This window comes from Pleurodeles waltl, chromosome 1_2 (assembly GCF_031143425.1).
Source record: "Pleurodeles waltl isolate 20211129_DDA chromosome 1_2, aPleWal1.hap1.20221129, whole genome shotgun sequence".
NCBI classification, from domain to species: domain Eukaryota; kingdom Metazoa; phylum Chordata; class Amphibia; order Caudata; family Salamandridae; genus Pleurodeles; species Pleurodeles waltl.
This window is the reverse complement of record NC_090437.1, coordinates 1,027,824,426-1,027,968,604: the sequence shown is the minus strand read 5'-3', so window position 1 is coordinate 1,027,968,604 and position 144,179 is coordinate 1,027,824,426. Positions and strand designations below refer to the sequence as shown.

At 45.1% G+C, this 144,179-nt stretch overlaps 1 protein-coding gene across 2 annotated transcripts; it reads left to right on the top strand.

Moving 5' to 3' along the window:
* Positions 1 to 36,095: 36,095 nt before the first annotated feature.
* Positions 36,096 to 104,655, top strand: KLF3 (KLF transcription factor 3). 2 transcript variants are annotated; one of them, XM_069202106.1, is made up of 6 exons: positions 36,096 to 36,214; positions 77,764 to 77,856; positions 88,587 to 89,082; positions 89,418 to 89,562; positions 96,193 to 96,353; positions 99,459 to 104,655. In XM_069202106.1, exons 2-6 carry the CDS (start codon positions 77,800 to 77,802, stop codon positions 99,638 to 99,640), a joined length of 1,041 nt encoding a protein of 346 aa, XP_069058207.1. In that variant the 5' UTR covers positions 36,096 to 36,214; positions 77,764 to 77,799; the 3' UTR covers positions 99,641 to 104,655. The 2 variants fall into 2 exon arrangements, with proteins under 2 accessions (XP_069058207.1, XP_069058208.1); XM_069202107.1 differs by lacking the exon at positions 36,096 to 36,214 and adding an exon at positions 43,340 to 43,702.
* The last annotated feature ends 39,524 nt before the right edge of the window (positions 104,656 to 144,179 follow it).

Here is a 144,179-nt window from a genome sequence, read left to right as displayed (position 1 = left end):
TGGCCATCTGTTTGAGGATGGTGACTGGTAGATAATGTAGATGTAACTTGTAGAGTTTTGCCCCATGTTTTCCAGAAGTTAGAGGCAAATTGTGTCCCTCGATCGGAAATAATTCTTTTTGGTAATCCATGATAACGGACCACTAGATTTGAAAGTATTCTTGCCAATTCACTGGAGGTAGGCAATTTCCTGCAAGCAATGAAAAGTGCATATTTTGTGAGACTATCTACCACTACAAAGATTACTGAGTGATGTTGAACAACTGGCAGTCCTGTAATAAAGTCTATTGATATGTGTTCCCAAGGTCAGAGTGGAGTTGGGAGAGGATGTAACAATCCTTTTGGTTTTGAATGACTTGTCTTGGTACGGGCAAAAACTTCACAGTTAGTTACCATTTGCTTGACGTCTTTTGTCAAAGTAGGTCACCAAAAATATCGTTGGATTAGTTCAAGTGTCTTAGGAATACCTGGATGACCTGCCGTAGGTATAACGTGCAACCAATGAAACACTAATTTGCGCAACTTGGAAGTAGGAACAAATAAACATGCATCATGAAAAGGTAGGCCTTGTTTGAATGATCTTTTGGGGTTTTCTTGAGCCCATTTCTGCCATTTTTCGATGGTGAAATGATTACTAATATTTTCAAAAAATCTTCAGTTTTAAGGATGCAAAGGATTTTGTCTGGAGCAATGATAGCTTGTAGGGGCTGGATTGGGGGTAACATGGTAGAGTCTTGTCTGGACAAGGCATCCGCTTTGCGATTATCTTTGCCAGGGCAAAAGGTTACCACAAAATCAAACTCAGCAAAAAACAACATCCATCGTAATTGTCGATGAGTCAAAAGTCTAGCTGAACTCATGAACTGGAGATTACGATGATCTATGTATACTGTAATAGTGTATCTGGCGCCTAGCAAATAGTATCTCCACTCTTTAAAGGCATCAAGGATTGCTAGAAGTTCTTTCTCAGCAATGACTTTTATTCATAATTTTGTTCTGCTTTGTTAAGTTTTCAGGACATGTAAGCTACAGGGTGTAGCTGACCGGTGTCTTCGTTGTGTTGGGATAACACTGCACCAAGTGCTACATCTGAAGCATCTCCTTCTACTTTGAATGGACGTTCAGTATCTGGGTAAGTCAAGACTGGGGCCGTGGAGAAGGCTTCCTTTAAGATTGAAAAAGCCTTGTCAGCTTCTGGAGACCATACAAATAGTTCTTTCTTTCGTAGTAACTTAATGATTGGTGCCACTGTCTGTGAAAAGTGGTCTATGAACCTACGATATAAATTTGCAAAACTAAGGAAGCACTGAACATCTCGAACTGTTTATTGGATTGGCCAATTGGATACTGCTTGCACTTTTCTTTCTGCCATGACCATGCCTTGAGGGGTAAGGATGACCCCAAAAAATTTAACGGTGGTAACATGAAATTCACATTTGCTCAATTTGCAATATACATGATGTTTCCGAAGGGCTGTGAGGATCTTTTGAACATGTTGTACATGTTCGTCTTCGTTATCAGAATATATTAGAATATCATCAATATAAACTATTGCAAATAGATCTAAATATTCTCTAAGAACATCATTCAGAATGAATTGGAATGCTGCTGGAGCATTACAAAGTCCGAAGGGCATGCCTGTGTAATCAAATGGACCATATCTAATTTTAAAGGCGGGTTTCCACTCGTCGCCTTCTCTCATCCTGACTAGGTGGTAAGCTCCTCTTAGGTCTAACTTGGTGTAAATTTTGGCTTTTTTTTACTTGGTCCAACAGGACAGGGATCAAGGGTAATGGGTATTTATTCTTTATTGTGATCTTGTTTAGCCCTCCATAATCTATACAAGCCCTAACATCCCCATTAGCCTTGGGAACAAAAAAAAAGAGGAGATGCTCCAGGAGACTTGGAAGGACGGATAAATCCATTAGCTAGAAATTGGTCTAAATAGCTTCTTAGATATTGATTTTCGTGTTCAGACAGGGAATAGACACGACAACTAGGGAGTATAGCACCAGGAGTCAAATCAATTTGACAGGCATAAGGTCTATGCGGTGGCAAGGTTCCTGCTTCGTTTTCATCAAAAACATCAAGGAAAGATGAATACTGCAAAGGCAGCGTTACATCTTTTTCAGCAGCTGTGGCTATGTAGGATTTGTGGGAATCAGTGACACTTGATGTTTGGAGACATTTTTCTTTACACTGAAATGAAGAAACCGTGATTTTCCTTTCTTGCCAGTTTATTAAAGAGTTATGGTAACTTAACCATGGCATTCCTAGAATAATTCCATACTGGGGAGCATGGATCACATCAAAGATTATCTTTTCTACATGTTTGGTGTCTTGATTCCCCTCTTTACAGATCACAGACAAAGGGAAGGTCTGCAGAGTCACCGGACCTCCAGATAGGAGTTTTCCATCTACAGCTTGTATGATTTCTGGTGTTTTCTTCTTCTTACATGGGATCCCACATGTTTGAATCAATTGTGCATCGATAAAATTACCAGTAGCCCTGGATTCTACTAAGGCTTTCTTTTGATAAGTCTTTTGTTTTACCAACACTTCTAGATCTAATTTAAAAAGTCTTGACTCGAGTAAAACCTTTTTTGTATTTTGTGAAGGGCCCACGGTTACATCCAAGAGCAACCCTTCCTTACATCTTGGGTGTTCTAATTTTCCTGATTGATCTGTGCATTTGCTACAACCTTTTTGATAGGGGTTTGTTTACTTTTTGGTTTTGCTGGACGTTCTTTAGCGAAATGGCCTTTTCGACCACAATACACACATTGTCCGTTCTTTCGACGTAGATCTTTCTCTTCTTTTGTTAAGGGCCGCCTGATGGTTCCTATTTCCATTGGTCCATGATTGTGGTCTCCATGAACTTGTGAGTCTCTATGCTCATGAACACGCCAGGAACTTTTCTCAGTCTTTTTACGTGTTCCACGTCTTTCTGCAAGACGATGGTCTAACCTTAAAACAAGATTTATCAGATCTTGCCAATCCTTGGGTTGAGGATCAATCTGAGCAAGAATGTCTTTTAACTCATCTTTGAGTCCTTGATAGGACTGGGCTGATCTCTTTTCCTCAGGCCATGCCATTTCTGCTATCAGCCGATTAAAGTTAGCCAAGTAAGAGACAAGATCCTTATTTCCTTGTCGCAATTCTAACAGTTCTCGGTCTGCGGACAGAGTAACTGTTCTTCGATCGAAAACACTTTCAAATTCTCTGACAAAGTCTCTCCAGTTTTAAAGCAAAGGATTATCTTGACGCACAAGAGGGATTGCCCAGGTGGCCGTGTCTCCAGTCAGATAAGAAATTAAGAAGTCCACCCTGGATTGAGAATCAGGGAAGGTGCTTGGTCTACAGGTGAAATGCAATTCTACTTGAGTCAAAAAGGATTGTACTTTCTGAGGATCACCTGAAAACCTTTCTGGGAGAGCCAAAGGAATAGGTGTGGGAACTGTGAGTGATATGTTAGTTGGAGGATTCCCTCCTGAACCTTGAGGAAGAGGATTAAACCTACCCGCACCCAAAGGACTTTGCTCCTTCTTTCCCACACTGTCTTGTAACTGATCCACCCTTTCTGCTAGATTGGTTGCTATGTTTTTAGATTCGACTACATCCACTTGAAGATGCGTAATTACCTTAAGTAACTCTTCCATTGTGGCCATATTGAAAACCTGGCACAAACCAGGAGGATAAAAAATTTGTGGGCTCACTATTCTGTCAGCAAGACCGGATCCTCTGGGTTTGCGCCTGTTCCCAATATGTCCACCTCTTGGCAGCTCCAAACTCTACTAGCCGTTATAGCACAGAGTTAAAGAATGGCCAAGTGGGGGATGGAGTTTAGGTTGGGAACAGCGAGAAAGGAGACTTGTGGAAGCAAGAGTTAAGAACACAATAGCAAGGTCATTCTCATTCATCTTCATGGACTTTGCTTTAACTCTTAGGGCCAGATGTAGGAAAGGTTTAGCGACTCGCAAACGGTGAAAAACGCAGTTTGCGAGTCGCTAAACCCCATCTGGTATGTAGAAATGCATTTTGCGATTCGGAACCGACTCGCAAAATGCATTTCCGAGTCGCAAATAGGAAGGGGTGTTCCCTTCCTATTTGCGAGTCGCAGTGGTATGCAATTCCATTTGCGACCGCGAAAGCGGTCGCAAATGGACTCGCAGTTACCATCCACTTGAAGTGGATGGTAACCCACTCGCAAACGGGAAGGGGTCCCCAGGGGACCCCTTCCCCTTTGTGACTGGACCTAATAATAATTTTTCAGAGCAGGCAGTGGTCCAATGGACCACTACCTGCCCTGAAAAATACAGAAACAAAAGGTTTCGGTTTATTTTTCCAAGTGCAGCTCGTTTTCCTTTAAGGAAAACGGGTTGCACTTTGAAAAAAAAAATGCTTTATTTAAAAGCAGTCACGGACATGGAGGTCTGCTGTTCCCAGCAGGCCTCCATCCCCGTGAGTGCCCTGAGTCGCTATGGGGTCGCAAATTGCGACCCACCTCATTAATATTAATGAGGTGGGTCTTTGCGACCCCATAGCGACTCGCAGAAGGTGTCTGAGACACCTTTCTGCATCCCAAATTGCGACTTGCAATTTGCGAGTCCCTGCGACTCGTAAATTGCAAGTCGCAATTTGGGAGTTTCCTACATCTGGCCCTTAATTCTCTAATAACGTAAGAGATAAAGGACTTTTCAATAACATGACCTTTTTATAATCATATACTCTGAACATTGAACTTTCTCAAGTTAATCCTTAGAATAGCAATTTCAACACAACAAGAGTCAATGAGTGCATTTGTTCCCAAAGAATTAACTGCTACTGGATTTATGAATTATACTGTAGAATAGGCAAACAGACTAAACTTGTTTTGTCAAGAAAGGTCACACTTTGTTTGATCCAAGTTACAAGATTCAATTGCCCAGAAATTATTGCGCACTTTAATGCCGGACTGTGCATCAAAACTCAAGTACCTGGAATGATCGCGCGTTCTGCCAATCTGAAATGCAAGGGTTAATTGCCAAGAATGAATCTCACACACTGCTGTCGATTCAACCATCAAGATTCAAATGCCTTGAAATGATTGCGCACTCTGCCGATCTGAACTGCAAGTGTTAATTTGCCAAGAATGAATCATGCACACTGTTGCCGATTTAACCATCAAGATTCTAGTGCCTTGAAATGATTGCGCACTCTGCCGATCCGAACTGCAAGGGTTAATTGCCAAGAATGAATCGCGCTCACTGTTGCTGATTCAACCATCAAGATTTAAATGCCTCAAAATGATTGCGCACCATGGCGATCCAAACTGCAAAGATTAAGTGCCAAGAATAAATCGCACATGCAGTAAATCACAAAGCCAAAAACTAAAATGTTTCTAGAAAAACTGAGTCAAGGTCTCCACCTTACCACCCTGCTTGAAGATCAGCAAGATTATGAGGAGAGGGTCAGGAAATGTCCAAGTAGGCCTCCGGAACAGGAGCTCTGGAAAATGCTGCTGCTCTGCACCGGGACCTCTGAATAGTGAGCACGTGGAGCTGGGATGGGTTCCTTATATACACCCAAGCCCCGCCCATCTGCCACACCCAGCCCCGCCCAGCCAGGCTGCAGGAAAGGCTTGGAAATAAACAATACATTGCAAACAGTATGGATGACATTTCAAGATAAATACCTGTAATGCAAAAAGTTCATATGCAATATCAGCACACAATGTATGAATCACTACATTGCATAAGATCTGTCATCCTGCATTATGTTGCCCGTAGAGCGCGCACTGTCCTGGTGTTGACAGAAACAATTTTTGTGAAGGGGGAGTCAGTTAAAATCTTATTTAATTCAGGAGCAAAAATTACATTGTTACCAAAGTGATTTTATGATCAACAATCGAAAGGGAAAGTCAAGTTATTGAAGCCGGATGTGAAATCTAAAGGGTATGGTGGTGAACCAATTAAATTACTACGTTACTTTTGGGGAAGCATAGAGTTTAAAGAATGTATCAGACCAGGGAAAGTTTACATTTCTGTGACGGGAGACTCTCTAAGTAGGTGGTTCCATCAATGTGATTTACATGTCTATCTAGATCCGAATGAAGATCCACCAGTTAGACTCAAAGATAGTCCCAAGATTGAATATGCGGCTAAAGATGTGAGTAGATGGGTAAATACATTTCCAGAAGTATTTAGTAGAAAATTGGGCTTTCTTAAGAGTTATGTGCATGAGATCAAACTCAAGCCTGATGCCCTACCAAAGATAGAAAAATTGAGGAGTGTTCCTTTAATGGTAAAGGATAAGATGAAAGAAGAGATTCATAAACTAATTATGAACTGAATTATTCAGGAAGTAGAAGCATCAGAAATGGTAGAGCCGGTGGTGATGGCAAGGAAAGCTAATGGAGAGGCTAGGCTATGTGTTGACCTCAGGGAGTTAAATAAGTCAGTCATTGTGGACCATTATCCTCATCCAAATACTAATAAGATGTTGTGCTCTCTTAATGGAGCAAAGCATTTCTCAACACTTGATTTAACCTCAGCATACCATCTGATAAATTTATGCCGTTCATTCCAAGAACTCACCACCTTCATAACACTGTTTGGCATGTTTAAATTTCTCAGAATGCCTTTTGGCTTGATTTCAGCAGCCTTGATGTTTCAGAGGGCAATAGAGAGGATGTTGAGAGGAATAAAAGGAGTGAAAGTATACCAGGATGATCTTTTGGTCTTTGGGGCTAATTTGAATGAACATGATGAGAGGTTAGAGGAGATCTTGAACAGGCTATGAATGAATGGGTTGACACTAAAATCTGAAAAATGCAAAATCAATGTCCCTACAATTGAGTATTTGGGTCACGAGATTTCAGGAAAAGGAATTCGACCGAAAGCGGGATTAGTAGATACTATCAAGAATCTGCCTATTCCACAGAACAAGGAGGAGTTGGTAAAATTCCTGGGAATGGCAGAATTGTACAATACGTTTGTCCCAAGGTTCGCAGAAAGAACTAGATGCATGAGGATGTAGTAAAAAAAAGGAAAGGATTTTACTTGGAATCATCAATGTGAGAGAGAATTTCAAGACATCAAAAATATTACAGATAAAGCTGCTGATTTGAGAAGTTTTGATGCGAATTATGAAACTGTGTTGATGACTGATGCCAGTTGTAAGGGACTGGGTTCTGTTAAAATTCAAAAGGGAAAAATAGAACACTACTCTTCATATCGAGAAGCTTGAAAGGGGCTAAATGTAACTTGTAAATATTCAGTTGTGCAACTGGAAGCCCTAGGAGTGTTTTGGGCTGTGAGGAAGTTGAGGAACTTTTCGTGGGGACACAAGATTGAAATAATAACCGACCACAAACCTCTTAAAGAAGTATTTACGAAGAAAGGAATTGATATGGTGTCACACAGAATTCGAAAGTGGGTAGTAGCTTTACAAGAGTTTGAATATGTAGTTTCCTATATACCAGGAGTATTGAATATTCAGGCAGATTGTCTCTCGAGATTGTGCGGAGAGGAAGGGGGAAATTGAAGAGGAGGTAGTGGAAGGAGATTGCTTTGCAGATGTAGACATTGATGATGAAGTAAAAGTGTGCTTAGTAATGAATGGAATAATACAAGAGTCGGAGTGGAAGGATGAAATGTCAAAGGATGATAAATTACGGGAGGTAATGGACAAAGTATGGAATGGATGGGGTGCAAGGCAAGAGCATGATCATGACGTGTTAGCTTATTGGCAAGTTAGGAATGAGTTGTCTGTCATGGATGGAGCGCTGGCGAGAGGCAGCAAATTAGTTCCACCTCATAGTTTGAGGAAGAAGCTAATAGATCAAGCTCATGCAACCCATATGGGTATATACATATACCTATATATGTCTCTATATATAGATCTATGTATATTTTTTAAATGTTGTATGGTTTCCCTGGGAGGGGGTCTATATATATATATATATATATATATATATATATATAGAGAGAGAGAGAGAGAGAGAGAGAGAGAGATCTACAAATCTCTATATATTTTTTAATAGTTGAATTGTTTCCTTGGGGGGCGACCATGGCCCCCAGGGAAGCCATACAGCTATTAAAAAAACATTGCCCCTCACAGGGGGTCAGCCCTGCTCACGGGCGACCTCCTGTCAGTTTCATTGTATTTATTTTTTTTAATATTTTTTAAATTAATTTTGAACTCCTAGGGGTGCGCAATCGCATCCCCCCAGGGGTAAACTAACTTTTTTTTTTTAAATATATATGCCCCCGGGGGGGGCTGTTTTCAGAGTGCGGCTGCGATCCACAGCCAGGAAACCATTTCCGGAAGGCCTTGTTCGAAGGATCTCCCTGTCACCAGGTACGTCAATGAGGACACGAAGTCAGCGCGTTGCTGGTTCAGGTGAGTTTTATTTATTTTTGTTTTTGTTTGGTGTGCAAGTTACGTATGCTGTATTGTCCAATCTTCTTCTGGTATCAGCTGGGCTTCAGCTCTCCTTTTCTTCCTTCTTCCAGGGCTCCCAGGAGGCGCAGGTGAGGAAACACAAGATAAAGCACCGGTAAATTGCTTTTCCGATTTATCTTGTTCCTCCTGTTTTCTGTCTTACTTCTTTTCCTATTTCCTGTCCCTGTTTTCTGGAGGGATTCTTTTTGTTTCTTTTCCCCTCTGTCTCCTGTTTCTTTTATCCGTTTCTTGTTGCCTGCTCCTGGGTTAATCTTCTGACCCTCTCTCTCTCTTCCAATCTTCCTGTTTTCCTGGTTTGTTTTTCTCTGTAGCCTCTTTGGATATACTTATTCTCTGTCTTTGTCGGTTCCCTTTTCCTTTCTCTCTCTCTGTCAGACTTCCCTTTAATGTTTTCTGTTTCTCGTATGTTCTTCCTTTCTATTTTTGCCTCCTTTTCTATTCTCTTGATTACTCTTTCTACGGTTGTGTATTCCTCATTTATTCCCCCTACTTTCCCTCTTGTTTCTCCCTTTATGGCCTTCCACCCCTCCTCCCAACCACCCTTGCCTTTCCCTTAGCTGTAAGTATGACGCACCTGGTCTGGCCACGCTTGTCCTGAAGCGGGGCTGGAAACTTCGCAGCGCGCCTCCCGCGTCGCTGGCGGAGCTGTGGATCCCTCTGGGTCACTTTCCAACAGCTTCCTGAGGCCGCTTGATTCCTGGATGGTCTCCGGGCGGTGTACAAGTCTTCGTCTTCTCCTCCCGTCACTCCTGCTCCTTCCGCTCTCCTCCCTTTACCAGCCGGGGTTCTCCTTTCTTGTAGTTCCTCGGGCGCACAAAACGTCTGCCGCTGCCTTGTTGGCCCCAGAAGTTGAAGGGGATTCGACGCCACACCTTCTCTTTCTCGGTAGGAGGCGGAAGTGTCAGACCATGCCGCCTCCTCGGATGGGCCTGTCGGCAACGGCCCGTCACACTCCCCTTTCAAACAAGACCTTCCCGTACGGTGGGGAGGGCCTTTCGGGTCCGTTTTCCCCACCGGAGCACAAAGTGGCCTTACCTGCTGCTTCCTGATCCGGTGGGGAAAACAAAGTGTGACGTCACCGCGCCTCGCTGATGTCACAGAGGGGCGCGTGGGAGGTGGGGGGAGACACGGACACTCTTCTGTGTCTCCCAAGAGGGTATTAAATTTAAATGAAATCCTATGGTGCATTTCTAATCCTTCCCTGGTCGTGATCTGCACCAGGGAGGCTGTGCGGGCCTCGGCCAGTGGCCGACGCCCGAACCAATGGGGTTAAACAAGGTTTTAGCATTTTTTTGTTACGAGTGCCAAAATATAACATGCCTCGCCAGCAAAGACAGGCACATCCTGTAGACAAAGTTTGTGTGAAGAGAAAAACAATGATGAAGCAGATGACAATTAGGCTAAATCACACAATGTGTTAAAAAGTTACTGTTCCTGATGTTCTACTAGTTGCTGGGTATCTTTTGCCTAGTAATAAAACTTAGCTTCACAAGCCCTTATATTGGCTAGTCCTTATCTGGAAGCTTAGCTGTGTGCAGCCTTCATTCTCAAGGGTTTCCTGATGGCTTAATAAGACGAAAAGCACTGCCAATTTTAGAAAGGCACACACCATTCATTCATAAAGTTGACCCGTACCCTTTCATCAGGTTTTATTGGATGCAGCTGAACCTTAGTCCCTGTGTATACTTTTGCAAATAAACTAATGACACCCAGTCACAACCCAGTTGCATGCACACCAACAGACCCGATTCAGGTGGGAGACTACTGTTTTTTAAGCCCCAAACGTCTGTTTTGATGCAAATCAATAGGGAAAATAAATTCCCTTGATTTTGTCAAAATCTCCTTTTTTGCAGCTTCAAAATATTGGCATGTATACTTGACATACGGTATATATTCTGAGCCAAGAAAGACCAAGGAGTGGCTTGCGCCAGCTTGGTTTTGAATGACAGACAACAGCTGAGCCACACGGTCTAGGTTTATAAAGAATGAAAAAACAGCATTCTGATAAATGAAGTGAGTCTTTAACACATAGAAGTTAGGACGTCTAATGTGTCTTTTTTTGCCCTGCTGAAACAGAAAACATGTATCAGAAAATGTGCTTGCAGTGTTCAACCAAGCTGTACTTCACAGAGACCATAGTTTATTTATCCACATACTTTTGTAAAATTAGAATCATACCTCATGGGTGCTTTAGAGCTGTGGGTGGCTACAAGTTTAGCAGAGATTTTAATTTTTGCAATTTTTAGATCTAGAGTTAGCCAAAACCTTTTGATATTACTTAAATATGTGTAAAATAGTAAGATATGGAGGGTTTCACCCACTTCTCTTCACCCATTGGTCTGCTGTTGTGTCATTCACATTTCACCTCCGCCTGCTACCGCACAAAGCATGGGGCAGTAGCTCAGCTTACTTAAGCCACTAGTTAACTTTACTTTGAGTGGCAGCATTTCATTCACTCAAAAGGAGCACACCCACAAACAAGCTAGTTCCCTAAAGTACCAGTGTATTTCTTTTTACTTTATAATTATTTTATTGTTGCATTTGTGTTTAAGTCTGATGTGATAGCAGGAAGCTTCTGATGCACATTCCACCTTTGTCAGACCCCATCTCCTGCTAATGCTGTTGTACATTCCTTTCAGAGTATTTTGCTCTTCTGGCTGCTATCATTTCACAGCTTGTGTCCATTTAAAAACTGTTCTTATCACTTTTTTATTTCTTTCCCACCTTGCCCCTTTCCTTGTTCCTTTTTTGTATTTTCTCTTTCCTCCTTTCATTTTTCCTTTCTGGCTTACCTTCTCATTCTTTTTTTCTCTTTCCTTATCTTGCCTTTCATTCTTGCCTTCTTTTATTCCATCATTTCTTTTTCTTTCCATATTTTTCCTCTTTCCTTCTCTCTTTCTTTCACTCTCTTCCCTTCAGACCCTTCTTTTTCTTCCCTTCTCTTTTACCTTTCATTCTAATTCTCTCTCTTTTTCCTTTTCTTGCCTGTTTTCTTTTTTGCCTTGCTTCTTTCTTTCCCAAAGGCAAAAGGCTTGCACCCAATGCCAGATTGATTCACTTTTTAGGTCTGTGTTAGCCAAGACAGTTTGATTTTACTAACATTTTGTGTACAACATAGTTACTTATAGGGGTTTAAGCCACACTTAGGGGGTGATTCTGACCTCGGCGGTAAAATGCCCTTACCGCCGGTCAGAAGACCGCCATAACACCGCCGCGGCCGCGGTCAACCGCCACGGTCATTCTGACCAATAACGGCCAAACCTCCAAAAATCCGTCCTCCACTGCAGCCCGCCACATCGGCGGGCAGCGATAAACTGGAGATGACCAAACCTCCACCGTCACGCCAACAGAAATACGCCCATGCCATTACGACCCACGAATCCACACGGCGGTCATTCAAACGCGGTATTCCATTGGCGGTACACACCGCCGCGGTCAGAATACACACACATCACCAAAACACAGCCACATTGGACAATTTGAAAAACACACACCCGATACACATACACACACCACTCCCACACAATCAACCAACTATAAAACACACACCCACATCACCCACAAACCCCTGCGACCCCAAATACTGAGAGAAGGAGAGAGAGACACAGCAGACAATCCAAAGCAAGACACACTGAGGCACACTACACCATCACACACACCACATAGTAGCACAAAGCACCACTCACCAACACACTCCTCATCACATACACCACCCCACACCTCACCCACACCACCCCATGGCACCCCAAAGGCATCCACGCTTTTCGGACCAAGAACTCCGGGTCATGGTGGAGGAAATCCTAAGAGTGGAACCCCAGCTCTTCGGCTCGCAGGTGCAGCACACCAGTATAGCCAGGAAGGCGGAGCTATGGCAGCGGATCGTGGACAGGGTCAACGCGGTGGGACAGCATCCCAGGAATAGGGAGGACATCCGCAAAAGATGGAACGACCTACGGGGGAAGGTCCGGTCGATGGTCTCGAGGCACAACATCGCGGTCCAGAAGACTGGCGGCGGACCCCCACCCACCCCTCCCGAATTTACATCGTGGGAACAAGAGGTCTTGACCATCCTGCATCCTCAGGGCCTCGCAGGAGTAGCCGGAGGAATGGACTCTGGTAAGTCCCATCTCAACTACTATATCCCCCACACCCCACCAGCATGCCAACCCACACCCCCACCCTCACCCCCAACCCCCCAGCACACATCCTTCCTGACAATGTCTCACCAGCACAACCCACCCATCCCAACACCAACTCCTGCATGCCAACACAAACCATGGGCACCCATCACCTAAGCATGACCACTGCACTAACCCCTCCCCCCCACTAAATACCCTCACAACACCTCCCTCCAGGGAATGCCTGCACTGGGGGACAAGGGCACCCACAACACCCATGCTATTGCACACACAGAAACAATAACCAAACTCTCTTACCCCATGCAGGACCCGAACGACAACACACCAGCCAGGAGGGTCCAGAAGTGTCCATCCCACCACCGGAACAGGCCCACACTGAGGATAGCAGCTCTGTCGACAGTGAACCTGATGACCAGCCCGGACCATCGGGGACCTCTGGGCAGTCGGTTCCCCTCACCCAGACACAGGCCACACCAGACCCGACCCCCTCTGCCGACACCAGCACAGCTCCCACCCAGCGGGCCCATGCCTCTGTCTCTAGGACAGCTCAATCAGCGGTGTGTCTGCCACTACAGGGCACCCAGGCTAACCCGACACCCCAACAACAACAGGGACCTGGAGGCAGTGGGAGCGGGCACACCGGCCAGGGGACAGAGGCCGGGGGAAACCGGGCAGCTCGGAGGGCTGCTGTGCGACAGGGAGGGGAGGAGAGGCCCAGGGAACCCACTCTCCAAGAGGCCCTCACCACCCTCATGGGGGCCTACCACCACTCCCAAGAAACGATGGCGACGGTACTGGCCAGGTTCACTGAGATCCAGGCACAGCAGGAGGAACGCTACATGGGCTTCAGGGAGGAGCTGAGAATCATCGGGACCGCAATGGGGACCATCGTCCTGGCCCTCCACAGGATAGAGGACGCGTTGCGGGACCATGGTGCACCACACAGGGCCCCTGTCACTAGGCCGGACCAGGAACAGCCTACCACCTCCGCCGGCGCTAGTGGACAGGAGGTCCCAACACCTCGACAGCCCCCCAGAACCCCACCTCCTGCTGAAGAACAACCACCCCATAAGAGGAGCCTGAGACCAAAGAAAAAGACAGAGTAGGATGTCAAGACCCCCGCCAGCAGGACATACCCCCTCAAGTCTTCCCACAGTCCCACATTGCCACCCTGTCCAACCATGAACTGCCTATGCTCCATCCTTCCACAGGCAAAAGAACAATGCACCTGTGAGACTGAGAACTGGACTCTGCCATGGATATTCCTCCACCCCCACCCATCACCCTTAGAATCACATGTACCGGTATCTAGCACTGTAAATAAATCACATTTTGCACACAAACCTGTTTTGAGTCATGCTGTATTATTAACAAAGGGATAACATATTACTGTTCAATTTCTGTTCTGTCAATTAGTCATGACAACATACCAATGTCAATACGCTGTATTTCATGGGCGAACCAAGCAGAAGTCAGGTACTGAGTCAGACAGCACTGAGAAGGGAAGGGAAAGGCATAAATTAATAAAAAACATCTGTGGGGAACTACAGAAAGTATAGATGCAGGAGGCTAGAAGCAATTGTGAAATGGCGTGGGTGATTCTTACCTGGGTGTTACTGGAAATACTGTTGTATCACTCTGTCCCTATTGTCTGTGTCGTCCTCAGAGTCTTCCTCCTCTTCACTCTCCACAGGCTCCACGGCTTCTACAACACCACCATCTGGACCATCCTCCTGCAGGAAAGGCACCTGGCGTCGCAAAGCCAGGTTGTGAAGCATACAGCACGCCACGATGATATGGCACACCTTCTTTGGTGAGTACATTAGGGATCCACCAGTCATATGCAGGCACCTAAACCTGGCCTTCAGGAGGCCAAAGGTTCGCTCAATCACCCTCCTTGTACGCCCATGGGCCTCATTGTAGCGTTCCTGTGCCCTTGTCCGGGGATTCCTTACTGGGGTCAGTAGCCACGGCAGGTTGGGGTAACCAGAGTCACCTATTAGCCACACACGTTGTCTCTGTAGCTGCTCCATCACATAGGGGATGCTGCTATTTCGCATCACATACGCGTCATGCACTGACCCTGGGAACTTGGCATTTACATGGGAGATGTACTGGTCAGCCAAACAGACCACCTGGACATTCATCGAATGATAATTCTTTCTGTTTCGGTACACCTGCTCATCGTCTTTTGGGGGTACCAAAGCCACATGGGTCCCATCAATGGCACCAATGATGTTGGGGATATGTCCAAGGGCATAGAAATCACCCTTCACTGTGGGCAAGTCACCCTCCTCGGGGAAAATGATGTAGCTCCGCATGAGTTTCATCAGGGCAGACAACACTCTGCTCAAAATCTTAGAAAACATAGGCTGAGACATTCCAGATGACATGGCCACTGTGGTCTGGAATGACCCACTGGCCAAAAAATGGAGGACTGACAAAACCTGCACCAGAGGGGGAATCCCTGTGGGTTGGCGGATGGGGGACATCAGGGCTGGCTCCAGCTGGGCACACAGTTCATGGATAGTGGCACGGTCAAGTCGGTATCGAAGGATTATATGGCGTTCTTCCATTGTCGACAGGTCCACCAGCGGTCGGTACACGCGAGGATTCCTCCTTCTCATCCCAAGTCCCAGCGGACGGTGCCTAGGAAGGACAACATGGAGCACAGAGTCAGCCAAACCACAGGTACGTACAGACAGCTTGCACAGTTAAAGAATGGCAATGGGTTGAAAGGCGTGTATGTGTGGCAATGCAAGGCCTAGGCCTGTGTGTCGCAGTCAAAATTAAGCCATGTGGGCCCTTGAAATGGCGGCTGCCTGACCTGTGAAGTGGGACAATGGGATGTGAGGTCACTGCGCTGGCGGGGCACACCGTGGCGGTAGGCAGTCGAAGACCGCGGCGCAAAGCCGCATTGGTTAACATTGAAGCCTATGGGTTTCAGGAGCCAATAACGAAGTGCGCCGGCGGTCGCGGTACGCACCGCCGCGGTACGCACCGCCGCGGACGTGACCGCCATTTTCTATCTGCTTAATCACTCGAGACCTGATCATCCACAGGAGAGGACCTATACTGCAAGTGCTGCTGTGACCTCGGTCTGGAAGATACAATGGCTGCTGTGACTGGGGAAAGGGCCCCTGCCTTCACGTCTGAAGAATTGGACAAGCTCGTGGATGGGGTCCTCCCCCAGTATGCGCTACTCTACGGTCCTCCAGACCAACAAGTGAGTACCCCGGGTGCTAATGGAATGGGCTATGCCTGTGTGGATTGGGGTGGATGTAAGTTGGTGGGGTGGGGTGGGGGGCGAATGAGGAGTGCAACGCCCGACAGATGAGAGCATGTGCCATATGGCAAAGTGGGGGGGGGGGGGCAATTACATCTAACATGCAGGCCATTGATGATTTCCTCCTTTCCACCCTGTACATGTCTAATAGGTCAGCGCCCATCAGAAGATCGATATTTGGCGTGCCATCGCCAAGGAAGTCCGGACCTTGGGGGTCCACAACAGACGGGGCACCCACTGCCGCAAGAGGTGGGAGGACATCCGCCGCGGAACAAGGAAGACCGCAGAAACACTGCTGGGGATGGCCTCCCAACCTAGGAGGGGTGCCAGTCGCACCATGACCCCCCTGATGTCCCGGATCCTGGCGGTGGCCTACCCTGAATTGGATGGGCGCTTTAAGACATCACAGCAGACACAAGGGGGTGAGTATCAGCACATTCTCCTATCTTTCTGCGCAGTGGAGGCGTCTGGGTGGGGGAGGAGGGCTGTGGGTGACATTAGGCCAGGGCGCTTTCTGTAGTGTAGTCCTCTCCCTTAGGAATGGCCCTGTGCCCCCGGCCCCCACCTCTGTAGGGTGACAAGTACAGCCATTGAAGGTCCAGCATCTCCCATGTGCGCGTTTGACGTCTCTTGGCCTGTTGTCTTAGTCAGTAGTACTGAGTAGTGTACCCCGAATGCGCGGCTTAGTGCATTAGGCACCTGTGTCTGTCCTCTCCGCCAACGGTGTTGACATTGCATGCACTCAACCTGGTCTTCTTTTTCCCCCCCCCACCCTTTCTCTTCATCTTCTTGTGCATGTGTGCATTAGCATCATCAGGCGGAGGAGATATGGCATCGGAGCACGAGGGAGCTGCAGGACACAAGGCCCCGGTGGGCCCAGGAACAGACACCGAGGGCACCAGTGATCCGGAGGGCGAGGGGAGCACCACGACGGGGACCGCTGGTGAGAGCAGCGAAAGCGACACGTCCTCGGATGGGAGCTCCCTAGGGGTGGCGGCAACATCCGTGCCCCCCGCCTCTACAGGTACAGCCGCCACCCAGCGCACCAGCCCCGCCCTCCCAGCAGCCCCTCAGTCTTCGCTCCGTGCCGCTTCGCCCAGGAAGGCGCGCGTCTCCTTCGCCCCAGGCACCTCAGCCCCTGCCCCTGTTGCCCCTGCTGCCCTCAGTGCGGAGCTCATTGACCTGGTAAGGACGCTCATTGTTGGGCAGACGACCCTTCTGAATGCCATCCAGGGTGTGCAAAGGGAGGTGCAACAGAGCAATGCGTACCTGGAGGGCATTCATTCGGGTCAGGCTGCCCATCAACGAGCGTTCACTGCTCTGGCCTCAGCACTGACGGCAGCCATTGTCCCTGTTTCCAGCCTCCCTCTTCTGACTGCCTCCAGCCTGTCTCTGTCTCCTGTTCCTCAGCCTATCCCATCCACACCATCAGACCAGCCTGCACATACCTCAACACCCAAGAGCAGCTCATCCAAACACAAGCACCACAGATCCCGCAAACACTCACCCGAGCAAACCCAGATGCAGACATGCCAACAGCCACTGCCACCCCTGTGTCCCCCTCCTCCTCGTCTCCCTCCTCCCTCCCTGTGACGTCTACACTCACACCTGCATGCACCCCAACATCAGCCAGTGCTTCCATCACCACCTCACCCTCCAGTACAGTCCACACTCGTGCAGTCACCACCCCCACTGCCATGTACACGTCCCCTGTGTCCTCTCCCACTGTGTCTGTCACCCCCTCTTCCAAGACACACAAACGCAGGCAGCCACCCACCCAACAGCCATCCACCTCACGACAGCCTACAGCACCAGCACCTTCACCCAATGACAGCACACCTGACTCTCCTACAACCACCTCCTCTACCTCCACTTCCATCTCCACTACTCCTACCCTTTACCTTGGCCCTAAAAAACTTTTCCTGGCTAACCTTAACCTCTTTCCCCCCGATGACCTCCCCCATCCATCTTCAAAGAGTCCCAAGAGCACCGCAGCCACCACCAGCCCAGCTTCGGGTGTCACTGTTGTGCCTGGGTTCTGGAGCCCACCCTTTGCCAGCAGTGACACATCGAGCTGCAGCAAGGACACGTCCAGCCCCCCCCCCGGCAAGAGGACCCGCAAAACCAAGGACCGCCGTGCGAGGACCGACAGGGCTGCCCCCAAGGAGCAATGTGCGGCCACTTCACCACCCACACCATCTGGGGGAGGCAAGGGCCCGAGAGCCCCATCAAAGGAGCGGAAGGGCAGCAGGAGCGCGGAGAAGGTGGACCCCACATGCCACATCCCAGCTGGGAAGGAGGACACTAAGGAGGCCAGGAGTCCGTCCCCGAAGGGTCCAGATACGTCACGGTCCGAGGGCGACTGAACAGGGAGTCCAGGCCAGGTCTGGCTCCCTTGACCTGCTGGATGGGCACCGCTGAACAGGGCCCGCGGTGCAGACGAGCACCGCTGAACAGGGCCCCGCCGTGGAGATAGGCACCGCTGAACAGGGCCCGCGGTGCAGAAGAGCACCGCTGAACAGGGCCCCGCCGTGGAGATAGGCACCGCTGAACAGGGCCCGCGGTGCAGAAGAGCACCGCTGAACAGGGCCCTGCCGTGGAGATAGGCACCGCTGAACAGGGCCCGCGGTGCAGAAGAGCACCGCTGAACAGGGCCCCGCCGTGGAGATAGGCACCGCTGAACAGGGCCCGCGGTGCAGAAGAGCACCGCTGAACAGGGCCCCGCCGTGGAGATAGGCACCGCTGAACAGGGCCCGCGGGGCAGAAGAGCACCGCTGAACAGGGCCCCGCCGTGGAGATAGGCACCGCTGAACAGGGCCCGCGGTGCAGAAGAGCACCGCTGAACAGGGCCCCGCCGTGGAGATAGGCACCGCTGAACAGGGCCCCGCCGTCTCAAGCACCGCTCCGCTGGGCCCCGCCGTCTCAAGCACCGCTCCGCTGGGCCCTTCCTCTCAAGCACCGCTCCGCTGGGCCCTTCCTCTCAAGTACCGCTCCGCTGGGCCCTTCCTCTCAAGCACCACTCCGCTGGGCCCCGCCGTCTCAAGCACCGCTCCGCTGGGCCCCGCCATCTCAAGCACCGCTCCGCTGGGCCCCGCCGTCTCAAGCACCGCTCCGCTGGGCCCTTCCTCTCAAGCACCGCTCCGCTGGGCCCCGCCGTCTCAAGCACCGCTCCGCTGGGCCCCGCCGTCTCAAGCACCGCTCCGCTGGGCCCTTCCTCTCAAGCACCGCTCCGCTGGGCCCCGCCGTCTCAAGCACCGCTCCGCTGGGCCCCGCCGTCTCAAGCACCGCTCCGCTGGGCCCTTCCTCTCAAGCACCGCTCCGCTGGGCCCCGCCGTCTCAAGCACCGCTCCGCTGGGCCCCGCCATCTCAAGCACCGCTCCGCTGGGCCCCGCCGTCTCAAGCACCGCTCCGCTGGGCCCGCCGTCTCAAGCACCGCTCCGCTGGGCCCTTCCTCTCAAGCACCGCTCCGCTGGGCCCCGCCGTCTCAAGCACCGCTCCGCTGGGCCCTTCCTCTCAAGCACCGCTCCGCTGGACCCTTCCTCTCAAGCACCGCTCCGCTGGGCCCCGCCGTCTCAAGCACCGCTGAACAGGGCACCGCCGTCTCAAGCACCGTTGATGGTTCATTGTGCCCACCATGCCTCCTCCTTGACCAGTGGAGACTGTCATCCACATGATGGACTGTGGCTTTGCACTCCCCAGGATGGTCCAGTGGGCAATCCACCCACTGCAGAGACATTGAGAGACTGTGGCTTTGCACTCCCCAGGTTGGTCCAGTGGGCAGCCCACCCACTGTAGAGACATTGAGAGACTGTGGCTTTGCACTCCCCAGGTTGGTCCAGTGGGCAGCCCACCCACTGTAGAGACATTGAGAGACTGTGGCTTTGCACTCCCCAGGATTGAACAGTGGGCAGACCACCCACTGTAGAGACATTGAGAGACTGTGGCTTTGCACTCCCCAGGTTGGTCCAGTGGGCAGCCCACCCACTGTAGAGACATTGAGAGACTGTGGCTTTGCACTCCCCAGGATTGAACAGTGGGCAGCCCACCCACTGTAGAGACATTGAGAGACTGTGGCTTTGCACTCCCCAGGTTGGTCCAGTGGGCAGCCCACCCACTGTAGAGACATTGAGAGACTGTGGCTTTGCACTCCCCAGGATTGAACAGTGGGCATGGTGGCTCCTCGTGGATCTGGCGTCGTGGACTCATGTGGCTGTGGTGCCCCCCCCTTCCCTTCCCCCTGAGGTGCCTGTAGTTTTTACATCTGATGCCCCTGCAGTGTTCTCTCCAAAGGACTCAGGTCTCCTGTGTGGGCTTTGCCCTTGTTTCTCAAGACTTTGGCCCACGGACATGCTGAATTCGTAGGATGTGCAGGACTTGGTACTTCAGTTATACACTGATGTGTATGTCATTTGTTTTGTTGTGGATATCTTTCATGGTTGTACGCTAATTTTCTGGAGCTTTTTGGTACATAAATATTTATTCCAAATATGATTATGTCCTAGCATTTTTCAGGGGTGTTTGGGTGGTGTCACTGTGACTTGGTGCTCTGCATTGGTGAGTACATGATTGGGGGAGGGGGGGCGCATATGTGTGTGCCCGTAACCTTTCGTCCTCCCCCTCCCGTGTGTCGTAGGTGCAGTACTCACCGTTGTCGTCTGCGCCGGACTTCGTACTCGTGGTAGATGAGAAGGTAGACGAGAGCAGGTATGATGTTCAATTCGGGTTCCATGCTGTCCTCCGTCCTCGTGGAGTGCGTAGAGGTGAGCGTTTTCCCGTTCGTAGTCTGTTTCCGCCGTGTTTTTATCGGCGGTGCTCCCGCCCCGGAAAAGGTGGCGGATTGGTGAGTTATGATAGTGTGGGCGGTACATTGTCTGCCGCCTGCCTGTTGGCGGTGACCGCCGCGCTGTTTGTCTGTACCGCCGCGGCGGTCGGAGTGTTAAGTTGGCGGGCTGTGTTGGCGGTTCCCGCCAGGGTCAGAATTCCATTTTTTGGACCGCCAGCCTGTTGGCGGGTTGGCCGCCACTTTAACACCGACCGCCAGGGTTAGAATCACCCCCTTAATCCATTAGTCTGCAGTTAGTGTCATGCACATTTATCTTCCACCCACTTCATCATGCATTAAGGAGCAATGTATCAGCCCGCTTAAGCCATTGGCTGATTTCACTACGAGTTACAGCACGCCGCCCTTTCACAAGCAATACATATATATATATAATATATACACACAGACATTAAGATTAAGATTATGTGCCCAGAATCACACGATTTTGAGCCAGTGCTGAGACTCGAAACTGGTTCCCCTAGTTCCAATGTCAGCAACTCTGGTCGCAATGCTACATCATCTCCAACATTACATCCATTTACATGGTGCACAAAAGTACAGTTGTCAAGCAGAGTACAAGTTATCGATTGTGTGTGTGTGTGTGTGTAAGCAGCAATCTAGGTGTAAGATGCAGGGATTTAAATATTTGTATGGGCACATGGCTAGGCCCCTCAAAATGGTGGACATGTAGTTACATACCCCTTTTTTATCCTGCTGCATCCTTTGTAACTGCTACACCCCAAGTCCCAGTGATGCGGGAAGAATGAGAGCAGAGGCCATACTGCATGAGGTGGGGACCTGGAGCAAGAATTAGGCTCTGTAAATGCAGTTGGGACATCAAAGCCTGCACAGCTCGCTGCTAGAGGTCATCAAAGAAAGAGCTGTTGGAGAAAGGCCCCTAGAGGCAGCTGTGAGATTTGGTGTGGCCAATTGGCCTTAAAGGGGTGCCACCCTGGAAGCGAAATGCTGACCTCCTCCTTGTGCCTGTACCTGTACCTTTACTTTGAGCATTGCAGAAAGCCATTGGCGAGAGTGGAGCACAGGGCCCACATGGAATGTGGTCAATTGCTCTTTGGAACAAGGGGTGGATGAGCTACTAGATAAGTAGTAAATTAGAGAAATCTGCATACACACTCAGGGGGTCATTCCGACCCTGGCGGTCAAAGACCGCCAGGGCCGCGAATGACTGAAGCACCGCCAACAGGCTGGCGGTGCTTCCCAGCCCATTCTGACCGCGGCGGTAAAGCCGCGGTCAGAAAACCGGGTCCGGCGGTTTTCCGCCGGATTTCCCCCGGCTGGGCGAATCCGCCAGGGCAGCGCTGCAAGCAGCGCTGCCCAGGGGATTCTGACCCCCTTCCCGCCAGCCTGTTTCTGGCGGTTTACACCGCCAGGAAGAGGCTGGCGGGAAGGGGTGTCCTGGGGCCCCCTAACAGGGCCCCAGCCTGCTTTTCACTGTCTGCCTAGCAGACAGTGAAAAGTGCGACGGGTGCAACTGCACCCGTCGCACACCTGCAACACCGCCGGCTCCATTCGGAGCCGGCTTCAGTGTTGCAGGCCCCCTTCCCGCTGGGCCGGCGGATGCTAACATTGTTAGCGCCAGCTGGCCCAGCGGGAAGGTCGGAATGGCCCCAGCGGTCTTTTGACTGCGGAGCGGCCAAATGGCGGTTCCCGCCAGGGGCGGGGTCAGAATGACCCCCTCAGTGCTCCCCTCCCCCACTTCTTTAACGTTCATCTGAAAAGCTAGCTGGTTCTTAGAAAAAGCCAGATCATTAATAGAGCAGCAGACACCATCTGGCAAACAAAACATATCTCTTATTTCTTGGAGATGGACTGAAGAGACACGAGCGGTCTAGCCTGGTACAAGCTTGGGAGGGGGCTACTGGAACCTGTGCATTGGAGGGGCCCACATGCATGTTGGGGTCCTTCCCTCACACCTTTTCCTCAGCCTGGAGTAAACTACTGGGGCCTAGTTTGGCCAAACTGTTCCTGAGAATGCAAATGCCATTTTGGGGACAAAAACTATCTGTGCCATGGACAAGTGGGACAGTATGTTTGTTGGAGGTCCCCTCGGACCTCCCTCCTTCTGCTGGCTGGACAGCACCCCATAAAGCTGATGTAGTGCGAAGATAGAGCTTTGTACCGATGGAGGAAGAAAGCTGTGGCCCACATGATGACCTGTCATGACTGACTTGTTGGATATGCCACAGAGTTGGTTGAGTGGTGGGCCAGGCTGGTGCCCTGAATCTAGGGAACACCCAGGGAGGAGAGGAGATGAGACCAGACCAGATTCCAGGGCTGTGACTGTGGTGTGCCTGGGGGCGCGAGATTTAGATAAGTGATGTTCTGTGGGAAGTGCCTGATTTTCCTCCTGAAGGTGGAACTGTATTACCATATCCATCTAGACTGTGTGTGAGTGAGGGCCCTCCTTTCTGCTTTGTTCCTGACACCTAACTTGAGGATAGGACTCCATAACCCCTGCTGACGCCATTATCCGACTGCTTGTGCTGCTCCAGGTTTGCTAGAAAATCCAAGGGTTGGAGGTTAGAGAAATAAGTAAAGGTTTAAGGGGAGCAGCTTGGGGTAAATTACATGGATTCTGGGCAGCACCCTCCCGATTATGAACTCCATTGCACTTCCTGACCTACTATGGCTAAAGACAAAAACCCAACAACTGCAAAGCAAGGTTGTATGGACAGATATGCTTGTGCCAGGGGTGTTAGCCAAGTACAATAGACAAATGAAACTGGCGCAGCGCTCTCATGGTCTGGAAGGTCCTTAGCCGTCACATCAGCGACAGCTGCAATCTTGCAAGCTCTCAACTTCTCCAGGGAGGCACATGAAGTCAAACTTGGAGCCATAGGCTTTGATGTCATGCTGCTGTGGCAGGGTCAGAGGCAGGTGGGAATGGGATCAGGAAGGCAGAGGGCAGATTGCGAAAACTAGAAGACACAGTTAAAAACTTTACAAAAACAGTTTCTAAACTATTTGTGATGTCCCAGGGAATGGAAGCGAGGGTGTAAAATACAGGTAGAAACAATCTATGGTTTGTGGGATTTCTGGAGAACTTTTAAGGCATGCCTCATTGAGGGCACGGGCCATACTGCATGAGATGGGGACCTGGAGCAAGAATTAGGCTCCATAAAGGCAGCTGGAGCATCAAAGCCTTCAAGTCTCGCTGCTAGAGGCCATAAAAGAAAGAGCTGTTGGCGAGAGGCCCCTAGAGGTAGCTGTGACATTTGGCCTTAAAGGGGTGCCACACTGGAAGCGACATGCTGACCTCCTCTTTGTGCCTGTACCTGTACCTTTACTTTGGGCATTGCAGAAAGCCATTGGCGTAGAGTGGAGCACAGAGCCCACATGAAATGTGGTCAATTGCTCCTTGGAATAAGGAACGGATGAGCTACTAGACAAGTAGTAAATTGGAGAAGTCTGCATATACACTCAGTGACCCCCTCCCTCGCTTCTTTAATGTGCATTTGAAATGCCAGCTGGTTCTTAGAAAAGCTGGAGAAATTCTTAGAGGAATAGCTACAGATGGAGATGCCCAAGTGGAGACTCTCCACATGCTTTATAATTGAATGGGCACTCAAGGCACTCCTGCAACGACCTCTGCCATTCATGCCTCCCTCACCCATGAGTGCTTGTTTCCTCAATTATGAAGCTACAGACGAGATCCTCTTTTTTGCTCTTTAACATGAATAATCAAGACGGATCATGGTCCTTAGAGGTTATACCAAACCAGTGCAGCAACAACAAAAATCCTTTCTATTGAAAAAAAGGAACTTGATACGTGCTCCTCTACCCACCTAAACTAAAAGTTTCCTACTGGTTCAGAACATTGTGTCTTGAAAGGCTGGAAGCAGTCTGGTGATGGGTGGAGGAGAAACACAGCCACATAAACAGCCAGCTTTTGATGACATCCCTCCTCCAACCACCACAGTTTTGAGGAAGCCTTGCACCGATTCCTAGAACACAAACTGATCATCTTCAGCGATACACAGAGTTCCAATCACTTCACCAAGATCTAAGCTTGTGTTACATGGAGGCAGCCATGATAGTGGCTTTGGTGGATCAGAAAGAAAGTTGTGCTTTCACCTGCTAACGTGCCTATTGTCTAATGCAGAGACTGGGTGGGGGTGTAGGGTGTGCGCAGCTCCTTGTTAGCTGTCTCTTTTAGGGGAAGTATTTACTTTCTACTGTACTTTGTGGAGGGTAGTGAGTACACGCAACAAGACATTTTCCCACCTAGTTGGCGAGTCTCTGTATTATTCTGCAAAATATATTTCATGTTCAGGGAGTGTAAGAAGAGAGGCAAGGGTCTTGTCTTTTGGAAAGACTTGTGACTTATTGCTTTTGCAGCTTCTGTCTCACTACATCACTTTCCACAATGGACTGTATGCTATTACATACTTTTTCCTTCTCACTTATGGCTGAGCACAACATAGCGCCCTGTGGGAGACAGCTGTGTATCGTAACTTGGGAGGTGATCAGATTACTGGATAGAATCAAGAGGGGTGAGGTCCTTAGGGAAACAGAACGCCTCAATTCAGACATTGTCTTCATACAAGAGACCCATCCCACAGATAACAAATGTTCATTTTTGGTTCAACTGGGCTTCTTGCAGGTGATTCACACAGGGTTTGGGAGGCATGGCCAGCCTCTTTCATAGCCAACTCCCCCTAAATGTTTCACAAATATGGGACGATAATCTTGGATGATGAGGTAGTCACCAGATTGTTATACAGAAGATTGCTGTCTTTGATTATAGTATATACCCTCCTAGTCAGAGTGTGACCGTTCTCGAGGTTATTGGCCAGCTGCTGGAGCAACTACCCCAGAGACCTGGGGTCCTAAGGAGACACCTGAATGGGGTAACTAATTAGAAAATTGACAGATAGGAAGGGGCTGGCATCCCCCAGCGAAGCCTCTCAATACTGCTATAGTTCCTTGTCACTTTAGGGATGACGGATGTTTAGTGAGCTTTCCACCCACAAGAAGGAGGATTTATATTTTATTCAAGGACTCAATAATCGTTCTCACATCTTGATTGCTTCCTATTGCCAAACTCAGAGATGAAAGGGGTTGCTGAAGTGTAGACACTGACATACATTATCTCGGATCAATCACAGGTGGCACTCCAGTTCTGAGAGGGTCTGAGGTGGCCAGGGTGGCAGTTCTGTGCATGGTGGTTACAGGAGGAACAATGTAGAAAGCGTTTAAGGGATGATGCTGAAGCATACTTCGAAGACAACTGGAGTTCTGTGGATTCTCCTGGGGCACTCTGGGAGGCCTTCAAAGCAAAGCTACGAGGAGACATTATGTTTTAAAACTTAAAGAATGTGCAGAAAGCAACAAGAGGCAGCTGATCTGAATGTTCAACTCCTCGCCTTTGAGTCCCAAAACAAACTCTCCCTCCTCGACAACTCCCTGCATACTAAGACGGTGCTTTAGCAGACATTGATGGATGAGGAGATGGCTGTGTGGATTAAGGCTCAGTGTTGAATCTATCAATGGAGGTTCAGGGGCTGGGATAAAGTAAGCAAGACACTACATCACCTGTGCCAAAATGTGTTGCAGGCGGATAACATCGACAGTGGTTCAGTGACCAAAATATACCAAGTTTACATCTTATTATTCTGGCATATGCTCTTGGGTGGCTGTAATGACCATTGACACTCTGTCAAGGTTTAATTGCTGATCTCCAAATTAGGTGCCTGACAGGTACATAGAAAGCCCTCCTCAAGGGGGAAATAATTGGTGAGGAGCTGACAGAAGCCTTGAGCCAATTACAGTCAAACAAAACGCCGAGATCTAAAAGGTTCCACACTGAATTCTTCAAACTCCACAAATCAAACTCATAGACCCATTGTAAAAGTGTAAAGAAACCATACATCTATTTGTGTCGGGTATTTCAAAAACATTGGGTAGCTGGTCGTGATCAACACATGTACAGGACATTAAGGTCTAACCTGTTATCCCAAGAGAGAATACTTGTAAGTATTGAGTTCATTTATCAGTCCATATATCAGGTCCCTTAGCCCTAAAAAGGTGTGAGGCATTGATTGAGTCTATAAATAGTCAGAATTAGATCGGAACTTATTGCCACTGATCGTATTTCAGTTATATAGTTGTCTAGGTTCCCCGAGTGTAAAGGTTAGCACTTGGCAAGTAAGTGAGCAGTGGACATTTTATCAAATCCACTTGTCAAGGAGAGGAGCTTACAGCGTCTTCCGGGTCACTTACCAGTCTGAAAACTGGTAAGTGACTTGGATATTTTTTAAATATCCGACACAAATATAAGTATGATTTCTTTACACTTTTACAATGGTTCCACTTGTAACTCACGCTCACGTATAAGGTTTGTAACTCTTCATGTTCATGATTAGATATACAAATGTTACTTTGAAGGATATGTTTTCTTGCATTATGTTGAATCTATGAGAACTAGTAGATATGTTATTTAAGAATATTTTTCTACACAGACTGAATATATTGACCGATCAATATGTATTCCACAATAATGGATTTTCTCTGTTAGGTATGAGTTGTCTCTTTCTCCAACCACATTTTGATGCCGTAATAACCATAATACATTAGCCCGTGGTGTTGTTCCCTAAACAAGTGTTGTTACTAACCAAACTATGCCAGCACCTGTCCTTTTAACCGACTCCACACCTAAATAAGCACGACTGACATATAACATTTGAAGATTACCACTAATCGACTGCAGATTTCCATGTGCCTGACTCACCTACAATACTAGTTGGGAGTGCGATCAATACCAACTTACTTGAGTTTCTCCTACACCCTCCTTCACAAGGGGTGTCAATCTTGACATTCCCTTTTCTGCTCACTACGCACCCAATACACTGGGTACATCGTGGTACTTTTGCTTTTCTTCATCACACTTAAGATATTGCATGTTTGCTCTCAAAAAGCCTCATCCAACACTGACCTGGTTATTATATATACTTTACAGCCTTGAAAAAGCCCCAGGCAGTCCTGCCACAGGGGGCGAAATACGTGTCAGCTTTTTCTCACGTCTACGCTCTCCTGTCCAAAAGAGCACTAATAAACTACTTTGAACCTACCATCTTGACTCTACGTGGCAATTCTATACTTTATATTACCATACACTACAAGTTTGGAATCTTACATGTGGATGCATTGTGGGTTTTGCAATTTTCTTTAATCTCACGATTTTAATTGGGGCAAATCGGTCCATATCCCATTTGATAACCCACATTTGGTTCAGAACGGACATTCTGAAGGATGAGAGAGTTGGACCATAGGAACTCTGTTTCTTGATTCACCACAAATATAGGTTCAGTAAAGGTCTCAGTAAATTAGAACCTTGCTCAACCCTTGGTAGCTGTAACCGAGCAGCCAGGCCTAACTTAGGAGACAAGAGTATAAAGCATTCAAAAACGCCAAAACAGTAAATAAGTGAGACACAATACATAACCCATCATTTTTCTCAACATAAACAGAGCCAAGTGGTTGGTGCACACAGTGGAAGCTCACCCACAAGTCTTCAGCCAGGCTCAAGATCTACATGAGACTAGAGATGGGGTCAAATATCAATGGATTTACGTAACACAAGACATTAGGTTGGCATGGGACAAGAATATTCAAGCACTACTTTACAAACTAATCAAGGACATAAAGTTCTAGGCAACACTCCCACTGTCTAAAATGAAATGGTGGCATTCAAGGTGAGTCAAACAGTGGGTTACTATATATGGATCTCCAGGCTGGGGGGTGTGATGTCAGGCATTGTACAGAAAACATCTGCTGACCTAGAACAAGAATATGATCTCCAACAGAGTCAATTACTCTGCTGCCTTCAGTTCTGTCATGCAATTACTCCTTACGTGTTTGACCTGGTGGAGCTCCCTGACTTCAGTCCACCAAAGGTGAAATTATTAACTTATGAGTGAGAGATCATAAGATACACAGATTAAGGACTCCCTAGCATTTAATATCCGGACTCCTTTGAACTGGACTGGAGGGAGGCCCCAACATCCCCATGAGGGTCTGCCATTGCATCACAGTATTGATTAATCCAACTAAAGTACCAACATTGGCCAAAGGGGCTCTATGTAAATTTTGCATATTAGTCTTCTTAGTTTATTTTAATGCCTCTACTGAATTGCTTGACTTCTTCATAAGTAGTTCTGCAAGTTAGGTAACAGACAACGGGGATGGCTATCTTCCGCAACAGGTTGTGGAAACTTGGTATGATAACCTCACCACTGTGCCAGAGGTTAACTTCACATACTGGGGACTTCATGCACACAATACAGGGTTGTAGAGTGGTTGCCCCTCTCTGGGAGGAGAGCTTACTTATTTAGGCACTGTTTTGGATTGGAACACTAATACTCCAAGATGACCATTCTCCATATAAATGTGGACGTTGATTCAAAGAGATATAAGATGGCCTCACTGTGGCTACTCATTACGAAAAGAGACTTTGCTGGGCTGTGGAGGGAGGCAAACTCGTCTACACTAGAGGGATGCAGAAAATTATGTGTTTAACGCATGAGGCTTGAGCGAACTATGTATTTAGGAAGAGGGTGCACACACAAACATTACAAACAATGGGAGGAGAGGAACCAATATTGGGGTACTACTTTGGATACATGTGGGCCTAGATCCTGAATAGCTGAAGATGATGTCTTTGGGTTGTGAGACACGAAGTAAGAAATTCAGAAATGCAGTTGTAGTTGCTATCTTCAGAACTTTCTATTGATCGTGGTCATGGGTGCAGTCATGATGTACTGCCCAGGAGAAAAAAATGCTTCTCAGTTTTCTTCGGTTTTATTTGCATTAAATAGGCAAAATGATTTAGAAATAATAAACAATATGTGCATCGCTGGCAAAGAGAGTACTAAAGTGTCAGCCACTTGTCTATTAAACGTTAAGCATCAATTTTAGTTTGATTTATTTCTAAATCACACACTAAACCACAACAGGTTAATGTACATTCTCAACACAGTAAACCCAAAAATGTTGATTCTCAACTATGCAGAGCTAGAAAAACACACTCTACCTACCTATCGAGTTTCTAGCTAAAAACATATGGAGTCTCTCAGAGGATCTTTCAGTAAAGTTTCTATATTTCTAATATCTATAGAAAAGCCCCCATAGTACTTTGTCTTTAGGTGGAAGAGGAAGGTCAGGCTTACCACAGTAATAACAGCCTTGTGCTTTGTTTACCCAGGCCAAACCTACCTGAAGCACTAAAGAACAAAAAGAGCTCTGAAAACAGGTTAATTTATTTGTTCAGAGATTAGCAGCTCTGCTTCCTGCTGTTGAAGCTCAATGTTTCTCTGGTACATTATCTTCAAATATAAAAAAGAGCCTTTATCACTGAAAAACAAACGAAGTAGAATTCCGTACACACATTTTTACAATGCTGAAAAACTAGTTATTTCAAAGAATGTCTACAGTTTTCTTCAGAAGCACACAAGTATAAATGTGTCACAGTAAATGTAAAATAAAAGTGATAGACTAACATTTCTTTCAGTAATGCAACATGTTAATTACTTATGCGTACTATCCCTCGTGGGGTATAAGCCATCAACTAGGACTCTCCAGCCATCTCTCTCCTGGGCTTTTCTTTCAATATGACTCCATGTGTAACCCATCTCCTTGCTGTCAGCCTCGAGGTCTCTGCACCAGGTGTTTCTTTGCCCTCCTCTTTTCCTTTCAGGGTTCCAGATTAGGTTCTCCCTGATGGTGCTTGATGCAGGTTTGCGGAAAGTGTGATCTATCCAGCCTCAGCATATTTTCATGATTTCTTCATGAGCAGGTAGTTGGAATGTCTGCTGCCACAGGTTGTTTTTGCTGATGGTGTTTGGCCAGCAGTGTTGGAGGATTTTCCACAGACAGGTGCTGATGAAGGTCTGGACTTTGTCTGTGGTGGACAATGCTGTCCTTCAAGTTTCTGCTCCATACAGAAAGACTGATTTTACATTGAAATGAAAAAGTATGATCTTGGTTTGCAGCGTTAGGTTCGTGAAGCTCCAGATCTTCTTCAGCTGAATGAAGGCAGCCCTTGTTTTGCCAATTGTTGCCTCGACGTCCACGCTGCCCTCCTTGTTAGTGACACTGCCCAGGTAGGTGAAGGCCTCAATCTCTTCCAGTGCATCATCTGAGTGACTGCAGTTGTGCTGGCTGTGTTAGACTTCAGAATCTTGTTTTTACCCCTGTGGATGGTGAGGCTAAGTTGTGCTGATGTGGCAGCCAAATTGTCAGCATTCTCTTGCATCGGAAGATGGGTATGGGAGAGTAGGGCCAGGTCGCCTGCAAAATCCAGGTCATCAAGCTGCATCCAAGGTGTCCGATGGATACCATTTATTCTCCTTGAAATGGACTTATTCAAAATCCAGTCCATTGTCAGCAGGAAGAGAAAATCAGGAAACAACCTTGGCAGACTCAAGCCCTCACTTGAAAGGCTTCAGAGTTATCCTCCATGGGCTATCTTGCAGGGCATTCCCTTGCAAGAGTTCCTGGTGATTCTTACACGTTTATCTGGCATACTGTAGTGGCAGAGGAAGAGTTTCCAAAGGGTCTCTCTGTCCATGCTGTTAAATGCCTGCTCATAGTCAATGAAACGGACATAGAGAGGACAGCTCTATTCCACTGACTGCTCAATGAAGACGCTGGTCTGTGCAGGATCTATCTTTGCGGAAGCCAGCTTGCTGGTCTCCCAACTGAGCATTGACTTGTTCCTTCATTCTGTTCAGGATGACTCTGTGGAACACTGTGTCCGAGGATGATGGAAACGTTATCCCTCTGTAGTTTGTACAGTTACTCAGGTCACCTTTTTTGGGGATCTTGATGAGGTACCCCTCCTTCCAGTCTGATGGCACCTTCTCCTCTTTCCAGATCCTTCCACTGTTTCAACTTCTGCTTCCAGTGCCTCTGCAGGAATGTTGTCAAGTCCTGCTGTCTCCCCATTTCTCAGATGTTTAATGGCTTGCCATATTTCTTCCTTGGTTGGTCTGCTGAAGTCGACTGGCAAGTCCTTACCAACTGGCTGTATGTCTAGTGACGACTGCAGCATGGGCTGTTTAGCAGTTCTTCAAAGTGCCCCGTCCATCTTTGCTGTTGTCCTTCATTACCTGTGATTTTATTCCCAGCTTTTTCTTTAACAGGTCTTTCTGGCTTGCTGTATCAGCCTGAGAGTTTTCTTGTTATGTCGTAGAGCTCTTTCAAGTTTCCATAGCTTGCTGCTTCCTGGGGTTCTGTGGCAAGACCATCAATGAATCTTCGCTTGTCTGCTCTTAAGCTTCTCTTTGATTTCTTGTTAATTTTTGTGTATTGACATGAGATTTCACTTTTTTTGCTCTTATTCAGCGGGTTAGACTGCAACTTTCTTTTCCTTTCGCACATGGATTTCGTGAAGAGTCTTGGTGGAGAGACTTTCTTTATGCTGGTGTTTCTTGGGACCCAGTATCTCCCAGCAGGTTGATGTCACAGTTTTCTTGCTCTTCTCCCACTGATTTTCTATTGGGACTCTGTCATCCTCTAGTTTTTGCATGACTTAAACCTTGTTATTGAGGATGACTGAGTATTCACTCCGTTTCTGTGCATCTTTAAGGAGGGTGGTGTTATATTGCTGACGTTGGATTGTCGGTTCCATCCATACTTTCTTCAGTTTTAGCTTGGCCACGACAAAGTGATGGTGTGACTCCATGTTCGCTCCTCTCATCGCTTTCACATCCTGCAGGGACCTCCGGTACTTAGATATTTTAATAAATAAAGGCTTTGGACAAAGATAAATGTGTGCTCAGTACAGCACAGAGAAGTACAAATTAATAAAACAGAAAGGTGTATTTGCAGCAGGTGAACATTTTACAAAGAACCTTTCTCTGTGTGCTTCTGTTTTTTTAACTATATGGCTTAGGAGAGTGAAGTTGCCATTGTTGTTCCACAACTTCATGATTTAAAAAAAAAAAAAGTTCCAATGAAGGCTTCAAACTGCTAATTTCTTCTGAGTGTAGTTAGCTAACTTTTCAAACTACATACATTTTCTTCTAAAGGTGCTGTTTAAAATGCTGCCCTACCCTATTTTAAAGCCTGACAATAAACAAGCCTACAAATATATGGCCCTGGATAGAAAAGTGAATAAAGAGATGTCACACCCAAAACAATGACATCTGAATATATATTTTTACACTGCTGAATCTAAAGACTTACCAATTTTAACCTCTAATTTTGTCTGTTTTCCCCCCACACAATTTGCCATTTTGTTCTACAGATTTGAACTGCTTCTGCAGAGGGGAGAGGGAGTAAGAGTGGGAGAGGAAGATGGAGATTGGTGTTGGTGCCCTTTGCAGAAAGAAAAGCCATAGCTGCCTCCCAACCTCTTTGAAAACATGAAATGTTAAAATCTGTGTTGAACTGAACACTACCATCCTTTAGCCCAAAAATGAAAGTGGATTATTTTTAGGAAGATTCCCTATTGCTAATGCCTGCAAACAACTCTGTTCATCAATCATGGAGATAGTTTTACTCATCAAATATGCCAGCTTAGGGCCGAAAACTGTGTATTAATGTAGGATATAATGAAACGCTTGACAGGAAACATTTAAGATGTTAAAGGGGTGTGACACAGGTAATTCCAGACAGTAGTGGGGATGCCAATGGAATGCACTCATGCTGAGATTAGGCACAATATAATGTATAAATTATAATTGCCATAAGGGCATTTGGTATTTGGAATCAATTTTTCACCACAGGTCTTTTCAGTCCAGGTTAGCCTTGCACTGAGAATTTCATTTTAATGTCAGTTTGCATAAATCAAAATCAGCTAATAACCCTGAGATGTTCTATTGCTCAACAAAATGCCTCATTTTTGAGTTATTAAAACACTCTGGCTTACTCATGGACAAGCTACACGGAAGACATAAGACATGTATTCAAAAAGAAGATATATTAAGACACATCTTTAGACCAATTATGCACCTCCTAACACAGCAAAGATGCTATGAGTCGATCTTACAAATTGGTCCAATCGATGATAGAGAAGTTGACATTTTGGTCTTTTTAATAGTCACAAAAACCATCCTGAGAACTAATGTATTAGCATGGAATAAATCTTGTGTCACTGCTGAAAGGAACAAATCAGCAACAACCTAGAATAAAACATACAAAATTAATATAATATAGTGACCCACCCAATATTAAGAACTCAAACCCATCAAACTTGATCCTCACTGAAATACATTTGACTCTGGTCATTTATTTTATCTACTACACACAGTAATCCACTTGACCAGCATCCTAATCAAAAGAATATTTACATAAATAACCATAATTCTATATGATACATAAAGGAACTAAAAAGGTCAACAAACAATTTGCATTAGCAAATTCATGTTTCCTTCATAGATACAAATAAATAAAAAAAGATTAGGTTACTTAACAATTTAATTTAACATTATCCTAACCTAAACAATCAAGTATGAATCCACTGAAGTCACTTATAATCAAATTGCCATAGACAATTAATTACTCAAGCAAATCATCTACTTGTAATATTTTGACACATTACATCAATATTAATTTTAAAAAGCCATGCAGAGAAATAAAGCAAACTGGATTTGCAAGCCTCTCTTTTCTTCTTTCTCAAAAGGGTATATCTCTGACATTGAGGTCATTTTCCCTACATTTCAGTGGGCAAGACCAGTGTGGTTTATCCATTAAAATAACTCTACTAATGGGTGGAGGACTAATTTGTAACAAGACGGGAATCGGGGACTCTTATGGAACATGTAACATAACACATGAAATGCCATTATGAAGGAAGTCACTGAGAATCTGAGAGCATACAAACGATATATTAGACTTTAGGGAAAGTAGAATTTCTATTGAGACACTTGAAGGAGTTTTAACCTAAATGACAAAGGATAAGATATTCCTACATTAATTTACTTCTGAAAATCTAAGGTCCGCACCACATATGTCTGAGTATGAGTTTTGAGCGGCGCCATGATCTTTTTTTTCATGTTTATTATTGAGCTGAAGCAGCAATATCATTTTAGCAGCAAATTATATACCTACCAGCAATACACCAATACCAGTTTTAATTAATAATAGATTACATATTCAAGAAAATGTATTTGTAATTGATAACCCCCATGGCCCTCTTGTTTACGATGACCTTCAAGAGCTACTGTGCATGTAGGGTATGTAAAGCTGTTGCTTACGCATGGCATGTAAAAGCAAACTCCCACCCCACCCACAATGCCGTCTTAACAAACACATATGCGGAGCCCAAGCAGACTCATTCCAATTGACGAAGACTACAAAATCATTGTATGCTAGATTTCAAAAGGTGAATGAGCAATAAAGATACCTTTAGATTTTGTGTTTTATATTGTCAAATTTGAAAAAGTGTGAGGATTTGGTAAATAAAGTGAAGTCTGTACAATCGTGGCTGGTTACAGGGAGTGTGGAAGGAAGGGCTGTAAGGTGTAATTTTGTAAGGGAAAACAATTTAATTATCTGTAAATGAATTGCAGGAAATATTTCACAGTATATCAACAGTCAGGAAAGCACACAATATGCACATTTTTGTAATTATGAAATGTGATTGAAAGAAACGTTTAACAGGGTCAAAAAAATACACTTAGTGATGTGCAAATGAAACATTTGCTGAAATCCAATTTCCAAATAAACTGTATGCCTGTGCAAATATAGTAGCCATTTCAATAGTGTACTGTCTGTAGTCAGCCGCACACTAACACACCATTCTTTAGTAATGGATTTATGACAGTATGGTCCAAAATCCATCATCAGCTACAGCCCTACCGCTCCACTGCAACGCTTGCTACACTTGTTCTTTATGTGACGCTTTCATTTTTCACAATTCCTATGACTTGAATGATGCGCTGTTGTTGACAGCACCCCAATTGTGTAAACTGTTTTAGCAGCACTGCTACCGGCCGGCCCTTGTTCCACCTTCCCGACTAGCACGCGTAGTGGGCAGGCAGGTACCCTGGAAACTGGGCCCGTTGGGCAGAAGGCGCCTGGCTCCTCCGAAGCCTTTTCACCCCCAGCAGCGCTGCGATTGACAGAGAAGCTCGCCTCTGCCCGTTGTGTGGAGTTGCCAGTGTCAGACTCAGGACTTTCCCACGATTAGTCTCTCCGATACTCTGCCTCGCCGCAGACAGGACAGCAGCGGGTAAACAGCTCTCTAACGCAACCCAAGCCGAAAAAAAAAAAAGTCGGACCACACGCGGCTGAGGTATCACTTCCGGGGTCAGAGGGCCTCTTCTGGGCGGAGGAACGGGCCATCCTTTTGGGACGGAGCCGTTCTTTCTAACCAATCACTGTGTTAATGGGGTGGCTCCGCCAGCCAGGCCCGCCCAGGGCCGTCCCTTGCTTGTCTATCGGTATAAACTAGCTTACCGAGTGCCTCTCTCGGTCTTCACTTTTTTAAGTCGTTTAAAGTCGAAACCAAGGCAGAGGCAGTTTGGATTTTTAAAGATCCTACGTCGGGAGGCGGGAGGTAAGGCCCACACCTCCCGCCTAAAGGGGGAGGTTCAGCATATGTGCTATGATAGTGGCTTTTATTTAGGGGCTGCTGGCAGCGGGGTATTGAGTTTGTACGTGTGAAAAGTACCCCCTCCCACGGAGGGCACGCACTCCATACACAGTTTGTAAATCTTAGCCATGCCCTTACCTGCGCCAGATACACAGCTCTGTTCTTAAGGGCAGTTTCAGAGGGCATGTGATTCATAGTGCAAGTGAACCTGTTCTGATGCTTTTCGTTGAAGTTTACATGCTTGCATTGGATGTTGAACGGCATCCCGATGCCTTGTAAAGAGTGTAGTCTTGTGCACATGGAACTGCTTCTCTGGTAGATGTTGGATTCTTTTTGAGTGTTTTCCCACTCCTTTGCAAAATACCCGTTAAATGATTTAAGTGGATTAAAGGTTAACTTCGTGAAGTGCTTCTCATATTTCAGATAGTTTATCATGTCACCGAAACTAACCTCTCGCAGTGACACCGGAGTGTGATGCCCACATAAATATAGGTATATCCTTGATGTATACTTGTCTACATTCGTCCATTTCAGGCCTCCCCTACCCTCCATCCGTTTACATTTGTGTTTTGGCTCTTGACTAATAGCATTGTGTTTTTTGCTTTTGTTTTACATACTGAAAATATGCACTGTAAGAAGCTTTGGCAGTATAACTAGACGCAAATGTTCGCAATACATTAATGCTGAAAAAGGTCAAGTAACAGGGTTTGGCATTTATGCACACGTTTCTGTATTTATTTTCCGGCTGTCTGTCCATCCTGTTGTTAATAGTTTGCAATTCATGATCCTACGTACATTTCATGTTATAACAATCCAAATACTCACAGAAGCAGGTTATTTTGTGAAAAATAATTTGTATAGTGTCCCAAAAGTCTCCTACACAAATGAACTCTTTGATATTTGTATTAGTGGCAATTGTAAATAGTTTTGATGCTACTCTCTATATGGCCAGGCTGAGAGTGCCCATAACCCAGATTAATCAAACGTACTGTATCATCCTTTTAGCGTCAAAGGAAGAGTTGACGCTGCAAACATTCATTCGAACGTGTGCCTTGGGGGTCGTCAGTCATTTTACTTACATTGGTTTCCGTTGTCTATTGATGCTAGAGTTCATGTGTGAGTTTTTATTTCAAATTTCATTTACGCTAATAAAGTACTGGGTAAATTACATAGCCCAGATTTGTGAAGTGGTATAACACTAGCTGCGACTGCTAATCTGAACCAGCTCTAAGAGGGCTGCCCTGTACGGCCAGCCTATGGGCAAGCTTTTAACCTTGAATGAAGAGTTTCACTGTCACACAGCGCTACGTGTTGCATGTTTTATTGTACTGATGTATACTTCTACTCTGTTGCTTCTCATCGGTATAGAGTCTCTTAGGCCTTAGGGAAAATATTGACTTTGCCGTTGTAAAAAAAAATAGTCCAAGCGATATAGAAAATATAGTCCTGTTTTCCGTATGTAAGGAAACAATGGGGTGAATGTTTTCGAATAATGTATTGAAGCCTTTTGTTACTGTAACAAGAAGTGCGTTGTGCCATGTTTTCATATTGTTAGTCAAAAAAGGTGTCCAAGCCTAGAGTGTTGCGATTCTTAGGTTAAAACAAGTTTCTTACATATATTAAAACAGTCAGAGCTTTGGTTGCTAGCTTTCAGCATCACAGAGGTAGGCAGCCCAAAACTATGCACTGTTCCATATTATCCTCGGTTATTAGCGTATTCACCTGTATAAAGTCCTAATTGCAATCAGTCTCGCAGATTTGGAGGCCCTTTTTAATCATATAAAATTGATTCTGCGCAGTAAAGGGCGGGCAATGAAATTTGACCTAGTGCTTGCCACGTTGTAGTTTGAAAAAGATAAAGCAATGTCTTTCGGCTTCCGAACAGGGGCTCTGGAGAGTGGAACACTTTATTGGGCCACAATAAACAGTATATGCTCAGATAATTTCACCGGCCTTTAACACTTGTATTCTCTGAGAAGGCAGATGATGCGATAAACTGGAAGCTGAGGTAAAATGCGGTGACTCATGGTTTTAAAACAGAAAATTGAGGACACTCTATTTCCAGAAATGTGCCTGTCAGTGCACCGGTACACAGGGCAGGTCTGGCATATGAAGGCGGTGGTTTAATTCACACCCAGAAAGCACACGGCCCCTCCCTGAGGCTGCTGTTGTTGTGGGAGGAGGCCAGCTGCCCCGGGTCAGGGGAGGGCTGTGCACATGTTGCTCTGCTCTCCCCGACTGCAGCGCCGCTTCCTGCTCTTTGTCCCAAGCTGGGCCTGCGTCACGCATTCCTGGCGGCTGCACGCGCGCCTTCCTGTTTGGGACTGTTCTCTGCCAGGCCCTCGCCCTAGCCGTGCCCTTTGTCCCTGCCCAGCAACTCCCAATCCCCACCCGGAGAGCTATCTGCCGCCCCCGGCGCCTCCCAGCGCTCGTGATAGTTTAAGATAGGAGGTGCCTTACGAAATCAGTTAACCTTTTCCCCCTCCCCCGACTGCACTGGAAAAATAAAGCCTGCGTCTTTTCCACTTTAGAGAAGTGCGCACAGCATGTACAGTGCTGAGTCTTGTATAAGTTTACAAAAAACAATAGCGGTGCCAACCTTTACTTCTGTTCTTTCACATGGTAGGTCTGAGAGCGGAAACTTATCTGGTGTATTGGAATAATGAGAAACAGGATTGGACCTGTAGTGGTTGTTCTAGGGACATTTTGAGGATGAAAGCTAGAAAGCAACGGGGCTTGGAAGGAAGGGCAAAAGAGACGTAAGGGAAGGGAATGTGACGGCAGATGACAACATTTTCCCAAAGAGGTAGAGGCGGCACCTTCATAGCCAGGCTTAAGTTGTCAGACCTTCAAAATAGCCCACTAACTACCCCGTAAGTATAAAAAAAGCAGTGTGTGGAAACGTCACAAAACGTTTAATATGTACGGGAAGCGTTTGCCCCTTCTACCACCCTGGTTTCTTTCTTCTTGTGTCGTGGGGATTTCTCTTAATATTTTGACAGTCCTTCAGTCATTACTCTGCCATTTTGTATGCTCCTATCCCGCAAATAGTTAACTCTCTCTTATGTGTGCCTTCTGGTATCCGACGCCGCTTAGTGTTGGCCCTCACATCCGCGCCACTATGTGTCAAGCCAGCACCTCACAACACTCTATACGTCACGCATAGGCCCTTTTGTGTATGTTCGATGACCTGCCTTTCTTGAGCTAGCATTGTATTTATTACCCACCTCATGCCCATTTTCTGTTTTTCATCTTGGTGTCTTGTCTTTTTCGTACCTCTTACATGCCTAGCGAACTTCTGTCTCTTTCAAATAGTCGAACTTTTGCCCCTCATGCATACTCGGGCCTCTCCCCATCATCATATGCCAGATCTGGGTCTTCACATATCTGGGCCTCTGTGCTCTCCCATGTAATGCCTTCCGCCTCTTTAACGTGCATGTGAGTCTTTCACTGTCCAGGTGGGGCTTTTGTCAGTACCACTTTTGGTCTAGCTGTAACAGCGTCTGTCCATCTCATGTTTCTTTTGGCCAGTGCCCCATTGGCATGCCTTGTGCTCTTCCTTCGGCCGTGCCTTCGCCTCCATATTGCTAGACGATGTTGCCAGTGTATACTGTCGTGTGGTGTCCACTGCCCATTTGGCTTTGCCCTCTCACGTGCAGTGACCTTGGCTTATCTAACGCACATACTCATCTGTCTCACTCACCGGTTAAGTGTGGCTTTTGATTCTCTGTCATGCTTTGGTTACTTTTGTACAGTCCGCTAAAACTATAGCCTTCTCAGGCTTTTTCCTAGTAACATGCCATGGAATATGCGTTCCTGGTCGGTCTGAGGTATTCTGACCCGCAGACAGAGCTTCAAGTGGGATGAAATAATGGGGTGTTTCTATAAGGGTAGTGATCAATCTAATTGAGGGCCTGGTCCATACACATTAACTCGATTTCTGTGGTTCCCATAGTGTGCTACCTGGCTGCTATTGTGGAGCCTCTCTGAGCTTTCTTTTATTGCATGTACATATACAGGGAGTGCAGAATTATTAGGCAAGTTGTATTTTTGAGGATTAATTTTATTATTGAACAACAACCATGTTCTCAATGAACCCAAAAAACTCATTAATATCAAAGCTGAATATTTTTGGAAGTAGTTTTTAGTTTGTTTTTAGTTTTAGCTATGTTAGGGGGATATCTGTGTGTGCAGGTGACTATTACTGTGCATAATTATTAGGCAACTTAACAAAAAAAAATATATACCCATTTCAATTATTTATTATTACCAGTGAAACCAATATAACATCTCAACATTCACAAATATACATTTCTGACATTCAAAAACAAAACAAAAACAAATCAGTGACCAATATAGCCACCTTTCTTTGCAAGGACACTCAAAAGCCTGCCATCCATGGATTCTGTCAGTGTTTTGATCTGTTCACCATCAACATTGCGTGCAGCAGCAACCACAGCCTCCCAGACACTGTTCAGAGAGGTGTACTGTTTTCCCTCCTTGTAAATCTCACATTTGATGATGGACCACAGGTTCTCAATGGGGTTCAGATCAGGTGAACAAGGAGGCCATGTCATTAGATTTCCTTCTTTTATACCCTTTCTTGCCAGCCACGCTGTGGAGTACTTGGACGCGTGTGATGGAGCATTGTCCTGCATGAAAATCATGTTTTTCTTGAAGGATGCAGACTTCTTCCTGTACCACTGCTTGAAGAAGGTGTCTTCCAGGAACTGGCAGTAGGACTGGGAGTTGAGCTTGACTCCATCCTCAACCCGAAAAGGCCCCACAAGCTCATCTTTGATGATACCAGCCCAAACCAGTACTCCACCTCCACCTTGCTGGCGTCTGAGTCGGACTGGAGCTCTCTGCCCTTTACCAATCCAGCCACGGGCCCATCCATCTGGCCCATCAAGACTCACTCTCATTTCATCAGTCCATAAAACCTTAGAAAAATCAGTCTTGAGATATTTCTTGGCCCAGTCTTGACGTTTCAGCTTGTGTGTCTTGTTCAGTGGTGGTCGTCTTTCAGCCTTTCTTACCTTGGCCATGTCTCTGAGTATTGCACACCTTGTGCTTTTGGGCACTCCAGTGATGTTGCAGCTCTGAAATATGGCCAAACTGGTGGCAAGTGGCATCGTGGCAGCTGCACGCTTGACTTTTCTCAGTTCATGGGCAGTTATTTTGCGCCTTGGTTTTTCCACACGCTTCTTGCGACCCTGTTGACTATTTTGAATGAAACGCTTGATTGTTCGATGATCACGCTTCAGAAGCTTTGCAATTTTAAGAGTGCTGCATCCCTCTGCAAGATATCTCACTATTTTTTACTTTTCTGAGCCTGTCAAGTCCTTCTTTTGACCCATTTTGCCAAAGGAAAGGAAGTTGCCTAATAATTATGCACACCTGATATAGGGTGTTGATGTCATTAGACCACACCCCTTCTCATTACAGAGATGCACATCACCTAATATGCTTAATTGGTAGTAGGCTTTCGAGCCTATACAGCTTGGAGTAAGACAACATGCATAAAGAGGATGATGTGGTCAAAATACTCATTTGCCTAATAATTCTGCACTCCCTGTATAACACAATACGTGACATGTACCTAAAACTAGCCAGGGCTATTGGCTTTGTCAATGGTAGTTAGCTGTTTAAGATAAATTAGTAATAGCAATATTTTTGTTGTAAATAATTACAGGTGAAAATATTTCAATTCTGAGACTGAATTAAAGGGTGTGGAAGGAGTAGTGGTCTTCAGAGTGACTATCACTTCCGTTATGATCACTCTGTATTAGACATGTATGCCCCTTTTCTCTCCACATTTCCTCCCTCTGCATATCTTACTCTTCATCTATTTCTCTTCAGCACCATCTTTTTCACTCTCTGCTATAGGGACTTCCTCGCATCTCATTCACAACACATGACACACTCACTCACCAGAAAACATGGCAGTTTCTTTAAATGTCACCATATCAAGTGTATACCTCCATCTCACATTTGAGCAGAAGCACAATTGAAACAGAAATATGTGACCAATCTCTGTGTGCTATGCAGAGAGGCCAAGGATTGGTTGACCATGTATTCTGAACACCTTTCTGACCTACGATAGACTGTCAGAAACTCGCAGGGTCTTCAGCCTGAACACCAGACCTCTCACTCATGGGCCATTATAAACACCTGGAGACGACTCCTTTAAAAGTATGCACTATAGAAGAGTAATGTGCTACTCTGCAAAACATAAGAAAACAACACCCTGGAAATAGTTAACACGCTCACAGAATGCAAGATTAAGTGAAATATGGGAAATAAAAACAGGAACTAAATCGCTAACACGGATTCATTTAACTTTTTTTGCATTCACTAATGAGAAATCAGTCAGTGTTTACCAGTAAAGTTGAGGGCAAAGATATAGGGCCCGCAGTTTCAATGTCCATTTTTAGGTACCACCTGGTCCGAGACCCGGAGGAACCTGGCTCGCTTAAAGCCCTGCCCTCTGGCATGCTTGGGTCTCAGCCACGCTCACGTTTGGGCCCCCTTTCTCTCTTGCTGGTGAGATCTGTGGATTACACGCCCAATGATCTTCACTTGGGAAGTGACCTTAGTTGAAAAAAATCACGAGTTTCAGCCCAATAAAAAACAATGGTCGCGAATTGAACCAACTCTTTAAGTATAGAAACGACTAGAGACACTGTTTCCATTTTTTTTATCGAAGTTTAAAATACGTTGCAGCGATAGGAAACTTTGGAAACGTCGTCAGGGGTAGTCAAACGCTTAATAAATGCAATCTCGGGTTTTCAACATCACTAGGGCTCCGATGACATGCCAAGCCTTCCTGGTAGCTGGGTGTCTGACAAATACCAAGAACCGAGATCCGCCACAAGCCTGAGGCCACTGCTGCTGGAAGAAAAGGGTGAAAGGTGAGGCGCCCCGCCGCCCCCTCCCCCCACCTCGCCCCTCTCTCCGGCCTCTGCTGGGTCTGAGACGCCGGAGCTCTGTTGCTGGATTGTCCAGACAGAAGGCTCTTTACTCCCGAGTGCCTGGGAATAGCTTTGGAGGGGCTCGGAAGGAGCGGCGTGTGGGGGAGGGGGAGGGTATACCTCCATGGTGTTCGGAGGAAATGGCTCATCCCCTCCTGCCCGGGAGCACTGGGACCCAGATGCTATCGGCCTCTCACAATGCCTCCCTCCCCCCGCCGGTTTCCTGTGCAGCCAGGGGTGTGTGCAGAGGTGATAAGTGGCCTGGCAGATGTGTAGGTGGAGGCTGCACCCGGCGCTGGCAGCGGCTGCCAAGTCCAAATCTGCTGACCGGCTGGAAAGTAGCAGGGGCTGCCATAGAAACAGTATCAGGCGGCTCGCATGTGTGCAGTGTGCCTCTTGGCGTTACGCACACCGTGTCCTTCCCCTGGCGCGCCGGAGGAAGAGGCTTTCCTGGAAGAAACCGGCGCACACCTCGGTGGTAAGCATTCTTTTAAGCCCGTCCCACGTGGGCACGTTCCATTTAGAAGCTGGCAGCTGCCAATCTATTGTACCCCTGGACCGAAACGGCCGGCCATGGCATGGCATGGACAGCAAATGTTTATGGTGCGATCGCTATTACGCATTGATAAAATGAGGGTGTGAGGATTGTTTATGTTTTGAAACTTCTGAAGTGGTGACCATTCAGACACCATGAATTCTTTTTCGGTGGGAGGGAAGGGGTTGAAGGGGCGCCTCTCTAGTGTTCAGCCCAAAAGGAAGAACGAAAACACGAGATTACTACGGATGACACATCCCTTGAAGAGGCAGGTTTTATAAGTTTTTATGAGTGGGCATCTGATCCTTGGCAGGGTATTTCCAGATCATTGAATACTTGGAAAATTATTATTTTCTGGTCTTCTCTCCGTTTTCCATCACCTGATTTCCAGTCGGGCCATGTCAAGGCTTCTTGTACTGCTTTGATCCCAGTAACTGGACATTTTGTCTGACAGATATGGTGGCGTGTCAGTAATTAGTGTTCTGAAAATTGGACGCAAGTTTTGACAGATCAGACTAGAGTCGATCCTTCAACACCTGCTGTTTTCTTCCCAAATGTATTATTTGCACTCCGTGAACATGCAGCTTTATTTTTTGACTAAGGGCCATATGTAGAACACTTTTTCCCTTTGACACAGAATGGGTAAAAACCTTTGCTACATCTGGCCCTAAATACTTTAACAGTGATGCAAGTGCACTCTCTATTGCACACAGTGAGACCTCCACCCCAACTCGAGATCACGGTCTGCATGTAATGCCATGTCATATCCCCTGTTGTTTGCTGTATGTTATGGCATGTGCTATTGCCATTTTTATATATATTAGTCACAGGTGGAGCCAGATCATCGCCGAAGATGTTTTATTGGAGTAAGCGATGTACATTATGATATGGGGTCTGGTAGAGATCAGATTACAGACATCCGTATGCCATGGACTTGGGAACATGTAACAGGAACTGTATTACTCTGTGCAGTTGAATTTTTACATTACACGCAATTACTGTTTCAGGCACTCGATGAAGTGGTTGCCCAAAATCTCACATTTATTTTGTTAATTTCTTGAACGTGGATTAGAACCGAACTACCAAAGACTCAAATTAGAACCCGTTGGTTGTGTTTCAAGATCAGGATATTAGCCAGCAGAACACCCCATTGCCTTAAGTGCTGTCATTTCCTGGTACGTCACGAATTTCACGAATTTCAAACAAGGGATTTAAACTGAAGCAACCCTCATGTTTACATTTTTCATGACACATTCTTTATTATCTAATCATAAAACAAACTACACTCTTTAAAACACACAGAGTATTAGCAACATGCAACACGATACTGGAACTATGTTATCACATTTTTACTCAAAACTGGGTTTTAATAGACGCGCTTTGAGGGAAACAGGTGCAAAAGTAAAACAAGCATTGGCCAAAACAAGCACGAGTCAGTGTCTAGTTAAGTAACAATTGGGAGAGTGCTTCTGACGTTTGTGTGTGGCGCAATAATGTACTGTCCATTCCCCTTGACTAAGTGCATTTTGGACCCGGCCTATAATCTCTACGCACATCCTTTGGGATTCATTCCCAGCATTTTAAGTAACACCGTCTGTATTTTACAAAATGGATGGCTGAGGAATTACTCCGTCTGATTCATTCTCCCAGCCAAAAGAAACGTGTGTTTCTGCTCCTATTCCCGCAGAGTTGGGTTTGGAAGGCGATTGCTGTCATACCATTCGGAGTACTTCACTTGTTTTCCCAGTGCCAGATCTGCTCCCCTTGCTTGTCTGCGTTGTAATCCTGCACAGCATTGAAGGAGTCTGAGACACAGCCAGGCGGCAGTGGGCCCTGTAAAGGGGGGGTATTGTCTGCAGATGCTGACCGCTGCAGGTTGCTCTCTTTTGGTCTCATCGGCTTCCTCATAGCCTGAAGAACGATGCAGTCTTGGGAGCCTGGCTAGTCACCCTGTATACCCCCTCCCAGGGAAGAAACTCAGTGTACATCAGTTGACCTTCCCTGATCCTGTACACAGTAGTGTAACTAGTATAACTTCTCCAGGTGGTGCAGATACCAGTTTGCCCATGTCGTCAGTAGCATCTTTATCCATTTTTTAGGTCAAGCTTGCTACTGCCTGTTGCAAGACATATTGTGGCCTTATCAAGAACATAGTTGGGGTTGGAGCATGCCTGCCCATTTCTTACCATATGTTGACTTTGTCACTCTCAATTTCCTGCTTCATATTTGATGTTTTTGTCTTGTCAATTTTGTGTTTGTCCCTCTTATTGAACCTTGCCTCTTTACCATGCCTGGTTCTCATGCTCACTTTTTTTCTTTATGTGTTAGCACTCAGTGAGAGTACATGTTTACCATCTCTCTCCCTTGTATGATTCCCTTTCCCAAAACTGCACTCACCTGTTGATTCTTCTTCCCTCCCCTACATATTGCTAATCCTGCCTGCACACTTCTCTCTCACCCTTTGCTTCTCCTCACTGCCCCCACAAAACTCCATCACCTCCCCCATATTGCTTGCATGCCTGTCTGCATCTGCCGCTCTGGCTCTACCTTGTTCTCTGGCCTGTTGTTCCATCTCTCCACTTTACCCTCTGTGTTGCTTGCCCCGACCTGGATCCTTTTTCTGTTGCCCATAGCTTCTCCTCCCCCACGCCCTCCATGTTCCTATCTATACCTGTTGAAGGCTACCCCTCCCCCACACTCTGGCCTACATGTTGCTCAGCCTCACCATCGTGCAATAAAAAAAACTTTCTGGCCTCATTTTGTAGGCACACACTTAAAAATGATGCACGCATGTTAAATTGATGTGCACTGAGATTCTTTACCAAGAGAAGGCATACGGGGTGATTCCACCCAGGATTCCCTGTCATGGCTTCATGAAGGATCTATTACTTCATTTTGGCACGATCGCGGACGAGAACACTAAGATGGTGATGGATGAAATGTAATGGCTTTATTGTTTGAGTGGGGTATGTGTCAATATCAATAATCAATATAAGCTCCCCCAGGTAATCCTCCAACTAATCAATCAAAAATGAATCCACTCACGCATTATGGACTCATCAAACTACATCATGAAACGTGCAAAAGCTCTACTATTGCCACATGTAGAAAATATATAGATATAAATGTATTCTTCTTTTATAAACAAATCTAAAATAATATTTATCCAAAATATATATATATATATATATATATATATATACTATTATACTTCACAAGACAGAATAAACATAAATCTATAGGAGAATTAAAGAAAACAGACAAATTAATCAGTGTTTAAAAAATTCTTGTGTACCACATTACATCACTGTCTAGTTATTGGTCAATATATCATGTAAAATTGATCAGTACAATCACAGGTAAGATTATAGTTGGGTTTATTCCATCAAGCACTGGTGGGGTGCAATAATAGAATTATGTTGGAAGCTGAAAGCTGCTCCAGCGGGCACGCTGGCCACTCAGTACTGGTTGGAAATAGGGTCTCAGCATAATGACATGTCTTAGTGGCCAACTGTGCTTACAACTGAACTATTAAGCATAGGATCAAACACTGATTGTATGGCGTTCAAAAGAGTCACCAATAAGGCACTAAACCTGTACTCCTGGTCAATAGACAAAGCAGAGTTGTCCGGACAATGCCACGGATGAACAGTTGTCCAATCCTACACTACCTGGAGTACCCAACCATACTTAATGACTCACATCACAGACGCTGTTCATCTCCTATTTCATATTGGAGCCTTTCCATCTAAAGACCTGGTCCCTGTCTGGAAGTTAACTTGGCCAGACCTTCATTGCCACCTATGCGGCTTGTTCAAAGAAAGCATTTTAAATTTTTTGTGCATCTGCCCAGTGGTTGCTCATATGAGACAGAAACTGATATGTCCCTCTCTGAGAGCCTTACAAATCAGATCCTGTCGCCCGGCTGTGATGGCGCTTCTAAGCGGGCATAATATGCAGCTTGCCTGTAGAGCCACAAATTTCCTATTCCATGTCAGAGGGCTGCTTACCTAATAAACGCTGCACTCCAGTGATATATACCTTTTGACTTCAAAGGGAACTTTTCAATCTCCCCATTTGCAAATAAGTCATTTAAGGCGTATGGAGCATGGAACAGAAGTTGTTCCACACTGCACCTTAATGAATAAATGCTGTGCAATTTAACCCTTAGCTTTACTGGCAACCTTCTGATCTCGCCACCTGCTGACAGGTCATCTAAGGACTATGGTCAATGGAACATGAGTAGTACTATTTCGCACTTTGGTGATTGCTTAACGCTGTATTATTGCAAATTGTGATTTTATGTTTGAGGTTTTAAACTTTCGTTCTCCTACTTCACTTTAATAAGTGCTGTAGCTATAGTTATTTCTGTAAGGTTATTCATTATACTCGGGTTTTGGGGTTATGTATGAACACCTAGATTCGCCTCCTATTCCGCAATGCTCTTGAAAGACTTTTCCTGCAGGCACATTCTAAAGGTCACCAAATTGTAATATGGGTCTGTCTAAGCAGAAGTGTGATTCTGAAATCCCAGGACAGTTACGAACCTCGGCCCTATTTGGCTTTCATAGTAATCAGGTAATAGCAGCTGTCACTCGAAATGACTTTGGCCCTTTTTAGTTTCATTCGAATGTAGACACAATGTTCACTTTATTGATTGGAAGAATCTTGTGGTGTACGCATACGTTACATGGTATGTCCCCGGCCCGCCAATCCAATTATATCTATGCATAATGTTCACTTCTACGATCGTAGGCATTGTTTTCATATATTTATTTTATCTCACTGATATGTACTTTTTCATTTGCGGTGTGTTTATGCAATGATTTTTATTAATCTGAAATAAAGCATGACTTACTTACTGATCAGGTCAAGGAGGTTGTTTAATAAAAATTCATTGATGCATTTCAGTGTGAAGAGTTTGTATTATGAACCTTCTTCAGGGCATTCAATCTTTTTTCTCCCTTCAACTTGTACAACATACAAGCCGACAAATACATCATAGCGGTCTAATCTATCTCATGAAGGGGTGAATTTAACAGAGGGAAATGGTGCTCCTGTTAACATAGGAGCTTCTCAAATTTTAAACTTCGGTACTTCCGGCATTTGAAAAACAGGTCCACCAACGCCTCACTGATTGTAATAAGATGGCTCAGCAAAACTTACTAGTAAGGATGGCATGTAGCAATCCTTCATTAGTTCAGGCTTTCCAAGTGAACTAACTCCTATCAATCGGTAAATAAGATCGTCTGCAAGCGTAATTCTTATCCATCTTTATTATTAAAACCTCTGCCCCAGCAGTTTAATGATTTGGTGGACCCTCCACCTCTTTGATTAGTATGGCCATCAAAAAGAAATGCCAATAACGCCATGCTCCTTGGTAGCACTTTCATAGGTTATGTGTGTGATGTAGAAGGTGAGTTAATTTGTCATTATAACTGGTCCTCACAGATTAGGAACAAATGTTTTAGTAGATGAATCAATGCAATTTTAGAATATTTATCAAAACTAAAGTGCAAAGTATTTAAACAGTCAAGAATATTCATCTTTAAGCAGAAAAACAGGGGCTCTGTTAAAGTTGCTTCTTCCATTCATCTTTGTGAAAAACACATTTAGTAATGTAGAAATTGCCTACAACAAACTACAGAAGCCTTATCACACCACTTCCTATCTAAAGAGATGAAGTGCATGTGGATTGTGTGAAACTTTCTTCCACCCACCCGCACTTGACATTTCCTAGTGAAGAAACTAGTTCAATTTAAGATGTTCATAATCCTGTGGGCATGTGAATGTACTTCTCTAAGGCTTTCTGACTTAACACTTCTTGAAGACCCTCAACAGTCGAATAGAAATGCAATAACTGAGGAAAATATCTCCATCCCCGGCCATCACCCAATTGATTATTTGGAAGGCTAGATCCTAGTTTAAGACTTTAAGGCAATAAAGTATATCCAAATGATAAGCCATCGTTTGCAAAATTTCTTGGAACCCCAACTGGTCATCACTCGGTCAAGCAGCAGAAAACTTGAAGCATCTCAAAGTTTAATCGCAGCTCAAGGATATTAATTGGTGATGAACTTATCACCCAACTCATATTTCCTGTCTACCCCATTATGTATTGGTATTCACTGCTAAAAGATGTATCTTTTAGGGCAGCAGGAGCAGTGCTATGCCTGGATTTTTTAGACTCCCGAGTCAGAGGGTTTCATAAGTGTATCCTTGGCTTATCCCTCACCATAGCTGCTGTTGAACTACTTGAGTTTGGGAACATCTCTAGCCTGGTGCACTCTGCAGCACTAGAAAACTACACATTCACAAGGATCCCAATAAGCTTTCTCTAATACTTATTTATTAAATAGCTGTAAAGATACCCCCTAACAAGTGTAACCTGGCCTGTTGGGAAATTAGCAGCAATACATGTCCTGAAAAAGGATCATGCTCTGGAAAGTCCCACATGGCATCTGTTTGCCACGGTCTGCTGCCTAGCACAGTCCACGATGAACCCAAAATCCCTGTGCATTAGCGCCACAGAGCCTGAGAGCCACTGGCCTAAATGCAAGCTTAAAGCTGAGGCAGCAGAATTGATCCTCGCATATAAAGCAACCTTGGAGCATGAGTTTTTCTACATAGAAATGTCTCTTAAATGTACTCAGTTATTTTGTGTAGTGGTAGCTTTTCTCAGTTAAGAACCTCCTCTAGATACAGTCTTGTCCAATTGTAAATGAATTGGATACCTGTAAAAATAGTATCTGCCAGTTACTCCCCTTGATACTAGATTGTTGCCCTTGCTTTTCTTGTTATTTTATCCAAACAAAAAAAAAAAGTTTCTAGCCCAAACAGATCCACAGTTACTAAAAATGCCACACTGTGCACTACTGTTCAGCGGAAAGACCTTCACAAAGTTTTAATGTTCACCTTTCAGTTGCATATTGCTCTATTTAGGTGTTCAACTAGGTGTTCAACTAGTTCTAATATGGTGAAACCTTTGTCCATACAATGGTAACGTGTAAAAATGAAAAGTTAATGACCTGATACTATCACAAAATATACCGCATTATGCCTCATAATTTGAAGTTTCCTGGTGCATGATTTAGTAAACTCTGCCGCTTAAGTTGGTCACCCATTGCCGCATAATTCCAGTGGACCAGCTATTGACCAATTAAGCATCGTGAATTTAAAGGCAGGTCGGAGGCTTGGATATTGATGTTAACGTGTCCAGGCCTGTGAAGGGTAAAAAGAGGCCATTGAGTTTCAAACTACGACTGAGGGGTACTTTTCTGGCTGTAGGACAGGGAGTAAAGCAGGTTCTGACAGGGTGTTTTTTTCTAACGTATTCTCCTTTTCTTGAAGTAGTAAATATGTTGTTAAATACGAAGTTAATTAAACACATCCTAGTCAGCTAAACCTGGAAATCGTTGTCCACTCAGTAGAAATCCCGTAAAGCAGCCTCCGGCCAGGTGTAAGCACGGCCCATCATGTGGTCGCCCACGCTTTAGCACAGCTGCCGGGTCGCAGGGCGGCACGCTTTGGCACCAGAGCACCTTGGCACCTGCCCTTATTTGCATACAAGACTTCATCACTCCACTTACAGTTCCGCGGCGCGGGGAGTGGCCCGAAGCTTATCGAAAGCCGTGTCCTGTTTGGACATGTTCGAACACCTTGGCCGACGTCCACGCATGGAGCGCCTGGGTGGGGCAGGAAGAAAGTTAAACGACGTGTCTAGGGGTGGCGAGGGGGCCGAAGCGGGCGCCTCCTGCACCGCTGGGCACGATTTCAGGTTTCGATCCACCTCTTTGCACGAGCCCTTCAGACACTTTCATGCAGCATTAAAGCAACTTACTTCCTCTTGTGCGTTTCGTTTAAATGCACCTACCTCGTCTCCAGGTGGTAACTGCCCAGAACGGGCTACCATTTTTTTGAGATTTGCGAATGCTTTCGGTTTGTTTGTAGGGTGTTCATTAACTTAAACTAGAGTCCTTTCAGAGCAGCATGTCGAGCAATAGCAAAAATTAAATGTTGATTAATGAGCGTGTTTTCAGTGTTCGTTAGCGCAGCGCATTGCTGTTAATGTGGCCGTTTTCGCTGTTCCCCGTCTGTGATTTGGCACAGGGACACTGCATTGACCTGCGGGCATAGTCCGCCCACTTCTTCAGCCATACACTCGTGCGAGCGCTCCACCGTACCTGTCATACATTAACCACCTTAACTCCCCCCACCCCGCCTGTGCCCCCAAGTGTATTCCATGCACACTGGTGTGCAGTCGAATCCAAGGGCCAGATGTATCAAAGGGTTTTACCCATTCCGAGTCTATGGGAAAATGCTTTAGTACCAATGCCCCAAATGCAGTGCTCCCCATCCCTTCGCCCAATGTAAGCAGGCAATTTGTGTACCGCGATGTTATTCTGTGGTTTCACTGTGTTTAACATTTGCATTTACATCACCTCATAATGTTATCCACCTTTTTAATTTGCCTTTGTACCATATTTCTTAGCAAACAGCAAATCACGTTTGTGGCAAATAAACTACCTGATCATGTTTGTAGGGTCAGAATTTGAGTCCACAGTTGCCGTTTTAACGCCCTATCAGTCTCCTTCTGTGCCCTCCCACTTATATTTCACCTCCAGCCGCCTCACACCAACACCCGCTCCCCACCCCAAAAACTTGGTCCCACTCTGACAGAGCGAATGTGTGGGGGATTCAGGTGAGCTGGGGGAGTTGCAAGATGTTTGAGGTTCAGAGGCAAGTCACTACTTTGATGTAGCCAGCCAGGGATTGGCCTATGAAAAGCTGCCCCATCCCCTCCTAGTTAGTCTTCCCATCCCATTCCATACACAGGAGTAATTTGTCTGCTCCACGGAACATACCACCTACCTGAGGTAAAAATTCTTGCCCCGATATGGTGTCGATTACTCAGCACGCATAAAGAGCGAGGTACGCACCAAGACAGACTGAGAATACCAAAGAAACTCATAAGACAGAAAAAAAGTCACCATAACCAAAAACCTGGGAGGGAGAGACGGGCTCAGAAATGGAACAAGAAGACCTGGACTCGGAGTAATGAAGATTACCAATTAGTAATCTGGCATTACTTCCTTGTCCGTCTTCCCATCCGTTCCTTACACATGAGCCCATACCTAAGCTCATGGTGATTGATGCACAGAGAAACCAAGGATGATGCAAAAAACTTGATTTGTATTCTTTTTATTCCTTTCAAATGCAAAAAAACAGCATAAATCACAGACTATGTACAGCTAATAAAACATGAGCCCCAAAGTTTGAGGATGCAGCCAACCCCAACTGAATCCAGTAATGGGAAACAAAAGTGTTGGAAGAGGTCCATGTTGCAGTCTTACAAATATCACAAAGGGAAGCCCCCTTAAACATTGCCCAGGATGAGGAAACACTTCGAGTGGATCGCCCCTGGAGAGAAGATGGAAGGGAAAGGTGAGCAGCACACTTCACCAACCAAGTAGCACACTTCACCAGCCATGTCAAATTGGTCAACAAAGGCTTGAGACCCTTCCCAGAGAGACCATAGGTGACAACTTGCCAAAAAAAAACTGAAACGGTCCCGGTAGATGCGAAGGGGCATTCAACTATCCATAGAATGAAGAACCTCCTCCTCCGGAGAAGAAGGGTTTTGAAGGGAAACCAGAAGGCCAATATCTCCCAGTCGGTGGAAATCCGACAAGACCTTGTGCAGAAAAAATGGACTAATAAGCAAGATCACCTTGTCAGGACAGAAATGCTAAAAGGGGGGAGAAGCAAGCAAATCCCCAACCTCACCAACCCTACCACCAAAACAAAACCTTAGCAGAAAGAAACTTGAGGTCTACTGCAGAAAGAGGTTCAAATGGAGGACCTTTGAACACCTGAAGCACCAAGAGGACGCTGAAGCAAAAAACTACTCAAAAGGCAAACCACTGAGGGAGAGACAAAAGACATATCAGAACCTCTGAAGGCAAGAATGTAAGTCCACTTGGCATGAAGAGTAGAGACCGCCTGACCCCATTCAAAACCATTCCCTCAGAAAATCTAACGCCTGACAGGATCACAGGAAACAGAAGCAAATGTGTGGGCGATTCAGGTGAGCTGGGGAGGTGCAAGATGTTTGAGTTCAGAGGCAAGTCACTACTTAGAGCAACGGTACTCAAAGTACGGCCCGCGGGCCGCCAGCGGCCCCACGGACCTAGCTTGGCGGCCCGCGAGACACACACCAAACGCCACATCATAATGGCAGCAGTATGTAAACATAGAAGAGGGCCGCGGGAGCATGCTCCCGCAGCCCTCCTCTATGTTTACATACGGCGGCCATTGTTTATGGCGTTGCCCTGACGATCCTGGAAGCCAAAGCCCCATAAAAGTCAGCGCTTGCAGCTAACTTTTATGGGGCTTTGGTCGTCTGCTTCCTGTCACCGGCTCCACGCCTGCCTGCCTGCTGTTCCACATTTGTGGCATCTTTACAGTGCTTTGAGTCAGGTAAGGCTCTTTGGTTATTTATTTATTTGTTTTTAATGTAGTGTGTGTTACTGGGGTAGGCATGAGAGCAGATTGCGCTGTGTGTGTGCGCTGTGTGTGTGTGTGTTACTGGGGTAGGGGTGAGAGCAGATGGCGCTGTGTGTGTGCGCGCTGTGTGTGTTACTGGGGTAGGGGTGAGAGCAGATGGCGCTGTGTGTGTGTGCGCTGTGTGTGTTACTGGGGTAGGGGTGAGAGCAGATGGCGCTGTGTGTGTGCGCTGTGTGTGTGTGTTACTGGGGTGGGGTGAGAGCAGATGGCGCTGTGTGCAGATGGCGCAGTGTGTGTTACTGGGGTAGGGGTGAGAGCAGATGGCGCTGTGTGTGTTACTGGGGTAGGGGTGAGAGCAGATGGCGCTGTGTGTGTTACTGGGGTAGGGGTGGGAGCAGATGGCGCTGTGTGCAGATGGCGCAGTGTGTGTTACTGGGGTAGGGGTGAGAGCAGATGGCGCTGTGTGTGTTACTGGGGTAGGTGTGGGAGCAGATGGCGCTGTGTGCAGATGGCGCAGTGTGTGTTACTGGGATAGGGGTGAGAGCAGATGGCGCTGTGTGTGTTACTGGGGTAGGGGTGAGAGCAGATGGCGCTGTGTGTGTGCGCGCTGTGTGTGTTACTGGGGTAGGGGTGAGAGCAGATGGCGCTGTATGTGTGCGCGCTGTGTGTGTTACTGGGGTAGGGGTGAGAGCAGATGGCGCTGTATGTGTGCGCGCTGTGTGTGTTACTGGGGTAGGGGCATTGTTTTGAAAAAGGGGGTGGGGTGGTTGTTCCCCCTCTAAGCCCCGCCCCCTCTAAGCCCCGCCCCCCGCTGTCACTTCAGTGCGGCCCTCGGCCGCAAACCATACTGCAATTTTGGCCCCCGAGAAAAAGTTTGTGAGTACCCATGACTTAGAGGTAGCTAGCCAGAGACTGACTTGTGAAAAGCTGCCCAACTGTACACCAACAGCAGCAATGGAGGCAAATGTATTGCCCACCAGGGCACAGTCCGACCAAGGGCCTGCTCTCGGTCTACTGGTGCAATGAGTTGTGAGCAGGATGTTGGAGAAGTCTGTGCGCATTAACTGGCTGCTTTCTGTTAGTATCTTAATTTTCACGATTGTCTTGGAAGCACCACACTGCCAGCAGCTGAATGTTTCCATACATTACACTAGCTCGCTGAGCAGATCTGCTTCCGCATGGCAACAACATGCTGCCTAATCCAGTGCCCAGTACGTCTGTGACAAGCACAACTCATTTTAAAAGGTATTTTAAGCTAAAGTATTACCAGATCTAGTCTTTGCATGATGAAGTCCTTATTTTTTTGACCGCTGACAAAGTTTTCATTGGCAATATTTCTCTTTTCCTTGACACAGTTTGTGTAAGCAGCACTCTCACTGCTGCAACAGAGCAACCACTCATGAAAATAGTTGTTTTGGGTTAAATCATGCAAATACAGGTTTGATATCGAGAGGAAATCCAGGCAATATAATAGGTCAAATAGTGGAAGCCTTCACTTCCGGGATTCACGTGCAAAATCTGCTTATCTACTTGAAGAGTTCGAATGAACTTGCCCTTTCAGCCGCCACTGCAAAATTACTCAAGCTCATTAGTGTTGTCTTGACACACTTTTGTTGTAGTTCAAGGTACTACATTTTTACTGTGACAAGTTCCTCAATCTTTGCCCAGAAGCGCCTCCCCATTCATAACAGTCTGAAAAACAGGCGGAAGTAGAATTTGTCTGCTGGCACAGGGAAATCACCAAGAGAGTTAATGGGTTGTTTTTGGGGCACAATAAAAGCTAGTAGCAAAACTTGTAACTCTGAAGCAAGACTGTTGAATTTTAGTCACAATTTTCGCCACTTTAGAAAACTGTGATCATGCGTAAATTCACTCTTTTCATCAGTGTCTCACTTTCCTCCCGTGCCTAAATAAGGAACACTTGCAATGTGATTGTTAAAACATTGTTTAATGATGTCGATCTGTGCCTTCTAAATATGCACCAAAGCAATGTATACATTACCCTGCAGTGTATATGGTAGAATGTCGCTCCCCTCACATACCAACACTCACAGATACAACAGAAAACAATACCAACACTCACAGATACAAGAGAAAACAATACCAACACTCACAGATACAACAGAAAACAATACCAACACTCACAGATACAAGAGAAAACAATACCAACACTCACAGATACAACAGAAAACAATACCAACACTCACAGATACAAGAGAGAACATTAGAAAGCCCATTCACACCTACACGCACAACACAACTCCACCGCCACATAATTGGCAACAGTGTGCTGGCTAACAGTGCAACCCAACACAACCTATCATTTGATAGACAACTATAATTGGGAAAGTCATGCAGCTCACTATCGTTAAAACAACACACACCTCTATGATAGACCAATAGGAACTACATTGAGCTTTACACAGCCTATTCTCAGTGTTCCATTTACCTAACAAAAAGATGTGTGGCTACCATGACCCTAGTCGAACTGTGGTACTCCTCGAGGAGTGAGAGCGCAACTAAGCCCCACAAAGGGCAGAAATGCGTGGTACATATCTTGATAACAAGAAAAACAAAACAGATATTTATGAACAGGCTAGACATGCAGTTTTGTTTTTGCAAGCGCTCTATGAATCATGGTGAATGGACCACTTTGGAGAAAACCACAATCAAAGAGGTCAGGGGTTGGACCTTTGAAAGGCTGAGTCACTTGGATGAATATTAATTAATCGGTTTATTTTGCAGCGGTTTGATGAAGTTGCAATGTGTGTAAGTGTCAAAATGGATCAGTCACTTCCATTTGCTCCCTTTCTGTGATTGGACGTTGAACGATTGCGTTGATACAAGATAGTGTTTTGCAACTGTTGACCTTGATGTAGATCCGCCTTTCATTTGCACTGGTCTAGATTTGTGTCCTCAGAGACCCCGAATAAATCACGTTTTATCCCTATTCAGAATTTTAGTGTAGCTTGTCTATAAGTCTGTGTGAGCTTAGAGTCATGGGCAAGTGGACCCCATATCCACCAGCACTCGAGCTGGAATGAAGTAAGTGACGTTCCTCTCCATTTGCGTATCTAGGTTTGATGGATGCTACTGCTCTCACTTTAAATAACAATCTCTGCTAATGCAGTTCTTCCAATAGCACTTTATGCCTTAGAGAGGGCTCACTGTCGTAGGACAGGTGACATTCCTTTCAAGTTGTATTTTTAGTGTAATTACAATGGGCCATTTACACAGCACAGCGGCTAACACAACTGTTTTTTGGCCAATGTAGTCAAATGCTTCGTTAAAGGGACTATGCCTTGAATTTGTCACATGTTGTGTTTGTCATAGTAATGTTCTTTGCTTGACATTCTTGAAATCCCTTATTACTTTGTAATCCGATGTCAGTTTGGTGGTCTGCCTGTTTTTATGGGCGAGTGCAAAGCACTCCATCCATTCTGTAATCTCTCTTTGGGCTTCAAAACCACGCCCATGTCACGTCAGTCACTTACATTGGTTTGTGGGCTTGCCTTTTAAAATACACTTGCTTTCATTTGTGAAAGGCATGCATACGTCATGCCTTTTCCGGTGTTTACCCCACCTACACAGCACGAGTAAACGACTAAAAACATACGAGGCTCCATGTTTTCAGCCTGGAGTCCAGACTACTTTATCTGTTTATTTTCCAATCAATCAATCAGTCTATTTATAAAGCGCACTACATACCCGGGAGGGTTTCAAGTTGCTTGGGGGGGGGTGGTGCTGCTACTGCTCGAAGAGCCAGGTCTTGAGGTGTCTTCTGAAGGTGAACAGGTCCTGGATCTGTCTTAGGTCAGATGGGAGGGTGTTCCAGGTCTTGGCGGCGAGGTAGGAAAAAGATCTGCCGCCGGAGGATTTGCGCTGGATGCGGGGGATGGAGGCGAGGGCGAGGTTGGCCGAGCGGAGTTGTCAGGTGGGGGTGTAGAAGCTGAGTCTGTTGTTAAGGTAGGCTGGTCCGGTGTTGTGGAGTGCTTTGTGTGCGTGGGTGAGGAGTTTGAAAGTGATCCTCTTGTCGACGGGGAACCAGTGCAGGTCTCTTAGGTGGGGGGTGATGTGGCTGCGGCGGGGGATGTTAAGGATGAGTCGGGCGGAGGCGTTTTGGATGCGTTGGAGGCGTTGCAGGTGTTTGGACGGGATGCCTGCGTAGAGTACGTTGCCGTAGTCGAGCCTGCTGCTGACGAGGGCCTGAGTTACTGTTTTTCTTGTTTCGGTTGGGATCTATTTGTAGATTCTGCGAAGCATGCGGAGGGTGTTGTAGCAGGAGGAGGAGATGGCGTTGACCTGTTTTGACATTGAGAGGGATGAGTCGAGGATGAAGCCGAGGTTTTGTGCGTGGTCGGTTAGTGTCAGAGGGGTACCCAGCGAGGCTGGCCACCACGAGTCATCCCAGGTGGAGGGGGTGGGCCCAAGGATGAGAAACTCCATTTTGTCTGAGTTCAGTTTCAGCCGGCTGCTTCTCATCCAGTCGGCGACGGCCTTCATGCCCTCGTGGAGGTTGGTTTTGGCGGTGTGTGGGTCCTTGATGAGGGAGAGGATGAGTTGGGTGTCGTCGGCGTAGGAGATGATGTTGAGGTTGTGTTGACGGGCCACTTGTGCGAGGGGGGCCATGTAGATGTTGAACAGCGTCGGGCTGAGCCCTGGGGTACGCCGCATATGATGTTGGTGGCTTCGGACTGGAACGGGGGAGGTGGACTCTCTGGGTTCTTCCGGAGAGAAAGGATGTGGTCCAGTCGAGGGCTTGCTCTTGGATCCCTGCTTCGTGGAGGCAGATTTTCAGAGTGTGGTGGCAGACTGTGTCGAAGGCGGCTGATAGGTCTAGGAGGGTGAGGGCTAATTTTTCTCCATTGCTGAGTTGGCTTCTGATGTCATCTGTAGCGGCGAGGAGAGTGGACTCAGTGCTGTGGTTCCGTCTGAATCCGGACTGGGAGGGGTCGAGGATGTTGTTGTCTTCCAGGCAGCGCGATCGTACTGCATTTTACATAGTGCGATCATGCTCTGTTTTTTTCTTTTCAATGCTAATAGCTCTAGCTCGAGCAAATGCGAGACCCGCTTGCATTGAAAATGCTTGTTTTTTTTGCAGGCGTATCATTTTTTCTTAGCATACTAAATGAGACTGAATGCACAGAAATGTTCACAATTTGATGTATATAATCAAACTCACTCCTTCAGTCAGTTGTCTGTTTCTCCAACGGCCTTCTCATTTGTCTCTAAAGCCCACACGTGGTGCCCATAGTTGGTTTTATTTTACCTACTGCATTTTACAGTTGTCTCACAGTTACGCCCAGGTCTTCAGTGGCTCTCCCAGTTATCTTGTGGCTCAGTTCTCTTAACTGACAGCTCCTCCTGCCTGTCTCCCAGCTTCTTTCACTTGACTCGCAGCTTCTCTTCTAGCTCCTCTCACTCGCCCTCCAGCTCCACTTACTGCCTTGCAATGTCTTTGCTGACCTTGCAGCTCCTCTCGCTTGCCTCACAGCTCCTCTCGCTTCTCTCACCACTCGTTTCACTTTACTTGTAGCTTCTTCCACTTGCTTCACAGCTTCTCTCACACACTTTGCTTGTCACTCAAGGAAGGCTATCAGATTTTGCCTACACAATGGATATATTGAAGGCAAGGGTAAATAAAATCAAGTATCTATCTATTGCTGTCACTATTGCACTCCCCAGGCGAGGTGTTTTAGTGCATGCTTCTGAATAGTTGAATAATAACAAATTATCAAACAGGCTTTAAGAAAGGGCATGCCGCAAAGTATGGACTAATGGCATTAACTCTGATAGCACGTTCTGCTCTTATTGGCTGGGCAAGTCCGCAAGTCCACTACACGGTGCTTTTATAGACTTTGACAATGCTTTTGATCATCTGTCTAAATCCAGTTTGTGGTCAAAAGCGCCCAAATGGGTGCACCAAGTAATCTGACCCATTCCCCCATGCTATACCGTATTATGTAATGAGTAAAATAAAAATGTAGATCACACAATAGCAGACCAATGGAGAAGGAGGGTTGGCAGAAAGCTCCTGTAAAATTATATATTACACATATAATTTTAAGTGAAATCAAAAGGTCTTGAGTAACACCAGACCTATAAAGATACATTTTATGTCTTGTACAAACAAATTTCTTTGCAAAATGGTGTCACATTCAATTTACTAAAAGAACATTACACAATAAGTTACCAAATTAAAAGACCACACCAGTCTATGAATACAAGCCAGTTGCGCTAGAATTAATTTCCTCTGTTAAATTGAAATAAGCATTTTGGGCCCTGGTGAGTAAAGCCTGGCATATGTCAGTGCTGCGCCAGTTCAGGGACTATGATCCATTATCCCCAAACCTAACGTTTTTGTCAAGGGCAGGTCTGCCAGGTGGCCAGGTTTTGCGCACCCTGGCCCTATCCCACCCATGTAGTAAACCACTGCATGCTTATATCTTGTATATGCTTTTGCTCCCACTCTGTGTCCCCGTATGGGTGAAAGAAGTAAGCACTTCTGGTGTCATCAAACCCCAGCTCCCACTCACGTGGACAGCCCATATCAAATCTCGGAGAAGGGCCTTTTATGTCCTCTACAATGCAGAATTTGAATTATTCTCTGATAAGGGGATAGAACTCAAAATATACACATAAAACTCCTTTTGCGTGTGGACTGTTGCAAAGCTCAGAGGGGTCAGAAGTGGCTGCTATATGCTTGTGCTTTCACAGGTGCCTGATCGATCAGGTATCAGGTGGAGGTATGCATCAGGAAGGTGTTGTCTTAGCTTGGCTGTAGGTATGTCAAGGTATATCCTTCTTTCCACCTGAGGGTTGAGTTTAATTAGGCTGATACATATTGCTTTTTATAGTCTACATATGAAATAACCATCCACATTTTGTTTTCTTTTGTCTCTTGATCTGGTATGCTGGAAACCAGGGTGGATGGTATTGCCATAATCAAGGCGGGAGTTAACCAATTCATCAACAACTATAGGGTGATTTTTCTAAGGTTATTTATGGACGTATTTCTGTTGAGTAGTTTAATTTGCAAAAAGTGACTTTAACTACTGCTCTAATCAGTGAATTGAGGCCGAGGTCTGCATCCCAGAGGACTCCCAGGTTTCTTGACTATTGGCCAATATTGTATGAGTGGACATAAAGAGTTTAATTGCATGAGGAGAAATTGAAGTTCTCGGAAGAAGAATTTGGTATGTTTATTTTGAGCCTTTTACAGTTCATACAGGTTCCGTAACCTGAAGTCCATTACACCTAGTCACAATATTATTGAAATCATTGAACACTTTCAGGTAGATTTGGATGTCATGTAGGTATGGAAGTGAATGTGATTGTCATGGCGCAAATTCATTAGCTCTCTGAATTGTATTCGGAATAAAGTGAGAGGGGAGGGGTAGAAAGTAGGCTTATGGGAGCCAGCAACAGACAATTTGGATGGTTGTCGAGAACAGATTTCCAAGTCTTACTGTACGGCTATGGTAAACAGGGAACATGTGAACCATTTGAGAGATTCCTCTGATACCAAGACCACTGACTGTAGCCTGTGCAGAAGGATTGTCTGTTCTCTTCTGTCGAAGAGTGGTGACAAATCAAGGAAGATGTGTATGTTCACACCGTTTCATTTATGTGTTTCAAGGATGGCATCCCACACAGTGAGTATTGCTGACCGTGTTCCATGTTTTGGTGGGAAGCAAGAGGTAATTGCTTTCTACCTAAGCCTGCAGTTGAGCTGTGACCACCATTTCCAGTACTTTGTAGGTCCGTGGAAATACAGAGATGGGATAGGACTGATTTGGGTCAGCAAGATCAGAACTGTTTTTCTTAAGTAGGTGGGTCAGGAGTGAGTGTTTCAAGGGGATTGCGGCTTTGCCATATTTCAATGAGCTATTAATGCAGTCACAGGCAAGTGCTTCAGTTTGGATGGCAGCTTTAAACAGCAGGCCGTGAGTCCCCTTTTTAAGTCGAGTGCACAAGTGCTCTGGCATGATGTATTATATCTGTGGGCTTTTAACCACGCCCACCGCTTGCTCATCACTATCACTTGTTCATGGGCTTGCCTTTCAAAAATCCTTTGTTATCATTGATAAATGATTTACGTTTGGCCCTCCTTGGGGCGATTTTTTACCGCCTTGGCCATCAACCCTGTTACATGGATAATTGCACATTTGCTGATACGTTTGACTGTGAGCGAACTTCTTTTTCCTCTTGTGTCTCTCCTTCGCCATCATGCTCATGGCAGCCGTGGTGCTTTGAATGTCGCTTATGTCTGCTGTTGTAATCTTCATTTTCAATTTATGTGGCAAGAAAAGTCCAGTTCGGAATTTACAACGCTAATAGCTCTAACTCGAGCAAACACAAGACTCATTTCATTGCAAAAAGTTGTTTCTGGCTGGCTCTGAGCGATTGCAATACGATTAAGATATCATGGTTGTCTGAGGGAGAGAATACAAAGCATTTTTCCTGATCCTGTAGTGTAGTGGGAGAGGTGGAGATGATGGGGTGCATATAGGCAATGCCAGGTCTGATTGTTTTTGTCCTTAAAAAAAATCTTAGTATGTGCAGAGGACCAGGGTGTGCATTATGGCTTTCAAGGTGCAACGGGGAAATTCCCTGAGACTGATTACGGCTTATGTCATCCTTTCTGCAAAGAAAGACGTTTTGGCATTGTGTACAACTGTGGTAGATTGTGTGAGAATGTTTCAGGTCCGCTGTTTTGATTTGGTTAGGACATTTTTGCCATGCTGATTCTCTTCTTTTTTAGGTCTCTGAATTAGTGAAGTGAGTAAACCAGTGCTTGTTGCATTCAGTGTGAAATCCCTTTTGGATGGGGGGACGTTGATTCACAGGTTTGTGAATGGCATTCATGAGGTCCTTCCGGAGCGGTTGAGGATGGCCAGTCAGATTTATGTTGGAGAGTTTAGTTTCTAAGGGGTGGGGGTAGCATATTTTGATGTTTTGTGTTTCTCTTCATCTGGTGTGAGAGTTGTGAGAGTAGGGAAGAGAAATGGTCCATGCACCTCCAAGCAGGGTCTCAGATGTGATAGGAGAAGACAATTATGCTTTTGGCGTCGGGGAAGCTATTGGTGCTGATCATGAAGACTTCAAATGAATTGTGGGGAGGTTCAGTGTGAATACTGCCGACGTTATTGTATCATGGGCATGCTTGACTGCTGATCTCTCATTCAATAGAGCAGTGCCTTATATTGTATGGCACAGGCTGATTTGCGCATGAACGTTTGTTATGCTGGGAATAGAAGATTTTGGGTGTGGTGGGGTGTTCCTTATGCTGCTGCATGAGTGCGCTTCCGTTTTGCAGGACATGCAGAAGTCGGAGCAGGTGCCCACGTGGGTGCAGTATATTGAGACCCTGTCTACGCAGGTAAATGTTGATAAAAAGTGGATCATTTAGTTTCAGCAGCTCTGCTTGTCTCAAGAGGACTCGAAAGGCAGGGAGAGAGGCAAACCATCAATGAAAGGCAATCAAGGATCTAGGGAAGAGCAGTCACTAAAAGACGCTGCATCTAATCTAGAGACAGCTTCTATAATACGAAGAGACTGTCTGAAAGCCACTGCTCCCTTTCACAGATTAGCCTCTATTTGTGAACAGTTTCCCAGAAAAAGATCCTGAACTTGAAAACCTGCTACACCAGTTGTCTGAAGCTTGAAAACATTAGTGCCTGACAAATGAGTTCCATGGAGTCCTAGAATGTGTTAAGAATTGGGCGCGGAGAGGCCATTGCCTAATTTGTGTCTCCCGTGCTTGTGCCTCCCCCAGCATTGCAGACTGAGCTCAGCCAGGTAGGGGGTGGAAATGTTGACTGGTAACTCAGATTACATTTGCATTGAGCAATGAAAATAAATCCTTAGCATTGCTTGACCTGACCAAAGCCGATACATTTAATGATGTGCATCAATGTAAGGAGCTCTTTAATGTACACACCGTGTTCTAAAGCTACCTTGGGTTTAATTAATCCCATTTTATCCCTGGAAAATGTTTAACTCTAATAAAATGGTTTTGGGAAGACAATCCCAGAAGATCCGTGTTCATAAAGCTGTGATGCTGAATCCCGTAAAGAAACCCCACAGTGTGATACTTAAATTATGTTTTTAAAGATTTTGCAGGTTGAGACATAATTCGTTTGCTGGCTTTTAAGACCAGAACTAAGGACTTGGACTTATGTGGAGCTATCATAGCTTGCATTTTACTACATTAGCGATGATTGATGGTAGTAAATAATTTGTAGGAAATTGAATAAAATAGGCTGGATTTTTTCCAGGACTTCTTAGTCATCAGTCACTCATGAAAGATGGATGATTTTCTTTACCCAAATGGGAACAATGAAAGGAGACCTGTACCTGAGGCTTTTGTCCGAGGGTGCTGCTGATAGTTCTGGTGACCTGGACACCCGCTTACTGAGGGTTTCCCTATTATTTGCTAAAATCTGCAGATCTGATTTGAGAAGGCTGGTAGCCACAGGGCCTGTGCCATAGTAGCTGGTTTAAGCCCTCGAAGATGCATGCCATCCAAGTCGCTTGTGCGTTTTGACCCTGGAAATCCTATCCATTCCACTTATATTACTTTTTTGCTGCCAATATGAAGCACATATTAAAGAGACATGGGAAAGCATTAATGCTTACAGAAGCTTTTCACTGTCAGTGAGGTGTTAGTGATTATAAGCACATATTGATACAGTGGTGGAGTTTTTTTAATCCGTCCTTCAGATGAAGTGCCCCAGTTTTCATTGGTGTCACTCAGTGGTATATCATTTGCTTATGGAGGCTAATACACAAATGGACCCTGATTCAAGTACTCATCGTTTGTTCATTTGTCTTACTCTGTGCATACATTTAGGTATACCTCATGCATATCTAAGGGTTCTCGATATCTGTTCTCACTCCAGGAAACAAAGGAGTGCTTGACACAAAAGCACAGGTCCTGTAAACTGCTTGATCTTCATTAACCCAGACCCTTGCATGGTGACTCAGACAGGCCTGCATGGCAGGTAGGCGGAAGAAGCCCAAGTCAAAATTACGGAATCCATCTGTTGAGGGAGTAGGTAGGCCAGCGTGGCTGTCGTTAGTGCTTCTCAAACTTGCACCCCTGGAGGCACCAGTATCACCAGTGTCCACACCTGGCTACTGTGTTCTGCCTTGTGAGCTCTCCGAATCGTCCTTAAGTGCAAATGCAGCGTGTATCCAATGAGAAAGAGAGAAAAAGCTGGGTGTCTGCCTACTTTTTTGCTATAGCCTATATTAAAGCACTCTTCATCCTCATCTTCTTATCTTCCTCCTCCTCCTTTTCAATCGTAATTATTGTTGCATCTGTTGGCCGTTTGGTTAATTTGTAATTTAGTGGCAGAGCTCTATTTTCTTGTCATTTATTGACTTTCTACCCACGTAGTTCTATTTTCGAAGGCATTTGCTTTTTCTTTGGGTTAGCGTATTGAATCTATTTGTCCTACGTAGACTATCATCTGGTTTACGTGCTGCGTTTATAATTGCCAGTTCTCTTCTGTTCTAACCTCCACACCCCCTCCTAATGCTTGGTTACTTTACATTTTGCCACTTTCTTTTTCTTTTAATTGAAAATGTAAATTTTAGTTGCCATGATTGTTTGGGTTTATGTCCCTTAGCGTAAAAGTATGATGGGACACCAGGAGGTTGTACTGAGCCATATATGACATATCTGGGCGTATACTAAAAGGTTTTTATGTTAACCCTAAGCACATAGTGAAGCAGGACATGTTTGGTCACCATACTTATTTTTCGAATAGAATTACATTTATTTAACATGTTTTTGACCAGTTTATCCTTCTTTTATCCTGGGTATCTTCTTCCACAGATGGTAAATTACTTGCTTTCCTGTATAGATGATTTTTCTTCCCATCACATCGTCCTTTTAAGGTGGAGCGCGCAAGCGCTATGACCTGTTGTAATCATTCTGTGGGCTTTTAAACACGCCCACTGCACGCTTGTGTAGGGGTGTCACGTAATGTGATGTAACTTACATGGTTGTAAGTCATGCATTAGTGGAGTGCCACACACAGTTACTTCATTCATTTTAATAATAATAGCTACATTATTTGATTTCAACAAACTGGTTCGTTCATTATAAAAGTGCCCATATCTGTGACTAATAAATCACAGTGGACCATGGTTGGTTCCTTTTGCCCAGAGACTGTCGTTGCTTATAAAACTAGATAGAACTAGACACTTTCTACCACTTTAACTAAGAAATGCATGTGGCTTCTTTCACGTTTCCTGTCTATGAGCTTTCTCTGTTAGCGGACACAGCACAAAGGCACTCCGCCGTGGTGATCAGTAAATAGTGGGGATGGCCGGATCACAGCAGACTTTAAAAAGTCCAAAGTCACAGAAATCATGTTTCACAAAATGTGTATTGAAATTTGCTTGTACACCCACAGCACAGACCTTCTCCCCCCAGGCACTCACCCAAGGGCCGGCCACGTTGTTTCTTAGCCTCACAGATATACAAAAACATACTTAATGTGGAGACGCTGCTACCTCTGTGAATCCAGGAAAATCATAGTACCAGTCACAAGTCAGAGCGAAGGGTCTTTGTGTGGTAGGAATCTGTATAGGACCTTTAACAAGTTCTTGCAGGGCGCTGCACCCAACCAGTGCACTCGCCACCAGGTTTCAGCTACTTTGATAGTCATGCCATGCCTTTAAGACATGGCAGTGGCCCTGCCCAGTAGGGGTCTTATGCCATCTTTGAACCCTGATAAAGACACTTCCAGAGTAAGGACAGACATGGGTCCAAATGCAACAGTAAATTCTAAGCATGACTGCTAAGAGAAGTAAGGGAGTGGTCTTGGCGTTTCTTCTGTGCGGCAACTACTTACTACCATGTTGATGGACAAAAAGGTAAGAAAACGGTGTTCTCTGCGATTGGTGCAAAAAAACTATATCATTGTCTGCGTTAGGCTAAAACATGCTTTCAACACACGCCAGAGCTTTAGAAGACGAGTCCTTCCTCCATGATTCCCTTCACACAGAGAATTTCACGAATTTTGCGTGCTAGTTTAGAAGACTTCCAAGACCAAATGTGTGGCCAGTGGAATTCCCGTAATATGGTTTATGGCATTCTGGATTGCTGCAGTTTTTCAGGTGTTCAAGAAAATGACCTATAATGCATGTGCAAAATGGTCTAAATACCTTGGGAGACTGCTGGACGTGCAGTTATATTTGAATTGTCACGCATCAGTGAAGGTAGATCTCTGTTTTTTGTGCATTCATTCCATGGCACAAATCAATTTCAACCTGCTGAAGCTATCTTGGCTGGATTCCACATGATTTCATGGGCCATGAATACATTTGTGTTCTACTGTGATTAAGTTAAGTGGCATGAAATCATTGCAATTTAAGTGAATAAACTGAAGTAGATGCTTAAAATAATGATAATGAGCAGATTAAATCAGATTACCTATATTTGAATATATGATCTTAGATGATAAATGTATTCCTAATCATTTAGCAGGTGGGAGACTGCTGGACGTGCAGTTATATTGGAATTGTTGCACATCATTTAGGGTAAATCTCTGTACTGACAGTGTAATCATGAAACGTGATATATTTTATAGTGTTCCGGAAGGTAAAGTACTTGGTTACATAAAACCAATGTAAACCCACAGATAGCTTCTCATATACAAATGTAGAATTAAATGTACAGTATTTCAGTGAGAGAACATCATTTGTTATGAGAAGTGACACGTGACTGGCATAACCACCCCCCTAGGTTGTAGCAGCTTTGAAATAAGTTTTGTATTATTTTTACTAGAAGTGTCATCAGGTGAAGTAGAGGTCTTGACACATTTTAAGATCAGTTCGGCAGTGTCATCTATACACAGCTTCATTATAGCCCATAGTTCGCTGTGCTGTACCTACCCTGCTGTGAAAGATGTGGATCGACGCTAATTTAACTAATTTTTGCAAATAAACTTCGATCACCTTTCAATTCTGGAAAAATCCACAAACACTAGAGCCGGACTACCGTGCATAGAAATTCTAGGGGTCTATTCACAAAAACATGGGAAATTATCAACAGCGATTTAAGCCTCTCTGTAAGCATACTTTTCTGCTTTATTGCTATTCACATACATTGCTTGAAGTAGCCTGGAAAGTGCACCAGGCATAGGTCGAGAAATGTCATGCAACTCTCACCAAGGATTCTCTGGTCTGCCGGTGTGGAGTTCCTCATAGAGGAGAACTCCACGGAGGAGGAAGAACTCTGGACCCTCTGTGTAAATGCACACTTTATTTTCTCAACAGGGAAAACATTCTCCTCATGGAGAACGCTTGTCATCTACATCCCCAACAAATGTGGGGGTGATCCATTCTTCCTCCCTTCTCCGGATGTGGAGTTACTCCAGCCCTTGGCTGAGTCTTTCCAGAGTGGGAAGGGGGTTGGAGGAGTTTGAAAATGCCCACAAACATTCTTATTTGTGCGTGCTTCCAAACTTCCAAGGCAATCCACGTCTTGAAACACCCACTACCACCCCTTAAGTGGGATTTATGAGTGTGGATATTTCTGCAGTCTTGGCGGAGAAATCAGCACCCATAAATGGGGCTACGTCAGCCAGGAACTTATGAATTCTTGGTAGACGTAAAAAAAGATAATTCAGTTGTAGACTTAATTTCGACCGAATTTTCTTTTGTTAATATGGTCCAGTGTAGCTAAACCCAAAATTTAACCAGCATTGGCAAAGCCAATAGTTCAGACGTTCATTTTTTTATCTTTTGGTTGTACTGAATTTGCATTTCAGCAGTGACAAAGAAAGGGAAGCTGCGGGCATGCAGAATCTTATCAGATGCCTGGTGTCCGAATACCTTTGCTAGGACCATTAAAGGCTCATTCCTTTAAAGGAAAATATTAAATGAACAACCATTTTACATACATAGCAATTCATTTGTTTCACTCTAAAGGGAACCAATTTAACTTGTAGAGAAAAAATATAAAAAAATGATTTTTTCTTTGGATACAGTGCATACATTTAGATAAAGAACTGAATGCAACAAAAATTGTAATGATCGAGTGTACTTTTTCAATGTAAAGTAGTCAAGAATGTGCTTCCTAGGAAGTAAACGGATGCACCCAAGCTGCCAATAGCGTGACAGTGAGACGAACATACTCATTTGGTTCATCCAAAAATGCTCACACAGGCAAGACAGTGGTGTGAAGGGAGATGGCCCATACTGCATTATTCGTGTACTTAACACGATAGGTTGGTTTCACCAGACCTAACAATGTTACACCAGAACAGTTTCTAAAAATGCCTGTAACTCATTTGCACAAGAGCCAAATACTGTAGCCCCCCCAGGAAGGAGTTTATAAATGAAAAACTTGTGACTTATGCTCCTTAGAGCAAAGGGAAACCTCAGCTAACAGTAACAGTTCGCCACCACCAGTGACATGATGTGCTGCAAATGACAGCCAAGAACGGCACAAGGGTTAGTGTTTCTACTGCCGGCAGAAATTATTTTTTACTTGTGGCTCTTTTCCCTTCTAGCAAAACGTTCATGTTTGCAGCCCCAGCTAAACTACAGTTCTGATTCTTTCTGCTGTTGGTGCCATAAGGCAGCTCTCTTACCTGTCTTATGAACCTGGGATCCTCTATCACAGCATAACATTTAGATTGTGTGAGTGTCTTTACTTACAGCATAAACTGCAGGCGACGTGGCTTAGTGAGTTAGCTTGTGATCTGCAGGTCTAAACTCTTCTAGGCCAACTCATCATTAACACTCTTCCAGTGTCGGTGTGGAGTACTATTAAATTGGGTCATGCTTTTACAGTCTCAAAGTGCTATAAAAAATAGGTGCTACTTGCAAATGAAGTGCTGTGTACAAAGTTATAACTCTAGCAGACCATAACCAGTGAAACAAAAACAGACGCAGGTTTGAGTGACGTTCACTATTATCAGTCGGGCATAATGTGGGCGACATGGTAAAATTGACCAACAGGATGGAACTTAGTCTGCACAACTTGTCTAACTGTGTAAGCAAGACCAACAATGAATGACTTTGAAAACTGGCTTCAGCCCTCTGCTGTTCCTACTTGTGTTTGCTTTCAGAAAGTTGAATTAAGATTACATATATTTACGTAGAGTCCATTTGTTGATAAGGTCACCCAACCCCCTCCAATCTGTTCTTTGCCCTCGCTTCTCTGAACCTGTCCTTCTCCACCCACCTTCCCTTGACGTTTTAGATAAAATCAGGATAGCCTGGCCACATGAGTGGCAGAGTTAACTCTGAATGTTGTCCCTGCACTCAGGCATGAACTCTGCCATGCAGAGTGACGCCTGCAGCATCACTTCTTCTTCCATGCAATGTACTTCATGCCCTTAATCATTTGTTTTGTTTTTTTGGTCAAGTCTACTAGACAGCACAAGGTTGGACAGACATAATGTAGGCTTACCGACATCAAACACAGGCTTGGAGTCACCCTTTTCCCTACTTTGGATTAAGTTTCCTATTACTCTCATTTGGCTGCTTCCTATTCAGTTTTTGTCAGTCTTGCTTTTGACTTTCAAATTAAGTGTAACCACTTTACCATCTCTTTGATTGGCTGGCTTCTATGCTTCCTCTGCTTGCTTTTAGTAGACTACTTTTTGGTCTCACCTGGGACAGTGCATGCGCTTGCAAGACATTTTGTTAGCTTATAGGTGGCTTAGAGCCTTCCAGATGCTTACCATTAATTAGCTTCATTGTCACTTTAATTTCCTTGCTTCTCTTTGGTTAGCGCATTCCGGCTTCACTTCCTCTTTGTGTGTTTGTCCCTCCCATGGAGAATGATTCATGTACTGCTTTCTTTTGGTATCCAGTGTCCTACTGCTTGTGCTCTTTCTGAAGTACTTTTTTCTTATTTCATTTTAGTTGTAACATTCCATAAGAGTGCATGTGTTTGCAGGCTGTCGCCACCCTTCCCTCTTGCTCCACATTGTTTTTGCCCCATTGCTGTTGCTTGCTCCATTGTCATTATTGCCCTGTTGTTGCTTGTCCCATCTGTGTTGCTCCGTCGTTGTTTGGCTCGTTGTTTGCTCCGTCCCCCTCCACCGTAAATCCGTCCACCTGTTGTGTTGCTTGTGCTGTCCCCGCGTTCTTGCTTGTGTTCCTACTCACCCCCCAACATCCTTGCCTGCCCTGCCCCTCCAGCTTTGTTTTTCTTCCTGGGTCCTTCTGCCAGCAAAAATAAGCATTCGCAAAGCCAGTTGATCTCGCCCATGCTAGATCGACTGGATTTGTCAGTGTTTTTTTTTTGCTATGCTGTATAGCAGCGTACCTACTGTGCAGCATGTTCGAAAGTTTAAACAAAGGGGATATGACAGAGCCAGCATTAACCAAATCCTCAGGTTTTGGTTACAGGGCATCAAGTACACCCTTTCTTTGACTGCAGATGTAACATGGATAGCTCCTTATTGAGCATCTGTGTGTGCTCCTTGATGTATTTGTTTAGCTAGTGCGGTGACTTTATAGTTGCTGATTTCTTGGCTTTTTTGTTCAGGAAGTGCTTGCTGTTTGGATGCTTTAGCCTGCCAAAATGACACAATGCCGTTCCCTAACTATTCTTGCATATTCATTTGTTTTATTTTGCTGCCATGATTGCATGTTGTATTTCCAGTAAAAAAATATGTATGCAAACGGGCCTCATTAAAAATGCAACGAACATGCTATCTCTTTGTCAAAAGTATCAACAGTGCAATATTTTGCTTATGTATACCTTTTTATGTTCATCGCTTACAATACACACTTCATTGCCTCACTCCATTTCATAATACTCTTCCGAGAGGGTACAGTGCTAATGCAGTCTGTTTAGCAAAGGGTCCCCATTACAAGGTTCCATATTTTTGAAGCCCAAGATGTTGCTTCATGTTAGAAATTTCTAACTAGGATATCTTGTGGCAACACAGGCAAAGTCCCCCAGCTTTTATTAAAAACGTTCTCTAAACAAAAACAAAAAACATTTATTTGCTTTGCCAATGCTTGCTTTTTTGTTGTTGTTGTAAAGGCTGCGGGCGACGACCACTACGCCCTCCTTGTTTCCGGTTTGTTTTGGGTGGGTCGGCCAGAAATTGTGTGAATAGAAAAAGCGCCAGGAAGGGAGGGGGCCAGAGACATCGAGTGCGGAGGTGTGCCGGCAAGGGTGTGGGCACAGGCGGATAGCGTTTCAAGGAAGTTGAGAGAGGATGCCAACTGTTGCCAGAGTCTGCAGCGTGAGAGGCCAGGAGCTTGGACACAGCAATGAGCTATGTTTCTAGCCATGCATGACTCTGCACAATGCTAATGCAACTACCTACTTCCACTCACAAGGAATTGTGACCTACGGCTCTTGCCTAGGGCCTGGTTGCGATGTCAGGGTACATGTGCATGCAGCAGCAAAAGAAAAAAAAACAATAGACTGGAATTACCAATAACTAACATTAATTAATCCATCATTGGGGTGTCGGGAGGGGGGAGGGCAGATGGCTTCCCTGTTTTCAGCCATTACACAAAAATGGTGCCACAGTTACAAGAGTGAGCATCAGAACACTTTGTAGTATTTGATTAGTACAATCAGAAGGAACTAGAGGTAGAAGTAAACTTGAAGAGGGTGGAGTGCAGATTGAAATACCGCAGGGAGTTAAACGTTGTTGTGGTAAGATGATATAAGATGGCAACAACCTGGAAGCAGTCACCGGTAAGAGTGATGGGAGAGATGGTGCTTGAATGTAGAAATTCACATCCATAAGGCAAAACAAGAGACCGAGGCTAGCGATGCAAAATCAGATTACATATATTAGTAGATTTGGCAACAAGGAGCTACCGTAATAGGGAGGCATGATAGTTGGCTGTGGTGTGAGTGATCGCATAAAGTCCCACACAAGCTTACAACCTGAGTACTCATTGTGCCCTATAGAAAGTGTATAGTCCTGTTGATACATTGTCAGAATGTACACATTTTAGCCCTGGTTGTGGCAGTTTCACAACAGCAAGTTATACTGTGTTAACTGTTTTTGCCAGATATTTGAGTACTCCCGGGGCCTTACCTCGGTAATCTCCACACTGATGACCAAAGCTGGTGGGAAACCATCCTTGAACACCTAAATTTCTCTGCTCGGTCCCTCAAAGGAGGAAAAACAACTGGCTCCACACTAGGGCAACAATTTTTTGACCTGTTTAGGCTCTATCTGGCGGTTGCATGGCAACCAAGAGGGAAGTCTCTACTTTTCTGTCCCTTAAGCCCCATTCAGCAGGATATTCCATAAAAGTCAGGATACTGATAGCATGCTGCTCTCAAGCATACACGAGGATACACATTTCTGCTCTAGCTCATATAGGTATGTAGATCAGTGTACAGGAATTGTCACAAATTGTTCTTTCTGGTCGTCACTAAAAGTGCATGGTGGGGAGAAACCCAGTCAGGATTTAAAATGCAGCGCAGTGGTTGGGATTGTCTGTACTACTAAGACTTCACTTTATAGCTGTCTGAAAGAACCCTTTATCGAAAATCCTAGTTTGACCACAGAATGAGAAAAAATAAAGTTCTAAACACATGCCTTGCAGTTCACATCGGGCTCCGTCATGCCGATTCATAGCTCACTGTGCAATATTAGAATTACAACTTATGAGCTGTTAGTAACAAAATGATCTGTGTCAAAAGGAGTAACCAACTCGCCGATCCACATAAAACTCAGACCTATGATCTATGCTTTGCAACAGGTACATTAACCCTCTACGATACTTTATGAATCAAAGCTGACTAGGCAATCACAGATGCTTTCAAGAAGAGTATTAACTACCTGAGTTATTTCACGTTATTATTATCCCCTAAAAATTGTCTGGCATACAAAGGTCTCTTCAGTACGTGTTTTGACCACCTGACATATTTTAAAATGCAGGCTCTTTGTGACCAACTAATGAAGGAAGAAGGGCTGCACTGTCCATGTATCCTTGTTGCCACTTTCTTTGTGCCAGAGTTTTTTTTAAAATGTATAAGTTGACAAGCGTCACTCTCTGGTCGTGGATACATGGTGGGATCCAGGACCATTATCACTCGACTTGAATGCATCATGCTATTAAAAAAAAAAAAAGCGTTTTCTATGTCTTCATTTTTCTCTGTAATTCCGGTGGTGTACACGTCATCGCTGCAGCAGCAGAGTGACGTCATCATTCTCCCCGGCAAGAGAAGCCAGTCTAGCCCGGTGCTTAACAGATATCAAACGGACAGGTGTCAGTCAATACGTTCATGTTGTCGCACTACATATACACCAAACACACGAGCACGTGAAATGCTGCCTTGTTCAGGGGGTGCTCCTCAGTGCCATACAATGGTGCCTTGGGGCCAACTGCACGCAAGGAAACTGGGCCCCTTTGGTTTGGTAGTGAAAACACTGGTAAACTGGAACGAAGGGCGCCCCTCACCCCTATGGACCCTGGCGCCACTGCCCCATCGATAACTACGCCCCCGGCGCTCCTGTCCCGGGGGTGATAAGCTCAAAGGTCGCCCTGCAGATGGGGAAAGGGTCGCCGCCGGCTCTGGAGCGCGAGCCTCGTGTGCTCCTTGCGGTCCCGGGCTCGTGCAGTGCGTCCGCGGGGCGCCGCTGCCACCTGCCGGCGGGAGTTCGCTGCGTTCGCACTGTTGTGTGGGGATATTTCACCCAAGACGTGTCTGGTCTGCGTGTCTCCTCGGCGAAGAGGGAGGCTCCTTGGCCCTCTCAGGCCCGATGACGTATACAGTATATTTGCTGGCGGGTGCCTTAAGAACGACGTAATACAAAGAAATGAGCCCCTCTCGAATTCAGCAAGTACTGAAGGGGAGGGGAGATATTAGATGAGTCAGGTCAGCCAGGAGCTCCTCTTCCAAAGGGGCTTCTGACTCAGAAAACTAATGCCAGACACCGGCCCGGCAGCCCAACATGGAGTCCGGGAATGCTGCATCGTAAACCTTGTACTCTCTGCCCCTCCTCACACCCCCTCCTTTCCACAGTATCCCACATACACGCCACCCCGCTTGGACGACAGACACCTACATACACTATGCTATGCACAGTGGTAAACACGGACCCCGTATACACGCCATTCCTCTTGTACAACAAAACATCCACGCAGATCTACACATATGCACACGTCCAAACATGGACTCTCGCGTACACACCGCTCTCCAATTCTGCACACTCTCGAAACAACACCCACCATGCCCGTACACACGCCTTATCCCCACATATAACACAAGAGCCACACACATTCCAAAGACACCACACACAGCTAACCACACTCGACATAAATAGGCAGCATACATCCCACGTTTTACTAGGAAGATACTCAGGCACGCATACCACAAACAGCACGATGAGTGCCTTCGTCCCCATGTCAATTCGTGTTTTTACAGTAAATAGTTTTTGCTGATTTTCTCCATCCCTCATTTCCTTTAGTGGCTACCAGTTCTAGCCCCATCTGCTCTGACCTGCTGCTCCTTGCACAGTCAACACTGAAATTGTTTTTACATACTACCTTTTCTCTGCAGATAAGATCATAGCAACTCTTAAGAATCGTGCATTTTGAGAGGTGTGCCTAATACTGTACTTGCCAAACCAAAACACTGCCTCTACGCTTTGTTTCTGAAGCACCAGTCCGCTCCTAGCCAGATGTGTGATATTGGCTTACAGGAAGCTCCTCAAACTGCTCGCGCTGGCCGTCGAACTGCATGTGCCCAAAGTTTCTAGAGCGCCTCTTCGCTCCACCAATCCCCTGCGCAATAAACCAGCGATGGCATTGGTCTCGTCCTCTTCCCTTGGAATTCGTGGCCGCAGGTGCCATTTTGAAACAGAGTTGGTGAGATCCGCCTCTGTAATCATAGAACTCTACCCCGGGCAGGCGAGCCAGACAGGCTCAAAAGCAGAGCAACCAATGTCTTGATATCACTTTTTCAGTATTTGTAAATTCCCTTGGACTGAGCAAATACTGCTACATTTCTAAATCTGTGACTGAAGATTATATTGCCTCTTCCTGTGCTGACTTCTCACCCTAAGAAAGCACCACCCACCACTGCAATAATGTAGAAAAGAGACAGGGTTTGGAGAATAACTGTTTTTCATTTGACTGCTCTCATCGTAAATATAAAGACAACACAAAACCCACATTCAGTACGTTATAAAGGGTCATTATTTTATGGAGTCAACACAACCCAGCCCATATTTGGGCTCTCATCAGAGATCCGGCAGCAATCTATAATGAACCAAAACACAACACACCATTATTCCAACATGTACATAACATAGTGTTATTAACACTATGCCAAAGAAAAGCAATATGAATTTAATTACATTCATATGGTCTGGTATCGCACAGGCCTGTCGCACAGATCCCCCCACCCCATTCAGCCCACAAGACTCCCCACACCCCAAGTCGCACCCAACATGCTTCACCTTGAACGACAACTCGTTGGGTTTGGGAGTCGTGAAGTCCCGCCATATTTTATTTTTAAGAAACAAAATCAAAATCAGTCAACAAACTTCTACGCAGTAACCCCTCCATATTATTTACACAGTATTTACATTTTGAAGATGCCTAGCCTTAACAGAGTCCGCTTATACATCCAAATTCATAGCACTGACTAAATCAGTTCCTGCTTATCCAAAATATCAGTGACTGCGGATGAGATCTTGACTGACTACTAAGTCACCCGGTCGTCTGCCCCCTCCCCCCCCCCCCCCCACCCAAGGCACCTCCACTCCCCCCCCAAGCTATAAGGTCCGACCATGTGGAAGGGGCCCTCCTGCCCGCCAGGATACCTGCCTCGGCACCCCCTCCACCCACAGACCCTCTGACTCAAATCTGCATTATTTAGGAATGTGCCAAGATACAGACGGTGCTACAGTACTATAACAATTGGATCTACCCTGAAGGGAAAGTTATGCAAATATCTCTACGTCCAGGAGTGCAGAGGAGCTCAGAAGGGTTTAAACCAGAGCTAATATTTCCACAGAAACTTGCTCATTCCCGGGTGTGAGACTCCATTAATGCCAAGGGTTCATTTAGGCAGGCCAAGAATACGTTTGTGCTTGCCCTCAGGGTTGTATGATGAAACTGCACATGCATTTATCACGCATGCCTTGAAAACCTTTTCCACAGAAGTCGTTTCAAGGACGTGCCTTAGGGAAACACTGGACTTTGGAATAGTATAATTTACTATTCCAACTCCAGTCTGCGCAACAGTAGGGAATGCGTTGGACTTGAAATCCAACAGCAGTCCAACAACATGTTCCCTAAAGCATGTTGTTGTAAATACTTGCATAGCTAAGGAATGCGTGGTAAATTGTTGAGACTGCGTTTTAAAGGCACTGCATGGTAAAGGATGTTATTACTGGTAAAAAACATTAATTGAAACTTTTATTTTGCTATGTGTAAAGATGTTTGAAAGTAACTGATTTATAATGGCTTGGCCTGGGACATGTGAATGAATTTCTTCTGCTAAAGGGCACTTTCTGTTGTGTTTTCAGTGAGGAAGAAGACGGGAAGAGGAGTCCTTTTAGGAAATGATGATGTTTGACTCCGTCCCTATCAAGCAGGAGCCTCTGGATCCAATCTCAGTGGTAAGTGACAACAAAATAGGCATGTTTCGCACTACATTGATAGGGCAGACTGTGCCCTTTTACCACACCCCTGGCACCTGCCAGCTGCCTCCTGCCTCTTACCCCATTAAAATCATGCATTTTAGCGGCCTTCCATGTTTTCCTGGTGCGCAGACAACCTCTGTGTTCTTTAACAGTCACTATCTTGATTCCTCTTTAGTTTCCCCTCACTTGGGGTATTAAGGATGTCAGTCACCATGATGGTCAAACATGCCTTTTAATGTACTTCAAAAAGTTGGCACCCCCCTCTCCCTTGGAGACGGTCTTGTACATCTCATGAAGGATTTCAAATTGGTACTGTATGTTACAGGTAGATAATGCACATCTCTCAAGACTGGTTTGCTGCGTGCAAAGAACCCAGTATACAATCAGGCTCGCTGACATTATGAGATTTTAATTGCGTTTTTCACATAATTCTGGATGTGCAGCATTTGCCATATTGTCCATAATCTGCTGCATAGTCTGCAGATTAAAAAAAAAAAGTTTCTTGCTCAGGTGAAACAAAAGCAACTAAAATTGCAGCAGCGCATGTTGCCACACAGTGGAACGCCCTTCGCCGAGGTTGACTGCTCATCTTTCAGTTGCTTATTCCTGTAGTTGGGTGTTAAACTGGTACTAATGAGGTGAAGCCATTGCTTAGACAATGCTGTAGTCCATAGAACAGTGAGGAGCAGTGGCATTTAGAACAGAAAAGCTGTGTGCGAGAACAATTTCAAAACATGCGCTCAAAAATGGTTTCAGTTGCAGTAAACATCAGAGGTGTGCAACTGATGTGTGCCTCATGGGCACTGCCTGTGTGAAAGGGATTTCAGCAATGCCAAAAAAATATTATTATTTATTTACTATCTATTAATGGGGACAACAGAGTCCGGCCGACATGCCTTTAAGGCTGTGTCGATACAATTCTTTATTTGAAATCGGATTTATTAATTGTGTTCACCAGTCAGGTGTGGATTTGTTTGAGCTAGTAATGAAGGCAGGTGCAGTTGCTTCGATTCCTCCAGTAGTAGCCACATCAACATCTTAAGGAGATGGGTATTATCGTTTGATGTCCTGGGGGGATCGGAGAGAGGTAATGGCCTTTTTGTTAGTGTGGAGTTTCCTCTTTCTCATGTTTGAAATGCGTGGGTGAAATGAGTCAGTGTTTATTTCTAAGTATTACTGTTTGCGTAGAGTTCGAGCTGTGGCTCACTAGATGTAGCCCATTTAGGCAGAAAAAACGCCTGGGTTTGTCTGTGCCCATTCAGAGAGGATGCTGCCTAGCAAACCATGGTGTGTTGCTTTGTCAAGGCCAGGATAAAAAGATTTATAAATGGCTGTTCCATTCTTTACTGCTACAGGCGAGTTAAAATTATAAAATGGGAGTTAAGATGATAAAATGCAATTTTACCCACAGAACATAACAGTTCAGAATCATTGGCTAATATTTTCTCCACCCAGAAATTTCTATATTCTCAGTAGGAACATTCACACATAAGAGGTTTTGTAAGGTGGTGATTGAAAGGCAGTAGGTTTGTCAATTGTATACAGGTCAAACACATGTTCATTGAAAACTATATCTACAGAGAAGCCTCGTTGCACTATGCATGGAGCCTTACCATGCCCACAAAACAGTGCCCCATTTGCAGCGCTTAATTTGTACTAGTGGTTGCAGGTGGTGTGCATCAGCACTCATTTTTGGGGGCACAGGCTTATTTTTCAACTTTGAGCTTTGACCCACAGCAAAAGAGATAAAAAGGGCAGACAGTGACAGAGAGAATGTAAGGATGGAAAGGAGCAAATAAGACTGCGATAAAGAAACATGAAGTGTAGGGTGGTAGATGAAAGAGGCATGAGGTGGAATCAAGGTTAGGCATCGAGTGACCAGATTTTGAGAACCCACCTCTGGGACATTCTACAAACTCAGAAGTAAGACTACTTTTTTTGCATCCGCCCTTCAGGCAGGGTCGGACTTGGACAAGGTTGGCGGGGCACCAAAATGAAAATGGTCCCCACTAGCAAGTCAGATAGTTTTAAAAAGGGCCCCACATTTGCAAATTGGGGCAGTTTCGACCTTTTTAAAATCACAGCGTTTTGCAGAGTATGGTAGACTGCATACATCTGTGCTTCATGCACGCAGTGGGTTCTAATATTGGGGAAATAAACAATAAAATGTGGCCCACCAGACCATAGAACAGACCCACAAGCAGTCACAAAACTGCTCACACACAACTGTCTGACCATCCCTTCGGGCACTGCCTGATCGCCCTATGGGCTCGTCAGACCCTGTCTGGAGGACGTTCGCTTAATTGATAGCGTGCACCAATACTGAAAATACAAGCAGTGAGACACTAAGGGCAGTTAAATGCAACTTGTACATACAGAATCATCAATAGCTAACTCGCAGAGGACTGGTACTTAACCCTTCACTGGAACACATGGAAACTTGTCTCCCAGTGTCTTCAGTCGACTCTGTGAAAACTGGGTCATGTGCTAAATTTACTGAAATTACCCGGGACAGATGTTGACAAACCAGGACTGTCATGGCAATTTCCGGACGCCTGGCCACCCTAGCTGGGCAGCCTTGGTAATCACCGACCCCGGCTCCCTGCAGCAGCGGTAACGAGCTCCTGAAAAAGATTGTGGCCCCTGTGCTTGTTTTGTAATAAATTAGGCTCAGACCAAATCTCATGGACCCAGGAGCGTTTTACTCGTGTGACCGCTGTAGATTGGGCCACGGAGCGGAGAAAGCGCTTCGTGTCGGCTCCCCGTTCACTTGAGAGGAGCTGGAAGGGGCTCACAAAACGCGAAGCGCGGAGTCAGCATTCTGGCAGCGCTGGTAACCAGTCCTTGTAAAAGGAGCCAGAACTATGTGCGCGCGGTTGCGCCCCCTGCCAACAATGTTTGTAGAGGGCTCCAAGGGTCACTGCAGACCTTGGAGCTGGGTTACTATGGATATGTCTATTTGGAGTGCGTGTCAGAAATCTTTTTTAAAAAAATAGCAAACCTAGGCGCTATGTTTTCCTCCAAAGACGTAGGCGTTCCAAAAAGGAAACTATTTTCTGTGCAGGGGATCGTCTGGCCGTCTCCAGGAGCACTCCTGGCTGTAAAATGTCAAGAATACTATGGGGTGTTTGCTTTACAATGATTACAACACCCCCTCGCCTGCGTGGGGCGTCTTTTTTCATATTATCAGACATGAATTCACACCCCATATGAGTATGTCCTATTTTGATAGTGCTATAGACAAATACTCCATCATTTTAAGCACTCACAGTTATTCGACAGTAAAAGTGCGTGGGGATCTGGCGTTGTTAGGAGGGGGTCACTTGGGGTGATACCCATAGTCCTCAGGCTGCACAGCTGACCATATTACCCGCAGGCCGCATCTGGTGATGCAGCTTGTCACATCGCAGGGAGCCAGAGTACAGCTGCCAGTAGCCCCACTTATGTGCCTCTTACCTGGGGTTCAAGGAACCCCCGGAGCCTCAGCTGACCGCAGCCACCTGCTCTGCGCCTCTCAAATAAAGGGAGTCCATGGAACTAGCCCCTTCGCAGGCACTGTTGGTCAGGGTCGGACTGGCCTAGGCGATCAGGCAGCCCTGATCTAAAATGTCGGTGTGTTGGCCTATGTGTGTTTTTTCCGATTTGTGGGCCTGGTTTGTCGTCCTGTTGGCCTGTTTTACCGTTGATCTCCCTAGTACCACAAGTACTGCTTGCAGCAGGCACACTTGTATACGTTTCCCCCATACCTTTCGAAAACTTCTCATTACGAGTTCGAAACGGCCCTAGTTTGCAAACGGGTCAATTGTTTATTTAACTCTATGATTTGCTGTGCGGGCACATTTATTTGGTTGCGATGGCCTATCTATTGTTGAAATGTGTGTTGAGTCTCGCACAACTTTCGGAGCCCCGCCAAAGGCATGCGTGCTCTCAGTAGGCCCTTGAGTTGCCCTCGTCGTTCACTTGTCATTCAACAACCTGCCCTAGCCCTGAAGTCACCCGTAGCATGACATAACCCGAATGGTATCTTTTACACGCACCGGCTCCTTTTTGTCACGTTCCCCTTCCAGATCCGTCACGCAGCACGCTCCCGCTTACAGGTTTTTTGAGTCTCTGTCTTTTCCACTCCTTCCCCCGGGTTTCTTTCTGAATTATCTGGAATTTGTCTCTGTTGGGGTCGAAAGCAGAAGGCTGTTGACGAGCCCATAAGTACTCTGCAGTCTGAATCATCCCTCCCTTTGCTTTTTCGTGCCTGTAAAGTTCAGCGAGAGGTGAGGAAGTGTTTGCGTGTTGACGAACAATGCACGGCGTACCTGCCTGCCCGGTGTGGTCAGACCACACCGCGAGTTTGTTGAAATAAGGCCTCAGGGATGGGATGCACCTGCCAGGAGGTGGAGAAGGCGCATTCTCCTTGCGGTGCTCGAGCTGGTCCAGAAGAAAACACTCACAAGGAAGGATTCCAAGCCGTATGTTCCCGTCGCAAGGAATGGGGACTTGGAAAGCAATGCACTGTAGCGAGAACATTACATTGAACTTGTTCACGGTGTGAATTGTGCCGCTATCAAAGAGATAAACATATAATTTCAGAGACAGCTGGGATAGTTCAGGGGCTCTGGTGCTCACCCAGCACTATACCGAGTCTCAGCCTCGAGCTTAATCAAGATCATCTCAGCCTTTCATCTTCGCAAAAGTCGATAAAATGAGTACCGATGAGTTGGGTATGAAGTCGATTTCGATTTTGAAAGTCCTTTAAAAAAAATTAGAATGCCGCTTGAATGGGGGATGCTTTCTTTGTTCATGTTGGTGTGTGATGCAGAAACAATCGTCCACTGTTCTCGCAAATCTGGCGCCAGAAGATATTGGTAGACGTGGGACGCTCGCAGCTTGTCTATGACTCGTCAGACTTTTGACAGCCATTCAGTGATAAACATGAAGGGAGCCTGCCAGCCCCTTGCTGCATTGCAGGACAGCTCCAGAAAACTGCCCAGAAGCACATACTTCACAGCAAGCCCAACTGTTACGCAGTTCCATGGTGAGAAAACAGGGTTGTGGTCGGGGAAAACAATATTGATGGCTAAAATGATGAACTCAGTCCTGATTTCACAAGTATGTGTCAGTGGTACTGACAGCACTAATACACAGGCGCATTATACAGACATGCACCTTCGTCTTCGCTGACCGGAGCAGTCATACTAATACTCCCCACCTTCTTGCGCTGCACCTAGCAGGAAGGGTTGGTACACCCTGCTGAGCTCTGCCCTTCCTGCAGCGAATGACTGTGTTTGTGGGCTGATGTGGTCGGCGTTATTGGTTAGTTCCGCCAATGGCACTGACACTCAACCCACTGGAGGTTTCGCGCCAGGTGAGAAAAAATACCACAGCGCTGACACTCGCTTCATAATTAGCATATCTGCTATCCGCAGATACTGTCGCAGAGACCAGCAGGGCTACTAATGTGATGTCAGTCACAGGGCCCCAGAGACCTTAACGCATATTTGGCGGATAAGCCCACCTTTGCAAATTACTTCTTGGTAACATGTGGTTTATGCAGTAATCTGAGCGCAGCACGGGTTTGAATCCGGAACAGTTCGCACACTGCTTACAATCAGGAGCGTAACCTCCGTTGGTGCAGCAGGTGCAGTGGCACCGGGGCCCACGGAACTCGGATAATTGCTCATGTCCCTGTTTAAATAGCGGCAGGGGGTCATTTGCTTCCTTGCACCAGGACCCATCACACACTGGCTATGCCACTGCTTACAACCATTATGTACCAGAGGAAATTAAATGAAACAAAAGATGTTGTATAGAGCACTCGGTGCCAGTTGCCGAACAGTTTTAACAGAGGTCTCAGTAGACAATGACTTGCTGCAGATCACACAGAGTGTCAGCGAGGGAGACAAAGATCTGACCTAAGACCGGCCTGGCCTCAGACCTCATGAAAAAACATGCCTTACGCAGCCCTTATCTGCACTGTAGTGTTGTCTCTGATTTTTGTTTTTAAACAACCTTTCCATCAGTCATCGCAGAATGAATGTGACATTGTTCAGCGCCACGGTTTTAATAGCTTGGTGCTCTGCCAGTAAAATTCATTCGTCGTGACGGAAGAGAAACGCCCCAGTCTGCCAATTTTATAGCCCAGAGCTGCAGCAGTCTTGGGCAGGCATTTGTCCTGAGGTGTGGTGGTTCGAATGCAAGCGGATTTCTTTTCTGTTTTTTATTTATCACGGATCACTCCCTCTAACTTGGACAATCCCTCCTTTCCACGAATGACACTTTACGCGGACGGCTCGCCGTTTCCTGAAACCCATCCACTGAAGGAGAGATTTCCGTCCCTCGCGGCCAGCGCGTGCTCTCTGTGCTGGGTCTGCCTCCGTGTGTAGGAAAGAACCCGTGGGCGGGAAAACTCGTGCCTTCGGGGACCCTTGATCCCCAGCAGCCTGCCAGAAGAATAGCAGCACGCAAAAGCTTTTCCTGTTTACTAAGGAAACTAAAACATGTTTTTCTTTTCGGAAGCCCTGACTGAATATTTAGTTCTCTTACCGATCTCAGAGCCCTCTTCTCTTCAAAGTCGCTCTCTTATTGTCACCGGGAGGCCCCTTCGGCGGGATGTGGTAACATCTAAAGCAGTGGTTCCCAACCCGAAGCCTCCTCATGGGATCAGTGACGGCTTAGAAAATTTAATAACAACAGTTTGGTCCCCAGTTTTCAGTAATGACTCATTAGGTGGGTCCCCAGGTTCCAGTACTGATAAAGTGGGGGTCCACAGAAGTAAAAGGTTGGGAACCACTGATCTAAAGAATAACCAGCACTAAGGGCATCTTTAAGGAGAGCAAGGGATAGAATTTATGGTGCCATAATTAACACCTGTTACCAAGTTCTGCCCTAAGAAATGGAACATAACATGCACATTTTGCGGCCTACTGTATTACAATTTCCCAATCCCACTAATTACCTAGCATTTTCCCCATAGTAAATTCAAGCAGGTTTGACATGCCATAATTATTTAGCATAATTTATAATTCTGACACCCTTACACAAATAGGACTTTTATAGCCTACTTATAATGAGGGCGTAACACTTCTCGTTGCCAAAACTTTGCCACTGTTACTAGGAGAACTATTCTATCAGGATCTGTCTAAAAGTAAAAATGAGGCTGCAAAATAAAATATAATGTGAAGAACTGTGCACAGAATAAACCTTACTGAGAAAAAGTTTGACTAATCATTTAATCCCCTTTCAAAGTTCACCGACCCTTCAAAATCGTAACATAGCACGTGGTTTGTCAGACCAGTCATTCCTCTTCACGGTCCATCTAGTTCAATCACATATTTAAATATCGTCATTCCTGATGCCCCCTTCCCCGGGTTCCTCAGACACAAGTACCTGCCCATTCTGTTGTGCTTATCAGTTCTGTACACTGCCGCAATGCAAGGGAGGGCGACTGTCTGCATCTCTTAAAGAGCAAGGCTGTTTATCATTGTTCATTCAGTCTCACCAGAAGTCGCCTGTCGGGCTCTAACCCCTTTCGCCATGTCACTTCCTAGCCAGTCCCAGTACACATGGTCCTTGCCTAACTACATCCCCTGTGCTAGAATGGTTTGTATTCTCTTACCTCCCTGCTAACAAGGATCATTACCCCCACTTCGCCACAAAAGGTATCAAGTAATGCTGCCACTTGTGTCAGATTATACGGACAAGTACAAATGAGACTGTCACGTTCACTTCCTACTGTCTTGCTGGTACAGTAGGCTTTGCACATCAATCACATTGGAGGACAGCCACTTACAAGGACGTTGGAAGTTCCATCATGGACCAGCCAGAGTCCCTTGACTAATTCATATTCCCCTGCAAGCACAATAGAGCTGCAGTGACTGTTAGCAGCAAGGTCGGATTGCCACCTGACTGTTTTTCACCAGCACAACTAATATTTGTATGTTTTGGCGGTGACAAAACATAGGTATTTTTCCCCTTGTCAGTAGATGCTTTAAACAGAAGAACCCATTGTAAAATGGGTCTGTCTTAATGATCCCTGACTGATAAATAAAATACACAGACTGAAAAGGCATATTAAAAAAGAATACAGACCATTTTATGTAAAGTTCTATTTCAGCACCATGCTCGGGCCCTTGCAGAATCTTAAACCATTAACACATGGCAGGTATTTTTTTCTGAGAAAGGTGGCAAGCCTACTAGCAGGTGCACAACATGGCTCATACTCTGGATGTTTCTAGCGCACATGCAAACAAACTCTGCACAACATGCTGTGTGCAAGGAAGGACGTGGGATGAGTGCCATTAGAATGACAACAGCCTGCAGTCCATACTCATAGCAAAAGGACTAGCATGTGCCAGTATCTTAGCCATACAAGGAGGACTGGTTGACCCTGAGTCATATAATAAGGGCCTGGGTGTCACCTTCCCTCAACTATCAAAATAGAGGGCCTGATTTAGAGTTTGGCGGACAAGTTGCTCAATCACAAATGCAACAGATATCCTGTCTGCCGTATTACAATCACCATTACCTATAATTGGATCATAATACAGCGGACAGGATGTCCGTCACGTTTGTAACAGAGTAACCCCATCCGCCAAATTGTAAATCAGGCCCCTAGTTAGAATGCGAGCAGTTCACTTGTCATGGATTATAAGAAAAGTTTTGCATATCAACAAACATCTATTCAGAGAGTTGAACATAAAAGAAATAGCACATCCATGTCAGCACAGGTTGAACGTCCAAAATTAGGAAATCTGTCCTAGGCACACTAAAATAGTTATTGATGAAAATTATGAGGATGAGTCTCACTTTGCTATGTAGGTAGGCGCAACCTATGGTTGGCATGTCCCGTAAGGTCGTCCATTTTGTCTTAAGTTTGTAACAACTGCACATTTAGAGATATGGGCAACTGATGTGATAAATGCCATTGCATGCTGATTATGTTAAGACTTTAAGGGAATTTAGCCAAATAAACTAAGTTAAAGTATGAATAAACTTTTGAATAATACTTACCCAGTATGAATTTTGACAGGTGTAACATTCCATAGATGTGCACGTCATGTCAATATCTTGGATGATCCTTAAATGGCATCTGCTTCTAGTGTCAAGATGAACTGAGTTGAGTTGTGGAGAAATGTTACCCCTGAGTGACGTAGACGAGTTATGGAGGGACATTCACACAGTGTGGGCTCGAGAGGACAGTCACCCTCGCTAGTTATGGTAGTAGAACCCCATGGTATTCTTTTGGAAGGAGGTGTTTGATTTCACAGAGGTATTTCTGAAAGCGATGATGAGTTACTATTAATTTACTCACAACAGTTGTCCTTCCAGTTTCATAGTTATGAGAGAGGGAGATAATATGATTTGACCAATCTGGAGAGGTGAAATTAGTTATTATGATACTGCAGGCTTCCTTTAGTTTATTTGGATGTTTTCTAAGATGAAATAGTTTCTGAAAATAATATAATAGAATTGTGACAGGATCTCTATTCATGGCCATAATCTGCCTGAAAGACACTAGCAAAAAAAAAATGTTAGGGGAAAAGTCCTCGGCTATTGGGATTGTATAACGTATTCATCAGGAAATTTAAGTTGTAATTCAGACCATTGTAAAAGAGCACTCATAAGTTGGATAGTGGTCCAGATACACAAATCTAGACACTGATATCCAAATCTGAAATGTCTAAATTATTAAGTAATGCAATGCTATTTGATTTACTTTCCATGATATGTGTGTGTGTGTGTGTGTGTGTGTGTGTGTGTAAGGCCTCAGTACACTTGTAGAACTGTACGAATAATTTAACAACTAAGCAAGATCTTGAAACCTTACATTATTTGTAAGGGGATTCTTTAATCCGTTTTTTATGTTAGTATCAAAAATGCAAAATATATAATGTATCTGTTAGGCATACGTGAGATCATTGAGTTTACTGGATAAACATACAATCCTTCATTTAGTAGCATGTAAACTTTACACTGCATGCTTAGTGTACTGTTAAATTTTATTTTATGTGTTCTTACTATGTGATACTGATGGATTTCTTGAAAATATTGTGCTACAATAAAACCTGTCGAAGATGCATTATGGAAATGCTAGTTAATTTGTAGCATTCATTACTAAATCCTCGTTTGCCACAAGTGTTTTTTCTGTTACATCGATATTTCTACTGAGGTGCTGGTGTATGCATGGGAACCAGGGATCATTTAAGATATCCTTCACTTTACACCAAAATAAAGATTTTTGACTATTACACATTCAGTGCACTGCAATGTTGAACCAAATCATTCATGGTTAAAAATTGCTTCATGAAATTATGGATATTTCGAGTTCCAACAAAAGTATAAAAGGCTTTTGTTTAAAAAATAAGTCTATTTTTTTGTCTTTAGTGGGACATTTACAATCCACTTTAGCTACCGACAGTTCATTGGATCGCTTTCTCCACCGAAACGTGATGTTTCGGGACACCACTGTTTCCATTCTTCTGGAGGTATCAGTAGTTTCTGAGTGCCAAACAAAATTAGAGACTACCTTTCTTATCAGGAGCAGTTACAGATTGACATATTTTTGTCTTCCCAGGTATATGCCACCATAGAGAATATTTGGCCATAAATTGGTATCTTGACCTGCTGGTCATTCCATACCAATATTAGTGAAATTGGCTTATATCATTACTTTTATAATTCTCATTTCTAATGCTGTTCCTTTTTCCCTGCAGTCCTACCAAGCCAGCTACATGGATCAGCTGAAAGCAAACCAGTACAGCGTCATTTACCCCATGCCGCCCAGCATGTTGCATAGTAACTTTTATCCGCTGCCAGATGGACTGCCTGGAGGAATCCAGATGGAGCCCGTTGATCTTACAGTGAACAAACAAGGTTCTCCACGCTCTTCTGGAGGCTCGCCATCCCCTCTGAAATTTCAATCCCTGAACAAAAGAGACTCGCCGGGATTGACTCTGTGCTCGCCCAGTCCTCCCATGAAAAAACATGCGCCATCTCCACCGGCAGTGCATCCGTTCTCAATGCCCATGTCACTGAATCCAATGTTGGCGTCTATTTCAAGGCAGGCGTTTAGAAACCCTGGGGTTCTTCCACTTTTACAGCCAGTTGTGGTGCAGTCAGTTCCTTTTATGTACTCGCACCATCTCCCGCAGCCAATCATGCTGCCTACCATACTTCCAGAAGAATTCGAGGGTCCAAATTGCAATAACGGTGAGGATTCTTTCTTCTTAACTTAGCAACTAATGTAAGCTGTTTACAGTAGATCAGTACTTCTGTACCTTTGAATAAAAACTATTTTTTTAGTTACACAAAAAACGTAAAAGTCCAGTTATTTTATTTTCATTGTTTTCTTCTCTCTAATAAATGGATCTTGTCCCATTATTCTAAAATTACAAGTAAATGAATGAATGTTAACATACTTATTTTCATTGAATTGTGAAACATTTAACTAACACAAAAGATCCGTTATCTCTGGACAGGTTCTGGCATAACTACTGAGTGTTTTTGGTGTAAGACAGTGACACATGCTCTCTTCTCGCACCCAGGACCTTTGTTGGATGCATATAAGAAAACACCTTTGATGAAAACAATTAAGGTGGAGCCAGGGCTTGAACAACACCTGAATGACCATTACCCAGAGCAAATGTCACCACCAAGAATGACCCCACCTCCAAAACTGATGCTTCATGAGTAAGTATACTAAAATGTCCCTTTCCTGCAACAATCACATTTGCTTTCACAAACCTTATATACGCTTCCACTCATCTGGACTCCTACTTGCACAAATCCCACACACACGGAAAACCAGATCCAGAAGTCAAGCCCCTACATCGCTCTTAAAGCACTGAACGCCATGCAGCTACACATAAGAGCCTGAACCTCACTTTTTTACTTGGACTCTAGAATGCATTTTACCATCCCCCTTGACCAGCTTTAGCACACATCAATAGCAGACTTAGGGCCTGTGATATGAGGAGAATGGTTGCAAAAATGTGATTGCAAATTGTGCATCCACCTTTTGCAAGCAGTTTTTTTAATTTTGTGATGAAAGCTAAGTACTAAGGTCCAGTTGTAGGATATAGCAGAACAGCCTTGCTAATGAATATTAATTTGTGACTACAAACACTGGGATGGTTGCCTTCAAGGAACAGGAGACAACAATTCCTGTGTTTGTACTGACAAACCATTAATATATCTCATTTCGAATTACAATTTGGATGGGGGTGGCATTTTCATCCCCCTTTCTGATTGCAGTTCAAAATAAGTCGCAAAACACCTTTCATAACTCAAAAATAATTTTCCAAATCACGAAATGTGCTAAGTAAATTCTAAAATCTCATTTTGAGGATGTAAACGTTGTGATTTTGTGATTCGCAGGGTTTACAGCCACAAATGTGATTTAGTACATTGGGTCTTTAGGTAGGTAAGCTGGCCCACAACTCCATTGGTTAGTGACTTCATTTGGTGCCTCGTAGGTGCAAGCACAGCACTCTGAAGCTGTATGGTTAGATCTGTAGCACTGTATACAGTGATAAATAAAAGGGTGGCTAGTTCCTAGGCATTTTTTGAACAATAACACGCTTGTTTACTTTCCATCTGAGCTGAGATTTTTAAATATATCACATAAATAAAAATGCTCCATTGTTGTAAAAAAATGTAGTTGAGTGGTGTTTTTTGCATTGTTTCAATAACTGAAAGAGGCTATGATGCTTGTAATCTTGTACCACAGTGCTGTAGATAAAGCTAGAGTGTTCACAGGGCAGACTAATTCCTGATTCAAGCCCAAAAGAGTTATTTCAATGTAGTGTGTGAAAAGTAAACAAATAACGGAAAACAGACTGAGTGACAAACACCAACGTCCCTTAGACATGACATTTAGCGTTCTATGTGAGCATATGGTTTGTATTGTATCTTTCATTTCTAATGACATACTGAATTGACAGCAGATCAGCGCCAACATCTCTGTATAGAGTTTAGTTGCTGTACTTTGTGCCATCAGAGAGTTGGGCACCTATATAAAATCAGGTTGTTGAAGTAATCGCTGACACCAGTTAGGCAAGAGTCTAGTTTTGTCAGAATATAAGCTGTTACTGTTGTATGGCTATGCAGCAGATTTTTCTCAAGTAAAACTATGTTAGCAGATTAACAAATGACAGTCGCAGGGTTGCACCCTTGGTAAGTGTGTGGCATTGGGTGATTGAGGTCATGTCTGGGTGTACCAAATAAATACTGAAACCATACACCAATCTCTAATCACCAGAACAAAAGTTACTCCTTTCCCATTCATTAAGTGGATTGTTGATATGTCTAGGGTTTTCCAACACGGTTTTCACTTATAGTTCAGGGCAGATGCCTCCGTTGAGAAGAAAACACATTTGATTCCACACTCCTTAGCCCTGGTTTTATGTATTTGCCTTAAACTGTGTGAGTGTTTTGCCTCTACATACACAATACAAGTGTCAATTTCTGACAGTGTGATGTCCAAGATCCTAACACATTTTCTGACGAGGACTAACAAAGTAGATTTGTATAACAAAGGGCTTCAGTGAAAGTGCTTTCAGAGCTTAAACTCTCAAAACTGGAACACTGTTGAGTTTGGAAAAAATATCAAACTCCCTTTATACCAAATTAGATAAGATGTACTACAACAGTACACATTTCTTCAGAGGAAAAAGGGATAATCCTGAAAGTGCTATTCCACTATTTCAAATCACATGCATTATCGTATTTTATGTCTGTCGATTTGCTCATTTACATTCCCCATATGTTAAAGGGGTTGTTACACATTGGATTTCAGTGTAAAACAATAATCAATGGAATTGGTCATAAACATTGAATTTTGACAAACCTTTGAAAATCAGACCATAAACCTTCTAAAAATAATATTTCTGTACAGTTTGTACGTGATATTGCTTAATTGAGCTTGATGTATTGTACTCAGAATAATAAAGCTTTCTTAACTCATTGCTATTAAAAACACTGGAATCGAATGTGTCAAAATAGGAGCATATTACAATTAGAGATCATAATGTCTTATCTTGTCAAGGGACTCTGCACCCTTCAGGTGGTAGGACTATTACAGAATATGTTTAAGAGAAGGCAAAATGAGATGTTATCACTGTTTTATATTACATGAATTGCTACCTTTATTTGTCCAGCGTGAATCTGCTCATTCTGAGCTTGGGTTTGTGAAAGTGCTTTAAGGGACAATGAAAGAATCAAAAAAGAATAAAACAGAGCAAAGAAAATGTAAGACAACTAGTTATGTCAAGTTGTTATTTAGAGTAACAGTAACAACAATAATTTAAATATCAGAAAGATGTAAATTTATTTTAAATAATCAAGCATTGTGAATTAAAGGGAATGATCGGTATTATGGTTGTTTTATGGGTTAGACAAAATGTATTGGTTGGTGTTATTTTTAAGGTTAGGCTTGGACTCCGAGCTAGGCCTATGTTTAGAGTTACGGATATGGGGGGAATTTGCCTTGTGACTGGATTTGGGCTAGTGGTAGTGTAGGGGTTATGGTTAGGGTTGTTGCCAGGCCATTCCTCATTGGGGTACCTTGGTTTCTGAATAGTTTTTCAACGCAACATCATATGTATTTTTGACCATTATATGTTCAACATAGTCACTTCTTCGTAAATGTGCTTCCTCATTTTTGCATTGTTATTGCTCCCTTTCCGGAATTGTGGTGGTGCTGAGATTAAGTTTGCTTCTTAATGGGCCTATAGTCAGCTGCTTGTGGCATTCCTTTACAACCTTTGAACCATTACATTTCTCTGCCCTTGCTGATTCCTCACTACCTAGGTTCCGGTGAAACATAGTAAAACTTGCATATTACTAATCTGAAAATGTAGGGAATGGAGTAGCTAGCATGTCAAGAGAGTATGTTGTTCTGTCTCATTGTTTCATCATCCTCTCCCCATGTTTTTCTTGAGCTTCTGTTTCTCACAGGTGCATATTACTAATCTGCAAATGTAGGGAATGGAGTAGCTAGCATGTCAAGAGAGTATGTTGTTCTGTCTCATTGTTTCATCATCCTCTCCCCATGTTTTTCTTGAGCTTCTGTTTCTCACAGGGGCAAGACTGATGTGTTGCTAGGGGTAGCAATTGTGATATCCTACATTTTATTAGTAATCGCTGTTTACCAGTGTGACCTGTAGAGATTCCCCACAGTAAGCTATGCTGTGCGAAGCCCTTCCCCAGACTGAGCAGAGATAAGAGTTAATTGTCTGTGCCTACTCTTAAAAGCTCCCACAAACCACACATCAAACTGGTTGATGTCACATGGTTCAGGTCTGATGGTATAGACTCAGCAGTTTTATTGATTACTGCCTGCCATCATTATTTAGTTGGTAGATTATTATTATTGAGCTCAAATTAATCTATTTGCTGTTCTTGTTGAAAATCCGGTCGTAATGTGGGTTCAGATGCCTCCACTGTGCAGCAGGTGAGGCTAATCATCTGAGGAAGCCCCCCTTCATCTCTGAAGATGCCTCAGTTGGACAGCAGGATTATCTGAGGTGCTTTGTCACAGTCTAAAACAGGGAGTGGGTGAGCTTTTGTTGCATAACACCACCAATGTTGTTTTGACGTACACACCTAATTTTAGCTAGTATTTTGGCAGTGTCAGCTGAACACTAGCACAATTCAATATTGTACTCAAACACATGAGAAATGTAATTGGACAAACCTTCCCTGATGACTACAGTATGCTAAGGAGCCACAATTACTAGGTCTGCTTGGGTAATGGTGTCGTTCAGAAGCCAACGGGTCCCACCCATGGTGACCTTAGCTTACTCAGTAGAGGGCATGGCACTGACGAAATGGTATTTCTTTTGGGAGAATAACAAATGGCTCTCTCATTTTCTGAACTTAACTTCCAAAAAAACACTTCCCAAACCACAGGGAAGGGCAGCAGTATGGCGGTCGGTACAGTAACAGAGGGGAAGTATTTATGAAAATTGAGCAAAATTAAACCACACTGTGGTTTGAGCTAAGAATGAAGTTCGCGGTTGTCAATAAACAGAAAAGAGGACGTGCAACTGATATTTGTAGTAGTTATACAATGACTTGTGATTCATGAAAATAGTTAACAATTGAAAGGTGCACCAAAAACTACAATAAAATTCGAGATATGAACCTTGTTGCAAATTTTAAAATATGGACAGTCACGAATAACTTAAAAGTAGGTACACTTTCTTGAGTCTCGGTGGGTAAACTTGTTTTGAGTTTGCCCTGTGAAGCAGAAATGTTATCGCAACAGTTGAATTGTTTTTTTTTACGGTAAACAGATTACCCGTATCCGTTTCAGGTCCTGCCTTAAGGAAATCCAAATTAGCGAACATGAACGAGACCCGCTATCTTTTTAACACAAAATATTCCTCAAACTTCCGACCGCACTGTTCCCACTTCAGAGCCGTGATTTTAAGAAGTATACAACCAAAAAGCATATATTAGGATAACGAAACTGTCCAGATGGTGGAGCACGAGTGACTGAAAATCTGCAAGATAAGGACGGCAGAAAACGAAGTTAGACGAAGCAGATTATGGGGCACGGGGAGCGAGCGGCCCCCGGTTTTTGGCAGGCTCGCGGCAGTCCTGGTGACTTTGGGCGCGGCGGGGCGCCGACACCTCTACCCTGTGTACCTACGGGGCGCGCCGACGTCGCGCTGTTTGCGAGGGCGGAGCGCCAGCGTCGGCCGCGTGCGGGCGTGCCCCTACGCTCTACTTTTAGACGTTGACGTCAGCGACGCAGGGCGGCCGCGCCCGGCCCCAAGCAGCAAACAACAGGAAACTCTTAATTACCCTCTCAAGGAGCGGCAGGAACAATACCGCCTCTAAGCTGTGCGGTGCGAGGATAAAGATTTGATGACTGTCAGAAGAGACCTAAACCTGTTTTATTTGACACTCGCCTTTGAGAAACACCGAAAACCTAAGCAGGAGGAGGCAAGATCGAGCGCTTAAAGCCGTGCGCGCACGTACCGGGCAGCGGAGGCCTGACCTTTGTGAACCCGCAAGGAAAATAAACCAAACTGAAACTACGCCGTGAGAGAAGCGTGCTTACATCATGTGTTGCTTTCAAAGAGGAGTCTTGGGCGCGGCTAGACAGCGCAAAAAGTCCCTAGTATGTGGGGAAAGACGCTCTAAGGAGTCGAAGGTTTCATAATATCCCTTCCCTGGATTCAAAAGATGTCCCACATGGTTGGGTCCGTCTTTTTTGTGCACAGCAAATATATATTTTAACACCTCCAGTTTCCCCACGAGAAACAGTTCTGCGTGTCTTAATTTAGACTTTAAATCGCCAGCTGTCACGGCAGACACTGGCAAATCCAATAGATCTCACCTTTTCTACCTGCTGCACGTGCAAGAATGAATTAGTGGCTGCCTGCTTAGCCTGATGAAAATGTGCCGTTTACTCTCCCACGTGAATAGAGCCTCCAACAACAACAAATCCAAAATCTGAACCCTAAAAAATTATCTGTATCTAATTCTTTAATCTAGACAAACCCACTTCCCACATACTACCCAAACGGTTTAGTTAATTGTCCTAAGTCGAGTACGGCATATTTGAGGGCAGGTCATCGATAATAGGTTTGAATGCACATCAAAGATTTTTGTGTGGAGATATTTAAGCTCTGGATTTTGGTCGTCTATGTTTTGTGGTCTGTTTTTGCATATGTTTTGCCCCAATCTTTGTTTTCACATGCTACTGAATTTACTGTTTGGTCCAGTGCTTTAAATGGAAAAATAGAAGTACTGTGTACCAGAGTACCTGCTTGTTTCTGAGAAGTGCCGGTCCTCTCCAATTAAAAGTATTACGTTTTTCTTGAGATATGCCGGTACTCTCCCTCGCAAAATAAAAAAGTGCCGGTACTCAGTACCGGCCCACTTAAAGCACTGGTTTGGTCCATATATTTGATCTGGTGGTGTGTGCTTTGGAATTTGCTAATTTTCCAGGAAGAGCATTGTAGGAAGCCATAGTTTTTTCATGTATACAAGTTACGCTGTGAACGGCATTTGGAGCAGACTAGAACCTCCAGGCACTGAGGGATAAACATATAAGAACAATTGTAGAGTGGGAGGGCACTGTGAAGCATCTGCGGTGTTCTAGCATACAGGAAAATAGGCATAAAGCACAGGCCTTGCTGGTATCTATGTAACTCTAAATGGAGACTTTTAATCATCGATTCACGCAAGTAGCGGAATAGCAACATCTCACACGAGTTGCAGCACACTATACTCTGCTTGCATTACACTATTTTTGTTAATATCTGAAGATGTACATCCTTTTAATTATATGATTGAATTATACAGGAATCATCCTTCGGTGATAGTTCAGCCAGGGAAGAGGCCAGTGCCAGCAGAATCTCCAGACACGCAAAGAAAACGTCGGATACACAGATGTGATTATGATGGTTGTAATAAAGTGTACACCAAAAGCTCCCACCTGAAGGCACACCGAAGAACACATACTGGTACGTGCAGATCATTATCCACTCGGAAGGCTTATTTCCGTTGTCATATTCACGCATATACGTAAGGCCATTTTCGGCATGCAAGCCTCGAGTTAAACTCTGTTCGGGTAATTACAACTGTAGAATTAGAATTTATTGATTGTCGCCGTATATGCAGTTCCCCTTTCTTGTCCCTTTCTGCTGTCGATTTTCTCTCCATTATGTTTCTGTTGTTCCTTACAGTCACATTTCCATGTTTATCATTGTATTTTACATTTTGTTATAGTGTTGTCTCAATTTTTTATCCCAGTTTCATTTCTTGAGTCCCAACACTTTTGCATTTCTAAGTTCAGAGTTTGACCATGAGAATTTTTATATAGGTGTGCCAATGGCAGACCTCGATTTATGGAATTCGGATTGGTGGATATTTAAGTTCACCACCATAGAAAATCTACAACTGTGGTGCATGTTCTACAGTCTTATATTTATGGGCCGGGTATGATGGATGTCAGTGTCGACCTCGTGCCTCCCCTTGAACACAACCATTTAGTAAAGGAACCCGTACTACATATAAGACCCTGAGGAAATAGGGAAGGGAGACAAACAAATGGAACTCATGCTCTGAAATGTTCCAGTGTTTTCTCAAGGCAAGTCCTGCACCTAATGCAGAACACAGTACATTTAGTATTAAGAGCAGGTTTGTACTTTAGAAATAGCAAGTATTATATATAAATATGAACATAAGTACTTATCACTGTAGGTTAGAGAAGAAACGTCACCCACATGGCAAGTAAGAGTACTCTTTTTAGCAGACCCAGAGAAGGTGGACCAGGATGGAACAACATCAGAAGTTAGTGTAATTTGAGTAGGGAGAGGGGGTTCAGGAGATCAGCAGATAGGGAATTAAAAGGAGCATTCAGAATGAACAAAGGAGAGGGAACCCAGCTGACTGCGAACTGCTACCACAGTACAGGAGGACAAAAAGACACAAAGTTGTGTAAGGCAAATATGTTTTGACTTGTGATGTCTATTTACTGTTGTGCTTGAGCCGAGAGTGATGAACCTCCACCATCTTGGACAGGGAAAGTCTTGTACTCCAAACCAGCAGAAACACAATTATGGAACCAGAAGGACATCAGCACTCTTACATTCAGCCTATCAGTAAAGTTTTCAGCACAAGGCTGCATTTCATATTTCCCAGGTCTTTGAATAATGTTGTGAGTACTCCAGCCTTGTATATTTGTGGTGATGAAGGACAAGGGGGAAAACCAGGAGGGTATCCCCTTTCATCCCTGACAGTTGGATAAAAACATATGACCAGTTAAAGCAGGAAAGGAGGCCACTGGAAAGATGGCTAGCACAGACAAAGTCAGAACACTACTGCCCTTCCATCACACATCAAAACTTGCCTCAGCCTATGATGGGCATAATACCATCTTGTGAGTTTCATTGGAAGCATTTTGTCGCATTCTAGAGCAGATGGGTCACCTAGCTGCTCTCAGCCATATCTATTCCTGGCAATCTCCCACTTTAGGTCATTTCTCCCATTTGGTCATATAAGTAAGCTTGTTCGAAGATTACAGCCTTCTCAGCTGCACATATAATCTGGATATACCTTTAGTAATTTGATATTTGAGACTAAAAGTTCGATTGGCGTCTTATTTGTAGAAACCTCCCTCCTGGACTTCTTCGTTATCCACCAAGTGCAATAATTGTGTTACACTGAAACTGTCTGGCATTGTCAGTTTAAACATTTCTCTACAGGATCTCTTCTCTTTTATTCGCCCATTCTTCAGTAGCTTGCCTAGCTGAGGAGAGCTTGGTCCTTTCCAACCACTGAACACAGTGTTCAATTCTCCTGTGAGTAAGCCTGGATTGAAAACTATAAGCAAGAGTGGGAAATGGAGAGGAGGTAATTGATCCTGTTCTGTTTACTTGGTTCCAGTAGTCCAATAGTATGGTGGACGTCAAGAGCATTGATGGAGTGGATTTCCAGTGTCTGCATTGACTCCAAAACAGATATTTGAAGATTAATCAATAAATTGTAGAACACAACTTTAACAAGTTAAGCAACTTGGAGAAGCCCGGTTTGTAGACTCCTTTAAATGAAACATCTGATTTGCTGTGTTTACCACCATTCGGATGGCATGCCTCCGCCTGATTTTCCGTTTTTGCCCCAGTCAGAATACCATAAGTTATTATCCCAAGTTGGTTATCATTGTTTGCATTTTGATTTCCATTTGAGCATCAGTCTGTCATTTAGTTTGATTTCAGTTATTCTCTCATTCTTATTTACACATTTGTGTTAATCTTATTCTGTTTTCCTACCGGTTAGTGTTCCTTATTTAATTCTAGTTTCATTTGTGTCAGTTATATTTTCACGTTTCTCTATCCAATTCTTATGTACCTGTGTAATTATTCCCTTTCGCAGTCTGTGACCCTTTTTTTGTTGTCCCTGACAGATTTTTCCTCAAGTTGTTAATTTAACAAAAAACGCAAAACAATGCTTTTCTCACATTTTCCATGTTAACAATTTTCCATCTCGGAGGCGATTCTTTGGATATTTATTAAGGCTGGCATAATGCAAGTAACTGTAAAAATATAGTGCAAGTTATTGCTTTAATGTTGTCTCGCTTACCAGTGCAGTAGACATAACCTCATCATGCCCTCTGAACAGATAGCCCAAAGCTATTTCTCCCAGCATCTAAAATTAATTTACAGTTGTTACATGAGTGCCTTCTACAAGTTAATTCAGTAATGTATTTTGTAGGAAGATCTTACACAGATACTGTAATTTTATAGACGAAATACACACTATTACTTAGACGTTTTTGCAGTGAATTATTCTATTTTATAAAATTTTGTGTTTTCGCAAACAGCTGTTATGTTTCATATTGTACGTTCATTAAAAAAAGACAGATTTACGATTTAGGAATGCTTGTCTGTGCATTAATTCAGTTCCAGAACCCTAATATTTAGTTGAAAATACACGTTTAAACTGTGAACCATAACGTCATAATCTCCAACACTCCACAGACTCTTTTTTCAATGTCTCTATAGCTGCTTAATCAATTTCGTAAAATACTTTTAGCATTGGAATAATTTTTTTATGTTCTTCCTTTACAGGGGAGAAGCCCTACCAGTGCACGTGGGACGGTTGCACGTGGAAGTTTGCACGCTCCGATGAACTAACGCGGCATTTCCGGAAACATACCGGGATAAAACCCTTCCAGTGCCCAGACTGTGACCGCAGCTTCTCTCGTTCTGACCACCTTGCCCTCCACAGAAAGCGGCACATGCTGGTGTGAGGACCCCTCATCATCCTCAAAACTATTTTTTTTATATACAAGTAGTGGATTCAGCTGGCCTGAATCCCAGAGTTTGGACGCCAATGAAATGCTTCCGTATGGTCAGTAATAATTATTACCCCTCATTGCTCTTACCACGGGTCAGACCTAATGAATGTGAACATTTTTCTGGGGGTTGCTAAGCAGTTCCTCCCTGGAGTGTACCTCAGTTAAGGAGGGACCTTGTAAAATTACACTTTACTGCTTTGTATGTACAACACATTTTCTGATTTAAGAAATCAAATCTATTTTAATTAACCTGTAAATGTATTTAAATACACACAGTATATAGACTGCTAATTCTTGCCACAGACTTTCTAACCATTGGCCTGTGATGGATTTAAACCCATCATATATCGCAATGGTGCAATGAACAGATAGTTCTCAGGCGGTTGCTTATTTAGGAGTGGTTAAAACAATAAGTTTATGATGTGCTTGCCTTGGTGTAATGGTGACTCTTCAGGGGGCTACTTTCACGACCAACAAACACCACACAAAACAGTGGATTTTTCTGCCCGAGGAACGGCTTGCATCATTTCTCAATGCCCACAAACCTTTGCTGTTGAAAAACAATAGTCTTCGTGGCTGAGCTTTGGCAGGCGTGGAAGGGGTATTTCACCAGCCCTCCTCTGAGAAGTGTCACAAACCAGGTTGAGGCAGTTTCACGGGGTTCATATTGAAGCACAGAGAACTAGTATCACTTTATTTTCTAAGGAATCATTTGGCGCCTAAGTGCATTTTCCGAACGAGGATCTACTAACCATCCGGACCCGTCTGTACATAACTGGTTTGTTAAAGTGCCTATTATAAACAAAGTGAGTGACAGTTGCCTCTTCTACAAATGAAAAAAAAACGTGGACCATTTCTGGTATATCAGAGGCACCATATAGCATAAAGGTGGCATTCCAGCAGGCTGGTGCCAGATTGCTCATAACACCACCCTTGTTGACAGCAGTGGTGCCATCCAAAGGAATAATCACCCTCTTTGTCTCTGTGTGTGTGTGTGTAAAGAAGATACTGGAAAATGTGATCTATGAATAAAACGAACAAACACATTGCTTTTCTCCATATGTTGGCTATTCCAATTGTATGGTATCATTTTGTACTGTGTTAATCTGGTTTAATTATGCAAATAATTCAGTGTGTACATTGTAAGCCTTTCACCGTACAATACTACATAAGAAAAAAGTAGGCGTTGACTTTCATAAAGAGCCTGTCCTCTGCTACTCATGTAGATGTAATTCTGAATGAACTAAGTGCCTGTTCCCCACGACACAGAAGTGCAATGACTGACCTAATCAAAACAATAATTGATCCAATGACAGGGGAAGCACTGCCTTTTCCTGGAATGTAATGTGTCACTCTTCTGAACAGCATGTTTGGGTTCTTTAGAGGTTGGACATATAATCTGACGTTAATGTTGCAGTCACACCCATTTCCATTATCTGTTTAAGCACTGCCCTTGGGTGTGACCCAAATGACAAACAATGACTGAACCTGTTGCATGAGAAAAGTTCACCCTAACTGGATCCGATTGTAAAATGGAATGCACTGCCTCATCATGCTGGATGAACCATCATAAAGATATTTCATCTTTAATCAAGTTTATATCCGTCCCAACTAAAGAATTTACGACACTTTAGAGCCAACATTATAGAGTGCTGCTCTCAAATTTTCTTCTCAAATCCCCAAAAATCCACACACGTGACTTGCTACGTTGTACTCACAAAGACATGGTGGCTCTGTATAAGGATGACTTTTTATCTGTTCTCATCATTTAGCCATTCACTAAAATTTGCACACAATACAATCCCAGATGCACTTTTTGTTTGCTCGATAGAACCAATGTCAGCCATATTGATATATGGGACATAAATAGTCAGTGTAGCACTGAGTGAAAACAACTTCCCAAACCACATTTTCTGTGTAGTGTGGGACTTTTTATAGTCACAGTTTGCACAACTATGGACTTCAAGAATATCTGTTGTGATCAATGAGATTTAACAATAAGTTGGCTGTGCGTCTAAACGTTACCAGGTTAGTTGTAGTTTTAGTCAAACATTTGTGTTTTTATCTCAACACTATTGAGTTTCACTACAGTAGTTGGTAGGGGCTGTAATTACCCAACTTGTCTGAGTTCTTCTCTTTGTTGAATGATGACAGGGCTGATCAATGAGTGCAAGAAACATCGGATAATTAATTTCTGAATTCCCTTAAAGTATTCATGACAAAGGATTCGATAGGAGTACATGTGCATTTTTACATGTCGGGTGTAAGGCTTTCTGAAGCAATGCTGTCTTGTTGCTTTGCAAATCGGTACCTGTTCATTTCCACTTGCCAAAGTCTTTTTTTTGTACAGGAGTTGTTGAGAGGCAAAGTTCTGTGTCTTAGTAGCAAGTTACAGGTTTTGTCTGGTCCGACTCACCTCATCTGGTTTGAGGTCCTGCTGCAGTATGCTTCAACCTTCATTGGAATTGGGACAACGAAGGAGCAAAACTTTGCACTAATCTGAAAAGGTACCTAAGGATGGGACAAACTGCCAAGTCCTCAAGCCAGCCGTGTGGATCAGTGAGACAAATGCCCATCCCTGACTCTTGATTTGATCTGCAGACTACATGTTTGAATACATGCATGGCCGAAAAAGCCTTCTATCCTTTCAGTGTTGGCACATTGTGTGCCAATAATCTTGGTATACTAGCAATCCCTGTTTTTTTTACACCTCTTAGAAACGGAAGAAGCAGTGACTGTAAGAAGTTATTATGCTGTCCTGCTCTGAGGCCTTGTAATTCTACGTGTATCTTGAATGCTGGGTTCAAATGTTTTTCCCAGAATCTAATTCTGGCCTGATTAATTTGCTAATAGACCTTTGCTACATGTCCTTCTTAAAGGGTCTGTTTCTGTATTTGCAGTCATTGGTCCATTCCCACCTCCTTCCAGTTTAGTCTGCCCGATACAATAGTAAGGGTCAGTGCTAGGGTCTGGGACCTGCCACCTAAATCTATAGTAAAGAGCCATCTTAAACTCATAAAGGCATTCTTGTATAACCGGACTAACTGCTGAATTGATAAGAGTATGTGCCTAGACACACTTTAGTTTTTGTCACACACAGGTACATCAATCAGTTTGCAACTTAATTGGTTCTAAGTTCTCCTTTACATTGCTTGGCCTAATTGATAGCATAATTAAAGATCTAAATTCAACACCATTGCCTATGCATCACGGTAGAATGGTACTAAGACACGCTTTCTTTCACTAGTTCTTTAGTGCACTTTGAAGCAGGTGACGGGGTCAGTGAGCTGGCCACCTACCTGCAAAGAGACCTGCAGGTTACACATTGGAATCTCTTTTCAGCTTCTTGTCCTTGTGAGGCCAATAAAACAGGCATCATTGAGTTGGGCGATAATAGTTCAATGTCCCAAGTTTCTAAAGGTAATTCTGTTTGTTGTGAACTATTTACAACTATTCTACATTATTTTCTCTGATAATCTAGTGACTGTTTTTACTGCTACTTTGTTCTTTGGGCAAGAACTCTCAAACTGGAGGTTTGTTAATACTATGCTTCGTGAGTCATTTATTTTAACATGAGACAGTTAAGAGTGCCTACATATGTTCTTAAGTGTAAAAGTGGCAAGATTTGAAATAAAGACGGAGAACCATGGCTGAAACAAAAAGAAGACAGACAGCTTTGCAAATTTAAGCCGTCATTAACAGTGTCCTGGAAAATGGACCAGTATGTCACCGTTTCTGGAGGTACCAATACCAGGGGTACTGGCAACTCCAGCAATGGGGGCATTTTGGCCGTTTGTGAGTTGAACCTTGAGAGTTCACTTAAAAACGATGAATTACTGAGAATATCAATAATTCCAGGACCCAGTAACTCGTTAGTTTCCACCAGTCTTTCACACAGAGATCTCAGCTGTTCTGAGGAGCCAAAATCTCTTTGTGAAATTAAAAAGGTCTGTGGTGTAATTGCTGTAATCGGTCTCACCAGAAACTGGTAACTCTGTAGCAGCAAACCCTACTATTTATTCCTTGTTGCAAGGCTGTAGGCAAACCAACCTAAAAACCATGCAGAAAGCATGGAGGAGCATACAATGGACATTGTGTGTGTGTATCTCAATTTGGTCTTTAGCTTCAACTTCGATGTGTGGATCGCATCAGGTGTATCGATTAGCAGTCTGTGCAATATGATTTCCCATGGGTAACTGCCAAATAATTAGCCAGGACTAATTGTGTCAATTTGGAACTCTTGAGCACTTAATGAATGTCACTGCTTACAAAAAGTCTGATTGTTAGCTCCTGTATTGTTCCTGTACAATCACTTAACAGATTTGTTTTGAAAATAGAAATACGCATTTACACATTCTCCACCGATATTGTTAAATCACAGAACTTGTCAAAGTATCTACATCTACTCTCTGGCCTCTCATATTTAATTATTTAATAGTCACATACGGATTCAGTCAAAATCACAGTGCCAAGTTTCTTTTTTCCTAGGACAGAGCTACAAATATGCTTTATGTTCTACAAATCCTAGCACTTTTATATTTATACACATTGAATTTGAATAATGTTAGAGGGTCAAAATAATCTACCTGCTTAGCATCTCTTGAAATATACCTACATCTTTAGCAGGGCTATAATATTTAGTTTTCTAATGTATAAACTATGCCTAAAGTTTATTAAATTGTAATATATATTTTATAAGCTGGATATGACTGAATGGGTAATTGCAGGTTTCTAGCATGCGTGGGTATATTTTTTTAATGTACGGAAATATTTTTTCTATCTTAATAAAAGATGTGAATGTTTCATGTACTTTCACTGTTTCTACTTTGGTAGTCTGATGGGGACTCAAAAACGACACTTTGTCATATCAAACTGTGAACATAAATTTGTACTGTACAGTCGTCCAATTCATATATGCAATATATATATATGTATTATAAACTTGTTAATAAAACCATATGAATGCATCATGTGTGTGCGCTTAATGAACGACTATAACAGGCATAATGTTTTTTTACACTACATCATATTTCTTTTCCTATAATATATACTACATTTTCCTTTTAAACTTTTCCTTTTACCAATTTTATTCTTTATGATTGATAGATCTCATGGTCCTTAAGATATGTTATAACGGGCAACTCGTGTGTTTTTAATGCAGGATGTCCACAGTTTACTTTATCCAGGTAATGATAATTCTATTTATATAAGCCCACATTATATTTAAAATGGAAGGTTGTGGGCCATAGCCCACTATCTTGCTTCCTGTCCAGCATACTGTGTCTGAAGCCATGGTTTACCCTGTCTCCTCTGTCACTGCATTTCATTTGACGGGGCCTGGGGAGCAGGCTATTTACATTCATAGCTGCCAATAAGATGCCTAATTAAATGCCCACATGAAATGATTTACATGGCAATTTTAAACCTAATAAATGAATTATTACCACTGCTATAGTAAAATGATTGAATTTTAAAAACGTGACAATGTATCTCTTAAATAATTTGCTTGTTTTGCATCATGGACCTCTTATAGATTCATATGCTTGAAAATGATCCACATAAGTTGTGCCATGGTGTAAGACATTCTTCCCGTGGATGGTTAAAGACCTAGGCCCTCATTACGAGTGTGGCGGTCTCAAGACCGCCGCACTTGCAATGGCGTTCAGACTGCTGCCAACAGGACAGTCCGATCGCCCTATTATGACCGTGGCAGATGGTCCACGGTCCGACCGCTGGCACCCTTCAGGTTGCTGCCTGTTGACAGCCTGGCAGTCTTGGCGGTCGCAATCCTGGGGATTAAGAGTCCCCTTTCTGCCAGCCTTTGCATGGAGGTCTCACCGCCATGAAAAGGTTGGCAAAAAAGGAGTGTCGGGGAGCCCATGCACTTGGCATGGGCCCCCATGGACAGCCCCGTTGCGCATTTTACTGCCTGAAGTACGGGCAATGAAATGAGCAACGAGTGCTATCGCACCCAATGCACCACATCATTGCTGTCAGCTCTATTATGAGCCAGCGTCAATGTTGTGAGTGTTTCGCTGGGACAGCGGGCGGAAATGCTGTTTTCACCCACTGGCCCAGCAGAAAACTCCTAATAGGGTGGCCAGCGTTGGCGGTATGCTGACTGCAGCGGCTTAGGCGGTCTTGAAAAAAGACAGCCAAAGCTGTATATGAGGGCCCAAGTTTGCAACGCTGCTTACTTTGGGATCATCAATAATCCTGTGACTCAGACTACAGAACATTCTAGTCAAATACTCGAACTGCAGATGCAAAAATGTTGGGTGCTTTATCATGGCCTTTAATAAGCACCAAAGCGTATGGTCTATGATGAACCACAAAAAAGAAACAGCCCTATTAAACCTACAGTTGCCCTGGCCAATATACATAGCAATGGCTTACAGGAAGATAAAACACTAAATCATAAGCTTAACCATAAGTGTCCTCACTTAAGTAGTTGCTGCAGTGAGTACATTGACAATTGCAATGTCACTCCAAACCTCCACCTGACTCATCCATGCTCCACCAGCATACCTTGATCCGTATAACCCCTACTTGGATTTCTTTGGGGCCTCTGTAAAAAGTATCCCGTTGGCCAATGGTTCAGAATCCGGTGTCTAACCATATTCCCTGAGTTATCAGTTTTGTGGTACTCAATCAGTTTGTTGCCCTGGTGTGACCAGCTGGCACACTCTACTTACTACCTAATGATGTAACAACTTTTATACTGCTAACACCTTATGTTCTGATGACATAATTTAAGCAATTGCATAACATTGCTGACACTGTGGGGGCCTTCTGGCCAGTATTTATTATTCACAATAAAGACTTGTGTAATTGGCCTTGATTTATTCTGTGACTTCGCAGTTATTATTATGACCCAATGCCCACCATTATTTGACCTCTGGTTAAATTGTCATCTAGTAAATAAATGCTTTGACTTTTCTTTGATTCTTTTGAAGCTATTGTCAGCATTGTTTGACACTAAACTATACATGAGTCATAATGTATTAATTTTTCTTCGAATGATTCTCAGGCGAATCACTTATCATGCACTACAGTGAGTCCAAAATGATAGTCTATGATGTCTATGCACTGAGTACATCAGAATAACATTTGACTGAAAAGCCCTTCATGAAAGAGACTAAAGCAGATTAACTGTGTCGAAAGTGAAGATCAATGCAAGACCAGAAAGCCCATCAACCCATCATCAGATGTTTAAATAGCAACAGCAAGAACCACAACAAGGAGCTAAATATGAACTGAAGAGCAACAGACCTTTCCCAGTACATTATATTCCTGGGATTTAAAAGAGAAACTCTCAGGGCCTGATAACGATCTTGGCGGAGGGGATTACTCCCTCACAAACATGACGGATATCCCACCTGCTGTCTTACAAGTTCCATAGAATATAATGGAACTTGTAATACGGCAGACGGGATATCCGTCATGTTTGTGGCAGAGTAATTCTAACAATGAAGGTCAAAACTCAACTCTGAAATGCTGTTAGTACTGAAAATGACATATTTGGAGCTTTCGTTCCCCAGAAGGAATACATGTATGGACACAACCTTTTATGATTGATGTTCAATCCAAGTCCCTTTCATACAGAGATAATCGAAAATTGAAGGCATCAAGAGTGATCAGCAACCAGGGGTCTTCAGCACCAAGATCACCTGAACATCATTAGAAGATGCTCCATTTTTCATGGGTTGAGGAAGAAACCATTGATATTTGACTCCACAGTTAAGACAAACACTCATAATGAGACGCGTTTCAGAAGAAGAGGCGGCTTAAACTGTGGATGGACTGTAGTGTGTGTGGGATGGATAAAGATGTAAATGGAGGAAGTAGAGGAAGGTATGCCTCTTCATCCAATCTGATAATTTAATGTGCTACAGACGGTGTCAGAGATTCCATATTAAAAGGGAAAAGGTTCATCAGTGCGTACTTTTCATCAGACTCAGACACCTATCACTTATCAAACAAAGCTAAAGCAAGTGAGGAAAATACAACTAACATGTTTTTCTGAGAGAAGGCACTTCAAAGCCGGTCAATTATAGAATGAGAACTAGCACCAGAGGGCTCTTTTTACGTACTTTGATGCAGAGAGACTGATTCTGCACTTGCCACAGTAGCTCACAAATGCTCCTCAGTTTGGAGCTGCTGTAGGTTTGTTTCTAGTCTACAAAAGTAAAACACCTGAAGCAGTGTGTATTGTATTGTACTGCAGCATTTATTTAGTGATCACATTTCTAGATGTAATGCCATTAATAATGTAAGGTGACATAGGGGTGGCAACAAATCTAGAGAACACCTAGTTCTAATTATTAATGCCCTGAATGCACGGTAGATGCCTGCGTTGTATAGTAATCAGTTCACAGTTTCCATCCATTCAGGATGAAATCTGCCCCTGAAGTATTGTTGAAATGAGCATCACTAGTAACTGATCTTCTCGAGAGAGAAAAACACAGACTTGAATAGATCATTGGTTGGATAGGCTACATTTTATAGGGATGCTAGGTGCATACACAACATACAATGGAGCTTCTATGCTATCTGAGTTTCAGGGTCAATGTAATTAACCCACATTTGAATCCGGCTCATGCAAAGATATATCAAGGGCAGTCACTTTTGCAATGAAGTACAGAATTGCAGTCTTTCTGAATAAAGTTCTGCTATTCCAGATGTTACAGTCTTAGGAAAGTAGATATACGTAGGGATGTTAAGCGTATAATTGGCTTCCAATGCCTGATTGCATAAGATCACTAGCCCACAAAGGGAATGTGGACGGTGACTGGAGGACTGATGCAATCTAGTGGTTGTTCCACACGGAGGCAATTAAACCCATACAATGCTAACACCAATCCAGTCTCTTAACTCGGAGATTCTTCCTTGACCCAGATCCCCAGATGATGATTAAGATGTACACATGCCTGACTGGTTGGATACAACACACTCTTGGACTGACAGTGCAAGGAAGCAGAACATCAGTAGACGCAGCCTTACACATACAAGCGTTATGAGCACTCAAGTCTTCTTAAACAACAATTTTGAACAAGTTAGTTCAAACCAACTAAACAGCACAACAATCATGTATTACGTTCTAAAGTGGGTAGTAATGTGAGCACAAGCTCGTCACAGCTGCCATAGTAAGCACGGTTGAAAGAGACTGGACAATAAAGAGAGGCATCACTCAAACTGCAGAAAACAACCCAGCCATAGAAAACAATATGATAGGCTTTTTATATTGAGAAATCCAAGACTCACCTAAACTAAAACTAGACTATACCACGTCATATGAAATATTCTTTGAGGTCTGATTCCCATGTAAGTAAAAATGAGAATGTCTGAGGCTTTGCATCGAGGAACCTACAAAAGGGAATATAGAGGGTAAAGGTGTGAATGTGCTATGTAGTTAAATTGGTTTCATTCATTTCCTGACATATGTCTACGAATCAATCACATTTTTCAGTCACAGGATACACAAGATGCAAAGATTCAGTATGATTATGGGTCTGATTCCGTCATTATGGACATGGCAGATGTAGAACACAAAGATTCCATAGGGATTTCCATTGCACCACACAATTAACTGCAAAAACGTACTACTCACCGTAAAGGGAAAAGAATTGCTCATCCCAATCAACAGTCAATGAACTCAGCAGCATGGTCCCTGAAGGCGCAGAGAAAGCACAACCTATCAGATAAACTCATAGTAGTGTTGCAGGAGGTCAAAGTCTGCTACATGGCAACGTTACTGAAGTGCAAATGATTTGTACCTTGGCTTCTAAGAGGCACTATGGGCCAGGTGTATCAAAGGATTTTGCATTCGCAAACGGTCCGAATCAGTAAATTCCACCATTTGCGAATGCAAAATTGCCTTTCTCAATGTATGAAAGTCAGTGCAGTGCAATTTTAGGGAATCGCAGTTTTTAGCGATTCTTTACAATTGCAACTTTGAATAGAGAATCGCAAATTGCGATTCCCTAAATAGGAAATCGCAGATAGGGAATCATGCATTTCCGAAATGTGAACTGGGCGTTTAGGAAATGCAATTACCACAAAATCAAATTTGGTGGTAACTGTGCAATTTAAAAAATGCATTGAAAATTCATTTTTAAAAGTGACATAGCGCACCCATGCCCCTAGGGCATATGTGCTCTTTACATGTGCACAATTTCTTTGGGGGAGTGCATCAAAGGGGCCCTGAGGCCCCCAGCACCCTTGGATTTGTATTACCAAATTTGCAAATTCTTAACAGGAATTTGCAAATTGGGAAATGCAAAAACATTCGCACCTATGGGCCTTCAGGCCCTTAGGGATGAATGGAGCCCCATTCCCTAATAGCGATTGCAAATTTTAAGAAGTCACTATTAGGGATTCAATATTTTCTTACATCCCATTTTGCATTTCTCAAATATCGATTTTTAAAAAAATTTGCTATTTAAAAAATGCAAACCGGGTCTTTGATACATCTGGCCCTGTGTACCAGGCCTAAAATGAACCTACCAGATGCATCTGTTAAATTACACACTGTAGTCTTAAAATCATAAAGAAAAACACACAGCAACTTTCATTCAAGATTTGTTTCATTAACACATTCTTAAAAAGACCTAAAGAACACCTCTATCTATCAGCAACTCAGAGAAAACAAGAATCTAAACTCTATATTTGCATGTGGGGGTTGCCCCTATGTATTCACCAAGCTTGTAGCACATCCAGAATACATCTGGTGTCCAAAAGTATAGATGTTTCCAAAAGGTTTTGGGAGTAATTATGAAGAAACAACACTAAACTCAAGAAGCGGGCTACAGTTAAAAATGTCCATTTTAGGTACTGCGAGTAAATGTAGGTTTGATAAAGCGTGTCCATCTTTCCACACTACACTGAGCTGCAGCACAATTTTCTATTACAAAGGTGGGAGATGGAGGACACAAAGTTGGATTTAATAACCTCCCATGCAATAAGTAGCACTTCTTTTTAAACTGTATTTCATTCCTTGTGGTTTGGGTTAAAACCAAAAATTACTAATCTTTTGCTCTTCTCGACTAAATTCCGTAAAACACTTGCAAAGTCACACTCAGCAAAACACTTGCAAGGTCACACTATTATTTCAAATACGGGTAGCTGACAAAGGTGTATGTCATCCGCTTCGCTGCCTCCGCATTCAGATGTCTTTGAGCTAGGACGAGGACAAGCTGTTAACTTTTGAAAATATAATCCTCTAATAATGTGCAGGCTTAATCACACTCTGTCTTAGGTTTTGCATTGTTTGACAAGGTGCCCAACATTCTGTGCAGCTGCCCACCAGTCCTGTATCCCTTACGAGCCTCAAATTATTTATTTTCAACTATTTGTTATATTTCTGCATTTATGATTATCATTGTATAACAACTTGTTACCTTTGCTCTTAATTTTTATAGTGTGCATTTAGTTTATATGTTTATGCACTCATAAAAGTGTTTCTATATGGAAATGTATGCATATAATGGTTGAAGGAAAATTCCTCATGATGTCTGATTAAACCGCTTATATAGCTTTCTCTGGCAAACAGGACCCTTTTTGTCTTCCAAGGAGCTTGTAGTCTCTTAGCCAAGGTTGCAAACAGAGAACATACTGGATTCTCAATAACAGAACTTATGAACTTATTGTAGGAGTCTGGCTGCCCATCTATGGCTTTCAGCTTTGGAACTAATGTGATGCATCTCTCATGAAGGCAGAACTTCCAGCCTTATTGATTATTAGCAAGGCCTTAGTAAGAAGGCAATTTAGATAATAGAGCATGCTGTCTTATTTTGTATTATTTTTGCTCATTTATGATTGCCACACTGCTTTCAATATCTGTTGTAATATTTTTGATTATACTCATATTTCTAATATCAACATAGTAAATCCTAAGGCGGATCATTTGTGTCTGCTCTCTTGGAAGATATGGTGAAGGGAACCCACCTAAATACCTGTGACCCTTACAGGTAATGTTAAGGTACTCGACATCCGTCAGGTATCTCGAGCAAAGGGAAGCCTTTCTCCCAAATCAATGTGAATGGTTCCATCTACAATTCTGCTAATTCCAGTAGCTAATTCCGGTAGTGTCTTTTGTCTGCGATGCTGTGCAACACAAGTATCATCTCAAACTCTTCCTTGAACTGTGGGCTTAAATTAGTTAACAAATCTGGCAAGATTTAAATTTTGACAAGGTGTTTCCCTTTTTTTTCGTCTAGCTCGTACCATGGTTCTAAACTGGCCATTGGAGCACCTAGTGTCCGTAAAAACGATTAAGTAACTCAAACAACAGAAGCCATGTATTCTTGTCCATGCATTACATTCTTATAACAACTGAAGGTCATCTTCAATTCTAATGATTATCAGTCTCTGGCATATATGTATTTCCTTTTTTTCCTTCGAAACTAGGTGATTCCTATTGAAAGCCTATTTGTAAAATACTAGCATCCTTATTTTTTAGAATTTAGCTGACAGGATACTCCATCACAAATGTGGTGGATATCCTGCAGATGTATTACAAGTGCATTGTAGCATTACTTGATGGGATGTATTAGAAGTGTATTGTCATAGCATTATTGAGTATCCACTCCCACAAGCACTAAATAAGGCCCTATATATTTTGTGTATTGCATTGGCTTAGCAGTGCTAGCTTTTATACAAGGTAGCACAGTGGACCTTCTTGTAGTCTGATTCTGTGATTTACACGTATATTATTTTTTTAATAATAAACATTCTAAGACTTCAGCTGGCTGGAACACAGAGTTTCTTTGATACCATTGACATACCAATTAGGTGAAAGCGAATAATGTGGAACTTAAATCTGTTTAGTACTAAAATTGAATGCGATAGTGGAGCAGATTAAAGACATTAAAAAAAATATTAGCAGGGTAAAGCAAATTCATAAGTGCACACTATTAACTTCCTTGGTGATGTCGATAGTTTACATGATACCATACCTATACAAGGACATTTATAGCTCAGTTTAAAAAAATGGTAGCCCAATAATACAGACAAAGATATGAGTGCCCACCCTGCTTGCTTTCAGTAATGATCTCCTGAAATTCTTCCAGTCTATCCTAATTTTCCTTAGAAGCTCATTTAAATTAGGATACTGTGAATTGTAGTGTGTCAAAATATTTCTTATGTATGTCTGTATTCTGGAATTACCTCACATAAAAAATAAAAACATTAACAAAATATCCATTTGTTTGAGATTAATATTCCCTGAATATGTGGGCAGATGATGGTTCCATGCTGAGAAACCGTCTGTCTTCCTATTACCCTCAAATACCTGATCTGGGACCTTATTATAATTCAGGTCTCTAGTTGGCAGCGGTTTGCACCCTGTCTAAGTAGGGGCCCTCACTCTAGGCAGGATAAGGGAGTCACAGAGCTATGATAATCCCTGCTCACCCCCTTGGTAGTTTGGCACAAGCAGTTAGGCTTATCTCAGAGGCAATGTGTAAAGTCTTTTTATATAAACACACACAGTAACACAGTGAAAACACCACAAAGTACTCAACACCAGTTTAGAAAAATAGCCAACATTTATCTGAATAAAAGAAGACCAAAACAACCACAATCCAACATACATAAGTCAAAAATATCTCTTTTTAAAAGGTTTAGGCAAGTGTTAACCCATAGGAATCAATGGTTGTATCCCATTAGCACAAAGGACTTGGGATATGTAAAAAACAATGACGATGTGTGTAAAATCCAGACACGCTGTGTTGATGGTATCACAGTGAAACAGGCGCTGCGTCAATTCTGCAGCTGCAAGACAGGCACTGCGTTGATTCTCCGGTGGTGGGGCAGGTGCTGCATCGATTCTTCAGCCACGAGACGAGGAGCTGCATCGATACTTCTGGCGTTGATGGCATTGCTGCATGAATTTTCTCCTTCAGGTCACTAGCTTATGCTTCCAAGAGCACAGGAACGTGATTTGGCACCACTTGGCAAGTCATGACTCTCAACATAGGAGTCCAGACACTGGAATATGAACTCTTTGATGTCCCTGAGCCTTCTTAACAGGAGGCAAGCTCAGTCCAAGCCCCTGGAGAGCCTTTGGAAGCAGGATGTAGAAAGCCAAGTCCAGTCGTTTCACTCCCATGAGAGAAGCAGCAGGCCAGAACAGCGAAGCGACAGGCAGAGTGGCAGTTCCTCCTACAGCATCCAGCTCTTCTTTCTGGCATATTTTCCTCAGTCTAGAAGGAGTCTAACTATGTAGTGTCAGAGGTCCAGTACTTATTCCCATTTCTGTCTTTGAAGTAGGCAAACTTGAAAGAGAAGTCTTTGCAGAGCACAAGACCCTGCCTTTCTCTGCCTTGATCCCAGACATAGTTCAAGCGGTTGGAGACTGCTTTGTGTGAGGACAGGCACTCCCCTATTCAGATGCAAGTGCCAGCTCCTCCCACCACTCTAGCTCAAGAACACCCATCAGCCTGGTGATGGGTGATCTGCATATGGAGGGCATATTGCAGCTCCCTTTGTGTGACTGTCTAGAGTGAATGCACAAACAACCCAACTGTCATCCTGACCTAGACATCTATTCAGCAGACAGGCTGAGGCACAGAATGGTCAAGCAAGATAATGCCCACTTTCTAAAAGTGGCATTTTCTAACTTACAAATAAAAAAACAACTTCACCAAAAGATGTATTTTTAAATTGTGAGATCAAAGACCTCAAAGTTCATATATCTATCTGCTTCCAATGGGAAATTACACTTAAAAGATATTTCAGGGCAATCCCCATGTTACCCTATGGGAGTGATCGGTCTTGCAATAGTGAAAATGAAATTAGTAGTATTTCACTATCAGGGCATGTAAAACACAATGGCACATGTCCTACCTTTTAAATACACTGTACCCTGCCTTGGACCTACTTAAGGAGTGACTTACATGTAGTAAAATAGAAGATTTGGGCCTGGCAAGTGGGTGTACGTGCTAGGTCAAAATGGCAGTTTAAAACCTGCACACACAGACACTGCAGTGGCAGGTCTCAGACATGTTTATAGGGCCACTCATGTGGGTGGCATAATTAGTGCTGCAGGCTCACTAGTTGCAGTTGATTTGCAGGACCTTGGCACATACCGTGCACTGTACTAGGGACTTACAAGTAAATCAAATATGCCAATCATGGAGAAACCAATCGCCAATACAATTTAGGCAGAGAGCATAACACTTTAGCACTGGCTATCAGTGGTAAAGTGCTCAGAGTCCAAAAGCCAACAAAACAGTTTGGAAAAAATAGGATGAAGAAGGCAAAAAGTTTAGGGATAGCCCTACAAAAAGAGCCAGTGGGAAAAGGCCCACAGCATTGTCTCTGGCTCATAATCGAGCTGGCGGCAATGCTGGAGTGCACAGGGTGCACCAGCACCCTCGCAAAGTTCACAGTTTGCAAAGCAGACAGTAAACAGTGCAATGGTGCTGGCCATGGGGGCCCCTTCACTGCCCATGCCAAGTGCGCCAAGTGCATGGGCAGTGCAGGGGCCCCCCTGGAGCCCCCTGCACCCGTTGTCTGCCAGCCTTTTCGTGGCAGTGAAACCGCCATGAAATCCCTGGCGGAGAACAAAGTCGTAATCGTTAGGACCGCCACGACCTCCAGACTGCCGGGATGACTAATCCTGGTGATGCTGGCGGTCTGACCGCAGCACAACCGCAGTCGTAATATGGCGCTTGGACCCCCACATTGGCGGCATGAGACCGCCAGGTTCGTAATGCGGCCCTAAATCTTTCTATAGACTTGCTCGAAATGATGTAACATAGGCAACAGCTTGAATCCAACTGGGTCTCTAATACCTGAAGTAAAATTCCTGTTCACTTTCACCATCAGCTTTTATGCCATTGTTACATGCATTTTTCATCACATGCGAGTTCTGCCAAATTAGCAGCTTCTCACCTTTGGTTAATTAGCATCTGCTGCCAAGCAGCAAAACGTGCCAGATGAATGTAGTTCATCCTCTAACTTTAGTGTCTGTCCCTCTAAGGATCTCCCTTGACGATCTTTCAACTCAAGCTACACTTGCTTCCTGATAATCTTGAAAATGATTTTCTGCTTATTCATTTGAACTGCTACATCAGTAACAATGTTCTGAAGATATGCCTTATAGGTATTGACACTAAACGACTATTTTCATCAAATTTTCCAAAGGTCCTTAACTTTTAACCCTCTCTACAACTCCAAATCCAGCCAGAGCAAGATACTGGCTGGATTGTCTTAATTATGTTCTGCCTTGTCTTAATTATGTTCTGCCTTGTCTGTTTATATAATACATTGTAGTGGTGTTTTCCATTTGAATCATGAGGTCTGATGATGTTAGAGTCACAGCAGCTTTCAGCTGGAAAAAAGCTGATGTGATATGATTGTTCCTTTCAGGACCAGAGATCTTGAACGGTTGGATGATTCATCCTGTCAGTGATGCGTCTATTATGATGGATTGAGGTGGTATTACTTTCTGAAAGGGGACTCCTGCCAGAAGATTCTGAGGGTTGGTCCGCCAAGAGAGAGAGTGACAAGCATTTACAGTTAGGATAATGCGATCTTCCCAATGTCCCTTCCTTTGTGACCACTGATCCTCAAGACACATTTGGAGAGTTCTCATAAAAAGACAAGTGTTAGGGACTATGGGATTACAAAATCCCATTGATCCTAGAAGAGATGCTACTTTGCAAACTGTTGGCCTTTTCTGCAGTAGGATGTGTATGCACTTGGTTTGGCTTGATAACAGTCTCTCCTCCGGATGTCTAAAGTTGCTCCTAGAAATGAGAGGCTGGTGCTGTGATTGACTTTTCAGAGTGGACCTGTAGTCCCAGCCTTGTTAGAAGAGATGTTAAGGTGGCATAGTCCTTCTTTGTCTTGGTTAGTGAGTCTGCTCTTGTTAACCAGTTGTCGAGGTATAGATATACGGAAATACCTCTTTTCCCTAGATGCGCCGCTACCACTGCCATGCATTTGGAAAAGGTGCGGGGGGTTGATTTCAGTCTGAACAGAAGTACAACGTACTGTTAGTGGTGCATTCCTGCAACAAATCTCAGGCAAAATTTACTGTGATGGTAAAATACTGTAATGTGAAAGTACACTCCTTGTATATCTACTGCATAAAGTCAATCGTTCTTTTTGATGTGCAGAAAGATTAAGTGCAGGGACAGCATTATGAAGTTTTCTCTCTTTATAAAATTGTAGAGGAACCTGCGATTCAATTTCGGTTGAAATTTATTGTTTTGATTTTTCTTTTGGGCAAGAAAGTATCTGAAATAAACCCCTTGGCCCTTCCTCTGATGTCACGGAACTTCTATTGCTTTTTCTGCAATAGAATAGATGTTTCCCATTTGAGATTGTGTAAATGAGCTATCACAACTTGCTGAGGCGGTACAGAAGGTGGAGTGGTTGTGAAGCGGAGAGCATGTCTGTTGCGGATGATATTTAAGTCCCATGTGTCCGTTGTTATTCTTTTCGACTCTTCTGGAAATATGTCACTCCTCCCCCCACAGGAGTGGGAAACTGTAGAAGAGGTGTGTACTTCTCATTGTTTTGTATTCAAATACTTTTTGTCTTTCGTTTGTGAAGGCTTGTGTGGGGAAAATCTGCGTCTCTGATAACAGCTTTGAATAGATCTTTGATTTTGCAGTTGTTGGGCATGCTGGTAAGGCCACCTAGAGGGTTGAACCCTATGGTAGTAGTATCTCCGGTCCCTGGACTTGTATTGTTGCTTAAAGGCCTTTTTGCTGTTCTTCCAGGCCAACAGCTTTGAGTGTTTTGGCTTTATTCTTCATGCAAAGCATCCCTTTTTTCTGAATGTTGTCCAAAGAGAGAAGAACCAGAGAAAGGCAAGTGGGACTTCTGGTTTTAGAGATGACAGTCTTAGCCACAATGTACAATGGAGAGGAATGCCATGAGAAAAGGCAGTGGCTGAAAGCTCAACTGAGTCTACTGCAACACTAATCGATTGACTGACAATTAGTGAGCCCTCATTAATCATCTCAAGGTAATCTTGCTGCCTGTGAGATGGTAGGTCATCCATATGAGATTTCATGCCTTTCCAAATCTTGCAATGGTAACTGCCCAAAAGTGCTGCTGAATTGGCATTGTGTAAGTGTATCGATGCTCTTCCGATAGTATCCGTCCTGATTGAATTAGGCTTAGGATCGGGTGTAAGAAATGCAGGATCCTGTTGTGAAGGTTTTTATTTTTTCAACAACAAAGATGTTGCAGAATTGACTGTTGCTGAGGTCAAAACATTTTCTTTGACAATGTCCATGAGACCTGCTAATAGAAGTAAAATAGGTCCAGGGTTGCTCTAGGCTGTGGGGTCTCCAGGATGACAGAAACTGTTGGTTGAGGAGTGTCTGCTGAAATACTAATCTTGGAAGCACCTCTCACAAGCGAATCTTGAAAGGTGAGAATATCACCCACTGGCGAAATCCTAGTTGGTGATTAAGACCGAGATGTCAGAGTGTAAGATGAAATGGAAGTCATGTTCGGAGAGGCAGACCTTGATCTCGTGGTGGGAGTCAAGGATGTTCTGGGCAAATTCCTAATCGGTGATGGAGTTTTCCACTTGTGAATAGGTGACATTGATGTTTCTCTAGAGAATTGTCTCACTGGTGACAACTGTAAAGGTTGTAAAGGTACTTGCACAGAGTCAGATAATGGAATTATGGGTTGGATTGGTGGAAGACCCGTAGTTGGAGAAGGAGACTCTGACTACTGTGGTGATCCGGACTAACGAGAAGAAGGGGAAATCTCCATGTGAGTGACTTTCAATGTCAAGAGTGAAGTCACCGACGTCATACAAGTCCTCTTAACTATAGCCAGTGCGCTGGACCGAGAAAAGTGTTGCTTTGACATTGAGTGGAACTTGGTCTTTGACATTGATTTAGATAAGTGGGACTTAAACAGCAAACTGTCAAAACTTGACACCGAGTGGTGTGATTGGGACATCGATTGGTAGGATCTTGAGGCCGAGTCGTGAGATTTCAAAGCTGCTCGTAATCTCTACGGCAGTGTTGTAGTCTTTCTCGGCATTGAGGAAAGTGCGGTAGATGTGAAGCCTTCCTTTGAAGGTGAACAGGTAGGCGCCAAACCTATCGATGATGACGTCAAAGTTTTTGATGTTGGTGAATGACATCAATGGGCATGATGATGGTGCCAGTGCCGAGAGGTGGATTTTTCAGTTTTAGATATCCTTTTGTGGGTCAGTACCTGTTTTTCTCCTCTTTTCAGGAGAGTGGTGTGGGACAGACCTCTCCATTCTCTTTCTTCTTATCATTTCCTGGTCAGATTTCATGTGTTCCATCCAATCATGCAGTCTGATGCCTTCCCTGACTTTCAGGGTTCTTTTTGTCATTTTGCTGCAAATATCACAGCCCTATGGAAATATAATCAGGAGACAAACACACCACACAGACCTTGTGGGCGTCAGAGGACACCTCTTTCTACCACAAAAAAGGCATTTTTGTGACAAGAGCAGGTACTCTGAGAGAAAATCTTTTCAGAATTCCTGAAAAATCAGCAGTACTTGACAAAAGAAGTCTTCAAATGTCAAGTAAAAAAGGTTTTTAAAAGCTCTGGAGAGGCTTTTTAATCAAAACTTCAGTGAAGTAAAATGCCAGAGGTGTTCTGAGATCCTGTCTGAGGGAGCCAGAAAAAAGAACTGACACTCTCAGGCAAACTGCCACTACATTGCATTCTGGGTTAGGGTCTCTCTAGGGTCCCTAAAGGTACAAGTCCTTTTTCTAAGTTTGCCTGTGTTAGCCTGTCAAGCTGTCTTTTCTTCCTATGCTGTATCTGTTATTGGGCAGCCTTTCCTATGACAATGTGTTGCAAGTGTCCACAAAGGCCCTTTTAAGTATATACAGTCTGCTATTCTCCTCCAACATTCTCCAGGAAAATGCATCTCTTACAGTATACACTGACTTTATATGGAGAATGACTTCCAGTGATGAACACTATGCAGATATATTCCTGGACTACTAAAATATTTATATTGAAGAAGGTGTTCTGGGGTCCGTGAAGTCAGCACAGAATTATTCAAGGTTTATGACTATCAATGAAGATCCGACGATGCAGAACTATTGTTAGTTTAATATATTATTAGTCAAGTTATGCACGTTTTAGGAGTTTGTGGACTGTTTGCAGTGATGTATCTGGAAACTACCTATTTAAGGAGACTTATAACATAGTTATAAATAAACCAACATCAAATTCATAGAAATATAGACTTGTAGGGCAAATTATATAAAACAAAAAGTTCACCTTTTTTCCCTACTTCTTGTTCCTTCTGAGGCCTGTTCCATTGCTGTTTTTTCAGTAGTCTAGCCAACAATGGGCCACATGTACAAATATCAGGTTTTGCAACTCGCAAATTGCGAGTCACAAAACCTGATGTATAACAGTGTCATTGACACTGTTTGCGATTCCCAATGGGTTTGCAAATGACCTACCTCATAAATATTCATGAGGTAGGTCGCAATTTGCGACCCCATTGGGAATGGCCGCCCACACAGGGATTGTGGCCTGCTGGGGACAGCAGACCACCATGTCTGTGACTGCTTTTAAATAAAGCAGTGTTTTGTTTTTTTAAATGCACCCCGTTTTCCTTAAAGGAAAATGGGATGTACTTAAAAACAAAAATGAAAAGTTTTCTTTTAATTTTTTCAAAGCAGGTGGTCCATGGCACCACTGCCTGCTCTGAAAAAATATTTTAGCATCTATTCACAAAGGTGAAGTTGTCCCGTGGGGACCCCTTCCCGTTTTCAAATGGGTTAGCACCAATTTAAAATTGGTGCTAACTGCGATTGTTTTGTGACCGCATTCATGGTCATAAAACAATCATACATCGCATTGCGACTTGCAATTAGGAAGGGAACAGCCCTTCCTAGTTGCGACTCACAAACCATTTTTGCAGTTCGGTAAACAGATGACCAAATCGCAAAATTGGGTCTGTGTATCGCAAAATTATTTTTCTATTGTCGCAAACGCCCCGATTCTGCAAATCTGGCTGTTTACGAAAAGAAAAAAGCTTTGTACATCGGGCTCTGTATCCCTAATCTCTGCAAGATTGTGCTCCACCCTGGTGAATATTAATGCAAAAAGTTGGAAGATTCATGAGGTAATCAAGGAAAGCATTTGCCTTTTCCTGGTTATGGGCTTGTGTGATCCTTTTCGTTACGAGCAACATTTGCGCCAGTTTAATACAAGTACCTCTATTATGTGAAAGAAATGCTGAATAAAAGTACCTTGGATCAAGTGTTTTCTCTCAAAAGATTGCAAAGTAACTTGTTGCACCAGCTATAAAATATAAAGTGAGTTAAACATTGCTTCATTTTTAGGACTGAAACTCAGCAGTCTTTTTATTTCAGAATATTTTGTGTTTCCAGGCCTCTTGTTCCACCTATACATCTCACTCTTCCTTTATCCTAGGGCAGCAACACATTAGCCCTATTGTGGGATTCTCCCAAATCAGGAAATATCACCTATGCCCAGTTTTAGTACATGCAAGAGCAAATATTTAGATTCAGAATGTTAGTATGTTCCTATTCTCTTCAGGTTTATTGGGAGCAGATGGCTAAAAAATGGTGCTGCAGGGGCTACACCAGAAATCCATTTATGAGCATTGGTGGGGATGATTTAGGTAAGTCATGGGTGCTTGTTCTGTCTTTCATTGAGGCAGCAATGTTGCTATCCAAATGGGTTGTAAGTCATTATGGGCCAGATGTAGGTAGGTCCGATTCGCAAAATCGGATGCAGAACGGTGTCTCAGACACCGTCTGTGAGTCGCTGTGGGGTCTCAAAGACCCACCTCATTAATATTAATGAGGTGGGTCGCATTTTGCGACCCCATAGCGAGTTCCTGCAGTCACAGGGATGGTGGCCTGCTGAAGACAGCAGACCTCCATGTCTGTGACTGCTTTTTTAAATAAAGCAGTTTTTTATTTTATTTTGCAGCCCGTTTTCCTTAAAGGAAAACGAGTTGCAAAATAAAAAAAATACCGAAACCATTTGGTTTCGGTTTTTCAGAGTAGGCAGTGGTCCATTGGACCACTGCCTGCTCTGAAAAACACTTTTTGGCAACATTCACAAAGGGGAAGGGGTCCCATAGGGACCCCTTCCCTTTTGCGAATGGGTTACCACCAGTGTGACACTGGTGGTAACTGCGAATTGCTTAAGCAATTTAGCATAGCGATGCGAGTCGCAAATATGAAGGGGCACCCCTTCCTATTTGTGAGTCGCATTCACAATTTGCGAGTCGGTACCAACTCGCAAATTGTGAATGAGCATCGCAATTGGCATTTTCCATGGCGCAAACTGCGATTTTTCGCAGCTTGCACTATCCAAAATGCTTGCTACATCTGGCCCTATATCACCACCTCGAAAGTGCAAACTGCCTGCATCAGTAGATAACTGAATGTTGCATATATGGTTATAAGTGAGTGATCTCAGGATTTCTTTTGCAATTTACGGCTATTACAAACATTAAATTGAGATAATAATATATAAAAGAATAAGAATGAAATTAAAATAAGAACTCTGCATGTTTGGGATAGGAAGTGAAGTGCTGGACAGTATGGGGAAATGTGATCTCGAGTTTTAGGTGTCCACCACAGCTTGTTCCATTATCAAAGCAAATCAAGCACCATGTTTTGGATATGGAAGGTGAAGTGACCTCATCCCTTCCCTGCAAACTGAATTGTCTTGATGCCTGGCCTGAATTATCCAAACTATAGGTAATATCATCATCTCAGTTGTAAATAAACCTTTCAATAATAGCATTGTTCTGACAGTCTTTCAAATGAAAACAGTCTTTCAAGCTAGTTTCTGGCTAAAAACGAGGTGAGGGCCCTGATATTGTTGGGCCTTCCTATAGCTCTTCATACCATCATCCTGCCACCTCTGCTGTAAAAATCCAGGATTTGGCTTTTAACTGGTTTGAGTACTGTAGGAAGTCAGCCCGTTGAGTACTGTTGAGTACTGTGAGAAGATAACAAACATGTCTTCATCTTAATCCTAAAGAAAAAAATCCACCCCTCTTAGAGTTTCGTTATTCAATTCATTACAATTTAGTTTTATTAGATCACATAAATATGGATCATAAAAGGCACATTATAAAAGTACAATACACAATGACAGAAATAAAAAATAATTAAGAAAAGAGATAAAAAGAGTATAACCATAAAAAATCATACTGCCAATAATGAAAACATATCACAGATACTAAGAACATTAAAACCACTGCGACTCAAATACAAGTATACCAATTAAAAGGCATGATTAAAATAGCATTGATTTGCCCAGTCGTACAGCTTTTTGTATGAAGGAACTGACCGTGTTGCACACCAAATGCCCCTCGAGCTGTTGAAGAAAAATCGGTGCAATTCTACATCTCCTGATCTTTTGGATTCGTAGCAAGGGGATTAAATACTGTTTAATTAGGGAAGCATAGAACTCACATCAAAATACAAAATGAAGCAGTGACTGGGGAGAAGTTTCATCATAGGGACGTAACAGAATATCAGCGGGAGCAAAGTGACCCAAGGGCAAGCACAGCTCCGACCCAGTCAAACCGGTTCGAAACAGTGCAAGCAGTGCCCATTCCCATGAATTCTTAACAAGAACCAAATAGGGGGCTACAGCATCCATGGTCTGTACAATGCAAAAGTCTGTGATAGATGGTTTCATTGGCTCCTCCCTCTCCCGTTGATCTTCCCTGTAGGCCAAAAATCAATCCTTCAGCCACTCTTTATTCTTCTTAGTAACGCTACAAGAATTTTTAAAAATATGGGGGCAACCTAGCGCCTGAGTGGTCATACTTATATACCTGATCCAGGGAATTCTGGACCCATAATGACACGAGAGGCAGTCCGTAATAATAACGTGATTAACAACTGCTACTTCAGTAAGCCAAATGGAACACCATAATAATAGCGGAGCAAGGCTGATTAGACCCTCAGCGTACTCAAGGCTAAGCTCCTGATGGGCTATATAATGGGAGGTAGATGGAGGAACACCCAGCAACCATCGGCAAACTCTTGTTTTCCTCCACTTTCACTCTTGCAGTATCTCTATGACCCCAAACACCAGAACCATACTTCAGGAAAGGAAAGCACCTCCTCCTATAGATTGCTAGGATAGGGCTAATAGGCTGAACCCCCAAAGTGGTGGTCAGGGAGAAAACAGATACTACAGCATGAGAAAACAAGTTGATCCTGTTCGCAACGCACGGGGACCAGGAGCAAGCCTTGTCAAACATAACACCCAGAAAGGGGAACTGACTCACTCTGGCAATGGGTCTGCCACTTATGCAGATGGGTCTTGTTTTCGTGCTCTTGCGCCCACATATCATAATTTGCACCTTTGAAAGGTTGGTCCAGAGGTCCAGCCCCTCCATAAAGTTAACAAAACATTTAATTAACAATTTAGGACCATTGGCAGTCCTGGCCAGTAGCACAGCATCATCCGCATAGAGAAACACCAGCATTAGGCTTGTTACCTATGGCTGGGACATCAGCCCCCACCATGCCTAGGACTGACTCAAGCTTGTTATTATAAAGTAAGAATAAAATTAGGGTGATCACGCACCCCTCTTGTACCCCTCGCCTAACAGAGAAGGTCAGGGTGCACTTGCTGTTATTGCTGAACCTAACTGCAGATTTCAAATCCCAATGGAGGTCATGCAGGAAGGCAACAAGGTCAGCCTCCATGCCCACAGATGTTAACATAGCCCACAGTTTTGACCAATTTACGCAATCAAATTGTTAGAAATGGGGTTTTTGGTTGGCAGTCAGGTTACCCTCTGTCCAAGCAAAAGCCCTCACTCTAGTCAGGGTAAGTCACACACTATCCAGGATTATCCTGTGCCCACCCTCTGGTAGCTTGGCACTAGCAGTCAGGCTTAACTTAGAAGGCAATGTGTAAAGTATTTGTGCAATAAATCATACAATACCACCATATAGCACCACAAAAATACACCACACAGTGTTTAGAAAAATATATAATATTTATCAGGATAATTGTAGGTCAAAAAGAATAAAGTTGCAATGGAAAATTGAAGGAATATCACAGAGAAGTGATATAAGTGTCTTAAGTCTTTAGAATATATACAAAGTCTCTTTCAAGCACAAGTACCTGGTTGGGAGTGGAAAAATCTCCTCAGAGGGCCACAAGAAAAGAGGTGCGTGGAAAAAGGGTGTGTGCGTCGAATTCTCCCCAGCACACACGGACTTGCGTCGTTATTTTCCACGCGGGGAAGTCGGCGTCGTTTTCCGGCGCGTGGACAGTCTCTTTCTGTGGATCACGGGGATTACCAGATGTCCCGGGTCTGTGCGTGAATTTTCCTGCTTGTTCTCCGGCTGCGCGTCGGTCTGCTGGGCTGCGCGTCGAAATTCCGATCTCACGGCAGGTGTCGCGTCGATTTCTCCTCTAGACTTCGATCTACGGGACTGCGCGTTGAAATTACGATCTCACGGCAGGCGTCGCGTCGATTTCTCCTCTAGAGGTCGGGCGGCGTTGTCCTTGCGAGGCCGTGCGTCGGATCTTCGATCGTCCCAAGAGCGTCGCGTCGATCAGCGTCGGAGTGCAGCGTTTTTCTCGCCGCGAAACAAGCTGTGCGTCCAAGTAAAAGAGAGAAGTCTTTTTGGTCCTGAGACTTCAAGGAACAGGAGGCAAGCTCTATCCAAGCCCTTGGAGAGCACTTTCACAGCCAGACAAGAGTTCAGCAAGGCAGCAGGGCAACAGCAAGGCAGCAGTCCTTTGTAGAAAGCAGACAGGTGAGTCCTTTGAGCAGCCAGGCAGTTCTTCTTGGCAGGATGTAGGTTCTGGTTCAGGTTTCTTCTCCAGCAAGTGTCTGATGAAGTAGGGCAGAGGCCCTGTTTTATACCCAAATGTGCCTTTGAAGTGGGGGAGACTTCAAAGAGTGGCTAAGAAGTGCACTGTAGGAGGCTGGACTGGCTTGTAGTGAGTACCAAGGGGTACTTGCACCTTGCACCAGGCCCTGTTATCCCTTATTAGTGTATAGGGTGTCTAGCAGCTTAGGCTGATAGATAATGGTAGCTTAGCAGAGCAGCTTAGGCTGAACTAGGAGACGTGTGAAGCTACTACAGTACCACTTAGTGTCATATGCACAATATCATAAGAAAACACAATACACAGTTATACTAAAAATAAAGGTACTTTATTTTTATGACAATATGCCAAAGTATCTTAGAGTGTACCCTCAGTGAGAGGATAGGAAATATACACAAGATATATATACACAATAGCAAAAATATGCAGTATAGTCTTAGAAAACAGTGTAAACAATGTATAGTTACAATAGGATGCAATGGGCAAACATAGGGATAGGGGCAACACAAACCATATACTCCAAAAGTGGAATGCGAACCACGAATGGACCCCAAACCTATGTGACCTTGTAGAGGGTCGCTGGGACTATTAGAAAATAGTGAGAGTTAGAAAAATAACCCTCCCCAAGACTCTGAAAAGTGAGTGCAAAGTGCACTGAAGTTCCCCTAAGGATAAAGAAGTCGTGTTAGAGGAATAATGCAGGAAAGACACAAACCAACAATGCAACAAAGCTGGATTTCCAATCTGGGGTACCTGTGGAACAAGGGGACCAAGTCCAAAAGTCACAAGCAAGTCGGAGATGGGCAGATGCCCAGGAAATGCCAGCTGCGGGTGCAAAGAAGCTTCTACTGGACAGAAGAAGCTGCGGTTTCTGCAGGAACGCAAAGGGCTAGAGACTTCCCCTTTGGAGGACGGATCCCTCTCGCCTTGTAGAGTCGTGCAGAAGTGTTTTCCCGCCGAAAGAACGCCAACAAGCCTTGCTAGCTGCAAATCGTGCGGTTAGCGTTTTTGGACGCTGCTGTGGCTCAGGAGGGACCAGGAGGTCGCAAATTGGACCAGGAGAGAGAGGGGACGTCGAGCAAGGCAAGGAGCCCTCTCAGCAGCAGGTAGCACCCGGAGAAGTGGCAGAAACAGGCACTACGAGGATGCGTGAAACGGTGCTCAACCGAAGTTACACAAAGGAGTTCCACGTCGCCGGAGACCAACTTAGAAAGTCGTGCAATGCAGGTTAGAGTGCCGTGGACCCAGGCTTGGCTGTGCACAAAGGATTTCCGCCGGAAGTGCACAGGGGCCGGAGTAGCTGCAAAAGTCGCGGTTCCCAGCAATGCAGTCTAGCGAGGTGAGGCAAGGACTTACCTCCACCAAACTTGGACTGAAGAGTCACTGGACTGTGGGGGCCACTTGGACAGAGTTGCTGGATTCGAGGGACCTCGCTCGTCGTGCTGAGAGGAGACCCAAGGGACCAGTAATGCAGCTTTTTGGTGCCTGCGGTTGCAGGGGGAAGATTCCGTCGACCCACGGGAGATTTCTTCGGAGCTTCTAGTGCAGAGAGGAGGCAGACTACCCCCACAGCATGCACCACCAGGAAAACAGTCGAGAAGGCGGCAGGATCAGCGTTACAGAGTTACAGTAGTCGTCTTTGCTACTATGTTGCAGTTTTGCAGGCTTCCAGCGCGGTCAGCAGTCGATTCCTTGGTAGAAGGTGAAGAGAGAGATGCAGAGGAACTCGGCTGAGCTCTTGCATTCCTTATCTAAAGTTTCCCCAGAGACAGAGACCCTAAATAGCCAGAAAAGAGTGTTTGGCTACCTAGGAGAGAGGATAGGCTACTAACACCTGAAGGAGCCTATCAGAAGGAGTCTCTGACGTCACCTGGTGGCACTGGCCACTCAGAGCAGTCCAGTGTGCCAGCAGCACCTCTGCTTCCAAGATGGCAGAGGTCTGGAGCACACTGGAGGAGCTCTGGACACCTCCCAGGGGAGGTGCAGGTCAGGGGAGTGGTCACTCCCCTTTCCTTTGTCCAGTTTCGCGCCAGAGCAGGGCTAAGGGGTCCCCTGAACCGGTGTAGACTGGCTTATGCAGAATTGGGCACATCTGTGCCCAACAAAGCATTTCCAGAGGCTGGGGGAGTCTACTCCTCCCCTGCCTTCACACCATTTTCCAAAGGGAGAGGGTGTAACACCCTCTCTCAGAGGAAGTCCTTTGTTCTGCCATCCTGGGCCAGGCCTGGCTGGACCCCAGGAGGGCAGATGCCTGTCTGAGGGGTTGGCAGCAGCAGCAGCTGCAGTGAAACCCCAGGAAGGGCAGTTTGGCAGTACCAGGGTCTGTGCTACAGACCACTGGGATCATGGGATTGTGCCAACTATGCCAGGATGGCATAGAGGGGGCAATTCCATGATCATAGACATGTTACATGGCCATATTCGGAGTTACCATTGTGAAGCTACATATAGGTAGTGACCTATATGTAGTGCACACGTGTAATGGTGTCCCCGCACTCACAAAGTCCGGGGAATTGGCCCTGAACAATGTGGGGGCACCTTGGCTAGTGCCAGGGTGCCCTCACACTTAGTAACTTTGCACCTAACCTTTACCAGGTAAAGGTTAGACATATAGGTGACTTATAAATTACTTAAGTGCAGTGTAAAATGGCTGTGAAATAACGTGGATGTTATTTCACTCAGGCTGCAGTGGCAGGCCTGTGTAAGAATTGTCAGAGCTCCCTATGGGTGGCAAAAGAAATGCTGCAGCCCATAGGGATCTCCTGGAACCCCAATACCCTGGGTACCTCAGTACCATATACTAGGGAATTATAAGGGTGTTCCAGTAAGCCAATGTAAATTGGTAAAATTGGTCACTAGCCTGTTAGTGACAATTTGAAAGCAAAGAGAGAGCATAACCACTGAGGTTCTGATTAGCAGAGCCTCAGTGAGACAGTTAGTCACTACACAGGTAACACATTCAGGCACAATTATGAGCACTGGGGCCCTGGTGAACAGGTTCCCAGTGACACATACAACTAAAACAACACATATACAGTGAAAAATGGGGGTAACATGCCAGGCAAGATGGTACTTTCCTACATGCACCAGGTCCCCTTTCAGTTCAATTCTGTCTGCCAGGGTCCCAGTAGGGGGTGTGGCAGTCCTTTGTGTGAGAGCAGGCCCTCCACCCTCCCAGCCCAGGAAGACCCATTCAAAATGCAGATGTATGCAAGTGAGGCTGAGTACCCTGTGTTTGGGGTGTGTCTGAGTGAATGCACAAGGAGCTGTCAACCAAGCCCAGCCAGACGTGGATTGTAAGGCACAGAAGGATTTAAGTGCAAAGAAATGCTCACTTTCTAAAAGTGGCATTTCTAGAATAGTAATATTAAATCCGACTTCACCAGTCAGTAGGATTTTGTATTACCATTCTGGCCATACTAAATATGACCTTCCTGCTCCTTTCAGATCAGCAGCTGCCACTTCAACAGTGTATGAGGGCAGCCCCAATGTTAGCCTATGAAGGGAGCAGGCCTCACAGTAGTGTGAAAACGAATTTAGGAGTTTTACACTACCAGGACATATAACTACCCAGGTACATGTCCTGCCTTTTACCTACACAGCACGCTGCCCTAGGGGTTACCTAGGGCACATATTAAGGGTGACTTATATGTAGAAAAAGGGGAGTTCTAGGCTTGGCAAGAACTTTTAAATGCCAAGTCGATGTGGCAGTGAAACTGCACACACAGGCCTTGCAATGGCAGGCCTGAGACCAGGAGAAGGGGCTACTTAAGTGGGTGGCACAACCAGTGCTGCTGGCCCACTAGTAGCATTTAATTTACCAGCCCTATGCACATAGAGTGCACCTTACTAGGGACTTATAAGTAAATTAATAGTCCAATCAGGTATGATTCCAGGTTACCATGTTTTAGGGGAGAGAGCATATGCACTTTAGCCCTGGTTAGCAGGGGTAAAGTGCGCAGAGTCTATAAACCAGCACAAACAGTGTCCAAAAAGTGGAGGGAGGCAGGCAAAAAGTTAGGGGTGACTACCCTAAGGCTGTCAGGTCTAACATGTGTCCCCCCCAGCTGAAAGTGGGGAGAGCTACCCGACCTCCTGGGAGCTCTCATCGCTAAGGCGGAAGTACCTGGAGAGACCATCAGCATTGGCGTGGTCAACCCCTGGGCGATGTTCCACCGTAAAGTCCATCCCCTGTAGGGAAATGGACCACCTCAAGAGTTTTGGATTCTCACCCCTCATCTGCATGAGCCATCTGAGGGGCCTGTGGTCTGTCTGAACCCGGAAGTGAGTCCCAAACAGGTAGGGTCTTAGCTTCTTCAATGCCCAGACCACAGCAAAAGCTTCTCTCTCAATAGCACTCCACCTCTGTTCCCGTGGTAATAGCCTTCTGCTAATAAAGACTACCCGTTGATCTCTGCCCTCCTCATTCAGCTGTGCTAGGACTGCCCCTATGCCATGCTCTGAAGCGTCTGTCTGCACGATAAATTCCTGGGAGTAGTCAGGGGCCATGAGTACGGGGGCCGTGCACATGGCTTCCTTCAGGGCGTCAAAGGCTTTCTGACAAGCCTCCGTCCAATTCACCAACCTAGGTTGTTTCTTGGAAGTGAGTTCTGTCAAGGGTGTTACAATGGTACCATAGCCCTTGACAAATCTGCGGTAGTATCCTGTGAGGCCTAGAAAGGCTCTCACCTCAGTCTGCGTTCGTGGTGGTTGCCATGCCTTGATAGTTTCAATCTTGGCCTGGAGTGGCTGCACCTTGCCACCACCCACTAGGTGTCCCAAGTACACCACGGAACCCTGCCCAATCTGGCACTTACTGGCCTTGATGGTCAGGCCTGCCTGTTGCAGGGCCTGAAGCACCTCCTTGAGGTGAAGCAGGTGTTCCTCCCAGCTGGAACTGTAGACAGCTATGTCATCCAGGTAGGCTGCACATAAGGCATCCTTGCCAGCTAGGACCCCGTTAACCAACCGTTGGAAGGTAGCGGGGGCATTTTTCAACCCAAACGGCATCACCCGGAACTGGTAATGGCCATCAGGGGTTGAGAATGTGGATCTTTCCTTGGCCCCCTCAGTCAGGGCGATCTGCCAGTACCCTGAAGTAAGATCAAACGTACTCAGGAACTTGGCAGCGCCTAGCCTGTCCACGAGCTCATCAGCTCGGGGGATGGGGTGAGCATCAGTCCGTGTGACTGAGTTGAGAACCCGGTAGTCCACACAGAACCGGAGTTCTGGCTTCGCACCTGGGGCAGTAGCCTTAGGGACCAACACCACTGGGCTGGCCCAGGGACTACTGGATTTCTCGATAACCCCTAGAGTCAACATCTTGGAGACCTCCTCCTTGATGCTGGCCTTCACCTTATCCGACAACCTGTAAATTTTGTTCTTCACAGGGAGACTGTCACCAGTGTCAATATCATGAACACAGAGGTGGGTCAGTCCAGGAGTAAGGGAGAACAGGGGGGAGAACTGCTCCAACAGCTCATAGCAGTCTCCTTTCTGGTTTAGAGTCAGGGAGTCAGACAGAATGACCCCGCTTACTGACCCATCACCTTCTTGGGCAGAGAGGAGGTCGGGGAGAGGTTCACTCTCCTCTTCCGTTCCCTCATCCGTGACCAGAAGCATGTTGATCTCCGACCTCTCAAAATGAGCTTTTAGTCGGTTCACATGGAGCACCCTTAGGGGATTCCTAGGGGTTTGGAGGTCCACCAGGTAAGTGGCCTCCCCTTTCCGCTCCTTTATTTCAAATGGGCCAGACCAGCGGTCCTGGAGAGCTCTGGGCTCTACTGGCTCCATTACCCACACTTTGTCTCCAGGTTGAAACTCTACCAGGGTGGCCTTCTGGTCATACCAGTGTTTCATTACCTCTTGACTGGCCTCAAGGTTACTTTGGGCCTCTTTCCAGAAGCGGGTCATCTGGTTGCGGAGGGCCAACATATAGCTGACCACATCCTGAGGGGGTGTCTTTGGAGCTTTCTCCAGTCCCTCCTGGACAATGCTTAAGGGTCCCCTGACAGGGTACCCGTAGAGAAGCTCAAAGGGACTGAACCCTACCCCCCTCTGGGGGACCTCTCTGTAAGCAAAGAGAAGGCATGGTAAGAGGACGTCCCACTTACGCCTCATGGCATCAGGGAGGCCACCAATCATGCCTTTCAAGGTCTTGTTGAATCTCTCCACAAGACCATTAGCCTGGGGGTGATAGGGAGTGGTGAACTTGTAAGTTACACCACACGCATCCCACAGAGACTTCATGTATGCAGACATGAAGTTAGTGCCTCTGTCAGACACTATTTCCTTGGGGAATCCCACACGGGTAAATATCCCCATCAGGGTTCTGGCCACCACCGGTGCAGTTACGGTCCTCAGAGGGATTGCCTCTGGGTAACGGGTGGCATGGTCCACCAAAACCAGGATGAACCTGTTGCCTAAGGCAGTTTTGGGGTCCAAGGGACCAACAATGTCGATGCCCACCCTTTCAAAGGGGGTGCCAACGACAGGAAGGGGAATCAGGGGGGTTTTAACCCTTTTTCCTGCTTTACCACTGGCCTGGCAGGTAGGACAAGATCTGCAGAACTTATCTGAGTGTGTCCTCATTTTGGGCCAATAAAAGTGGGTGACAAGCCTGTTAAAGGTCTTGCCCTTCCCCAAATGTCCTGCCAGGGGAATGTCGTGAGCCAGACCCAGTAGGAAGGTTCGGTAACATTGGGGGACCACCAGCATACGTGCTGCCCCAAAGGCCGGAACCTTAGGCTCACTGTAGAGGAGATCATTCTCCCAATATAGGTGGTGACCGCCAGAGGCGTCGCCTGCTGCCTGGTTTGAGGCTTGTTTCCTCAAACCTTCCAGAGTGGGACATTCTTTCTGCGCCTTGCAGAATTCCTCCCTGGTGGGTCCACCCTCAACTTGCCAGCCAGCAAGCTCAGGTAAGTCACCTAGGGCGGCAATGTCTTCCCCAGTTGGCTCGGGAGCCTCCTCCTCAGGAGCCCCGTCAGCCACTGTGGGAACTTCTGGGGCCGGTTTCCCGCGCCCCTGGTCCCTCCTCCTGGCAGCTCTCTGGGCCATCGTTCCAGGCTCCAGATGCCCTTGACTTCCCTCTCGGTCAGCCATGGACCGTGTGGTCATGCAGACCCACTCAGGTAACCCTAACATCTCCAGGTGAGACCTGAGCTCCACTTCTTTCCAAGCAGTGTGCTCAAGATCATTGCCTAACAGACAATCTACAGGCATGGCAGGACTCACAGCTACTTTCAGAGTACCAGAGACCCCCCCCCACTCAAAGGGAACCAGAGCCACCGGTAGGTGACTCTCGCGATTGTCAGCGACTCTGACCTGGTGGAATGTATTAGGTACTATCTGCTCTGTTGACACCAGCTGACTCTTGATAGTAGTCATACTGGCTCCTGTGTCACGCGGAGCCTCCACCTTCTGCCCATCAATGGTGACCCACTGCCGGTACTTAGAAGTATTTCTGGGCATGTGGGCCTTGGGCACCATTTCTCCTTCTCCCAGGGACACTAGGGAAATCTCTACCTGCTCCCCAAAGCTATTTGGGTCCATCTCCCCCCCGAACGCTACACTGGTCAACCCAGGTGCCTGTCCGGTAGTGGACGGTGCCCTCTTGGGGCACTGTGGATCGCCTTTGTAGTGACCATACTGGTAACACTCCATGCATTTGGGGCTAGATTTCCCTGACTTGTCATATGTCCCTGGCTTTTTCCCAAATTTGGAAAAGGAAGGGTTGCCACCCCCTCCCTGGGAATTCTTTTGGGGGCCTTTGGAGAGTTCCTTATCTGCAAGTTTATCTCCCCCCTCTTTCTTCTGTTGGGAACCCTGACCACCTTTGTGGGAGTCCCCCCCAGGTACCTCCTTGGACACTCTGGTGCTAACCCCGAGATCCGCCTCCTCAGCAAGCTTCCTGGGATCAGTCAGCTTACTATCCACTAGGTGCTGGCGCAAATCTGTATAAGTAGTATTAAGCATATGCTCTCTCAGAATCAAGTTATATAAACCTTTATAATCTGCCCCGCACCCATCCATTCAGTGCCTTACTGGAGAAATCAAAGAAATCTACCCATGTTTGTGTGGTTTGTTTGGTGCTGTCCCTGAACCTCTGACGGTATCCCTCAGGGGTCAGCCCAAACTTGGCAAGTAAAGTGGCTTTCTGAAGTGGGTATGTGTTTTGATCAGGTTGATCCAATGTGAGAAGTGTGTCCCTCCCCAATGGCGGCACATAACCCCACATAGCTACCCCCCATTGCCCTTGAGGAACCTCATGAGCCCTTAGTGCAACTTCATAAGCAGCTAACCATTTATCTATGTCATCTCCCACCCCAAACTGGGCACCACATTTTTGGGTATACGAACCTTTTTTTCTCCAGCAGGTCCTGTCTGTATGCCGCCACCATTATTGCTGGATTCAGACTGTCTCGCCTTGATCTCCAGTTCTTTGAGACTCAGTTCATGAGCCAACAATAGTTTCTTTTCAGCCAAAGCTCTTTCAGCTTCCACCTGTTTGGCTGCTCTTTCAGCTTCCTCTTGAATCTGTTTGGCTGTTCTTTCAGCCTCAGCTTCTTTGGCTTCTCTTTCTGCCCTCCTCTCCTCCTGTTGAGCCTCAATTTTCAGTTTTGCCATTTGCAATTGGAACTCCCTTTCCTCTCTCCTTTCCTCTGCGGTCAGGCTTTGCATAGAGACACTGCTCCCTGGTCTGGAAGGGGGCACAATTGCAGTGGTAACACCATCCACAGATAGTGAAAATTCCTCTGAGGGGCCATGTTCTGGCTCCTCTTCCTCATCATCCTCTAAATGGGCTTCTGCCCAGGCCCTCAGCGCCACTTGAAAGTCCTCCTTTCTGGAGGCCCCTTGGGTGGGTACCCTCAATGCCCTGCAGAATCCTCTTAGTTGTTTGACCGTATATGTATCCAACTGGACTAGGTCAAAGTCCCCTGTCTGAGACCCAGTCAGAGACATGTTGAGTGAGGATTTAGTTTTTGAAAATTGTCAGGAAAAAAGTCGGATTTTCAAAAAAAGAGATAAACCAAGTTGACCTTCAACTGTGGGTAGGTAGTGATATACTTAGCTACTGTATGTCACTGCACAAATACAAGTCCTATCCCACCGCTGATCACCAATGTTAGAAATGGGGTTTTTGGTTGGCAGTCAGGTTACCCTCTGTCCAAGCAAAAGCCCTCACTCTAGTCAGGGTAAGTCACACACTATCCAAGATTATCCTGTGCCCACCCTCTGGTGGCTTGGCACGAGCAGTCAGGCTTAACTTAGAAGGCAATGTGTAAAGTATTTGTGCAATAAATCATACAATACCACCATATAGCACCACAAAAATACACCACACAGTGTTTAGAAAAATATATAATATTTATCAGGATAATTGTAGGTCAAAAAGAATAAAGTTGCAATGGAAAATTGTAGGAATATCACAGAGAAGTGATATAAGTGTCTTAAGTCTTTAGAATATAAACAAAGTCTCTTTCAAGCACAAGTACCTGGTTGGGAGTGGAAAAATTTCCTCAGAGGGCCACAAGAAAAGAGGTGCGTGGAAAAAGGGTGTGTGCGTCGATTTCTCCCCAGCACACACGGACTTGCGTCGTTATTTTCCACGCGGGGAAGTCGGCGTCGTTTTCCGGCGCGTGGACAGTCTCTTTCTGTGGATCGCGGGGATTAACAGATGTCCCGGGTCTGTGCGTGGATTTTCCTGCTTGTTCTCCGGCTGCGCGTCGGTCTGCGGGGCTGCGCGTCGAAATTACGATCTCACGGCAGGCGTCGCGTCGATTTCTCCTCTAGACTTCGATCTGCGGGGCTGCGCGTTGAAATTACGATCTCACGGCAGGCGTCGCGTCGATTTCTCCTCTAGAGGTCGGGCGGCGTTGTCCTTGCGAGGCCGTGCGCCGGATCTTCGATCGTCCCAAGAGCGCCGCGTCGATCAGCGTCGGAGTGCGGCGTTTTTCTCGCCGCGAAACAAGCTGTGCGTCGAAATTTTCGGCGCACGGAACGTCCAAGTAAAAGAGAGATGTCTTTTTGGTCCTGAGACTTCAAGGAACAGGAGGCAAGCTCTATCCAAGCCCTTGGAGAGCACTTTCACAGCCAGACAAGAGTTCAGCAAGGCAGCAGGGCAACAGCAAGGCAGCAGTCCTTTGTAGAAAGCAGACAGGTGAGTCCTTTGAGCAGCCAGGCAGTTCTTCTTGGCAGGATGTAGGTTCTGGTTCAGGTTTCTTCTCCAGCAAGTGTCTGATGAGGTAGGGCAGAGGCCCTGTTTTATACCCAAATGTGCCTTTGAAGTGGGGGAGACTTCAAAGAGTGGCTAAGAAGTGCACCAGGTCCCCTTTCAGTTCAATTCTGTCTGCCAGGGTCCCAGTAGGGGGTGTGGCAGTCCTTTGTGTGAGAGCAGGCCCTCCACCCTTCCAGCCCAGGAAGACCCATTCAAAATGCAGATGTATGCAAGTGAGGCTGAGTACCCTGTGTTTGGGGTGTGTCTGAGTGAATGCACAAGGAGCTGTCAACCAAGCCCAGCCAGACGTGGATTGTAAGGCACAGAAGGATTTAAGTGCAAAGAAATGCTCACTTTCTAAAAGTGGCATTTCTAGAATAGTAATATTAAATCCGACTTCACCAGTCAGTAGGATTTTGTATTACCATTCTGGCCATACTAAATATGACCTTCCTGCTCCTTTCAGATCAGCAGCTGCCACTTCAACAGTGTATGAGGGCAGCCCCAATGTTAGCCTATGAAGGGAGCAGGCCTCACAGTAGTGTGAAAACGAATTTAGGAGTTTTACACTACCAGGACATATAACTACCCAGGTACATGTCCTGCCTTTTACCTACACAGCACCCTGCCCTAGGGGTTACCTAGGGCACATATTAAGGGTGACTTATATGTAGAAAAAGGGGAGTTCTAGGCTTGGCAAGAACTTTTAAATGCCAAGTCGATGTGGCAGTGAAACTGCACACACAGGCCTTGCAATGGCAGGTCTGAGACCAGGAGAAGGGGCTACTTAAGTGGGTGGCAAAACCAGTGCTGCTGGCCCACTAGTAGCATTTAATTTACCAGCCCTATGCACATAGAGTGCACCTTACTAGGGACTTATAAGTAAATTAATAGTCCAATCAGGTATGATTCCAGGTTACCATGTTTTAGGGGAGAGAGCATATGCACTTTAGCCCTGGTTAGCAGGGGTAAAGTGCGCAGAGTCTATAAACCAGCACAAACAGTGTCCAAAAAGTGGAGGGAGGCAGGCAAAAAGTTAGGGGTGACTACCCTAAGGCTGTCAGGTCTAACACAAATGCACTGGACAGGTCCATGAACAACAGCTGGATGGAAGTACCCTTGGCCCACTTATATTTAGCAACTAACAAATGAAGATTAAGACAATGTTCAACAGTTCCTAAGCATTTTCGGAACCCGCACTGGGCTGGGGAAATAATGTTGCTATATGAAACCCAGTCCAAAAGGCAATCCAAGACAACACGCCCAATTATTTTTGTCGAGGAGGGAAATAGGACAGTAGCATGCAGGATCGTCCTAGCTACCCTTCTTGAAGACAGGGACAATTTCCGATATCCGCCAAGATTCAGAAATAAAGGTCTTACATGCAGAGTTAAATACATTAGTAAATATAGGGGACCAGAATTCTGGATTAGCCTTAAATAGGTCCATGGGGCCCATCCGGTCCAGGGGCCTGTTTAGCAGGACTTTTGTAGATAGGCGTGAAGACCTCCCCCTCAGAGAAGGTGATACCCAGTGGCAGGGGTGTCTATCACCCTTCAGCATCATGATTGGTATCAGAGAAATAGATACTACTAAAGTGCTTAATCCAGGAATCAGAGATAATATGGGTAGTTACTATATCAGGGGAACCCCCCGACACTATGGCGGCCCTAACTGACTTATGGGTGTCCTTCATCTGGCACACTGACACTCGATTGTTCCACTTTTCAACCCGCAGCGCAATCCATTCTTCTCTTTAGGGCATTTTTATATTCCTTCTGGCAGGAGCTTATAAAACAACAAACCACTACAGGTGTGGGGGGGGGGGGGGTGGAGGACTGAAGGAGACTGGACCGTTGGGCCCAGCTCAAGGGACGTTGGCTAAGCGTATAGTTTCCGGATCGGAATAAAGGAGGGGGAGGGGGAAGATGAATGTGGTTGAAGCTGTGTCACCGAGAGGGAGTTCCCTTTACGTACTAGGTGGTCTCACACACTTTATAGTGTCATGCTTCATCATTTGACCGCCTAACATTCATCTTCCCGCTTCCCCCCTTCCTTTATTCCGATCCGGAAACTATACGCTCCGCAAGGGTAGGAATGTCAGAATAACCACATATGGGCAAGAAGTGGCAGGGAAGTTAATCACGGGTAGAGCAGAGTGGCAATTTTTCAGCCCAACATCCATTAATAATGCCCCAGCCACATCCCTCGTTTTCATACTTTTTGTCGTCGCAGCCAAGTCCAGAGGTACAGGAAGAACTAGAGACTTTGTGAGGGCGAACAAGCCCCAGCAGTAGCATTGTCAATGTTAATTTGCCCACAAGCACTGGACATAATCAGTTGGCCTTTAGGAGGATGGCGTTCTTAATCATCTTCAGATACACCCTTTGGGCCAATTAAGGAGCTATTTAGCCACCCAACCAGCTTGTTACAAACAAAAGATCTCTGCGCTTCGACAGCAGACAGGCATTCAAAAAGTGGGTGTAGCTAGGCATCCAAAGTCACCCATTTGCCCACCTATCCAATCCCAGGAAATTCCACGAAGTGACCTGGGGTTGTGGGCGCAACCGACCAGACCAGGCTGTTTCTTATTTTTGACAAGGAGAACAGTTCTCTTGAGGGCACTCCCACCTTTGCCTAAGCGTTTACGTCTCTTTGCTGCATGAGATTGAGAGGGTGAAACACATCAGGGTCCAAGCCTAACGAAGAGACCTCCTTCTCCATCTCCATCTCCACAGGACCATCAAGGTACGGAGCAATAGCATTCCTTAATGGGAAAGCTGGAGGAGCTTCCACACAGTCCACCCAGGACTTCCACACAGCTGATTTACAGCAGGGCTTTCATCCAGGTGAGTATCTAGAGCAAGAGATGGGCTGCACAGGCCCCCAGAGGACAAGAAGAGCCTGCGTTCAGCCAAATCAACTTCCTTGGATATTACATCCATGGCCCTCACTAAAATGCTGTCTATGGTTGTGTGGGCAGGAGCGATAGCACAGACTCCCGCTTTCCACTTCCCCATTGCGCAGACAGTACAAGTACACTGTAAGTCAAAGCAGCTGCAAATAAGACAGAACTATAGCGGAACGGAATAAAGGCTGAAGCCCACAACAGTACCTTGATATATAAGGAGGTGGTCCCAAATGATTCTGTTATGGTTGATGAATAAAAAATGCAAAACCACAGGGGTGGCCCAGCCTTACCTCTTTTGGGGGACTTGCAGTGCACTTAAATAGCACGTCACCCTCCGGCACCAGGGCCTGCCTCCTCCAGTAGTGATATCTGAGAGATAAAGTCCCACCCCAGAACCGACAATGAACAGTCCTGCTGGGTTTCTTGATTCAACTTTGGTAGCTAGATCAGTTAAAAATACACAGCTTTACCTGGTATAGAAAATATAAGACCAGAAAAAATTAACCAATTGTAGCAAAAACTAAAGAACTCAAAATAGTAGCAAAATAGGGAATGCAGAAAGCTGAAGTATTAAAAAACAATTAATTTATTTTAATCATACACCGAGGCACCCATTCGCTTGATTTAGGTTGGTCTGTGGTTGCCATCTTCTTCTGCTCTCATAAGTTTTCCAGCTTACCAATCACAAAGCTTGTTGAAGCAGATCCAATATCCATGTGAGCCTGGTCAGAAAACGCAATCCTGAGTCTCCAGCAAGTTCTGGGCACAAAGATAGAAATCTGATATTTGAATAAAGGCTCAGTCAGTGGCAGGTTTTCTTTCAACAGTCAGAGAAGAGGTGGGTTTTTCTTCTCCTGTGTTCCAAGTAAATTGTCTGTGAACAAAGTAGGCATTATTAATAGAGGAATTCTCATACTATTGATGAGTGACACTAAATATAAAGTCTGCAAAAAGTTTCCCAGCTGCCTCCTGTATGTAAATTATGTGCTTAGTGACACCAAACCATTTGTATTGTCACAAATGATAGAGCATAAAATGTAGCTTTGCCCCTCGTGTCACTGAAGTCAGCAGACTGTGACGAGTTTAAGCTCAATAACTTAAATGAGAGAAAAACTAACGAAGAAAGCTGCACTGAAACACAATTAAATGTGCTATTTGCTTGTATTTCACAGTTCAATATAGGTGCCTTTTTAATTAAATCACAGACTCGAAGGTTAAAGTTGATGTTAAAGTGTAATTTAGACTTTAAAATATTAGTCAAACAAATGTATATTTCTTGTGTTTTATAACCTATTAATGACTGAAAATATGTGCAAATGAGAGAAATGCACTTCTCAGCTATTCCACTTCTCAGCTATACACATATATATATATATCCTCCACCCTGAGCTCCCTCCCCCTGCCCTCCTACCCACCTGTCTCCTTGTCTCCCCTCTACTGGCAGTACTCAGCCATCCGCTTCCTGTGGTGCCTGCCAGAAACAAACAGATAAATTACTTAAAACACTTCATTCTTGAGAGACACCCGTGAATAGAGTGTATAACTTTTATTTCTGTTTTGCTGAATGACCTGGCCTTTGTCCCAAAAACCAGACATTTACCTAAAATGAAGATAATTGTTGGGACACCAGGACAGTCCTCTGACAACCAGGACTGTCTGTGGAAATCCAGGGTACCTGGTCATCCCAACCAGAAATTATGGGGGTCATTCCAACCCTGGCGGTCGGTGATAAAGCGGGGGCCAACCCGCCAACAGGCAGGCGGTCAAAAAAATGGAATTCTGACCCTGGCGGGAACCGCCAACACCGCCCGCCACTTTAACACTCCGACCGCCACGGCGGGACAGACAAACAGCGCGGCGGTCACCGCCAACAGGCAGGCGGCAGACAATGTACCGCCCACAGTATCACAACTCACCAATCCGCCACCTTTTCCGGGGCGGGAGCCCCGCCGATAAAAACTCCACGAGGACGGAGGACAGCATGGAACCCGAATTAAACATCCTACCAGCTCTTGTCTACCTGCTCATCTACCACGAGTACGAACTCCGGCGCAGAAGACAACGGTGAGTACTGCACCTACGACACAGGGGAGGGGGGAGGAGGAAAGGTTACGGGCACACACATACACCCCCCCCCCCCAACTATCAACATACCAATGCAGAGCAACAACTGAGTGACACCCCCCAAACACCCCTGAAAAATGCCCAGACATAATAAAAATGTTAATTAAAATTTATGTATAAATTAGGTTCATTGAAGTCATGGAAAATTATCGTCATGAAATATCAAAGCAAAAATAATGAACAGTGCGAAAGCTATATACATTGTCAATAAGTCCTGCTCAGTGTGTCAAATATCCACAGTCCGTGGGCCAATGTCTACCAAACACATGGGCACAGCCCACACAGGAGACCTGAGTCCGTTGGAGAGAACACTGCTGGGGCATCAGATGACAAAACTACAGGCACCTCAGAGGGAAGGGAAGGGGGGGGCACCTCAGCCACAGGAGTCCACGATGCCAGATCCACGAAGGGGCCACCATGCCCACTGTGCCATCCTGGGGAGTGCAAAGCCGCAGTCTCTCAAGTCTCTACAGTGGGTGGATTGCCCACTGTGCCATCCTGGGGAGTGCAAAGCCACAGTCTCTCAAGTCTCTACAGTGGGTGGATTGCCCACTGTGCCATCCTGGGGAGTGCAAAGCCACAGTCTCTCAAGTCTCTCCAGTGGGTGGAATGCCCACTGTGCCATCCTGGGGAGTGCAAAGCCACAGTCTCTCAAGTCTCTACAGTGGGTGGATTGCCCACTGTGCCATCCTGGGGAGTGCAAAGCCACAGTCCATCAAGTGGATTACAGACTCCACTGGTCATGGAGGAGGCAGGGTGCCCAGAGTGCAGCGTGAACACTAGCTCGACACAGAACCGGCACTGTCAATGGTCCAGTGGTGCTTGACAGGATGGGCCCAGCGGAGCGGTGCTTGACACGGCGGGGCCCAGCGGAGCGGTGCTTGACAGGAAGGGCCCAGCGGAGCGGTGCTTGACACGGCGGGGCCCAGCGGAGCGGTGCTTGACACGGCGGGGCCCAGCGGAGCGGTGCTTGACAGGAAGGGCCCAGCGGAGTGGTGCTTGACACGGCGGGGCCCAGCGGAGCGGTGCTTGACAGGAAGGGCCCAGCGGAGCGGTGCTTGACACAGCGGGGCCCAGCGGAGCGGTGCTTGACAGGAAGGGCCCAGCGAAGCGGTGCTTGACACGGCGGGGCCCAGCGGAGCGGTCCTTGACAGGAAGGGCCCAGCGGAGCGGTGCTTGACAGGAAGGGCCCAGCGGAGCGGTGCTTGACAGGAAGGGCCCAGCGGAGCGGTGCTTGACACGGCGGGCCCAGCAGAGCGGTGCTTGACAGGAAGGGCCCCAGCGGAGCGGTGCTTGACAGGAAGGGCCCAGCGGAGCGGTGCTTGACAGGAAGGGCCCAGCGGAGCGGTGCTTGACAGGAAGGGCCCAGCGTAGCGGTGCTTGACACGGCGGGGCCCAGCGTAGCGGTGCTTGACACGGCGGGGCCCAGCGGAGCGGTGCTTGACAGGAAGGGCCCAGCGGAGCGGTGCTTGACAGGAAGGGCCCAGCGGAGCGGTGCTTGACACGGCGGGGCCCAGCGGAGCGGTGCTTGACAGGAAGGGCCAAGCGGAGCGGTGCTTGACACGGCGGGGCCCTGTTCAGCGGTGCCTGTCTTCACGGCGGGGCCCTGTTCAGCGGTGCATGTCTTCACGGTGGGGCCCTGTTCAGCGGTGCCTTTCTTCACGGCAGGGCCCTGTTCAGCGGTGCCTTTCTTCACGGCGGGGCCCTGTTCAGCGGTGCCTTTCTTCACGGCGGGGCCCTGTTCAGCTGTGCCTTTCTTCACGGCGGGGTCCTGTTCAGCGGTGCCTTTCTTCACGGCGGGGCCCTGTTCAGCGGTGCCTTTCTTCACGGCGGGACCCTGTTCAGCTGTGCCTTTCTTCACGGCGGGGCCCTGTTCAGCGGTGCCTTTCTTCACGGCGGGGCCCTGTTCAGCGGTGCCTGTCTTCACGGCGGGGCCCTGTTCAGCGGTGCCTTTCTTGTCTATCAAGGGAGCCAGACCTGGCCAGGACTCCCTGCTTAGTCGCCCTCTGACCGTGCAGTTGCTGGACCCTCCTGTGACGGAGTCCTGGGCCCGTGGGTGTCCTCCGTCACACCCGGGATGGGGTTTGTGGGGCCCTCCTGGTCCGCGCCCCTGCTGGCTGACTTCTCCGCCCTGCTGCCCTTGCCCTCCTTCGATGAGGCTCTCTGGCCCTTGCCTCCCCTTGATGTTGTGGCAGGTGACGGGCTACAACTTTGCTCCTTGGGGGCAGCCGCGTCAGCCTTCTCACGGCGGGCCTTGGTCTTACGGGTTCTCTTTCCAGGGGGGGGGCTGGCTGTCCCCTTGCTGCTGGCCGATGTATCTGTGCTGGGAAAGGGTGGACTCCAAAACCCGTGCACAATGGTCAGACTTGATGCAGGGCTGGTGGTGGCTGAGGTGCTCTTCGGACTCTTACCAGATGGAGGGGGTGGGTCAGGTGGTGCAAAGAGGTCAACTTTGGAGAGGAAAAGTTTTTTAGGAGCAATGGGAAGGGTAGGTGCAGTGGGTATGGGAGTGGAGGGAGAGGATGTGGTTGTAGGAGAGTCAGGTGTGCTGTCTATGGGTGCAGGTGCTTGTGACGTAGGCTGTCGTGTGGTGGTTGGCTGTTGTGTGGGTGTCTGCCTGCGTTTGTGTGTTTTGGAAGAGGGTGTGACAGACACAGTGGGAGAGGACACAGGGGATGTGTAAATGGCAGTGGGGACTGTACTGGAGGGTGTGCTGGTGATGGAAGTACTGGCTGATGGTGGTGTGCATGCAGGTGTGAGTGGAGACGTCACAGGGAGGGAGGAGGGAGACGAGGAGGAGGGGGACACAGAGGTGGTAGTGACTGTTGCCATGTCTGCATCTGGATGTTGCTTGGGTGAATGCTTGTGGGATCTGTGGTGCTTATGTCTGGATGAGCTGCCCTTGGGTGTTGAGGTGTGTGCAGGCTGGTCTGATGGTGTGGATGGGATAGGCTGAGGAACAGGAGACTGGGACTGGGTGGAGGCAGTTAGAAGAGGGAGGCTGGAAACAGGGACAATGGCTGCCGTCAGTGCTGAGGCCAGAGCATTGAACGATCGTTGATGGGCAGCCTGACCCGAATGAATGCCCTCCAGGTATGCATTGCTCCGATGCACCTCCCTCTCTACCCCCTGGATGGCATTCAAAAGGGTAGACTGCCCAACAATGATGGTCTGGAGGAGGTCAATGACCTCCTCACTGAGGGCAGCAGGGGTAACTGGGGCAGGGCCTGAGGTGCCTGGGGCGAAGGAGATGCCCGCCTTCTTGGGCGAGCGGGCACGGAGCGAAGGCTGAGGGGCTGCTGGGAGGGCGGAGCTGGTGCGCTGGGTGGCGGCTGTACCTGTTGTGGCGGGGGGCACGGATGTTGCCGCCACCGCTAGGGAGCTCCCTTCCGAGGACG

What these genes read in the sequence shown, in the direction of transcription:
- KLF3 (XM_069202106.1), top strand. Translation starts at nt 77,800, where the DNA reads ATGATGATGTTTGACTCCGTCCCTATCAAGCAGGAGCCTCTGGATCCA. An exon ending in CTCTGGATCCAATCTCAGTG is followed by an intron (nt 77,857 to 88,586) that starts GTAAGTGACAAC and finishes TTTTCCCTGCAG; the next exon opens with TCCTACCAAGCCAGCTACAT. An exon ending in CCAAAACTGATGCTTCATGA is followed by an intron (nt 89,563 to 96,192) that starts GTAAGTATACTA and finishes TGAATTATACAG; the next exon opens with GAATCATCCTTCGGTGATAG.